This window comes from Mixophyes fleayi, chromosome 1 (assembly GCF_038048845.1).
Source record: "Mixophyes fleayi isolate aMixFle1 chromosome 1, aMixFle1.hap1, whole genome shotgun sequence".
In the NCBI taxonomy this organism is placed as follows: Eukaryota; Metazoa; Chordata; class Amphibia; order Anura; family Limnodynastidae; genus Mixophyes; species Mixophyes fleayi.
In genome coordinates this window covers 233,399,382-233,543,560 of record NC_134402.1, presented here as the reverse complement: position 1 = coordinate 233,543,560, position 144,179 = coordinate 233,399,382, and the positions used below count along the sequence as shown (strand labels likewise).

Sequence of the window (144,179 nt, the reverse complement as noted above, 5' to 3'; positions counted from 1 at the left end):
CCCACGGTCTGGAAAATCTGTTACTCCTCTTTGCCTTAAAAGCAGTCAGTGATGTGTAAACTACAGGAGGGTGAGTAACTAAAATATACATTGGTAGGAACCAGGCAATATATTTTTCTGACTAAAAACACTTATTATTATTACTATCATTTAAATTAGCTTACACAGCAAAGATATTTCCTGGTATTGCATGACCACTTCAATTTTCTTTGCCATCCTGTTTGTAGAATTTCCCCAAATATTGTTCCAGAGTGCAACAGCATTTGTGTCCACAAGGATCAAAAGAAAGATGAAGATAATGGCTCAAAGGTGTAAAGAGCAATTGAGATATGTTCAAATATCCTTGACATGTTTCCCTTTCACGTCTGACAGTTTCATCAGATAGAGAATTAATTTGTGTCAAGGATTTTTGAACATTCCGGAGGGACTCACTAGTTCCAGAAGACTTTTCCATAACACAGATTAGACCTTCAGTTTTTCTCCTAAAATTCCAAATATCTATGTAGTATTATATTAGAATGGATCTGGTTTTTAATTGTCTAAACTGAAATAACAATATTCGTTATGTTTAATTCTTATATATATTTTTTTTATGTAAACTGGTTCTGTATATTGACCCCATATAATTGAATGTTTCAATTTGCATTACCATTCAAACACCTTTTCAATTGTATTATATACAGTATATATAATTTTCTCCCTAACTGCTTTGGCCATAAGCGCCAGAATTTCAGCTTTTTTTTTTTGGGTTTACTAAAGGCTAATTACTGACCCAGCCAAGTACGCTAAATCACCTGTGCATGATTACAGAAATCCTGAAAACGAGCTGTTGTGGGTAGGTGAGGACTGGAGTTAAGAAAACACATTTTTAAAGGTTTATATTTACTGATAAAAAGTATTTAATACATAATTGAACCATATTAGAACAGAATTTTACATAACCCCCAATTTTCTTTCTGGTGGCTGTAAAATTTGGTGATTTTCAAACTTCCATATTTGCTGTAAATATTATTAATCACATACCAGGTTCTACAGCTACCAAGCCTAAAGGCAAGTTTAGATTTTAATACAAATAGCTGGTTTACAGATCTTTACACTGAAATTAATCAAAGCCTGCAGCATGTAGGTAAAAGCTTTTTTTTTTATTTGGATGTTAAAATTAAGACACAACAACGTGCAAATTTTTTTCAAAGAATCTTTGAGTGGTTTGGGGTCTCCACGGTTGAGAATCCCCCTAATTTACAGTGACTGCAAACCCAGGAAGTGTCAGGCATGCACAAACAAGGCAGGTTGTTTGTATACAGTTTCCCTCTGGGAGACAGGTAGGATAATTATAGACCCATCCAGATTTATAGATCCTGTTCATACTGACAATTTGAATCATACCTCTCTAATGTGTCACTATTGTTGTAATCAGAAAATTCAAGCTCTATTTGCACTGGCAGTTCAAGTCCGTTGACATTAGACATGATCATTAGTGGGGGTAAGGGTGGTTTGTATACAGTACTTGGTTGTTATAGACAGGTTAGACTACAAGTATACTTTTGTGCGTGTAACTAGAAACGTATATAAAATAGGTGGGTGTTTCTATTAGTTTGACTAAGGTATTTTGTAAAAATTTAAGTTAGCCCTAAAACATCAAATCATTCCATATAACATTACAAACATGTTCAAGTGACTCATCAAATATGTACAATATCAAAATATAAAGTGTTAAGGTGCTAAAGTATACTATTATAAGTACAAATGTTAAAGACGACTGTCTGATAAATTCTATAAAGTAGAAAAATGATGATGAAATATATGAGTGCAAATGGCTAACATGCGGCTTTAATGGGCCAGATTTAATAAAGGTTGAGTCCATTTATCAACATTTGTGTGATTTAATCAATAGGATTTGTCACTCACCGGACCGTGAGTGCCTCTGCGCTGGTGCGTGGTTCTCTAGCCTTCCTGCCGGCGCCTGTCCTGAGCCGCGGCCGTCCACCATCTTGATGGACTGCGCATGCGCAGCATCCAAGAACTTATGACCTTTTGCTTTTGACCTAATTGGTGGATCAGGCACCTCTCCCTATTTAAGGCACCTGTGCTCATTACATCGTTGCCTGATCTTGAGTCTCATTCCCTGTGAGTCTCTGAAGGTGTCTCCTGTGTTCTGCTAGTGTCTTCAGTTTCTTGCTGATTACCTGCTCTACTCATTGGTGGTTTCCATACCCGCTATTACTCCTGTGTCCTGCTCGTGTCTCCAGCTTCCTGCTGATTACCTGCTCTACTCATCGGTGGATCCCTTACCCGCTACCTACTCCTGTATCCTGCTCGTGTCCTCAGTTGTCTGCTGGATCACCTGCTCCGCTCATCAGCGGTTCTCATACCCGCTACTGACTCCTGCATCCTGCTTGTGTTCTCAGCTGCCTGTTGGATTATCTACTCTGCTCACCTGCAGCTCCCATACCCGCTACAGCCGTTCAACGCTCCTGCTGTGTCTTCATATTCTCGTGGACAAGCTTCTCTACTCATCAGCGGTATGCTCACTCGTTATTGAATATCCACTGTTACTTTGCATATCCGCTTAGGACAAGCTCCTCTTCTCAAACAGCGGTATCCATACCCGCTATAGACTTTGGCTGATACTCTGCCTATCCGCTTGATACAAGCCTCTCTACTGAGCAGTGGTATACATATCATCATAGACTATTAGCGATAATGCTGCCTACCCGTTTGGAGAAGTTCCTCTGTGCTCTCATTGTCCTCATTCAGTTATTGACTCTTTCCCTGTATTCACTTATCAGCACAAGTATAAGTCCTCACTTACTAGCAGTGGTACAACTTGCTGTACGCAGACCACTGACTACCCGCTACCTACCTGCACCTGGACAAGTCTTCTCACCTCAGCAGTGGTACAACTTGCTATACGCAGACCACTGACTTCCACGCTACCTACCTGCACCTGGATAAGTCTTCTCATCACAGCAGTGGTACAACTTGCTGTACGCAGACCACTGACTACCCGCTACCTACCTGCACCTGGACAAGTCTTCTCATCACAGCAGTGGTACAACTTGCTACACGCAGACCACTGACTACCCGTTACCTTCCTTCACCTGTGCACGTCCACTCTGGTCTCCGTGGTTAAAGCTGCCTTTCCACTATAGCTGCCAGTCGCTGACTCATCTACCTATATAGCTGCAAGTCGCTGACTCATCTACCTATATAGCTGCAAGTCGCTGACTCATCTACCTATATCGCTGCAAGTCACTGACTATTCATCTGCTTCATTGGCATCCTCACTCCATCTTCTGTTATATACGTTCCACTATTCACCCTACTGCCAGAGGACCGCTGTGCAAACTCCGCCCCTCTGGTAAGCAAAGTCATCTGGTGAAATCCTGGGCAGAACTCCTAGTGCCCGTGACAGTAAGATCAGGCCATGACAGACCCAGGATCGGAACCAACAGATAAAGAGATGCTGCAGTACCTTGTTACTCGAATTGAACAACAAGATGTTCGACAGCAACAGTTGTTTCAATGTTGTCAGGCTCTAGCCTCCCGAGGGATCCCTGAGCAAAATGTAGCAGCAACTGTTGACCCTCCAGTACCTCCGTCTCCTTCCCCAGTGCCATCCCAGGTGTCTACCGCTTCCACGCTACACCTGCCTACTCCTTCTAAGTATGATGGAGACCCCAAAACCTGCAGGGGATTTCTTAACCAATGTTCCATTCATTTTTAACTTCAACCTCATAACTTTTCTACTCATTGTTCCAAAGTGGCCTATCTCATCTCTTTGTTTTCCGGACAGGCTCTCGCATGGGCCTCCCCTCTGTGGGAAAGAAATGACCCCTTACTGGAAGATAGTGCCATGTTTATTTCCACGTTTCGAAGAATCTTTGATGAACCTGGTCGTGTTATCTCTGCAGCTTCCAGTATTCTCTGACTACGCCAAGGATCTCGGTCTGTAGCTCAGTACGTCATCCAATTTCGGATCCTTGCCTCCGAGCTCCAGTGGAACACTGAGGCGCTGATAGCCGCCTTCTGGCAGGGGCTTGCCGACAAGATCAAAGACGCACTGACCTCACAAGAGTTACCCTCCTCCTTGGATGATTTGATTTCTCTATGCCATCGTGTAGACATGAGGTTTCGTGAGAGAGATTCCGAAAGAGTAACTTCCTCCAAAGCGCCTGTTCGCTCAGCATCCCAAGTTCGTCATCTTCCACCTCCAGTAGAACCCATGTAGGTAGGACGCTCTAAACTAACATCTGAAGAGAGGGAGCGACGAGTGAAGAATAGACTCTGTATCTATTGCGCTGACTCTACTCACATGCTGAACTCATGCCCTAGGAAGTCGGGAAATGCCAGGCCCTAACCAGTTCTGGAGAGGTAAGGTTAGGGTCCCTAGAGTCCTCTCCAACTTCTATGGATGCTAAAATCTGTGCTTTTGATGTTACCGTTTCCTTTGCTACCAACTCGTTTTTGTCTCAAGCACTTCTAGATTCTGGAGCTGCTGGAAACTTTATCTCTAGTTCTCTAGTGAATCAATGGTCCCTACCAGTGATTCCTTTAAAAGCACCTATAGCTGTCACTGCTATCGATGGTTCACGCATAATTAATGGACTTATCACTCAATGTACGGCTCCATTGACCCTTCAAATCGGAGCTTTACACCAGGAGAAAATTTCCTTGCTGGTCCTTCCTGTTACCACCAGTCCCATTGTACTTGGCCTTCCATGGCTTCAACTTCATTCACCTCAGATTGACTGGAACACTCCTCAAGTCACTTCCTGGGGTCCGGATTGTCATCATAGATGTTTGTCTCAAGTCGTTCCTCTCAAAGTAAATAAGTCTTCCATTACACCCTGTCCACCGGGTCTTCCTCCACAGTATGCTTCCTTCTCGGATGTGTTCGATAAGATCCAGTCCGAACGCCTTCCTCCTCATTGGGCGTGGGATTGTCCGATTGACTTGCAACCTGGCAAGAATCCTCCTAGGGGTCGTGTGTATCCACTTTCGTTACCAGAGACTCAAGCAACATCTGAGTATATCAAGGAGAACCTCCAGCGAGGATTTATCCGACCTTCCACTTCTCCCGCTGGAGCGGGGTTCTTTTTTGTGAAGAAAAAGGATGGATCATTACGCCCCTGTATAGATTATCGTGGTCTCAACGCCATTACCATCAAAAATCGGTACCCTATTCCACTAATTACCGAACTCTTTGATCGCATTAAAGGAGCCCGGATATTCACCAAACTTGATCTTCGAGGCGCTTACAACTTAATCCGGATCAAGTCTGGAGACGAATGGAAGACAGCTTTTAATACCAGGGATGGCCATTATAAATATCTAGTTATGCCCTTCGGGTTGTGTAACGCCCCAGCTGTCTTCCAGGGATTCGTGAATGAGATCTTCCGGGACTTGTTGTATGTTTGTGTCGTCGTCTACCTGGACGACATATTAATTTTCTCTCAGGATCTGCCCACTCATCATCAACATGTGGCAGAGGTCCTTTCCAGACTCCGGAGAAACTCCTTATTCTGCAAGTTAGAAAAATGTTCCTTTGAGTTATCCCAGATTCCATTCTTGGGATACATTGTGTCCGGAGTTGGTCTCAAGATGGATCCTGAAAAGGTGAATGCTGTATTACGTTGGCCCCAGCCAACTACTCTCAGAGCAATTCAACGTTTTTTAGGTTTTGCAAACTACTACAGACGTTTTACTCAAGGTTTTTCTTCCATCGCTTCTCCTATAGTGGCTCTGACCCGGAAGGGAGCTAACACTAAACAATGGTCCTCCGGGGGCCCTTCAAGCTTTCCAGTTCCTCAAGAAGTCCTTCTCTTCCGCTCCTGTTCTTAAACAGCCTGACGTGACCCTTCCTTTCTTTTTGGAAGTTGACGCCTCTAATGTTGGCCTAGGGGCCATACTATCTCAAAGGTCGGAGCAACAAAAATTCCATCCTTGTGCCTTCTACTCTCGAGGTCTTCTACCTGCGGAGAGAAATTACACTATCGGGGACAAGGAGTTGCTGGCCATAAAAGCAGCATTAGAGGAGTGGAGATATCTGCTGGAAGGAGCTCGTCACCCTGTCACTATTTTTACGGATCACAAAAACCTGTTATACTTACACTCAGCCCAATGTTTGAATCCTCGTCAAGCAAGATGGTCACTTTTCTTTTCCCGTTTTGAGCTCATCATAACCTTTAAACCAGCTTCCAAGAATAGGAAAGCAAACGCATTATCTCGGGCGTTTAAGGCGTCCTCAGACGTTGATGATTGTCCTAATCATCCTATATTGGATCCCAAATGTGTGACTCTGGCCACTTCTTCCACCAAGGTGCTACCATTTGGGAGAACACTCGTGCCTCCATCTGTTCGGAGAAAAATATTATCGTGGTATCATTCCTCATGCCTTTCTGGACATTCGGGTGAACGCAAGACGTTAAAAGTCCTTTCTCGAAGCTACTGGTGGCCCTCTATGAGGAGAGATGTCAAAGAATTTGTGTCCGCGTGTGAGGTGTGTTCCCAGTTTAAGACCCCCCGCAGAACACCGGCGGGATTACTTCAACCACTACCCATTCCTTCCAAACCTTGCACCCATATTAGTATGGACTTTGTCACCGATCTTCCTCCTAGTAAAAATTGAATACCATCTGGGTAGTAGTGGATAGATTTTCGAAAATGGCACATTTTGTTCCTTTGACCGGTTTACCTTCCTCATCTACTCTGGCTGATCATTTTATCAAGGAGATCTTCCGAATTCATGGATGTCCATCTGAGATTGTTTCGGATAGAGGAGTGCAATTCGTCTCCAGATTCTGGCGAGCCCTTTGCAAGACCTTGGGTATCCGATTGTCACTATCATTCTCCTACCATCCTCAATCAAATGGACAGACCGAGAGAGTCAACCAAGATCTCGAGACTTTCATAAGGATGTTCTCTTCAGCCAACCAAGACAACTGGGTAGATTTACTTCCATGGGCTGAATTCGCCCATAACAACATGTATCACGAATCATCTTCAAAAAGCCCATTCTTTGTGGTATACGGTCACCATCCGTCTTTCCCAGAATTTCCTGCCCTCCCTCCCACCCAAGTTCCTGCAGTGGAGAGTGTTTGTCAGAGCTTCAAAAATATCTGGTCCCTGGTTAAATCCTGCCTGAAGAAAACATCTGCCAGATACAAGTGTTTTGCTGATAAAAAGAGGCGAGCTATTCCACCACTTAAAATTGGAGACCGCGTATGGCTTTCTACCAAAAATATTCGCTTGAAGGTTCCGTCCATGAAGTTTGCTCCCCGTTTCTTTGGTCCATATAAAATCACTCAGGTGATAAATCTGGTGTGCTTCAAACTACTATTACCTAAGAACCTTTGTATCTCCAATGCCTTCCAGGTGTCATTACTCAAGCCTCTTATCATCAACCATTTCTCTGTTCCTCCTTCAGCACCTCGGCCAGTACAAGTTCATCAAGAGGAGGAGTTTGAGATTACTCATATTTTAGATGCTAAAATTTCGCGAGGAGTTCTTCGCTTCCTCGTGCATTGGAAGGGCTTTGGCCCAGAAGAGCGTTCTTGGATCCGCGCAGATGATCTCAATGCTCTAGCTCTTTTAAAAAGATTCTACTCCAAGTATCCGGCAAACTCGGCTCCAAGTGTTCTGTGCCCACCTTTAAAAGGGGGGGTACTGTCACTCACCGGACCGTGAGTGCCTCTGCGCTGGTGCGTGGTTCTCTAGCCTTCCTGCCTGCGCCTGTCCTGAGCCGCGGCCGTCCGCCATCTTGATGGACTGCGCATGCGCAGCATCCAAGAACTTATGACCTTTTGCTTTTAACCTAATTGGTGGATCAGGCACCTCTCCCTATTTAAGGCACCTGTGCTCATTACATCGTTGCCTGATCTTGAGTCTCATTCCCTGTGAGTCTCTGAAGGTGTCTCCTGTGTTCTGCTAGTGTCTTCAGTTTCCTGCTGATTACCTGCTCTACTCATTGGTGGTTTCCATACCCGCTATAACTCCTGTGTCCTGCTCGTGTCTCTAGCTTCCTGCTGATTACCTGCTCTACTCATCGGTGGATCCCTTACCCGCTACCTACTCCTGTATCCTGCTCGTGTCCTCAGTTGTCTGCTGGATCACCTGCTCCGCTCATCAGCGGTTCTCATACCCGCCACTGACTCCTGCATCCTGCTCGTGTTCTCAGCTGCCTGTTGGATTATCTACTCTGCTCACCTGCAGCTCCCATACCCGCTACAGCCGTTCAACGCTCCTGCTGTGTCTTCATATTCTCGTGGACAAGCTTCTCTACTCATCAGCGGTATGCTCTGTCGTTATTGACTATCCACTGTTACTTTGCATATCCGCTTAGGACAAGCTCCTCTTCTCAAACAGCGGTATCCATACCCGCTATAGACTTTGGCTGATACTCTGCCTATCCGCTTGATACAAGCCTCTCTACTGAGCAGTGGTATACATATCACCATAGACTATTAGCGATAACGCTGCCAAGTCCTCACTTACTAGCAGTGGTACAACTTGCTATACGCAGACCACTGACTTCCCCGCTACCTACCTGCACCTGGACAAGTCTTCTCATCACAGCAGTTTTACAACTTGCTGTACGCAGACCACTGACTACCCGCTACCTACCTGCACCTGGACAAGTCTTCTCATCACAGCAGTGGTACAACTTGCTATACGCAGACCACTGACTACCCATTACCTTCCTTCACCTGTGCACGTCCACTCTGGTCTCCGTGGTTAAACCTGCCTTTCCACTATAGCTGCAAGTCGCTGACTCATCTACCTATATAGCTGCAAGTCGCTGACTCATCTACCTATATAGCTGCAAGTCGCTGACTCATCTACCTATATCGCTGCAAGTCACTGACTATTCATCTGCTTCATTGGCATCCTCACTCCATCTGCTGTTATATACATTCCACTATTCACCCTACTGCCAGAGGAACGCTGTGCAAACTCCGCCCCTCTGGTAAGCAAAGTCATCTGGTGAAATCCTGGGCAGAACTCCTAGTGCCCGTGACAGGATTACTATAAGCATTAAAAGGAGTTGCATTGAAGGGCTGTATCAGACATAGCGTAACAACCAACAGACAGATCCAGGCAATCTTTCAATAGTTTTGGGCTGCCAGTAGTCGACACTGTGTACTCTAATACTATTAACCATATAGAGTGCCAAGAGATGTCTACTGGTTGTTATAAGTCATCAAATAAGTGCCCAGAACGGGCTCCGGTTGTACATAATGTGGGGTCTGCATTGTACACTAGCCACAGGTAAATGGGTAATGATCTTGTACACTTGCCACAAGAAACTGGTTTATTGTACTGTATAGCCAATAGCAAGATGTATACTAGCCACAGGAATATACTCTGTTTTTTATGACCTCAACTGTTTTGTATGTTGGGTTTAATTTTTATTATCCTTTTCACATTCAAACAGTCATATAATTGACTTTCAACTAATTTACATCTACCGAACATGTCCTTTTCTTATTAAAGATATTACTAATGTACTAATACATACTCTCATAAACACATTAGTAACAGACCTACTCATCATTAAGCTTGTTATGCTTTAATCCATTTTCTAAAAAAGTTTTTTATTAACAGCAAGAAATAGATACAAACAATAAGGGTAACAGCTAAACATCCTGCAGAGGACAAATCAAATCAGTGTGCAATGATTATAAATAAATGTAACTACAATAAACATAAAGAGAACAACAACATTTTGATGCCTCTTTTATTCTAAGTCGGGAAGAAAATAAAAAGGACAGAATAGGAGAGAGGGAAGGAGAGGATGGGCGGAAAGAGGGAGGGGAGTGTGTAATCTCTTGGACAATGAATCAGTGATAGAAAATTAGAAGCTCAGGATTTATTCCTTGCAGTATGTGTTGGAGCTAGAGGAGTGGTACGGGATATTATTAAATTAGGATAGCCCAGGTTTTATAAAAAAAAAAAAAAGGGGGGGGGGAGTGAGTTCATCAAATCACTGGCCATAAGTGCCATCTAGTAGGTGTGTAATTTTTTTTTGGTGAGGGAAAGTATAGTTGGTGGGTGGACGTAATTAAGATGCTTCTAATAAATTTGTTTAGGTGTTTTGGATGTTCAGGAAAATCCAGAAGTAAATTGTTTTTCGGTTGGAACAATATCTATAGCGGTCTTGTACCTCAGACCAAAATCTATGTATGACCATACAATACCACCATATATGAAGAAAGGAACCTGTCTCCTAACAGGCTCTACAACAGAGAGGAGAAATGCTAGGATACATCTTATGTATCCTGGTTGGAATCAAGTATCGACGGTGTAAAAGCTTATAGATATTTCTTAATTATGTACACTGATAAGAGGGTTTGGCCACACTTGTCCATATATCCAAACAATCTTCTGCGTCCAGGAACTCATGTAAATCTCAGTCCCGGGGCAACTGATGAGTATCTTTCTGATTCTCGTTTGATGTCAGCATTAAGTGTTTGATCAATTTTTAATGCAACATTTAACTATGTAACTATTTTAACCAATGCTGAACCCTCTCATTGTATTGCCTGTCTTTTTCTTACAGGATGCAATTCAAGATTTTACCTATAAAGCAGAGGTGTCCAAACTCAGCCCTGAAGGGCTACCAACACTTCATGTTTTCAGGATTTCTTTAGTCATGCACAGGTGAGTTAATCTATTTGGCTGTGTAAGTAATTATCCCACCTGTTTCCTGAGAACATGAACTGTTGGTAGCCCTTGAGGACTGAGTATGGACACCTCTGCTTTAAAGCACAGTTACTGGCTTTTCAGAGCTTCCCTCAAGTATATGCGTAGGGGAGCTTCATGAAGTCAGGGTCTGGCAGGCAAGATTCAGTGGTGCAGCTTGCATCAGAATTCTCCGTCCACAACAGTGCTATGACACAAATAGCATAATCAGTCTATAGGGCACAGAGAGTGATGTTCATGCTAAGTTCCTCCCAGTCTCTCTCTTTGGCTCTGCTTCATGAAGGTTGCCAGACTCTCTATGGAGTTCAGGTGATCACCCACAAAATCAGGAGTCTTCCATTCAGGGAAAGTTGGTAAGTATGGTTTATACCTCTTAACATTGCTGCTCCTGCCAATCTCTTCTTTTATTTCCATATATGAACATACCTATACTGTTCACTGCCAAAGGGTTACTCCTTTTCTCATCAACTACCATTACTGTCTGTAAGGCTTTTCCTGTGCTTCACCTTTACTCTAGGATGCATTCCGTTGCTATGAGACAACCCCATAACCTTCAAAGTTTTCATTGCGCAATGAAAATTTTAATGTGATCCCTAAACTACGTTATGTGTTACTATTTATTATGCCTGAGCACTTGATGAGTTTAAAAGTGTTAAGCTGGGTTCACACTATTGAAAATCACTTCAGATACGATTTCTGCAATTATTTGATCAATGACTGAAAGTCCCGATGAGCATGCAGATTCATGCGCACACACACCTACACGATTTACCGGCAGATCTGACATCTGCATCTCTCATAACCATCTGCTGAAAAGATTGTGACTTTGTACACACTCAACAGATATCTGCCTACCATGCAACCATATGCAAACCTAATTTAAATAATGGACTGACCCTCATTGCACACAAAAACACAGACACCCATGGAGGAGGAAATAGTATCATCTGCATTTATTGCTTTGTTTTGCATTGTGTATAGTGTACATTCGATTAACTCTCTTCAGAATTGTACACAAAGTAGAATTTATTGTTACATATTGAGCATGGCAAATAAAAGAAAATTGGGAGAATAATCCTGATGACTTAAGGAATTTCCTAGGGATAATTGATCCTACATTTCAGGAGCTGTTGCAACTGGTCACCCCACACATACAAAAGGAGGACACCCATTTAATGAGACTATTATCTGCAGAGCAGAGACAAGTTGTTACCCTGATATTTGTGGCTACCGGAAGGACACTGGCTGATCTCAAGTACAGCACAGCAATCTCACCTCAAACTCTTGGTCTGATCATACCTGAGACCAGTGAGGCCATCACACAAGTTCTCCAGGGACAATGTATGAAGGTTGGTGAAAGGAATACTCAGATTTAAAAAAAAAAATTTTTTTAAATATAAACCAAACTTATTAACATATTAAGGAAAAGAAAAATTATATAGTAATATATAAATCATACAAAAAAACTAAATAAAAAAACAATCCTAAAATAAAAAATGTCATCATGATTTTGTTCAATATTTTCCAATGAAGAAGGACGTCCACTGTATTGCAGCATACTGGCAGTGCAGCCTGATGTGTCTTATAGACAGGAGGTTTACTGGACTGTCGTTCCAGGAACTGATGTTGCCTGTTGGGAGGGAGCGACAAATGAGGAGATTGGGCAGGCCTGTAAAAGTCTGGGGCATAGTTCGGGGGGGCTCAGGAACTCTGTCAACCCAGTGTACTTGGTGAGCTCCCCTCTGTTGGTCCTATAGAGCACCTTCATAAATAAAAGTTCAGCCTCTGCCCTGTTGTCACCATCTAAATGTTTTAAGTTTTTCACTATTGCTGCACACTTCAGGTCACACTCGTCGTCCTCTTTTTCCATCAGACTTTTGGCTGAATCGAGTATCCATCGAGTCATGACCTTGTTGTGTTCTGTCTCCCATCACCTATTCTTCTAGCTCTCGCCAGGTTGTTGACCTTGTTGCTGGGTGTTTTCAGAACTCTTATCAGGCATATCCACCGTATCAGTCACCACATCACAAACCCCCTCCAAATGGCAGAAGTCTGTAAACATTTTTTTAAAATATTATGATAACTGTGACGATTATGTATTACGTCGAATCACGGATTGTTATTTCCCCTTGCATTTCCATGTTGTCACTCACCGGACCGTGAGTGCCTCTGCGCTGGTGCGTGGCTCCCTAGCCTTCCTGCCGGCACCTATCCTAAACCGCGGCCGTCCGCCATCCTAATGGACTGCGCATGCGCAGTTCCCAAGAACTCTTGTGACTGTTGCTTTTAATCCAAATTGGTTGATCAGGCAACTCCCTATTTAAGGCACCTGTGTGCATTACCTCATTGCCTGATCTTGGAGTCTCATTCCCTGTGAGTCTCTGAAGGTGTTCCCTGTGTTCTACTAGTGTCTTCAGTTTCCTGCTGATTCCTGATCTACTCATCGCTGGTTTCCATACCCCCTACTATCTCCTGTGTACTACTAGTGTCTTCAGTTCCTGTGGATTCCCTGTGTTACTCATCGCTGGTTTCCATACCTGCTACAGTCTCCTGTTTCCTGTCTGTGTCCTCAGCTGGACTCTGATTACCGGATCTACTCCTGTGGTTCCTACACTCGTCTCTGCCGTCCAGCGTCTCTGCAGTTCCTGCGTCTCTCTGTGGACAGACTGTTCTACTGAATAGCGGTTTGCCTATCTGTTATTGACTTTCTCCATTTACTCTGCATATCCGCTAGGACAAGTTTCCACGCTCAGCAGCCTGCTATAGACTGTTATTGTTACGCTGCATACCTGTTTGGAATTACCGTATTACTCAGTCGTTATATGCATAACTGTGATTGACTATCCATTATTGGCCTGCATATCTGTGCTGAGCAAGTCTCTACCAAGCAGCGCCACACATACCGTTATATAGACTTTGTTGGATACGCTGCATACCTATTGGGATCAAGTTCCTTTGTGCTCTCAGTATCTGCATCCTATTATCTTTGTATGCTTCCACTTATCAACACTTGTACACATCCTCACCTATTAAGCAGTGGTACAACTTGCTATACGCAGACCAATGACTTCTCCGCTACCTACCTGCACCTGGACAAGTCTTCTCACCATAAGCAGTGGTACAACTTGCTATACGCAGACCACTGACTTCCCCGCTACCTACCTGCACCTGGACAAGTCTTCTCACCATAAGCAGTGGTACAACTTGCTATACGCAGACCACTGACTTCCCCGTTACCTACCTGCACCTGGACAAGTCTCTTCACCATAAGCAGTGGTACAACTTGCTGTACGCAGACCACTGACTTCCCTGCTACCTTCCTGCATCTATTCACGTCCATCCTGATCTCCGTGTTCAAATCTGCCTTTCCACTATATCAGCTAGCCGCTGATTCATTGACCAAAGATTGCTGCAAGTCACTGACTTTCCTATTATTCATTGGCATTCTCTCTCCATCTGCTGTGATATCTGTTCCGCTAGTCACCCCGCTACCAGAGGACCGTTGTGAGAACTTCACTACTCTGGTAAGCCCAGTCATCTGGTGAAATCCTGGGCAAGACTCCTAGTGCCCGTGACACATGTATGACAATGTGTATGTAACCTTTCCAAAGTGTATATTGCTAAATGACATGAGTCTGACCTAGGCAAGTGTCAATAGTCTTTGGAAAGTAGCCAGGCCCAGGCAGTGGTGGGATTCAAATAAATTAACAACCGGTTCTCTGTCCTAATGATCGTTTTAACTATACAAAAAAAAATACAGAAAGGTAGTTTAATATTTAATGCTCAAATAAGAACAATAAAAGAGGTACACAGTACTAGATTATGTTCTAAGAAATAGTTTTGTGCCTTGCTGCTTTTAACCCCCTTCACTGTGCCATGCTGCTTTTGCCCCACTTCACACTGCCATGCTGCTTTTCCCCCCTTCATACTGTGCCATGCTGCTTTTGCCCCTCTTCACACTCTGCCATGCTGCTTTTGCCCCCCCTTTACACTCTGCCATGCTGCTTTTGCTCCCACTTCACACTCTGCCATGCTGCTTTTGCTCCCCCTTCACACTCCGCCATACTGCTTTTGCCCCTCTTCACACTGTGCCATGCTGCTTTTGCTCCCCTTTGCTTCCGTTCCTTCACTTACCTTTTCTATCGGCTTCTTTCTTCTCTTTCCTTCTCTTCTTGTCCTCTGTCTTGCTGACTCCTCTCTGCGCCGCTCCGCATTGAATGTCGGACGTGATGTCACGCCCGACATTCAGTGTGGACAGAGCAGGGAGGAGGAGTGGCGATGCCGCAAACAGGTATTTTGTTTTTCTTTTTTAAAGGACCCTGCTCCCCCGACCAACGAAGAGGGTGGACTCAGTCTGGGGCCACCGGTTCGGCAAACTGACCTTAAAATTAGGTATTGGTTCTGGTGAACCGGTGTGAACCGGCTGAATCCCATCACTGGGCCCAAGGACAGATAAAATGTCAGAGGAGTTGTGTATACAGAGTATGTGGGCCTAGCCGGCCAGACAACACAAGCAGAGGTGAGAAGTCCTGTCCTTTGAAGTCCCAGACCTCAGGACATCGATAACTCACTTCCAAAAGCCCTGTGTCATTCTAAGAATCAGTCTGCTCTGACAGTGGGATAATTTAATGCCTAAAGGTGGGGGTAAAGAGCCATGTGAGAAAGGTTTCAAATCTTCTGCCTTAGACAATAACGTGTGCAATTTCACGAGGGGATCTATCTAGATTGAAATGTGCCATTGCTCCAAAAGTGTACTCCTCACACGCCAAGCCTAATAAGTAGTAACTCTGGTTTTATTTAATATTTTATTTCTGAAACTTATCTTGTATGTTTTGTTATTAACTGTTTTGCAATTACGCCTTAAATAAATTTAATCTAGCATATACTCCTTACAAAGCCAAGTGAGGCTCATGCTATATGTGTATGTGATTTAAGTGTGAAACAATAATAAGTGATATTGGTGAACACAAGGACGCCATAGTAAATCCTTTGTGGTGACAGAAAAGGTGTAATTATTGATAAGTGACTAAGGTGACGTCAGTCATGGCCAGCTGTTCAGATTGCTGTATATGAGACAGGCTGGGCATTCATGACAAACTGGTTCGCAGCTTGATGGGATTGATAATATTTTAATTTTTATCATAAGAACTTAAGTTAATTATTGATGTGTGATTCTAGAGAGAGTTAGCATCCTAATTGACCGGAGATTACGCTCAAGGCTGCAACGGATGCCCAGAGAACATTATTCCCAGGAAGACTATTGCTGTGCAAGGAGTTAGGGGACTTACATTCTGCAGTACCCCTAGCCAGATTGTACCTAGATTGGGGATCTGGCAGAGGAATATAAGACGTTGTGGTACTAGAAAATATGCCTGCCACGGGACTGTTGGAGACTGATTTGGGAAGGATGCACGCTGCCTATATAAATGAAAGTGATGTTATTTCTGATGCATTGATGCAAACTAACCCTATTCGTTCCCAGGTGGGCCCTGCTGACCAACATAAGCTTAGTGCAAAAATATGTGATGAAATTTCATGTGGTGCTGAGAATACTCATGCAGATTTACAGGTACATGTGATGCAGATGAAGGGGTTATGTGCCAATATGTCTTGCTGGAGAGACTAATATTTTAAATCCACTGGGATGTGAATTTTATCAGGAATAAAATTTGTGCGATTGTGCCTAAATGTGATACCATGTCTGCTAATGTTTTAGGTAGTCAGGTCGATTTACATGTGCCCAGTTCTGAAGGTGACCCAAAGTGTGAAAATGTATCCAATGTCTTAGCAGTAGTGAGTAGACCAGAGAGCAGCACAGAGGAGCTGTGCATTAACCCCTGTAAGTGTGGAGGGGAGCTCAATAGGAAATAATTCTCCTCCACCCCCTCCCTCCTTGTAGAAATTGCAGGCTCAGACAGTTACTTCAATGCAGACAGGCAGCCTGCTGTGTTTAACACTGACCAGCTCAGAAGTGACACTTTCAAAACAGAACAACACACTGATCCCATTCTATCAACAGTGAGTTGGAAGGTCATCCAGTCCTGTCTTGAAGGTGAACAAGATAGAATTTTATGGGAAAATGGTCTTTTGTACAAAGTGGAAAATATCACAAGTATGCATCCAGATGTAATTGCTGACAGACAGGTAATGGTACCACAGACCTATAGGGAAGGGTTGCTGAAAGTCGCCCATGAGATTCCCCTAGCATGACATTTGGGTGTTTCCAGAACTAAAGCTCGTTTGGTACACAATTAATACTGGCCCAGCATGCTGACTGACATAGCTAGGTACTGTCGCTCATGCCATGCGTGCCAGGTGGTTGGGAAGTCTGGTGATGCGGGGAGGGCCCCTCTCATTCCCCTGCCCGTCATATCAGAACCCATTGAATGGGTCCCTGTGGATATTGTGGGTCCCCTAGCCATTCCCAGTAGCTCCAGGAATGAGTACATTCTGACAGTATTGGATTATGCTACTAGGTACCCAGAAGCAGTAGATCTTTCATCCATTCATGCAGACAAGGTAGCAGATGCCCTTATAACTATTTTCTCAAGGGTGGGGTTCCCAAAAGAAATGTTAACTGATCAAGATACACAATTCATGTCTAACCTCCTGCAGAGTCTTTGTAAAAAGATGCAGGTGAATTATTTAATTACCTCCCCGTATCATCCACAGGCCAACGGGCTGTGCAAAACGCCTCAATAGCACCCTAAAACAAATGCTTAGGACTTTTGTGGACCTGCAGAGAAGAGAATGGGAAAGGTTCTTTCCGCATCTCCTCTTTGCATACCGCGAGGTACTGCAGGAATCCACTGGCTTCTCACCCTATGAACTCCTGTATGGGCGCCGGGTGTGCGGCCCATTAGATTTGATTAGGGAAGATCAGGAAGGGAAACTGATCACCCCATAAATGTCACTGGTACACTATGTAGTGCAGTTCAGTGAAAAATTGCATTCCTTAATGGGGATGGCACAGAACAACCTGAAAGCTGAACAGGCAAAAAGGAAGCTGTGGTATGACCGCAATGCAAGAGACCACATATTTCATGTGGGGCAAAAGGTTCTGGTTCTGATCCCTATGCAGTAGAACAAGTTGTAGACTGCCTGGGAGAGCCCCTACACCATAGTACAGTGCATTAACTATGTCAATTATGTAGTGGCAAAAGATGAGGGCCAAAAGAGGAAGAAGGTATATCACATCAGCATGCTCAAAGCTTATCATGACAGGGAAGCTTGTGTATTAGCTGTATGTAGTGTCAGGCTTCGGCTGTAGCTACGGATGCTGAGGCCCCACTAACCGGTATTCGCGCCACTGAAGGTGAAGAGTCTAACGTGCATTATGGTTACTCTGGCACCCTAATGATGCCAGAGCAGGGTTTGAATAGAAGCAGGAAGCCAGGGATAGGAGGAGAACGCGGGGGCGGTTAGACACGCTGACCGCCAAATGGAAGCGATGAGTCAGGGTGCATGGAGCGTGGACTGCCGGGGACACTGCGTGCCTGTTGCTTAGCAGCAGGAAGCCCCCAGCCAAGTCTATCAGGCGGCCGTCCCTGCGCAGCGGAGGAATAGCGAGGACAATGATTGACAGTACCCCCTCCCCTTCTCTCTCCTGAAGAAGGTTTGGTCCTCTCTTGAAACTCAGGAAGGAGACGAGGAGCGTGATGGTCGGCCTCGTGAACCCAAGATCTCTCCTCTGGACCATAGCCCCTCCAATGTACCAGGTACTGGATCTTGCCACGGAGAGAGCGCACCTCCACGATTCTCTCCACCTCATATTCATCTCCAAGAGAGGTCTTCATGGGTGGAGGAGTGACTGGTTCCTTGAAGAATTTGTTGAGAACCAGGGGTTTTAACAAAGAGATGTGGAAAGTATTAAGGATCCTGAGGGAAGGCGGTAAGGAGAGTTTGTAGGAGACAGGATTAATAACTTGAAAAATGGCAAAGGGTTCAATAAAGCTATTAGCTAATTTCATGGAGGGGACACGGAGTCTGAGATTACGGGTGGCTAGCCAAACTCGATCTCCAACCTTCAGGACAGGCAAGTTCCTTCGATGGCGATCGAAGTGCCCTTATACAGCAGAGCGGACTCCGAAAGTCTTGCTTGAGTCTTGGTCCAGATTTGCGAGAAATCGTGAGTGAAAGTATCGGTCACAGGAACAGATGAGGCGGGAGGGAAGGGAGAATGTAGAAGGGAGAATGAGAAGGGAGGAGTGGGATGTTTGCCGTAGACCATGAAGAAGAGAGAGCAACCCGAGGAAGAATGTAAATGATTATTGTGTGTGAACAGAAAAGATCACTCCAAGAGGATTGATGTTCAGAAGAAAAACAGCGCAATAAGCATTCCAATTCTTGATTAACCTGCTCGGTCCGTTGCTTACCAGCAGGACGCCCCCGGCCGAGTCTATCAGGCAGCCGTCTCTGTGCAGTGGAGAAGTAGCGGAGATGTTGCCTGACATGTAGCTTGCCTGAGAGTGATCAAGAATCTGACCCCTTAGATTTAGCAGCTGCTGCTAAAGAGGGGGGTCCGTAGCAGACGTTCACTGCAGTGAAGAGCTGTCTGACTATCAGCTATAACAGCTATTATTATTATTATTATTAATTTTTATTTATAGGGCGCCACTAGGTGTCTGTGGCGCCGTACAGGGACAAACAGAATTACAATACAAGGTGAGACAGCACAGTACAGTAAACAATAATCACAGTAACTCAATGAGCTCAACGCTAGGGTAGGGGGAGAGTCCGCATACGACGGAACCCAGGAGGGAGGGCAAGGGTGACAGGGAAACTCCCAGAGGGAGAGGAGGGAGCGAGAGGGGATGGGGGGGAAGAGGGTCCTCGAGGAGGAGGGCTGATACCTGGAGAGCAGAGTTGAAAGTGGTGGAGACAGGAGGAGAGATGACCCTGCTCAAAGAAGCGTACAATCTAAGGGGCGGGGTAGACAAACAGCTAGCTGACACACTACAGCCCTATCAGTCCCATTTCACAGGGAAAAGCACACTTGGTCCCACATCATGTAAACACAGGCAACCAGACCCCCCTCAGACAGACAGTATATCGTACTTCCCTAGAAGTCCTGAAAGCCATTAAAATTGAAATTAATGAGATGTTGCAGCTAGGGGTAATTCAAAAGTCTCACAGTTCTTGGGCTGCCCCAGTGGTACTGGTCTGAAAGAAATGTGGGGGCACCCGGTTCTGTGTAGACTATAGGAGGTTGAATGATGCCACAGTGTTTGATGCTTATCCTATGTCCAGGATAGATGAACTACTAGATTAGCTTGCCCAGGCATGCTACATCACCATCATGGATCTCAGTAGAGGGTACTGGAAGATCACATTGTCACCTGAGGCCCATGAGTGGCCGCATTTATTACCCCATTTGGGCTGTTTGTGCTTTTGCCCATGCAGTTTCGAATGAAAAATGCCACTGCGGCCTTCCAGCGCCTGGTCAATGACCTGCTAGAGGGCCAGGAGGGACATGCAGTTGCCTACCTGGATGACATTGTGATTTTCAGCCAGACCTGGGAGGAGCAACTGATCCATCTCAATAGTGTGTTAGGCCGAATCACTTGGGCAGGTCTGACTATAAAACCAGAGAAGTGCCAGCTTGGCACGTGTGAAGTGCAGTACTTGGGGCACCATGAGGTACCCTCCACCCAGAGCTAGGCAAGGTAGAGGCTATCACTGCGTGGCCAACCCATGCAACGAAAAATCAGGTCATGTCTTTTTTAGGTACGGCTGGGTATTATCGAAAGTTCGTGCCCCATTATAGCACCCTAGCCAAACCTATGACTGACTTAACAAAAAAGAAATTACCACATGTTATTAATTGGACAGAGGGTTGTGAAAATGCATTTACAACTCTGAAATCTGCTCTGGCCCAGTCCCGTGCTACAAGCCCCAGATTTCAAATGGAGGTATATAGTACAGACAGATGCGTCTAACTATGGACTAGGAGCTATCCTTAGCCAGGTGACAGCGCAGGGGGAGGAGCACCCTATCATTTTCCTAAGTAGAAAACTACTCCCTCGAGAGGTGGCTTATGCTACCATTGAACGAGAGTGCCTAGCCATTATATGGGCATTTCAAAAGCTACAGCCCTACCTGTATGGACGGGATTTCACCATTATTACAGACCATAATCCTCTAAGCTGGCTGAATAGAGTTTCTGGACATAATGGAAAGCTTTTTAGATGGAGTCTGATTTTGCAGCAATATAACTTCACCATTCAGCACCGGAAGGGCGTAGAACATGGAAACTCAGATGGCCTCTCACCCCTAAGGGCAGAAGTGGTGAATGGGCAGAAGAGACAATGACAAGTCACAGGTCTCTGTGCCCTAGGTTTAGGTGGAGGTGTGACGATTATGTATTATATTTAATTACACTATATTTAATTAATTATATTTAATCATTTTTCCTTGAATTTTCATGTATGACAATGTGTATATTGTATGTAACCTTTACAAAAGTGTATTTTGCTAAATGACATGAGTCTGACCTAGGCAAGTGGCAATAGTTTTTTGAAAGCAGCCAGGCCCAGAGACAGATAAAATCTCTGATGAGTTGTGTATACAGAATATGTGGACCTGGCCGCCCAGGCAGAAGGACCAGAGGTGAGAAGTCCTGTCCTTTGAAGTCCCAGACCTCAGGACATCGATAACTCACTTCCAAAAGCCCTGTGTCATTCTAAGAATCAGTCTGCTCTAACAGTGGGAAAATTTAATGTCCAAAGGTGGGGATGAACAGCCATGTGAGAAAGGTTTAAAATCTTCTGCCTTAGACAATAAAATGTGCATTTTCAAGAGGGGATCTGTATAGATTGAAATGTGCCATTGCTCCCAAAGTGTACTCCTCACACGCCAAATCTAGTAAGTAGTGACTCTGGTTTTATTTCGTATTTTATTTATGAAACTTATTTGTGCAACTTATCTTGTACGTCTTGTTATTAACTGTTTTGTAATTACGCCTTGGAAATATTTTTCGGATTAAATAAATTTAATCTAGCATATTCTCTGTGATTCTTTATGAACTCACAAAGCCAAGTGAGGCTCATGCAATATGTGTATGTGATTTAAGTGTTAAACATTAATAAGTGGTTTCGATGAACGCAAGGACACTATAGTAAATCCTTCGTAGTGGCAAAAAAGGCGTATTCATTGGTAAGTAACTGAGGTTACGCTAGTCACGGCCATCTGTTCAGATTGCTGTACCTGAGACAGGCTGGTCGCTCGTGACAATAACAATAGATGTTTGTATTTTATTTAACACAAGAATCTTGCTTTTCAGTTCCCATCAAAGGTTGAGGAATGGTTATTTATCACTTTGAAGAATTTGAAGATTTGATTTCCCCAAACTGTGGTGGGGCCATAGATGGGAAACATGTCAGAATTATGCCACCCTTTAATTGTGGTTCCTATTTCTACAATTACAAGGGATTCTTCAGTATTCTCCTGATGGCTACAGTCAATGCAAATATGATTTATCGCTGTGGATATTGAAAAAAAAAAATGGCAAAGTGTCAGATGTGGGGCATTGGAACAGACGTCCGTCTATGACATGCTTAAAAACAATGCACTGAATTTGCCAACACAAACCCAAACTAAATTAGGCCTTAGTTATGTATTTGTGGCTGATGAAGCGTTTGCACTGCAAGCTAATGTTTTATAACCTTATCCCCAAAATGCACTCACACCTGAAAGGCAGATATTCAGTTACTGATTATCAAGAGCAAGGCGCATAGGAGAATGCTTTCTGTATTTTAAGTAAAAGATTCAGGAATTTTCATACTGCCATTAATCATTGCCATGACAAAATAAACAAGCTAGTGATGGCATGGTGTGTTCTACACAACTATCTTAAGTGGAATAGCCCAACTGTGCACAGCACACCTTCTACTATGGAGCACACTATAGCAGTTGAGGAAGTGGTAGGGATGACACCATTGGATTCTTCTCAAATGAGAAACTTCAGTGAAAAGGCCAAGATACTCTTCCCTATTTATTTAATGGTGAGGTTGCCATGTAATGGCAGAACATGCATAATGTATGTACATTGACATTCTATGTTCTTTTGAAGTACACATTTTTACCAATATGTAAATAAATATTTTAAGCATTCATGGTTGTATGTTTACTTAATATTCCATCATCATCATCACCATTTATTTATATAGCGCCACTGATTCCGCAGCGCTGTACAGCAAACTCATTCACATCAGGCCCTGCCCCATTCGAGCTTACAGTCTAAATTCCCTAACACAGACACAGACACAGACACAGACACAGACACAGACACAGACACAGACACAGACACAGACATAGACACAGACATAGACATAGACATAGACATAGACATAGACATAGACATAGACATAGACATAGACATAGACATAGACATAGACATAGACACAGACATGGGTCAATTTTGATAGCAGCCAATTAACCTACTAGTATATTTTTGGAGTGTGGGAGGAAACCGGAGCACCTGGAGGAAACCCACGCAAACACGAGGAGAGCATACAAACTCCACACAGATAAGGCCATGATTGGGAATTGAACCCATGACCCCAGCGCTGTGAGGCAGAAGTGCTAACCGCTTAGCCACCGTGCTGTCCACTTGCTGGTATGTCTTCGGTTTCCGGAGGGACCAATGAGAAGCTGGATTTCCCCTGGGCAAGTTGCCAGTGGATGGCCTGGCAATTTCTTGGTCAGCCGTGAACCTCAGGACTTCAAAATACCACAACTTTGGTACATAGACATCTCCAACCTCTGCCCCAGATCTTCCAACTTAACGAGTTCTTTTCCTTGGTCTGTAGGCCTCAATAAAATCCTACCTATGTTTTACATTGTCAGAAGACATGATGAAAGTTCTGAAATAATATATAAAACATGTATTGTAATAATTTCATAAAGACAACACTCATAAATAAACAAAGTTAGATGTAATAAAGTACATTGCTGTAATAGCAATGAAAGGGAGGTAGGGAAATCGTGTTTCAGCCTGTTCGGAAAGTACCAAAAGTAGAATAAATAGTCTCACGCTCAGTAAAAATAACCACTGCGGATAAATGCTAATGGAGAAAAAAACGTTCACCCACTAAGCTCTAATCGGTCACAACATCAACAAACTGATCAGCCACTACATTAAAACCACCTGTCTAATATTGTGTAGGTCAACCACGTGCTGCCAAAAAAGCTGTAACCCATCGAGGCATGGATTCCACAAAACCTTTGAAGGTGGCCTTTGGTATCTGCACCACTGCCATCAGGAAATGTTACCATGAAAGTGTGTACTTGGTCTGCAACAATGTTTAGTTAGGTTGTACATGTCAAAGGAACATCCACATGAATGCCAGGACCCAAGGTTTCCCAGCAGAACATTGGCCTAAGCATCACATTGCTTCCACCTCATAGTGAATACTGGTGCCATCTCATCCCCAGGCAAACGACACACACGCATCCAACGGTCCACATGATGTAAAAGAAAACGCGATTCATCAGACCAAACAATGTTCTTCTATTGCTCCATGGTCCAGTTCTGGCACTCACATGCCCATTGTGGGTGCTTTCCAAGGTGGACAGGGGTCAGCATGGCAGTTTGACCGGTCTGTGGCAGCACTGTGTGTTCTGAGACCTGTCCATCATAGCTGGCATTCACTTTTTCGGCAATTTGTGCTATAGTAGCTCATCTGTGGTATTGGAGCAGATATGATAGTCTTCGCTCCCCACACACATCAATGAGCCTTGCAGAGCCATCTTAACAGCATTATAGGCCCCCAGACAAAACAGTGCATTGGGGCCCTATCTACACAACCACTCACAGGAATAAAAATGTAAATTATCAATAAAATTAAGCTTATATTTATTGGTTGTTGTCAAGATCAAAATATGTTTTCACAACAGTAAGATCGTACATACAGATAACAGCTGATACTGAGGTGATTAGTCGACCTAAACATTTTAATAAAGATGGTTTGAAGGTCCTGAATAGATACCCTGGAATAATATACTGAAATGTTGACAATCCTAGGGGACTCTATGCTCGTGGTGCCCCCAGGCAACTGCCCAGCATGCCCATCCGTTAAGACAGCCCTGGAGCCTTGGGTACTCATGACCCAGTCGCTGGATGTCCTTCCTTGGACCACGTTTGGTAGATACTAACCACTGCATACTGGGAACAGCTCACAAGACCTGCAATTTTGGAGATGCTCTGACCCAGTTATCTAGCCATCTCAACTTGGCCCTAGTCAAAGTCACTCAGATCCTTACACTTGACCATTTTTCCTGCTTTCAACACACCAACTTCAAGAACTGACTATTCACTTGCTGCCTAATATATTCCACCCTTTGACAGGTGCCATTGGCCAATTAACTATACATAAAGGTAGATAAAACAACAGTAAAGAAATTTGCACAAAGCACACCAGTAAATAAATGAGACTTTATAAAGATAGTTTACGTATAGGTACATGGGTTTAAATTTCATGATCAATGCTCTTTCATCCACTTGACAAGTTCTGTGTTATCAGTGCAGGGTCTATATAGGTGCCCTGAACCTCTGGACTTGTCCATATGTTTTATATTGCCCATAATATGTTATATAATTTAGCTTCAGAGTGGAAATCTATAGTGTGCAATAAAATACATTTATATAAAAGACGACGTTTGTTTGTTGGCGAATATCTCCCACAGCTCTCAAGGTAAAGCGGATCTTACATAGTTGTTTAGTATTAGAAAGTAACCTATTAGGCTAGCAACACACTGAAGACTTTTCCAACTGATGTGTTATCTACAATGGACTTTCCCTTCGATCAAAGGTCCCATTGCTCAGACGATTAATGCGTACACACTAGTCACGTTTTAGACGATTAAAGATAGACCAACCGCCCAGGAAGCGACTTTTCACCGCCATATTGTTGTGAGCAAAGATTACAAATTTGTACACACTTAAACGACTATGTAACGATATGCCCAAGAAATTTAAATAAGGAGCAGAGCATGTTCAATAGTAACCACCCCAAACCTCATAAAAAGGTAACACGTTTTCTTCGTACATTCACTAGCAGGTATACAGTGTACGTTCGTTCTCAACTGCACATAAAAAAAAATATTTTTACTAATATGGATACTGTTGAAGAACAACAAGCAACTGCTCTTTTTCTGCTCACTGTGGCAAGAAGACTGCAAGTACAAACCCGAAGGGAAAGAAGGAGAAAGAATAGATCTTGTTGGACCAAAGAGTGGTTCAAGAGGAGACACTCATTCTCTTATATGCCCCTGCTACAGGAGATACTAGACAACAACCTCGATGACTTTAGGAATTTCCTGAGAAATGAATGAATGAACCCACATTCCAGGAACTGCTCCAGCTAGTCAGCCCCATCATCTAGAAGGAGGACACCTGTTTAAGGAGACCCATATCTGCTGAGCAGAGACTGGTTGCTACCCTAAGATTTCATGCAACAGGAAGGACGCTGGCTGATCTGAAATACAGCACAGCAATTTCACCGCAAGCTCTGGGTTTGATAATACCCGAGACCTGTTGTTCATATTGCAACACTTCGCTATTATCCAACAGTGATGACCTTCCACTGAAGTGTTGCATGTTTGAGCTGGGTACAGGAGAAGTCGTCACATATGGTTTTGGCATTAAATATTGTCCTCCCATACTACCATGCTGCATCTGTGTATGCCGAAATGTGTACGAAGGTGTCTAGTTGTGGTTTGCTGGCGTTATAATTGTATCCGGGTACAAATCTTCATTTTAGCCCTGGTCGCACACCAAATGCTCCATTTCCATTTGTATTGGTCTACTAGCACTGTTCATTTTGCTTGCTAGCATTTGTCCAAGTAGGTCAAAAGTGTGTGGTTCAGGTTTCTTGGCCATCAAAGTGTTTGCGCATTCTACCAATTTTGTAGTTAGCATCACTATGATCAACCTCACTGAGCCTTTTTTTTTTTTTTTGCGCTTTTGTTGCGTTTGTGGTGGAATTACAACCTCAGGTACATTCTGGCTGTTGACTGTCAGCTGGGTTCCCTGTACAATAGTTGTAGTTGCCTCTTCTTGGTCAGCAAATTCCATCATGAGTTCTTGTGACAGGACAGCTGGCTGAGTATTGAAAAAAATAGAAAGAATTTTTTTTAAAAAAAAATTACAATATTAAATGCATGTAATTAAACTCTTTCCCTCATCTTTATGTTTCAGCTTCCTGCAACGGTAGAACAATGATAAGTTATTGCGGATAAATTTGAGAAGCAATGGAATTTTCCAAACTGTGATGGTGCAATTGATGGGAAACATGTCCGAATTATATCTCCATCCAACAGTGGATCTTTTTATTATAATTATAAAGGATTTTCACCATCATTCTAATGGCCATAGTGGATGCGAATTATGATTTATTTTTTTTGTGGACATTGGTAAAAATGGGAAAGTGTCTGATGGCGGCGCATTGGAGCAGACTCCCTTTCATGCAAAATTAAAAAACTATGAACTGAATATTCCAACCGGAAGTAATACAAAATATGGACTAAATTTTGTGTTTGTGGTGGATAAAGCATTTGCAATGCACAACAATGTATTGAAATTCTACCCGCAATTCAATTTGTCTACAGAAAGGCGGATATTTAATTATAGTCTGTTACAAGCTAGGTGAGTTGTTGAAAATGCGTTTGGAATTCTTAGTAACAGATTCAGAGTTTTTCATTCTGCTATTAATCTGTGTTTGGACAAGATAGACATAGTGGTGATGGCCTGCTGTGTTCTGCACAACTTTCTAAGACATAAAATCTCCTGTGTACACAGTTCACATACGTATGAGGACAACAATTTCAAGGAAATGGTGGTAGTGGGCTTCACACCTTCAGAGTCGTGCCACCTTAGAAATGCAACTGCCAGTGCAAAATTAAACAGGGAGGCATATCTTCAACATTTTTTAACGGGGAAGGTGCTGTGCCATGGCAGAATGAGTATGTAACAATTGTGCACAATTATTAACAAGCATGTTATGTGTGCAAACTTTATTGTTATATATTTCTACTGTAATAAACCTGTCACACAGCAACAGCAAAATATACTTTACTTACAGTTCCACTAGGAGGTATGTTATCTGCTGGGACCAAATCAGTAGGAAAACTACTGTCCATATCCAGGCTGCAGGTTGACTGCCGTGTAATTTAATTTTCTCAAATGAAGTGCAGGAGATCAAAGTACCACAGCTTTGGCACATGAAATCATCTGCACCTGACCCTGATTTTTTTGAGGTCTCAACCTTAGTTCTTTTTTATTATACAGTCCGAAGGTTCTGTATTTTGCTCTTTGCCCATTCCAAATTTGCTCCAGGGTAGTGTGGCAGACATGCTATTTCACAAGTTCTTGCATAGCCATATTACGTAACATACAATATTCCTTAGATTTTTTTTACACAAACAGGGGCGCGCCATATAAGTCTCAATGACATGAAATCCCTCATGAGCTCCACATTGCGGTCATATGAATTTTCATATATACAAAAATGTTTAATTATGCAGCCAGACAAATGCAATACACATATTTAACCTTTTTATGTGTATTGAATGTACAATAATGTGACACTTAGCTATAATTAATAAGGCAGACAAAATATACATATTAATAAAATGTTTTTTTTTTTTTATAAGACAACACTGACAAAGGTATATAATTAAACTGGCAGACATATGCTATGCTCATTAATGCAATAGACACCTGCTATTGCTTTACCGCTAGAAGCATGTAAATACAAAATGAGTGACGAGCGGAAACCACACCACATGGGACTGGTAGAGGCATCAGAAATTAACATACAAACGTCCTCAAAGGAGTCGCTGCTCGAGGCACTATCGGCACTTGGTTATGGACCGATCGCAAAATTATACACATTACATGATTATTGGGTGGATTGGTCGAAAAATATTAAACAGTACGACCAACCAAATGAGTCGACAATCGACACTTTGGTACGATTTTCGACCATCGTGTCACTATACACACTAACCAGACTTCCGATCGTGGAAGCGTGTACACTTACAGTAATTTATCAATAATTACATGTCTGTGTCTACCCTGCTTTAATGTGTGACTGATCTATTACTATATACAGTTGTGCATTTTGTATCAACTACCTTTTTTCTACAATGTAAGTTATTGGAGAAGGGTTTGTTTATCTCATTAGCAGAGCTTTTACTTTGCTTATTGCATTATTTAATTATTATTATTATTAATTTTTATTTATAGGGCGCCACTAGGTATCCGTAGCGCTGTACAGGGACAGACAGAAACACGATACAGGGTGAGACAGCACGGTACAGTTAACAAAAAGCACTGTAACTCAGAAGCTCAATGTACAGCTAGATGAGAGGTGAGAGTCCCCAGCGGGGTAGAGAGAGGGGTAGAAGGGCAGGAGGACCGAACGGAAGAGACAAAGAGCTGGAGAGCAGAGATAAGGTGGTGGAGAACAGAAGGAGAGGAGGATTTAATAAATTTGTAGCATCACAGGGACCTGTTAGATGTCCACAAAGACCAATAGAGGTCATCTTCCAACAGCATTTATCAACATGTCCAACTAAACACTGTATACTTTGTAGATGCCACCTGGAAGAATAAACACAGCTTATTCACTTTGGTCAGAGCCATAGGACCCCATAAAAGTCCCGGAATTAGATTTTCTTCTAGGGCGGTTCAATCTGAATCAATGCAGTCTCTATCGTATTTTTTAATGTGGAATTTGATTCCTTATTTATTTTTGTTTGCAGTAATAAAATATTGTTTTATTAGGTTAATGGAACAGGAGGTGCTTCAGCCCTAAATGGAACACTTGCATTTACACAACACAAGTGCTGTATGTGAAGAGACACTCTAATAGCATCACGTGCACACTGAATCCAACATATTGACGTAGAAGGCAATATCACAGCACAATAAATCCTAAACCATGTAACCTTCCTGATGTAATACATTGCGAGTTCAATTACATTTAAAGTAAGCCTATTAAACCCATATAAAACTACACCATTGTCTTTAAAACTTTACATAAGGATTTACTGCTGGTATTACCAATTCCATCCTCCCTGAAAGAATGAGATTGCCTAGAAACCAGTGATGTTACTAAGGCACTTAATGAGGCACTGGTTTGCAGTGAGTTGATAGACTGCAGGAACATCGGTACAGTTCACAAAATTGATACCTATAGTGGGTAGGTGGCCTTTGTAAGGATTCTCTGAGCAAATTAAAAATTCTCCAATCTTCTCACAAGAGTATGTACATATTTACATTATCCAAATTGCTTGTCATTTCCATTGATCCCACGTGGTGGGATTGTCACATCTTTTAATTTGGCTAGAGAACAGTAAAATGCATACCAATTGTGTCACTTCCCTCTCATTTACATACCAATTCTTCACTGGGTACTAGTGCCATGAAGAAAGGGAATAGGTACAGGAAACAAACAAAGTAATAACCATTTCTTGGCCAAAAAGCAAACACACCACTCTTTAGAAAGCCTTGTTTATACAACAGACTTGGAAGAATCTTTTTTTCATGGTGACTATCATAATTTAAAACAAATTCTAGCCCATTAAAGCAATGACTTTTATAGCTATAATTCTATAGATTGGGAAATTGCACTACTGCATGCCTTCAACACCCACCCCAACTCCTTTATTTCCAGCTCTCAATATAAGGCAGCAGCTCCAGCCAGGGCCGATGCAAGGTTTCTTGACATCCTAGGCAAAGCTTTAGCCTGCTGCCACCCAACCACCAATACCCACTTCATAGTCCATCACACAGTGGACTTTTGGCTGGCTGTTCTGCTGTCTCCTAACTGTTCTTGCAGCTTTCACCACTTGTCGCTGCTGGTGTCTTAAGCTCAGTTGCTGTTTGTCTTGAACCTGGAATGTTGGTGTCCTATTTGGGAAAAAAAAAAAAAAAAGACAAGTACATCAAATTTAGAAAGCCCTAACTAGGCCTGGGGTTAAATCAGTACTACCTAAGTTTAATAATTAGGCCTCCCTCTCTTCAACCAGCCCCAACTATTGAATAAAAATAATATTTAATAAATAAATCTACTTCCCTCCCCCAAACAGTACTGTTAATAAATAGAATTTCCATTTTACAAATATACCTATTTATCACAACCATCCCCGGCAGTAAATAATTCAAATTCATCATTTAATAATCCTCCCTCTGCTCAAACTCAGACCAAGATACAGTTTAAGGTCCACAAACCACATCAGCAGTTAAAGGTCCAATCACCCCACCTTAAATGAATAGGTCCCACTATTAAATAAAATGCCCCATTACCCCACAAATAACTTAATATCACCCACCATTAAATTAATAGTCCACCTATCTCCCTCATTACATTAATATAGACCCCCCAATCCCTCACCGATAGCTCATTAAGACTCCTCTCATTAAGATGAGAGAAGCCAAAAGAGAAGAAAGAAGCTAACAAAACGGAGAGTAAAAGAGGAAAGCAGAAAGGGACAGTGTGAAAAAGAAGGGGGGGAGAGAAGCACAGTGTGATAAAGAAGGGGGAGGAGAGGCACACAATTCAGGTTTTGTTTGTGGGGGGGGGGGGGGGCATGAAATTGTTGTACTGGGGCCCTGAATTCCCCTTGGCAGCCCTGGTTATGCGGTATGTGTCCCTAGTGCCTAGTCCTAACCTTAATCCGGCCCTGGGGAGGGGGCTCCCCCCAAAAGGCAATCGCCCCCATAGCCAGGCACCCTAAGCAGCTACTCAAAGCCTAGCAGTAGTGCTGGGCCTGGCTACAGCAAAGGCATAAAGAACTGTTTTGTTTCTAGCCATGTGACCTTGTGATCTGTACTAACAGCTTTCTTTTTTTAAAATCTGTTTATTTTTCTACAACATGAACATAAAGTGAAAAACAAATGGCATTAGATATTTGACTTCTAAATAAAAATGACATTATTGCATAGAATTTTTATAGCTAGAAAATAGAGTTTATACAAGTGCTAATATATTTGAAGAGTAGGAAGCATGTTCCAAAATAACTTATTGCAATAGTGAAATACAGCTTTCAAATATGAACATTGTTTGTACAATACAGAAGTGTCAGTCTCTTCCTGCTTCTACAACTCCTTGCGAATATATATATATATATATATATATAGATATATATATATATGTATATATATATATGTATATATATATATATATATATATATCTAATATATAAATGCTTAGTGGCGTCTGTCTGCCTGTGGAAAAAAAAACCAACTTGCAGCGCCACCTGCTGGGCACAGTTATATACTGACCTACTAAATTCTTAGTGTGTGTGGGAAAAAAAATTCAAAAAGGGCTGAAATTTGGTAGGGCTCAAACTCATTTTCGTGAGGTAATTTTACCTCATGAACACACATTAAAAAGGGCGCTTGCGTCGAGAAGTAACGATCTTCCCCTGAGGAGGCCTGGGCTAGGCCCAAATGCATGACAAGAACCTTTTTAAGACCTTAAGTATCTTGATTTGACTAGAATGCATGAGTATCATGCACGGGTTAACTTGTATGTGTATATAATAAATATATATATATATATATATATATATATATATATATAATTTCAATCTGATAGATCATATTTTGTGTGTTTTTCAACACAGTGACATTTTCAAGAAAATCTGCAGATAAATTTAAAATATTAAAAACAGGAAACACTCAGATAATTTGGAGATACAATTTAATTTTTATTATCTATACAAACATCTTAAAACTATCTACAGAAAAAAATAGATATTTTTCCCATAATAATAAATGAAAATGACAAATGCAAACTGTACAGAGGATAACGAACGAAAGAAGTATACATAGTTAAATGGAGCAATTTAAAATATTGCCACATTATGGTCATGCTAAAATATTTAGAACTTTTAATCAATGTTTTAAATCCCCAATATTCCATTTCAACCATCTGAGGAGAAAATTCTGAATTAATTCCAGTGAATTTATTGCTGTAATACAATTCACCACATAATGCTGGTATTTATGTACATTATTGGTACATAAGTATCTGTGTCAAACACTGTGCTGTAACCCAAGCAATGCAGACTTCCTTCTAGTACAATTTTATATAGGTAACCGAGCACCAGTTTTCACAAATATTCCATGTTGAGTAAGAATCATGTCTGACTGCCCACAATTATAATACGGCTATTTCACACAGAAGCAGCACTGTTTCTAAGTTGCCAGCTGAAGCCCAGGCATGCTTGGGATAAAAAGTTGTTAGTGATGTTTATTTCAAAACTCCAGAGAGGTGCCTGTTCTCCCCATAAAAATGATGAAGAAAGTGTCCTCCTAAACAAAAAAAATCAAATGGGCCTGTAGAAAATGAAGATTATTTGACAATTACCAGATTTGAAACAATGAACACTATTTTTTTTTTCTACCACAGAGAGTGAGGACCAAAGGTACAGTGTCTAGTTTGAGACAAAAATATTAGTGAAACATCAGAGTTTTAAGATTAATGACCGGCACAAGACACTAATAGTCAAACCCATTTTTTTCAATTTCAGCTGATACTGGATACAGACGTCATCCTGTTTTTCTTTATTGGTTTGAAACAATATGACAATAATAAAATAATGTGTGTAAAATTATGCCATTTTATCTGCAGTACAAACACTACAGTAGCAAATGCATTATAGTTACCGATTTATTTTTTACGCAATGTACAATCTTTTATATTACATCCGTACAGTAGTATTAAGGTCTAACTGCTCTCTCCAGCTGTTGAGAAACTAGAAGTCCCAAAATGGTCTGTGAGCCAAAACGGATCCGGCAGATATTTTTATTTTTTATAAAGTGTCTCTGCATGAAACATTTACAACATGCTATATTCTTGCAGACACATTTGGCTCTATCTGTTGTGGAACTGCAACAAATCCGTTTCACTGACAGGATGTCCTGGGACTATCATTACTATCTATACACACATACCTGTAAAACTAGTGTACATTTACACACGTCATTTTGTATGACCTCTATTAGTCAGATTTAATTGCAAAACAATAATAATAATATAAAAAAAAAAAAAAAAAAAAAAAGACAGAAGTAGGAAGAAGTTGACCAAAAATGAGTCGGATATCAGCATCAGGTCTCATCTGAAATGAAAAATTTGGCCGATGCTGACAAGTGACAATCGGATAAAGTAAGATGTCAGGGTCAGTCAATCTTAAGACTAATGTGATTGTTGTTTAAACTACTACATTTCATTAATCCCTAAAATGGACACTGTACAAAACAGGTACATTACACACAACTTAATTGTACTTAAGATGTACTGTGAAAAAACGTGCTCAAGTAAAATGACAAAACATACACAAGCAAAAACAATGTAATTTGTCTACAAAAAAGATATTAAATTACAATAAATACATATAGTTATGTATGTATGGTTATGCAGTGGTTATCAAAGTAGCTTTAAGTTCATGTTAATTTGATGGCAATAGAGGTTTTACTCTGGAACTGTACAGTAACTCATAACACAGAATAGACTGGACAACTGTTTTGGAGTTACAATTGCTGATAATTTTACTCACAAATGATATACAGTACTTAAACCACATCCTCAAAATACTATAAAATATGACATCTGCTGTGATTTTGCACAAAAGTATTTATGTTTGCAGGCTGTGATTATGGCAAGTACAACTGTAGCATGTGGATCAATGGTCTCCACACTGTGTAATAGCCCTTATCCCAGTGATTCCCAAAGTGTGCCACATCAATGTAGGTGTTACAGGAGAAAGGACTTAAAAGCAATACAACAGATCAAAAGTAAATTGAAAGAATATAAACTTTTACAATAAATGTGACTAGATTATTCCTAGGATTGTTTAACTGTCTGAGCCAGTGAGGTTACCCTACACAGACAGTATGTACAATCAGAATATACTTCCTTGATAAGTTATGTGCCACCAAATATCATTGTAACAAAGTACACAGGTAATATTTTTTAGGTTATGTCGCATTGAAGTAAGATACGCTGCTGGACCTTATACTGCCTTGGTGTTTACTCTAAGTTTGTGCTCCTGGAGGACTATGTTTGTTCGTTTTGCAGATCTCCCCTCAGTAACAAATCACACCAGCTGACAGGTCAAAAATAAGTCTCCATCTCTCTCCTGCTACATCAACATGAGTGTCCTGAAATGTTCAGTATTGATGTGAACATTCTGATGATCTGATATGCTATTGGTTGTTCCATCCCCATCCACTTCAACATTGAGGACATAACCGATGAGCAGGAAATGAAAAGCAAATGCAAAAAAGCAATCTCATGTGCAAAAAAAAATAGGATTTGCAAATAAACGCACATGAACATCTATATTGCTCTCACTACCTAGGGCATTGTACTAAATATGAATCGAAATGCACACAGACAAGTGATTGATCAGAGTATTCACATTACTGCCACTACTATAATACACCTCATCCAACATATTGTCAAATTCTCCTTTTATAGCTAAAAAATATGGAATCTGGAGACACTTGTAAAGGGCTTTTTTTTTTCTACCCACAAAGAATTTTGTGGCCAAAACCACACACAAATGATTCCAATTGTTCTATGCTGGGCAACCTTTGGTAAGGTTTTGTGATCTTAAACAACTGTAGTTACATTTTTCCCTTGGTGAACAGGGTAGGATCCAATCCTCCCCATTCCTGAGATAGACTTGGCTACATACAACAAGTTGCAGATTGTCTAGTGAGGACTAGTTCACCCAAGCCCATGTAATGTCACCACTTCAAACAGGGGCATCGATCCAGCAATACTCTACTACAGTCACAATTCTCTAGAGAAACCAAATGGCAGAAAACAAAACACCTATACAGTTATGCTTTCCCTTTAACCATAAAGGCCGATAGTTTAAACCTGGTCATCTCTTCTTTAGGACAGTTTAAGCAGAAATACTATTTAAAAGTAGGCTACAATTAAGACTATGAAAAAGATTCAATGAAAAAATTCAAAGTAAAACATTTAGTGAGGTATTTCTCCATAAAAGAAACTGAAGCATTTTAGCACATTAAGCAGATAAAAGTACTATTTTATAAAAAATAAGTCTCCATCTATAAATAGCCCATTTATATAGAATAATGAACCACTGTACATCCACATCAAAAGGTTATGGCTATTATTAAACTATGTGCTGTCTCTTTTGTGAACCCCCCCCCCCCCCCCCCACCAGGATATATACACTATTACTAGCATGGGATAGGTGTGAAAGAATTGCCTGCACAACAGGACTTGTCAATCACACCAAAGTTTAATAGAGAAAACCTTGTTGTGTGAAAGTTTTAGAATATAAGTGAATGTTAGGTTTTGAGACAGAACCTAGATGCTAAACACCAGACACCAAACTATAGTAACAAAACCCTACTTTACCAATAAAGTGGTTTGGACTACCTGTTATCTACATACAACTGCACTTGAGAGATATCAATTACAGTTCAATAGTTTATTTTAGATTCATCCTTTTTACATGACAGCATCAAGTTAGCCATCTATAAGCAGCTATAAATATTCATAAGTATTAATAAGAGTAAGCATATTTCTGGGAGAAGCAAGTTCACTGTGCTTCCTGAGAAACTGTGATAACACTGCAGAAATGTCAGCTTCCAGAACACTGGCACTGAATGGTCACATGAGACCAGTTTCACAGAAACAAGTGCACACATATGGTAAGTTAAAATGTATGGCAATTATGACAAATCAGTTTCATAGCAGTATATGTGTCTTAATAACAGCACACAGCAATTAGATTATTTCTCAGGCTGTACTATAAATGTTTGATCATTCAAAAAAAGACACTTTAAACCTTTTCACAACAGGGTTCTATGCAAAGTTATATTTACTGTATTCAAATTTTACATTATTATTTTTTTATTATTTATTTTTTTAGGAGAGATAGGGCTTATCTTAGGCAAGTAAATGTCTTTTATGGTAGGCTTCATATGTGGTTACAATATAAGACATTGCATTTAGGTGCAAAACATGATTAACCCATAGCAACCAGATTTTTATATCATTGTTCTCATTGTCTATCTTGCACTATAAATGCATAAGCTGATTGGTTGCTGTAATTTTGAACACCTTAATGAAAGTAAGTTAACTCATTTGACTTCTAAGGTTCACAGGCATTGAAATATGTATACTTTATTATAAGTGTGGTCTGTGTGTTGGGGTTCATGTGCTATGCCATGTGTTTGTGTGTTAGATTTAGATCACCCAGATTACTGTTCTCTTTCAAAAAATGCCCAGTGATCACGTGTTTGCAGCTCCCTCTTGGTGTATATTATGACACATAGGTATAATGATCTTTATGAGGTTGCAGTCAAAGTGTTTCAAGGAAGCAACGGAGCATGCATTAAGACACTGATCACATTCTTTATGCCAGCCAGGTACCTCCTGCTGTGACTGAAGTACATTGCTGCAGCTAAAAGGCACAGGTAAGAAAGCAGTGGGATTGGGTGGCAGATGTTATTGTAAAAAAAAAAAAAAAAAAAATTAAAAAATATGCAAAGTGTCTCCGACATCACTGCGAGACACATTGCAAACACAAGCATTTTTTTTTATTTTAACGGTAAAAATGCGCAGCTGCAATTGAGGAACACTGCAGCCAATTGAATCTGCCCCTAAGTGTTGGACAGTTCTTGCCATAAATCTTACAGCTGTAGCATTCTAATGGTAAATAAAAGAATTCTCATCATGAAATTCATATATTAAATCAGAAATCTAACTTGTAGCATTAAAGTCCTAGCAGAGGTTGTGCAGAGATTATTATTTTTGTTTTCCTCCTTAATGCATTGCTTCTGTAGGCATACCCTGGCAATATCCATACCCGGATGTAATATGTGCTGGATTTCAAATTCATCATATGCGGCTGCACATCTTAAAGAGTAAGTGAACTCACTATTTAAAATGAATATAGAATCATTAATATTATACATGAAATAAGTGGTGTGCTAATACTTGTCTATAATGCTCTCTTGCAGGCTGCTGTGTTAGGAGGGAGGTGCTTCTCTAGTTAAGCAGGCAGAGTTTAAGTAATGGCTTTGCAGAAATGCACCGCGTGGATTTGTTCATTCATACACGGGCAGCAATGTCTTAGGGGACTAAATTCTCAGCTTGACATGCATGAGATCCAAATCAGTACATTGTTCTAAAAATGTGAGAGGATCTTCAGTAGTCTGTAGTGGAGTGGGCAGGTAATAGTTTACTTTTTACACAGAGCTGTAGTGGAAAGTCAGCTTAACACTGAACAATGTATTTTACCGCCATGATGTAACATTCTAACATTTCAGTTCAGTGTTGCCTCACTGTCTCAATGGTATGCGGTCAGCCAAGCCATGTAGTGAGAATGGAGCATAGTTAGTATCTTCCACAATGGTTCCATCTATGCAATATCCTGCATTCTACCTACCTGACCCCAAATGTCTGTGTGAATGGTCTTCAGAACCTCCGCAGATATCAGCAACCACTTTTTAGAGCCGCATTCTGCTCTGTACAATGCTAGTGCTGTCAGAGGGTCAAGCACAGTCCAGACCCCTCCCCCCAATTTCTCCTATGCATGACGACTCCTGCAGATTCAGTATCCCTTCCTGAATGGTACCCATTAAATTATACTTTAAGGGAACTAAATGTGGCTAAAGCTCACATTGATATAACTGTATTGGCTCAAACAAATTTACTTGTGCATGGCCAGCAATATCCTTTTGATTTTATTGTCGGGGATACTCGGTAGGTTTTGGATCTCTTTAAAAAAAAAATTTTCTTCTTAGAAATTACTCTAATATTTTTTTATATTTCTACAAAATCCCCAATTATAAGCTCGCATGAGCAACAGGCGTAATGTGCAAAACTACTTGTCCAATGCAGGGCAAGGCAAAGCCGATTCGTTGGCAGAAAAATTTTCAAAACCGAATTCAACATGTGAAAACAGTTTAAAAATCTAAAAAATAAATCCTTTTATTCTCCTCCTGATATTCAAGCACAAGAGTGTTCCATCTTACCATTTTATTATAAAAGGATATGTTTATAAACACTACAATGCCATTTAAATCTATATACGGAAACCAGCTGCCTTCCACATATTAAATTAAAGGTAAACACAAGACAAGCCAGCTTAATAAAATACCGTAGTCAGGTTTTATTCCAACAGGTTAGAAAGTAAACCAAGCAAACAAACAAACTCACTTGGAACTGGAAAGATAGGGACAATTTTTTTTCTTGTGAAATAATCCAGTAGAAATTAGGAAAACTTTTATCCAAAACGCGGAACACACTACTATCCATGAACACTTAAACCAGGGTTTCCCAAACCCAGTCCGCAGGGCTCCCCCAACAGTGCAGGTTTTCCATATCCCCTTGCTGGAGCACAGGTGTATTCATTACTGACTGACACATTGTAACAGATCCACAGGTGGTCCTAATTATGTCACATGTGATCCAGAAAACCTGCACTGAGGACTGGATTTGGGGAACCCTGACTTAAACACTATAAAAGGAAGTTTCTAGCAAACAATAGGAATGATGGAGAAAAGGGGAGGTGAGTGGGCATCTTTTCTACAACAAATATTTATAAACATTATATAGCTACTTTAGCCGGCCGTCAGTTTGCGTTTTAAAAATTAGTCAAGATGACTTTATATTTAAAATGAATTACATTTTTATGTCTATATAAAATATCACTCCAAATAATTGCCACAAGTGGTTACGAGTAACAAAAATAGAAATAATTTTTGCCTAATATGCTAATATAATGGCTCTAAAAACAAAAACACCAAAAAGGACACATGTGCCTGAAAAATCCAAAATAATTTAAAAATAAATTATTCATGTTCAATGTGATGGAATAAAGCCACAGTTAGCAATAACAGGGAGAAACGAACTTTGATCCGATTATTTCAGAGTAGCGACTAATTGGAGCAAGAAGAGCAGATTCCAAATTGGGATACAATGTAAAAGATATAATCTGTATTAGAGAGCACTGAGGAGCAATACTATTGCCGTCAACAGTTGTTCAAAGTAAAATGCTGTAATCCTACACATATGAAACAGGACAGGGGTGGCATATGCGAGCACTGAATGTTTATAATCCGTAACGGTAACAGATAGGTGACCACTACCATGCAAATATGTTTCAGAGGCTGCCCATCTCTATCTCACAACTTAACCCATTATTTGGCAATGTTGCTCTCAGGCAACACGAATTTCACATTACTTTTCTGTAATAACGTTTACATTTTTATCCTTTCCTTGGCAGAGGTGCTCTCAAGCAACATCAAACATCGTTGTTCTAGGAGTACCAATATTGACCACTAGATGGTGTTTGAAGACTGCTCTAAATACAATAAAATAAATTTTTGCAGCGCTGTGTTTACCATATCTAGTCCTCAGGGAACACTAACAGTGCATGTTTTCCAAGTCTCCTTGCTGGAGCACAGGTATATTCATTGCCGATTATAAAAGATCCACAGGCAATACTAATTATGTCATGTGTGATCTGGATAAAATGCACTGTTAATGCTCCCTGAGGACTGGATTTGGGAAACACTGACTTAGAGCGGTGCCATTTATTAGCACATTATGTGACTTTTTCCTTATTCAACAGAATTCATTTTGTGGTAACTGTAGGAAGAGATTTTATTTGTATTAAGCTATTGTGGGATTTATTCGGTATATTACTTTTAGTATTCTGTTTTTTCCTTATGATTTCAGTGGTGGATATACAAATAGCCACAGCCAAATAGCTGCCTAAACGCCACATCAGCCCTATATCTTCTGTGCGTGGCGGATAGTATTATTCTTCAAACACTGTTTCTCAGGTCTTGACTAGCACTTCAGGATTAACAAAGTTTCAAATATGGCACATACTGGGGAAGGCCTACTGCAGTGTTGGCTAACCTGTGACACTCCAGGTGTTGTAAAACTACAAGTCCCAGCATACCCTTCCAGCAATAAGCTGCTATATATTGGCAAAGCATGCTGGGACTTGTAGTTCCACAACACCTCTAGTGTCACAGGTTAGCCAAAACTGGACTACTGGGTAGATATATCAAACCTTTTAACAAGGAAATTTGGAGGTGTTGCCCATAGCAACCAGATTCTAGCTATCATTTATCTACTATATTCTAGAGGATAGCTAGATTCCGATTGGTTTGTACAAGTAACACCTCCTCTTTTCCTTTTTAGGTGTGAAATCTACCCCCTATGTGTCTTTTTGGTACAAAGGGCTCTAGTAGGCTATTGCTGCCTGTGCAGTTGCTTCACAAAGAACACAGTTCAACAAAATAGAGGCACTGTTCACATCTCTGAAAAATAGTTTGAACTTTAATAACTATTAAACAAGGAACCATAACTTTTTAAATAAAAATGTATGGACCATTGGGAATATTACATTTCAGCTACTCAGTCATACAAGATACAGCTGAGGGGAGATGAAAAGAAGAGAGCATTCTTTCCATTTCATCCTCTGTGTTCTAACCTTGTGACACACAAGAATACTGCCTGAGTGATATACAACATAGATGTACGCATGTAGTGATTTAAGTGACGGTTGCTACTCTGGAAGCTGCAAGTATGGAAACCACAATAAGCAGATTCATTTACAATATCTGTTTTCTTAACAGGATAGAGAAAATGGGGACATCAAAAGTGGATTTAAACATTCTACATGTAGCAATACATATAGGTTTTAGCATGATAAATAAGAAAAAAAGGCTTTAAAATATTTCCTGATAATTTAAAACAACAACAAAAAAAAAAAAACAGGCCTCAATCAGTTTAAGTCGCTTAATATGCTTTAGTCGTAAGTTGCTCGTGATTTAATGGCTAATCCTTTGGCAGCCTCTTTGCTCTAGCAAAGGGCTGTGTGATGCTTACTACAAAACTATTATCAAATATCAAAACCATTCCCCTGAAAATATAATTTATCCAAAAGGGAGAATGAAAGAGGGAACAAATAACACCCTCCCTACCCCAACAAAACCGTATTTTTTGTGCACAGAAAAGTTTAAAACATTGATAAACTTAAGTATTTTATATATATATATATTTATGGATATAAAATCTAAAAAAATGCCCTTCTCTGTTAAATCTATTCAGTAGAGGGAAACAAAGTTGAAGGCAGATATTAAATATAGCACAAAAAAATAGTTCCAAACGCAATTTAACCCCCTTATCGTGCTGTAGGGAAGGTATGACCTTAGCCACGCACCATGCACTTGGGGAGGGAGCCGATATCACTTGCAGACGGGAGTGTCAGAATTATGCAGCATGTAGGTCAGTCTCCAAAATATGGAGTCTCTGAACGCAAGACCTTAGAAATTCCTTTCTGTCTTGTGTATTGTTGGCATGTCTGGAACGTGGTCCCTTCATCTTAGGATTGAGGTTAACTGCGCTGTGCATTCTCTTGCAGTTGCAGACCCTCCACAATTCTGGATGTAGAGGAGGATCCTGTTCAGTGAGTGCTGGATCAGTCCATTATGTTTTTAAGAAGAGTTTAGTCTTCACAAGAGGCTAGCCAGGCTGGTGGTGGGCCCATTCTGAGCCTGAAACTGTACAGGTGGTGGTGATCCATCCGTCCACTGCAAAAGGAACACAAATGGTAAGTGAGGTGTTCAAGCTCCAAATAAAAGGTACTGGCAAATCACTGATCACCCAAGTTTCATGAACCTTACAGTCCAAAAAATAGTCTTTAGCAAAACAGAGGTATCTGATGAATACTGAATAACTTACACCAATGTTTTTCAAACCTGTCTCAGGACCTCACAAACAAGGTCTGTTTTTTTTCTTCTAAATCTCATGACCCCCTTAATTAGTCACTAATTCTTCCATCAATCCATATAGCTGTTCTAAAACCCCGTAAAGAAAAAAAACATGCTCCCTATTATAGGTTATAAACATGTGAAAAGTCTATTCAGTGTTCAATGACTAGTATAAATACACTTAACCTTTATATGATCACAGAACGGTCAAAGGAAATAATAAAGAAACATAAGGGATACGGCCGGTTATGTCAAGTTAATACTTTCAAAGTTATATGAAGAGCACAGAGCAGACTTTTGCCAATGGAAATCCAACAATGCTTTATTTATGCTATATATGGACTAATAAAACCCACAGAAAATATTTTGCCAGAAAACCACTGATCGTTTGCAAATCACATTATATTTTGATTCTATACCACATCACTACTAACTAAAAAGAAATCAGCGGCAAGATAAAACAATTGGAGGCTGTGAGGTCTTGTCAGCACGTGACTGGACAGCCACAATTGGCAAGATTGTTTTATGACATTTATCCTGGGACAGATAACTGGACAATACAATAGTAGTTGAGCTTGGTGTTGAACATTCCACCTATTTCCACACACCAACACACTTTCACTCAACCTGCAACTCGCACAACCTACACTCTTGTTACTAATGGTCTTTAGACGAATACAAATTGTAAGTATATATATGCACCTTAGTTTTGCTTTATACCTGTATGTAATATGCAAATCTTCAGTAATGGGACAATACTGCATAAAACGTTAGCACTTTATAACCAACACTAACCGTTGTGAGATTGTGTTCAGGAAGACTGCAGGCCTCTATGTGATCTTGTAGCAGCTGCTGTGAGAAGTTTTGGTGCATCTGTGCTGCCTCATGGGCATCAATTGTATTTCCACATGCTTTATTTAGATCTGTATACCACAAAACAAAAGGCCTTGAACAAAATGTTGCAAGAAATACTGCAGCGTCAAAAAAATAGTCAACTGTGCTTACAATTGTTTTTCTAAAAACATTTCTTAACTATGATAAAAAGTGTTATAATAGACGTAATGTTGACGAGTCATTGATGTACCCCTGTATATGAAGTAGACATTGCTTTATTCACATGCACTTTCAAATCTGTCTCGGCAGGCAAAATGTATAATGCTAAAATAAAACATCAGGAGTATATATGAAAACTCCACCGAAAGAAAGATTGTACCCAACTGAAATTATTCTGGGTACTACACCTTAGCTGATATTTGAAACAGGAATTCTGCCCGAATTCCCCTGTTAAAAACTCCGAAAAACACTATTATTGAAATTTGGTGTGAATAAGGTAACTTCGTTGGCAACATCTGTAAGCCATCAATACAGTCCAGTTTGTTTTCATGATTACAGATACTACTAATGAAGGTCAGCTATCCACAACGTGACAAGGCAGCGACAGTTTATCTTGGAGTTTCAACAAGCAATTTGAGACAGAATACCTCTTTCTAGCAGCAGGTGTTATTCCAGCGAGATGTAGCAGCCCACATAAAGATTTCAATTAAATAAACAACTGTTCAATGGAGTTAGCCTTTAAGCCAAGTTGTGCAAGATGATGGATCATGTTTCATATGCATTGCCAGACCAATGGTTATGGTTAATGTCTCCTGGACACAACATGTAAATGTGTCCTACATGCCCCAAAAAACATGAGAATATCAGATATACAGGAGAAACAATTACACTTATGCAAAATATTTGATTTTTTTAGTACTTGGCTACTTTATTTAGTGCTTGCTCATCATTTGTCTCATGTTATTTTCTTTGCGTGTCAAGACAAAACCATCTGTGCACTATGGTTGTGCAGGAGACTGTTTTCTGCAGTGTCTTACAATACAGATACTGTTGCAAAGTGTTCTAAACATCTAATTAACATGGATGCGTACCACAGAAGATCTGTACCTATACATATTAAAAGTTTAAATAGACAACTGAGAGCAGAGCCATCTTGTGGACCATTGCAGAAAAGCCTGCTAGCGTACAAATGGTCTGTGACTAACAAAAGCTTTCTTAGAAATGTTACTGTGCTATTATCAAGTTAAATGTAGGGTTGACCTTACCTCTAAGCAGAGCAGAGGACCACAGCTGCACAGACATATCTGGGATCTTGCTGGCCAGCTGCATGGCTGGGACAACCATATTGTTGCTCTCCTGATGACACATAACAAATGTTAGACATTTGTTACAGTACAGGACTGCATCACAATAAAATGAGGCCCCGATGAGACGATCTTGCATGTAAGTCATAAAAAATAAACCCAAACATCATCCTCAAATGAAACCTACAAAAATTAAATTGACTCTCTCCAGGTAAATGTGGTATGAATCCGTGTCCTAGCACTTCAATAATCCCACCAATGATTTCTGTGCAGCTTTTTTTTGGATGGAAGTCAATGGAAATATTTAGGATAGGAGAGCCTAACAGACATGAGTAGAGATTTCCAAGGCAATATTCAATAGCATAATGAGTTTCCATTGACTAAAAGCATCATAGGCAAGCACTGCTGCACAGAGTAGGCAATGTCACATTAAGTCATATAGCTGTTATTAGATGTTGCAGAACTGTTGTGTAACATCTAGGTAATGCACTACAACACAGGATGATCTAGGTGTTCACTAAAATGGACAGTGGATATATGCAGTGGATGATATGAGTATATGCATGTTGAGAGTTCCGTGGAAAAATATTCAGAGCCTTCACTAACATACGCAATTTAATGGGAGAAAATTAATTAACAATAGACTGTATGCCTACCCTGTGATTTCCCAATACATAGAAGATGTGGCCAAGAAGCACTAATGAACATGCAGTTAGTCGGTTCAAGTCCTCAGCGTTGGACATCTTTAAAGTTTCACGTAGAAATCGCCTGTATGGAGAAGAGAAAAAGGGGTTAAAAATCAGTACCTAATTTGAGAAGGACTGAAATATCAGGCTCATGGAGTTAAAATACAATTTTCTAGCAAGCATGATTCTTCATCACAAATGTCAAGGCACCCATGGACTTTTCCTTAATGTTTCACATTCAGATCTTCTTTAAGACAGGAACCCCAAGGAAAAATTTCCATATACTGAAACAACTGTGAATGAATTGTAATGCCAAAAAGCTCTCCACACATATACAGGAGTATTTCAATGAACATACATTAGGTACCTGCAACATTTTGCACTGGGTGCCTTTTTAATATTCCAGTACTCGTCCTTCCTTTTCAAACCCTTTAAATAAGAAGCCTACTTTCATATTATTTCTAAGTACAAGACGTCAGCCAGCGCTATGTTGTTTAAGTATGTCATGTCATCCTACACTGGCCTAAGGTGTTCATTCATGTTACGTGGCTGTACCCACGTACCACTGGTACATGAAGGTGTTATCTTGACAAACGTCTTCTAATTCGATAAAAGGAGATGTACTCTCAAAACACATCCCCCAAAGGATCAGAACTGCGGATGAAATACAGTGCTACTAGCACACATGCTGTAGGCTTCTCATGTGTGGAGTGCACTGACCAATCTGATACCTGGGAGAAGGGAGCTCAGTATGAAACAAAATGTGTTTTGGTACACATCTCCTTTATAGACTATGGTTTTGCTTCACTATAGTACATATTTTCTAGGCCTCTGTTGGTTCCATTTAACTTACAGCCAGACAGTTATTGTTTTTGTACAGTTCAAGACCCGTATATGTGTCTGCGCATGTATGTATGTATGTATGTATGTATGTATGTATGTATGTATGTATGTATGTATATATATATATATATATATATATATATATATATCCAACCAAATGTGCTGCCTAAAGGAGCTTTCTGATGCCACCGCTAGTAACGAAAAGAAGCTACAACTTAAAGGGTCTATTTTCTAGGGAAAAATCATCCTCAAATTAGATATGTGCAGGACGACAAGTGGCCGTGACATCCTTTTAATGTCAAACAAGGTGATCAAACCATTTGAAAAATTGCTAAATTTGGGGCAAGTGCTTCAGATTTTACGTACACTAATATTTATAGACCAGAACTGGCACTGGAAGCTGTCTGCCTGTTTATGACATTCTTAAGAATGATTTTAAGCAGAAGAGTATTTATCTAGTAAACTTTTCCACAATTTTATGTAAGTCATGAAAAACTACAAATTCTTCCTTACCCAGGCACAAAGGAACACTACCAGGTTATACAATTGTTAAATCAAATTATGGTAACTAAAATGGGCAATTTTGGGAGGGCAAATCATTTGACACATTCTACTCATTAAAAAACATGCACTATCATAACTTTACATAGCTCATCCTCCATGCCTCCCAGCTATACCGGCATTTTCCAGCAACTATATGAATATATTGTTGTTATAAAGCAGGTCATTGATTAAATTGTCTGGGATGTATATTTTTAAAATAGCAGATTAAAATACAGTGACATGAGCATACATAAATGTCATGCGTTCTAGAAGTCGTTTGACACGTGAGCAAATACAGAGCAGTTATGCAAGGTAACAATCATACACATCATATGTTTACAATCATACACATCAACATTTATGGTTCTGAATATGAAGAGGCTGGGGGTTGTCAGTGTATTGGTAACATAGGCTGGATATTCAGTGACTGTCACAAAGAAAATAGAATCCTCCCTGACATTCTGTCATGGTGGTATTTTGAAACTAACTCTCTGAGAAAGGCATGTTTTTGCTCAAGCAAGCCAAGTGCACCATGGTTCCCAGGCTCTGTTAAACAGAGTAGTAGTACCACCAAGACCATGTAATCTATTTTATACATGTGCCAGACCCTGCTGATTATAGATAAAGTGGATAGTGATTGCAGGGAATTCCAGACTGCCTCTGCCAGTTCCTACATTTAGGATGTGCGCTAAGACTAAGGGAATTGTGTCTTCTATTAAATAAGAAAGACTGAAATATTTAAGATTATCTGGAATCCCAATAAATGCGTTTTTTGTGTGAGGTAGACACTCAAGGCAAACATTGTACTGGCTTTTCAAGATTTTGGATCTTTCTAGACTACTGGTACCCATTGAGGAACAACTACCTGAGGAGGAGGATCATAGTGGAAAACAAGTCTAAGGCGCTATTGCAGAGTCTGACCCCACAGTATATCTAAATGTAGTCAGTAACCATTGTAGAATTAGCAATAAGTACACTGACCAAACAATGGCTAAATAAGAACAGTACTCCATATCAATAACAACAGTAACCAAACACAAAGTCTAAATAATGTCAATACTCAGCCAAAAAGGAGAGCGCAAAATTGCCAGGACACAGGGGCAAAATAGTCGATACTCGGTAACTGTAACAGGAGTATAGTGACAGAACACAATTGCTAAATATAATCCTACGCAGTATCAATAAAAGGATAAAGTACAGTGAGGAACTACTCAATAGCTACAGAGAGTACAGTGACAACCATATATTCCAGAAAGGAGAGCACACACTCAGTTCACACAGTCTACGTTATGTTCCATATATCAAATACTCATCACCATTTACTTATATAGCTCAACCAATTCTGCAGCGCTGTCGAGAGAATATTTTTTCACTCACATCAGTCCCTGCCCTATTGAAGCTTACAGACCAAATTCTTCCTACCAGTATATTTTTGGAGTGTGGGAGGAAACCCACGCAAACACAGGGAGAACATACAAACTCCACACAGATAAGGCCATGGTCTGGCATTGAACTCATAACCTCAGTGCTGTGAGGCAGAAGTGCTAACCACTAAGCTGTTATGCCTCTCAGCGTAAAACAATTCTCAAGTTCAGATATAAGTAGATAACATGCAGTAATTGAACCTGTTATTTCTATCAAAGCAAAGCTACCTAGGGGAAGGTGGCGGAGGCAGCTTCTCCCCAGATGGCCCTGTTCATAAGACAGGTCCCCTAGCCATGTTAGTTCCCAGGGCACGGCTTACCTTTAGATAGCCCCCCCACCTGAAAGTTTTGCCTGGTCACCAGAGGTCCTGCCCTGTTCCTTGACACAGGATCCAGCCGGGTGGACCTCTGCAACCCCTGTCACAGCCTGTCATTGGCATAGACTAGAACTGAGAAGACAGGTGCTGTGGCTCCAGGAGTGAGACGGCTGAGTGATCATCCCTGTTAACAGTACTAAATCCCCCACCCCTGAAGCCATTTTGATGAGAGGTGGGAGCAGCAAGGAAGCACTTAACAAGCCCTTACTCTATGGCCAAACTGCAGATAATTAAGTCAAATACAAATTGAATATAAAGGTAAAGCAAGGTGCCCTACTCCACCGGCTCAAATAAGTTTTAATGGAATTTGAGCCTTACTCCCAACACAGCACCCTCTATATCCAAGGTAGAGCAGTGTCCCGCAAATAGGATGAATGAGAAATTCACTTGTGTGAATATTTAACAATTATGTAATTATTGCCAAATTATACATCTGACAATGGAAGCTAACATAGTATATTGTTACTTATATATTTATCCTTCATTAGGACAGGAATATTCTTAATCTCTCCAGCCCAAACACATAGTAAGCGCTTCAAAAATAGTGTTCCTATACACAACAAATGCTGTGTACAGAGGGAGTGTAGCTGGCCAGAGATGGAAGGATACTGCATACTTGAAGTGAGTGGCCCCAAAAAACGCTTTTAATAACCTGATCAAAATGGATTGGATTATCAGGTATGTTGAAAATGCTGTGAGAAGATGACTGCTTTTGGCCCTGTGTGCCATTTTCAAACCAAACCAACAGCCATTGTGAAGGCAGAAGCGATCCTGCCACTGGTCTTGAGAGTCAAAATGACATATAGCGTCCATTTTGGCCACTCATGTCTATGTCCAATTTCAATGAGGATTATGTCACTCAGTGCTCGGTTGTTGACACCTTAAAATAAAACTTTTAGTAGTACCAAAACAATTTAGTAGTACTCAAAAATCATCTGACATCGAACTCAGCGCATACATTAGTTTGAAGAATGTATCACAGCCAATGGTTATGTATGACAATTCCTGATCACTGTGGAGTGCAGTCTTCAGACACAGCAATGGACCTTATACTTTATGTAGTTACATATGTTAGCTCAAATACAGTAATTTGAATATATAATGTAACCAAAGTAAAGCTTACAAACATAACTGGTCAACTTATGTTACTGTATGCTTATTACAGAATATTCCACTCTTTACTTAAACCACTTACTTTGCTTCGTTATATCTGCCTTGAAAGAAAGAGAAGAGACCACGTATATAGAAGGCAGCAGCACGAAGACAATGGGAGCTAAAAGAGAAAACACTTAATTAGGCAACACGTTTACCTAAAGGTATAGTCAATATAGTAGACAAGATTAACCTTAGGGTTAGGGAAGAATCGTATATAATTAAAATTTCATTCATAATAAAATAGTTGCTTGGTTTTGATCATATTTAGTACTGAAGCTTTATAGATTTAAACATTCTGTAAAGACCATTTAATCTGAGGCCTCTCCATAAACAGCAGCAACAGTGCTACGTGCTGATTATAACACACTATACATTGATGACAGCTTTCTCCTCAGTGGACATGTGCTTCATTGGGATAATGACCAAAACAAAAAGGTCAGATATGGAACAACCCGGTACATAGCAAATTACTGTATTATGAATGCATGTTATTCATATAGCAAAAATACATTCTGCTGCACTGTGAAAACCACAGATACGCTGATAAAAAATGATGCAGACTGAAGGCTCTTAAGTAGGTGTGCTGTATATACACAGCCTAGACTTTTGTTTCTTTAAAGACAAAACAAAAAACAAAAACTAGATTTAAACAATCAGAACCTGTCCCAAGTTAACCCAAAAAGCAGTCGGTCAATGTCTCATGAAAAAGCTATATAAACACATAGCACATGGCATCCTGTGCAGGACAACATCAATGTTTTAGAACTATAATTTTATGCGTAAAATAAATTGAAAGAAGTCTTACCTGACTGGGAAATTATGGTCTGGGTTAATTCTTTCCAGTAAGCTATAAAGCTGTATTAAAAGAAACAAGAAAAGTTGCTTTAAAGAATACTGAAACCCTTGAGTGTTAATGACATAAACCCCCAACCAAGGTTGTGAAATTGTTGTATCTTGCAAGTCTATCATTTACAGCATGCACAATATCATAGATAGTAAAAGATAAACTCATTACCATCTAATAAGTGAAAATAATGCAATCTAGATTGAAACATGAGCAAGGTTTAAACACATGATTTGGTAATTCAGATGTGTCTACAACTCCTTTTAACCATTTTACTGCCAAATGTTTTCACCTCAGAAGGCTATGTCGTTTTTCCACCATCTATACAATGCTTTGCTAATGCAATGAACTACATAGCAACTACCACTGAATTGTATTTTATTTTTCATGCTTTCCTATGTTTATTATTAGTAGATCCAATGCAATGTGGTGTTATTACATTGTACAAGCAACACTCAAATCAGAGCTTTGAAATAGATGGAGCATGATCCCCTTGTATATGTTAAAAAATATATACATTTAAAATATATCCATCTGCAGCATTTATGTTTCCAGCAGATGTGATGCTTCTAAACATCATTCTGCATACAGTGTTGGTCAGCAGAGGTGACCTGGACTGTGCCACAATGGCAGCACAAGAGCACTGCAATTTCATACTGGAAAACTTTCTAGGAACTTTGCCACTTTGGCCACCAGAGTGAATGGTTAGGAAGATTAAAATGAATTCTGTGCAGTAAAAGGCCAAGTAATACCTACAATGCATAAGAGGATTTTATACCCATGTTAAATTAATTTCTCTGATTCTATCTGGGGGACATTGCTACCATGGTGTTGTATGTGGGGAACTTGAAGTTGGCACTTAAGTTAATTTGTTTAATACTTGCTGACCGGTTTCTAAAGAATACTGCAGCCAGACCTAATGGGCCCAATGAGAAGTCAGTTGATTTCGAAGAAAGCCCTCCTTCATAGATCCACCGGAGATTCAGGGAACCTTCACAGTGGGAGGAACAGGTCTCCCATTCAGGACTTCCACTGACTGGTCATGACGGCGATCTCAACAGTAGGATCCCTGGTCCCCAATAGAATTGGGCCCTGGTGACCCTGCTGAGACACCCCGAGATGTATACCAGGTAGCCCCATAAGCAGTCATTGATGCCACCATGCTCCATGTGCACAGGGCTGAGGTCTTGTCTGACGTGGGATGGTCCTGAAAATCGTAGCATCTGGACTAGAAAGTTTAGAGTGGAAGCCAATCCTCTGCTTACAAGAACCCCCCGGAATGAGTAGGATTGTAACCTCCCGTAAGGGAGCATCAACAAGTAGGAGACCAAATTCCTAAGAAGCCTCATGTCTGGAAGCATTAGAGGGCAATGGCAGTCGAAACTCAGCCTGTCCTGCCAGAACACACCAAGGCCTCCAGCCAAAGTGTGTGGTCTTGGTATCCAGAATGAGTCCCAGAAGATCATTACCCGGACAGAGAAGCAACTGGAATGGGGAAGCTGAGATAGAACGGTTACAGTCACATAGCCTGTTGTACTAGTAGGGTGCTGTTATAGCATGCAGGTTGAACCTGCCTGGAGGCGGTCGTCCAGCTCAACAGAAGGGCCAAACTTAAACTGTAACCTGAGAAGAGGCCAATGGGCCTCTCTCATTTGCCGATACAGACCTCACTTGAAAAGTGGAGTACCAGTCTTGGGAGTCCTGCCATACCAGATCAGTGCCTAAGGTGGTCAGAGTAAGCTCTTCTTCAATCTCACTGCTCTACAAGTCCCGTTCCTAGAATGCTCCCAGATAAGGGACGTATCAGATATCAACTGAAATGAACAGAGACCACAGTAGATCTTAACACAAAGGTCAATAAGAGATACAGAATGAAGGCTCGTAGAGTGAGGATAGGAGTGAACAGACTAACAGTCTAGGGAAGTCGGAGGATATAGTAGAACTCCTATCCCCTGTGCCATGGGACCCCGAAAGGATGAAGACTTGCTCATCCAATATATTTCTGGGATTCCGTGTAATAGTGTGGCACTGAACTAAGCAGGATCCGACCCATTGCTTGACACCCTCCGGAAGCAAGGACTCTGGGTGCTTTCTATGAGAAAGGAACAGCCCCTCCAGGAAGGGCCTTTGGCCGAAAGGGGCGTGCCTCTGAACTACTGACCTTTGTCAGACCCACCGCTCCAGAAGGGCCGGCAAAAAATTCACACTCAAAGCCTGAGTTTATTTGGGCCGACATATAATGTATGCCAGTTTTTGGTCCAATTTCAGAACCAACCTACATAGGGAGAAGGTTTGGGGGGATTTCTACAACTCAACTACAACTGTCTCCTCATACCTGTATCCTCAAACCACTGACAACGGCAAGCCAGAGGAAGCAGTTCCTGGTAACTGCGCTGCTCGCTGGTCTGCCCCAGTCTCCATCACCCTAATGACCCTGCAATGATTCAGGGCCAGGATGTAGTTAAGTGGGGCCCTAGGCATGTCTGCTGTAGGCACCGGATTCCAGCAGTACAATACTTCAACATGACAGAGGATAAGTGTCATAGCTTTATGAGCCTTTTGCAATTTTACAATCAGGTTTTGATTCTAATTATATAAAAGGTCCTAGGCTTGGTGACCTGCCACAACCAGATTCATGATGTCTTTGTAGCTGGAGGTTTCTTCCAATATGCAGCCACTGCCCCTGTAACCAGGTAACTGCTGCACCAAAACCAGTTCCTCATGTTTTAAATACCTTAGGAAGGCAACACTGTCATAACAAGTGCAGAATGATATTAATGTAGAGGATACCAGCTTTCTCTGGGCTTTCAGCCCAAATATCTTCAATTAGAAGAGATATAATATGTGGCACCTGTTTCAGAGCATACTCCCTTTGTCCCAGTAACTCTAGACAGGATACTGTACACAGCCAAATGTATATAAAATGTGATATACATATTGTCACTTAGTAGAGCATCTCATATACCTATACACATGTACATGAAATATGTGCTGAATATTAGAATAGTGAACTATACATACACACATAGATATATATATATATCTACCTGAATGTAAAAAAAATACATGAAAGTACTTAGCCCTCCTAGTGGCCAAGGCCTGCCAGCGACAGAGGTGCCTGTAGCCATGTAACTGCCTTTTTGTCTGCAGTTCCCGCTTCGGGAATATACCACACATTGTAGCAGATGGGGGGGGAACCCCTAACTGGGTTGCTCCACTGTACTGTGATTTTCTCTGTTATCTGCAGTGGTATCTTGCAATAACGGCTGTTTGCGGTGCATTTATACTAAGCCCACATCAGCCTCTTGCTTCCAATGTCTACTCTGGGGCCAGTAACGCAATTTCCAGTTTCCCCTCTCTGCATCTGCAGGGGATTGGTATAATCCGTTTTAAAAATGGTCACCTGCATTTGTAGTGTCCGGCGCTATCTGCCTAATGGCAGCATGGTTCAGATTGACAATGGTTCTGAGTGGCAGCGGCCATTTAGGAATCCGCTGCCACTACTTCAGAGTATACTCGCTTTGTGTATCTGCCAGGGTAGTTTCTGTATGGCACGTTACATGCGTCTCCTGTAGAAGCCGAGACCCAGTAATGGAAACCTTTCCTCTACTGACCCAGCACAGACACCCTCACGCTTCATTACTCTTTTTTAAATGGAAATCAAATCAAATAAAAAAAAACAAAAAAAAAAAGTAGATGCAGAGCAGCTACAGTAAGCCCAACTCCTTGGGCACTTAAGATACATGGAGGCTACAGTGGGTTGCAGAGTGGAGGGGTCGGTCAGCAAGTATTAAATAAAACAAACAATATGTTCTCCAAATCATACATATACACCCATACACTTTAAAATGTCCCAATATAAAACATGTCCCAGGATTGACTGAGAAAATGGATTATGCACTGGCTATCATTTTTACAAAAGTATGGTTCTGCTCACCTCTTGATGTCTGTTTCCCTCTCGAATATAAACACTTGCCAGATTTGTCACTATAAAAGTCCATAACTCCTGGTGCGTGGTGAGCTGTAAAAAGTACAAATTGCTGCCATGAATGAACAACTCCAAAATTCAGTTTGCTATATTAAAAACACAAGGCCAAATTATTATTGAGTGACACTGCCAGGGAGAACCACAATACAATGTTCCCAGAATTGAGGAGTCGACCGCTAGTTATTCACCATTATCCCAGTGCACAACAGGATGTGAAATAAACACACACATTATCCTGGAGTATTGCTTCCTTCCCTTTGCTCACATTTTCTGGAAATTGTAAACTCACCCTCAGAGCTGTTGTGAATTGCGCCTCTGCATTATCCATACAGTTCACGGAGATGCAGTATAAACCCTAGTGGGAAAAGTAAACATATTTTACACAGGTTTCAGAATTATGGTAAGAGATAGACATTCTACTATAGAAACACTATTGCAGAAATATGATGAGACTTTCTGAAACCAAGTTGGAAGCGATTTAGGGCTTGGAACTCATGGTTTCATTCTGTGGACTGCAAATGTTATAAATACACAAAATTAATTAAGTTTACATTCGTTGTCCCTGAATAAGGTCAATAAGGTCAATGTGAGTACCTAAATCAGTAACCGGTCAATACTTACCAGCAATGTGTGGAGCTGGGCTGCATGATTAGAAAAGAGCCGGGGTGACTGCTGACATAGCTGACAGACTTGAGAGATCTAAGCAAAAAGAAAGCAATCAGGGTAACAGCTTAAATACCTAATAAATAATAGTGAGCGCCTTTATTTCTTCACATACCTCTTGTAAAGCTGTGGCTTTGTGGCCTGTGACCAGACGGCACATGATTATGTGCTCCAGCAGGATAACTTGGAAGGAGGATAAGATTGGGCTGCTGTCCAGCACTGCAATTAAAAAGGTGGGAAACGTCATGAGATTGGGCTGCCTGTGCTGCATTGCAGCTGTTTTATATGGTAGCTGCGATCATAGACTCGGTAGGTGACTGTACAGAACACAACAGCATGAAGCACACCAAACTGATGCTTGATATAGAATAAAAAAAAAAAAAATAATCCTTCTCTCCATACATAAACTATGCAATGTTATTAGTGAATTAACATCTTGTCATTGTAGAACCTTGGTAGAGCCATTTAATATTTTAGTTATCTATACATATTGTCATACACCAATAATCATTATTTGAGCGCTGGATCATTATTGTTTTTTTCTACTATTACTTTTAACAAGTGCTGGACACCCTATAGATCTACAGCTGCTCCTATCTTCAGCCTGCTGTAAATCCTGTGCGCACAATACCTGTCTGTTTTATGCAATGTTACTAAAATGTGTTGGTTACAATCAAGTCCATCATAACACATTTAAATAATTTGAAAACAACTTAAAACATCCAGCCAATCTACAAATTATAGACTTGTTAAAGAGCAAAGCAACAAACTTTATTTTTGCTCAGTGATATGTAAATAATATGAATGGATATCTCCAACTGTTCACAATACAAAGTACAATAAGAAACCCACCCATAACAGTGTGTAAGTTTTAATTACTTGAAAACACAAGAAAGAAATTACAGACCGGATGTATCACTCGGAATTAAAATTATAAATGTTGATAAAAACTGTATTTACATACAAGCATGTTTCAAAATAAACCACAAGCAATGCAGAGAAACATCTAAACAGATTTAGTAAATGTAAGGCTGGTGAAACATTTTATAATAGTTAATGGGGTCAGTGATAAGATACAATGTAAAGTGGCTTATAATACTCTTATCGTTAATGTGCTATATGAATGAGGGGGGGGATCAATTCTTGATTTAATATTCATATATTCTGGTCTCATCCTACAGGTATGTAGAAGGAAAAAAACATTTGACTGGTAAAATCAAAGCACAAAATATTTGCCATCAAATTTATTGGACAGATCAAGTCAAAGGTCCTGTGAAAAGTAAAAAAAGGTGGTGTTAACTAGCAACCAATCAGATGCTGCATTTGGCTTTCTAAACTCCACTAGAAAAAAAAAGACATTTAGAATTGAATAGGCTGCTTTATTCCTGTATACCAGCGTCATAAATGTTCAATAGTGAGTGTCACTATGGATGATTTCTCACTTGACTAGATCCTCAGAACGCACTTGGTGTGGACTATTCTTTACTGAGGTGCCGATAACTTAGTGGAAGTTTACAGTGCCTACACGAGAGAGGTTATATGAAAGCTTAGAGATGTCCCACAGTGCATCCATACAAACGGCTGTTGCCAGAGACATTGACAATAAGTTCCACTTTGCTTTTTTTGTTTTTCGACCCATGCTACTACAGTTTAATCATTGAAGCAAGCTATAGAATGTGTTTGTGTTCCTAATTGGGGGGGAGCGAGAATACAGAACTGCTGTGGTAAGTTGCGTAAGATTCAGCTGTGATTAATGTTCTTTATTTGTAATGGTCACATTCTGGATAATGGCAAGATTTGGCAGTAGGAGAATCAACAGAAACCAGAACAGCACAAATTAAGAAAGCACCTACTACTTACTCTTGAGCTTTTCCAGCTGCATAAGGGCCTTATCTGTGTATTTTTGAGCCTTCTCTAGATAGCCTGCCTGCATGGAGTGCATGACTGTCACCTATCAGACAAAACAAAAAACATACATAAACATGAAGGAAAACATATAGAAGACAAAATATGCAAAGATCAAATTCAAAGGAATAAACTTCCCAAAGAAATCAGAAAGATTTACAATATCAGTATCAAGGTGGTATAGAACACCTGCAATCTCCCATGTAATATATTTTCAACAACCTCATCCAAATATCTTCTTGGGAGAGGTAATTTCCTACACATTTTCTGGCATTGTGATCAGACTAAAACCATTTGGCTATAGGTTGCCAAACTCATACACATAATTATGGATGTTGAGGTTTTAGGATGTTGAGGAAACAGAGGAGTATAAAACCATTATATCCTTACATTAAAAGCACAAGTCACTAGCTATGTTCATAATCTCAGAAGAGTCACTGGACTACACCCTCTTTAGCCTAATGTTTTGTTCAGAAAATGTTGAGGTATAAATGTCTCAGACATGGCTTATGGTTCTATAAATATTTTGATGATAATCGATTGTATAACCTCTTCTCAGGTAATTAACATGCTCTATGATTTCCACCTTATATAAAGGACTATACAATAAATAAAAGTAATTATAACCTTAAGGCGATTTGTTCATGTCTCTCCTACTAATTTTAATAACTAAAATGACTTGTTTCATTATGTGCTTCACAACAAACTGCTTCATCACATAGACAACGTTGTTTATTCTCATTGCTGTTGGAAAGGATACAAAAGGGTTCTGCGCAGTGGTAAACATTTGTATCCACATTATTGCAACATACCCAAGGACAGCAAAAATAAACTACTATAAGGGGAAAAAAACCAGAAGTAAGCTAGTAAAAGATGAAGCAAAGATTAGCAGCGTAATTAAGGATATATATTGGTCCCTCCCCCCTACTTTGACAAGCATTTACACACCGGCCAAGGGGAGACCTACCAAGTAAACCAGAACACACATGTGCTCTTTAGGCAGCCAGTGGAACAGGTCAGCTGGATTGCTGGGTAAAATCTCATCATCATGGAGGGTAGAAATAGTTTGTATGCACTGTTGCAGCTGTTTGAGGCATGGTTTCACACTCTTCACCTGCAAAACAACCACACAAAACACACTACAGATGTCAATGGGTAATATGGGTGACATATTTTGCACAACTGTGCTACCAACTAAACAGAGTCCTTGCAAGCTAAAAACTAAAACAAAACAGAAATCACTTGTTATTCTGACATGTTTTGTCATACTACAGAAACTGTGCTGTACATTAGAAATCCAGACATCCCTTACACAAAATAGATTTAGATTAGATATCCCCATTTTAGAACGTAGTAAGAAACTTTAAACTATGCTTACACAAGATTACTTTGGTAACACTTCCTTTACATTATGTTTAGTAGCCATTTTCTACATAACCCAATGAACAAACATCTTCCACAGTTACATAGTTCTACCCATGGCAACTTTACAGTACAGCATGAACCAACAGAACTGGATACAAGGTTGTGGAGTAGAACTGTGAACCCTAGTGGTCACATTACTTTAAAGCTGGGTACACACTATAGAAAATGACTGTAGATGCGATATTCTTCAGATCTGTGTTCTTTATCTCTCAATCATCGGCTGAAAAGACTGCGACTATACGCACTTTATGGCGATCTGCCTACTCTGCTGGTCGTGTGTGCATACACTTCTACATTTGCCCGACATCATTGATCGTGATTTTTAGGAATTTTATAAAACCAAATAAAATGATACAATGTGTTTTGGCACAATAAAACACGATCTTGGGAGCGTACATACTAATGTGATATTGGACCTAACAGATATTTATTGCGATTGGCATGATAATTGGATGAAAAACCTGCATGTACCTAGCATACGTTTGAAGTGTAAGATATTAATCAGGGGTGTTCTCAGCTATTAGCGCCAGGGGCTCCGGTCATCTTTATTTTTTATTGAAAATATGTTTCATACTTTTACAACTTATTTTAAAATTTATTTAAACTGTTGTTGACTCCCCACCATCAAAGTTATTCTAAATAAAAATGACCTACTTTAGTAATGCTATATTTTATACTGTGTGCTTGCTATAAGTGACTACAAATGTGGTTGTGACTTATTGAATGGCAGATCCCTGGATCTTTAATCAAAACAGCAATGCCCCCGACATCAACATTGCAAAAGGAAAGCGTGAAATGTGGTTGGTAGACTAAATCATACCTGTCCTGCATCCAAGTAATGAGTCACCTGCAGGACCAGGAAGAAAACCCGTAGGGACTCCTTCTGGATGGGATTACCCTGCCAATTCTCCACAATCTGTCCGCACAAAGTCAGCAGTGGATGCACTTCTTGCAGCTTCCGCTCCATCAACAAAAGCTAAGACAGAAATGGTAAATGAAAAGAATTTCTGAGAAGAGACATCATCCATCAGATATTCATGTATTAGTTTTCTTGTTACGTAGTAAAGCTGCATGCAAGGTCATGGGCCAATATGGCAAAACAAAATGCTTTAGTTGCAAAAGCCATCTTCAATCACAGGCATAGAGACCAAAAGGGACAGCAATATATTGAATATCAAAATTAAGGGGGTGGCAATGCACATGATTAAGAATACAGACAAATATTTATGAAGAAACACATGAAACACTTACCATTCCTTTGCTCAGCAAGAACAATGCCCTGCAAATAAAACAGAAAATGCGTAAGCAACAAACAGACATACAGACATCTCTCAGTGACGCTGCTAGTTAGGCAAGGCATTTACAATATTACATAAATACATGCAATATATTATGAAAACAAAAATGGAGATACACCAGAACATACTATTATTTTTACATTATAAATATTGGCACTAGAATCATTATGAGTTATTGACCATGCCCTAGACAAGAATATTGAGGGGGATTATATAAAAGGAATAAAGTATTTCATACGCATAGCAAAATACTGTTTAAAATGTTGTTAAATTAAAAAGAAATTAAAAAAAATGAAGTTCTTTATTATCTTCAAATTGCATGCAAATTAGTAAAAGTAGGTATGGTTTAAAGAATGACAAATAAATTAAATATGAAAGTGTTTAATTGCTTTTACACTTAAAATGGAAAACCCACATATAGCTAGTGTGGGATGAGATGAAAAAAAACAAATAATCGCTCAAATATACAGCAACAGCCTTAAGACAAAATATGTAGATACCCCCTGCTTCATAATTACACAGGTGCAAATGACTCATTTTATGTCCCATTTGGATAACTACCGAGGCCCAATAAGTGTGAACCATTGGATGCATGTAGTCAAAAAAATGCTGATGATGCTCACCTTCAGCCCCACCAAAAGCGGCAGTATCTGTTAATTAAATAGTGTGCTGCATAAAGTGCAAAGCACTAATCAATGGCTACTATGACCTGGAAGTGAGACTCAACAGAACTCCTGAGGATTACAGTACAATGTATCCTAAGCACCATATTGTTTATAGGAATTCCTGGCATCTGCACTTACAACATTTCATTAGAAATTATAGAAGAACATACATGTAATACAATTGAAAAGCAATCTGCAACAATGTGCCAGGCACAAAGCCCCTTTCTGCAATCATGGTGCAAACCTACTGCTCTGTACAACAATCTAAATGATAACATGTTGTTTCTGTCCGCTCCAGTGGGTAAGTGCACCATAAATTGCAATGACTGAAAAGCAAAATATGACAGAGCATTTAAACAGATGACACACAATGCTCAGTATCCGTCACAAAAACAAATTTATCATAAAAACCGTACTGGAGTAGTTTATCCAAGGGTTGTCTATCATTCTCTCGGCTAAAAAAAAAAAAAAAAGAAGGGAAATAAGACCACAGTATGGTAAAGGATAATACTGGGAATAACGTCTTTATGGATGTAATGTAAGGCAGCTAACTGTATGTATATATGATTGTTTTACCAGTATTTATAAAATAAAGTTATTATTTATTTATTTTATTTATTTATTTTTTAACACTACTATCCACTACAGACATTTTACTAACCTTCTCCCTACACTAGCCGCAGCCCCAGCGGCTGCTCCATGCAGCCTTTTTACCCAGGACAACTCAGGTTGTTCTCGCAGCCCCAGCCAAAATACTGTAGATTTACCATTTTTATATTGAAATATGTTACACTGTTTAAAACCAATTGCTATAGAAATGTTCTGAGCTGACAAACTCACATAGGATGTAAGAAACAACTAAACACAAAGGAAGCCAGATCACACCCACATCTTCCCCTTCCTACCACCTAGCTAGTCTTGGGATAATCTGGATTGGACAGATCTCCTGACCTACAGTTACAGCCACCTTCACGGATATTACTGAAAATAAACATATTGTAAGATGGATATATTTTCTCAGAACCAGACCTACATCAGTCATCAGGGACAAGGATACCGTTTTATACTATGTTGGCACACAGCTGATAATTTAAGCAATACGATTATAGTTAAATGTACAGAAACATAATGTTTCAACAAACTAGAAGCAAGGCATATACATCTTCACTTTAAAATCACAATCTAAAAAAGTGGTCTGGCACTTAGTTTACATTATAAACATAGAGCAGTTTTCTTATATCAATGAATCAACGATATTGCCATTGTTCTCATTTTTTTATTGATTTGGAGCCATCTATTAGCATGACTTAGGCTATGAAAGACATAATTAGTGATTATACAGCCACCTATTGTTTACCGCAGAGAAAGAAGTGAGCCGACATTAAGGCCGAAAGAGAAACTGTACACATAGTACATTCCACTATCCAATGTAGAGACTTATTTTAGACAAGTTAACCCGTGCATGATACTCATGCATTCTAGTCAAATCAAGCTACTTAAGGTGTTAAAAAGGTTCTTGTCATGCATTTGGGCCATAGCCCAGGCCTCAACCACCAACCACTCCCCACTGTCACCCCCGGCAACCACCAACCACTCCCAACTGTCACTTCTCCTTCAAAAAATGTATATATTTCTTTTTTAAATCTTTATAAACACTTTTAACAATTAACAAATTAAAAACATCTTAGTATACCAAATTTCAGCCCTTTCTGAATTTTTTTTTCCACACACACACTAAGAATTTAGTAGGTCAGTGTATAACTCCGCCCAGCAGGTGGCGCTGCAGCTTGGTTTAATTTTTCCACACACACACAGACAGACTAACACACGCCACTAGACATTTATATTATAGATGAAAATAGTTTATGCAAAATATGATCCAGATAAAAGGATAATTGTCTCCTCCTGAAAGCATTTGATACACAAAATTTGAAGAATTTTGATACTCATATCCTTTAAAAATCTTCTATCCCACATCAACTGAAAAACCTTAGTTAGGAGTACTGTGCCACAGATCTCAGAAAGACAGCTGCACAATACATCATACAGTAATATCATTTTAGTATCTGGTCAAAGTCTCCTTTACAAAAATGCATTATTTCATTTCTATATAATTTACTAATCGAGGATCTGCTTGACTACCAAAGTCATCATGAGAGAGCTTGGAAGAACAACTTATGCCCCAAATGTTACAAGTCATGCTGGGAGGAGGTTAGAAACGGTATTGCCACAGGCTCTATATCTACTTGAATTAAAAATACATCATATAAAAGTTACTACAGATGGCATTACCCACCTTACAAACTTTAAATAAAGGTCCTCAGATCTAGCCCAAACTGCCGGCAAGACTGTGGCCACAAACTCACAGCTAGAGACATTCAGCAAAAGGGATACACACACTGTGGGCTAGACACTGGAAATATACTAACCACCAGCGATAAACAGGATGAGCAACATACAACATGCAAGAGAGCTATAAGCCATTGAAAAGACCTCATTGCCACTAACATAGAAGATACAGACTACAAGGATAACTGATACATCTAATTTCAAAAACATCCACAAGACTCTCCCACCAACGAGAACCAAGACAATTGCACAAACCAACAGACGTCTAGAAGCCTCTCTCCCTATCTCTACAGAACCTTACAAGCACCTACCACCGAGACTTAAACACTCCACCAACAACTAAAGAAAGCCCAAATTATTAAATCCAGCAAAAGAATATCCAGGGAATACAGTCACCACCTGTCTCAACATGAATACAGAGAAGAGCAACACATCATCCAGATAAGAACACACCCCATTATACCCCCCCCTTCTCTCTATGAAACAGGCACACACCACCAACACCTCCACAGGCACTGCACCAAGGAAGTCTCCAACAAAGTTTAACTCACAGGAACAGAACCCCTGTACCCTCTTGTCAGGCAGCAAATTTCCACTACTGGCATTTAACTCACAAGTGCAGACAGCCCAAAAACACTCTCTCCCACGAACAATGGATCATATCTTGTTGCCCTCTTTTGGGACAGGGTACACTGCATCATCAACTCAATGTTAGAACAACATTTACTCAAAGACCCCTGGACATTACTATTATCCCGTCCTCCCCAGGATATTAGTGTACAGTGTCCATAACTGGTATCCCATCTGCTGGCAGTAGCCCAAGCATTGATCACTAAAAACTGGAAGCAGAGCCATAGTAACTTGAGGTATAGACTTGAAAGGGTACCGACTGTTTCTCTTGACTTGTTACACCCTTAATGTTTCAAACCACCAATTATTTTATGTGAATTAGATGCATAAATTCCACCCTGTACTTGCTATCCATGCTTAGGCCCCCATTTGCAGTTATTAAAAAAAGATTAAAATAAAACAAGGAAATTTTACGGTTTTATATTGAAAATTGTTATTGTTTACTTTGCTTACATAATTACTTTAATACATTTTTATTTTTTTAAATTATAGTTAAAAGTCATCAAAAATATTGAATTAACCTTTTTAATGTATTGTTTCCCCCTGTACATAACTTTGGAAATTTAATTACATGAAATAAGTGGGTGCAAGAAATGCTATGTGGAAGGTCAGACAGTATGCACACAGAACTGCAAGTTACATGTGCAGCACTGACAAGTATGCCAGCAGCTGGAAAAAGAAACAAGCTATTTTTTTTTGCATGAAGAAAGATTATCACTTATAAAAATACATAACACAGACCATAATCAAGTACAGGTGCAGTGTCAGAACATGTGCTCATGTGAAAACACATACACAGTAGGACCAAACTATGACAACATTATAAATTGGCACCCTTTAGACCAGTGTTGGCTAACCTGTGACACTCCAGGTGTTGTAAAACTACAAGTCCCAGCATGCTTTGCCAATATATAGCAGCTTATTGCTGGAAGGGTATGCTGGGACTTGTAGTTTCACAACACCTGGAGTGTCACAGGTTAGCCAACACTGCTTTAGACCATGTCTGCATGGTCATTTTTATTTAAGTCTTGCCTGGGTTAAAAGGATGAAAGAGAAACGACACGGAGTGCAGACTGACACTTTCTTGAATTGGATGTCGGAGCAAGGACAAGGGAAAATAGGGCATGTTGCTCTTTTGCCCCAATCCTACTCTGCCCTTTAAGCTCTAGAGACCAATGATCTCTAACCAAGAAGCCATCTCTCCTCTGTTCTCATCAAATATGGAAAGGAGGAGAGACAAATAAAAATGGCTATGTGCACATGTCCTTACCAGGCTGAGGGCATCCTTGACGTAGATAAAGTAGCTAACAGATAAAAGACCTACTCTTCTGTGAAGACGACAGACCGTTACCTGCCACACTGCTGACCCTACACCACACTCGTGGTGCCTGGTTTCTGGTCATTGCAGTGCTTTTTACAAATTTCACACACATGCAACTGACATTTTATTTTAATGTAACCGTTTGTAAATAATGGGTACATTTAAGCAGAGTTCGGTTTTGAGGTTATGACAAGACATGTATATTTAGATCTTTTTACCTGGTGTACTCTGAGCCCACCACACGTGCATACTCAGCCCCAACTCCCAGCAGGTCACATGCTGACACCAAGTCTTTCTCAAGCGTGTGAAGTTGCTACAAAATAGTAAAAACAGTTTTAGTTGAGCACTGCTGCTAATAAGATATATTTATCCCTTCTACATCTGCCCCATTCACAAACCCCAAAAGATGTTACTCACAGCGAGCTGGAAAAGCAGCCTGCAATGCCAGTATGGGGTCTGTTGAGAGATCTGGATTGCCTTACGTAGGAGAGGCTTGGCAGCATCCACAGAATTCTGTAACAGAATGTTTGAGACATGCTAAAGATACGCAGGCTGCACATCTAAACCTCAATTAACATTAGTGTTAATGTGAGGCACAAACAAAACGGCTATACATGTTCTCACAAATAAATATAAATTTATATATATATATATATATTATATATATATATATATATATATATATTTATTTATTATGTATCTCTATCTCAAAGGAGAGTAGCAAATCTATTCACGCAATGCAGATCATTTTGAAATATGTTGCCACAGTTTCAGTGTGTGCACAATTGCCAAGCTTGACACAGAGAATAGTTTATATACACCTGCATCACTAAGGATGAGAGGATCTTTTAAATAGATTAAAATACAAATGGATCTTCCATGAGTGAATTGAATATCTTTATAAGAAAGAAATAACTTTAAAAATTGTATAGAAATGCTTTCTGTACATGCTGTGACAGTGCCTGCTGTAAATGGCATTTAAACAGCCTCTGTGTAGCGCCACCATTATTTTCGACTTTTCAGAGACCTTATATTTTGAATGCGAGCTAAACATTGCATCATTTCACTTAAATACTACAGGTGGTACTTATCAGACATTAGCAAGGAGGATGGAGAGAGAGAACAGAAGGAAAACTCATGGCTGTCTGCTCTGTGCAATACTCACTATGGCTTATTTACCAACACTGCAATTAGGTGCAACATTTAAACTAAACTATAAGAACCAGACAGTTGATTTCATGGTCTATCTTGCACTAGACAGATAAACACTAATTTGGCGATTGGTTGTTCTACTTAAGTTCAAATTTTACACCTAAACGCAATGTTTGTAAAAGAGCCCTACTGTCTAACCAGAAATGTCTCTCTCCAAAGATAGCACAAAAAACAATATTTTCACATTTACGCTTGTGTACGCAAGATAAAGAAAATGTTGAGGTTAGCATTCCTTCAAGACAAAATATGCTATGGTTGATAAAGAAATTAATTTCTCTATTGCTCCACTTCTTCCTCATACTTAGACCGCTGTGGCTACAGATGTGTGGTAATGTTCTACTTGATTCTTGGATTAGATACAGCATACAAATCAGCTGAAGGAGCAATGTTATATGGCAAATCAGGGCCTGAAATCTAACAGTGGGATTTATAAGAAAAAAAAAAGAAAGAAGCAAAGCAGAAGAAAACTGTAGAAAAAATTGTTTACAAAGCAAGTTTCCAAAACAGTTGATGCAAGTCTGCTGTACAGAATGTCTACCAAGTGGGTATGTGCAACCAAAACGTTTACTCCTTCCATTCTCACAATACAAAACTGCTGCCTGTAACTCACCTCCTGGCAATATAACTCTGACAGAAGACTTGCAGCTTCAAACTTCACATCTTCAAACTGAGGAATCTAGAGACCATGAGTTAAGTTTGCAAACTTTATAAGAGAAAAGCATCCCTATGGTTTTTCTTCCAGACATAAAAGATATTGTTAGTTACTCATGATGTCAATGGTTACTGCGTGGTGCATGAACAAAATAATAAATAATGATTTAGCAGACTGAATGATTGGTTTGTGAATCTCAAAAGTCTATTAAATAAGAAAAAAAAAAAAAAAGAATGGTTTAAGAATACAGCATAAAACTCTTAAATTTGAGACTAGATGGATCAATAGTTCTTATCTTTTTGACCTTGGGGACTGGTTGGCAACATTCATAGACACGTATTGCTAAAGGGTTTCACCGCAAAAAGTTTAAAATATACTATATACAGCTCTACTGGCACTTGTTTTCGAGCAGCACCTTACTTTATGAAAAGCTAGCACAGAGACACACTTTTATTTAAAATTGGGCATCCTGATCTTTTATCACTTATTACATCACTGCACTGGAAAAACAGTGCAGTGATGTGTACAGCAGCAAACAACAAGCTGTTACTAAAACTGCACCTCGTTGTGCCACCTTTAAGCAGGGGCGAACGGAGGATTGTCGGGGGGGGGGACCCCAAAAAAAAAAACAACCCCCGCGAGAGCTGCTCTCCGTTTCTTCAGCGCTGTCCTATACAGCAGCCGCGGCGCTGTCTAAGAAGCGTCCGCGGCGGTGCTGTATAGGACAGTGCAGCTATAGTGGCCACTTAGCGCAGGAGGGGTTTCTGGAGACTCAAAAACCCCCCTGCGTGCGCCACTGTTAAAGCTCACCGAGGTGCAGCGAGAACAAACCCACTAGGAAGCATAACAAGCACAGACGTTTGAACAGACAGGGGACAGCCAAAAATGAGAAGCTAATTTTTTATATGTACAGTCATATTAATAGTTCATTTTCAATGTATTGGATTTTACAATTTACTAAAGACATTACTTTATCTTTCTCCTTGCCATGCTTCTCAGCCAGGTATATGCATTATCAAACAGTTGTTTATATTTTCCTTCCCTCTGATACAAAGTAACTCTGTGTGCTCTCTGAAACATTAAAATCCAGAGAGCTGCTTTGTGTGGTATCAAAGGGCAATGAGAATAAATAATGTTTACCGAGGATGTAATACATGGCTGAAAACCCAAGAAATGAAGTCAGAAAGATAAAATAATTAATGTATATTTTTTAGTCACAAAACCAGACAATTGCACAAAGATTTCCATGAAAAATAAACAAAACTGAAAGTTTTACTATTTTTGATCAGTTGGAAAATATTGAATGATAAAAAAAAAAAATAATAATAATAATTTGGGGTGAAGTCCTTTACAAAACATTTTCCGCTTGCCTTCCACACTCCATTCAAAGCATCCCATGACACACATGAAAGGGAAGTCCACAGGGGACAGGGCATTAACACCTGCTTGGCTTGTTTTAAACAGGCTGTGCGGGAAGTGGAGTGGGACGAATTAGTATTAGACCATCACGGATACAGTGTACAGAGCATGGAAGGTAATCATGCAGTCTTTTTATTATATCTTTTGAAATATATAACTACTTTGTTTGAGGCAGAGTTACCATTTAAAATGGAATTTTGCACACTAGGCTTATGATCACTGCTTGAATAAATCTGCTTAATACATAAACATATTTCTCATATATAGCAGATGCATGATCATGCCCATTTTTAACTATAACATGCTGTTTATTTAAAGGGACCATCATAAAGAATAATTCCACCCAGATCAAAAATTTCACTTTGGGTGGCATGCCCTGTAGACAAAAATTGGGCTAGCAGGATCAAATTAAGTACAGCTCTGTCGAACGCATTCCCGATGATCCCTACTCCTTACTGCTCTTAGTGTAAAACAAATAAATATCAGTGTTGCAAATATTATCATTTTTCTCTAATATTAGTCAATATTATGAAAGGGATACAGGTGTATTTGACTGAACAAATCAACCACAGGTTTTACATCACATTAAAGTTTGCCATCCATAAATATAGTATATTATAATGGTACAGCTTAACATGCATTCAAATTTAAACAGAAGCAAGCTTATGTTAGGTTTCTTTTAGACATTCCCTTGAAGACAGTCCCAGTGATTGCAGCAGTTTTTTCATATATATATATATATATATATATATATATATATATATATATATATATATTATATATGTATATATATCTATATAATTTTTTTTATTTCTCCTGGCATGTAAGTTAAGCAGCTTATCAACTACCCGCTGAGGTCCATCTGTCATGAAGGAGATACACTGGTGTTGCTATGCAGGATCTGTCTCACATAGGGATGTCCTGGCGTTTTGCTTCTTACAACTTCAGACTGATAGCAGCTGATTTATGTCCAGTGGCTGCACAGTAGCAGTTTGAAGCTGCAGGTGATCTGTAATTATTGCTGGTACTCTTGCACAGCAGCCCAGTGTCCCTCTGCCATTATAGACCGACTGCAGAAGTAGCCTGGACAACTATGCATATTTTATTTTCATTAGAACAGAAGCACAATTCACATTGTTAAAAAATACACGTTGGGTGGAGTCCCCATTGAATTAAAAAAATGTTCGATCCTGCCTTACTAGTAGTATTTCCTTATCTGTCTGTATACAGGTGGAGACTAATATAGCAACATTTTAGCAGCTTCAAAAAAAAAAAAAAAAAAAAAGGCTGGCACTGCACATTAGATCTGGGAACGGCAACTATATATTTTTGCTTTACCAAAGGTATTAAAGATAAAACAGTAAATTAGTAGTCACATCTCTTATGTTCAAAGCCCCAGTGCGGATATCATGTTGAAACCATTGCGTTGGCAACATAAACGCAAGTCATGCTCACCGTTGCGGTTGGCCAATTTCATTGCAGAAATAAAATGTAAAAAAAAAATAAAACAAGAGGAACAGGTCTCGAAGAACGGAAGTCATAATTCATGCAAGAGCAATGGAGGTGGAGGTTTGCGTTGCATACCTGCATACAACTAATTTCATTATTATAATTTAAGATATTTATATTATCTTGTAGCAAACAGATGAAAAATATTCTATTTTTTGTTTTTAAAAAGTGGCATCAATTATAATACTTAATAAACTTTTTTGTCCATCCTCTGATTAGACAACCTGTGTAAACATCAGAAGCTTGACAGCTAATCTAGAGGTTATGTATCTTATGTAAAGTTGCAGTAACACTGTACAATTTTGGTTGCTGTCTTTCTGTAATATAATCTACACCACAGTTTGAACACAAATGAAGGATATTACTTTTTTATGTATTCAGTGTTCTCCCCAGCATCATCATCACCATTTATTTATATAGCGCCACTGATTCCGCAGCGCTGTACAGAGAACTCATTCCCATCAGTCCCTGCCACATTGGAACTTACAGTCTAAATTCCCTAACATACACACACACAGACAGACAGAGACACAGACTAGGGTCAATTTTGATAGCAGCCAATTAACCTACTAGTATGTTTTTGGAGTGTGGGAGGAAACCAGAGCACCCGGAGGAAACCCACGCAAACACGGGAGAACATACAAACTCCACACAGATAAAGCCATGGTTGGAAATTGAATTCATGACCCCAGTGCTGTGAGGCAGAAGTGCTAACCACATAGCCACCATGCTGCCCCCTATTTCCCGGGCGCAGCCACCTGGCTGTTTTTAGTTGCCACCTGGCTCTTGGAGTCTAACAGAGTCCTATTATAATAGAATAAACCACTGTTTCTCCTATTATGACAGGCACTATGTGAGCACTACAGCTAGCAGTGTATGTTAGACCACTGACCACCAGTCTAACCAGTCCTGGCAGGTGTGGCCAATAACCTCCCCACATTCATCATTATTATTGCAAAATATTACATCTGCTGCCACCCGGCTGCTTCTTAATTCAACCCGGCTGGCAAAAAGTTCTGGGGAGAACACTGAGTATTGTTACAACAGTCATCGGTGGGTTTTAATAAACAACCATTTTTCTACTGATAAATGCATTTTTTGGCATGTTAAGGCATGCAAATGTCTACTGTAATATTTGTTTAGGTCTGATATCCACTTTGGAGGCACAGAGTGAAGTTCACAAAACGAGCTCACTCCCTACCAACTTGCAGACCAATTAGAAACACCAGCTACTGCTTTCTTACATGTGCCCATCTTTAAACCTTCTCATCCAAGTGCTGCTTCTCCAGACATGTCATTCAGGTGTGAATACCTAACTTATTTTACATCACAAGGATGTATAGCAAATGTTCATTGGTACAGATAAAAATAGGTACTCACACCTCCCTAACACATAAGCAATGGTATATTTGTTCAATGTATAGGTGTCTGTACAGTATGAAAAAAAAAAATAACTATACATCAGTAACCAATGACAGCTGTTCATTTTTGCATTAACCACTCAGGAAAAGGATACTTGTTGCGAAATTACCCACTGAAAAACAAGAACAGATAAAAAATACATTAGTCACAAACCATAAAAAAAATCCAGATAATTTAAAAGTAGGAAAAAAATGAAAATCAGCTGTAATCTATAGCCCTTTTTGCCAACATGTTTCTAGACTTAAGTTGACACAAAACATTGAGCCTGGCAGCTACCCATTTGTGACACCTGAAGTGTCTAGATAAGACTGCTTTTATAAAAGAATTGAGATGTATTTAATAATATGGTACAATAGCCCAAATGTGCTGCAAATATGAGACCAAGCATATATTTTATTTATTCCAAATTGTGCTAAACTAATCAAAGACACAGAAACAACAGTTGAAATGTTAGCATTATATTTTGTACTTGGTACTTAAGAAAGTTGTACTGATCTGCAGCTATAACACAGCATTTACAAATAAATTTGCAAACCTGTTTATACTTTGAGACCACTGATATTTGAAATGTCATGGAAACAGAATTTAAAAGCCAACTTCTAGCATTCTTGGTGGCACTGACAATTTTTATTTTTGACAAAAATTGTGCCCATTTAGACACATACATACAGTTGTAAATGTGCTATTAAAATACATTTCTCTATATGCATTAAACAGTATTATGAACAAAAACAAATCACGAATACATCACATTTGTTAAGATAAATTCTGCAACCGCGTTAAAGAATAAAATAATACAGACTGCAGTTGAAGTAGTAACAGCATAGCAATCAAAACCATAATGTCCCATCAAGGTACCAATAAACTTTGTTTCAGACAGATCACATGAGCTAACACCACTAATAGTGGTAACAACAATAAACTGTCAGAATTTGGGACAATAGGATTTGCCCTGTGCTCACAATAACACACTAATGCGCTCATTTGGTGTTGAATAGCTAGTGATGAGGGAGAGATGGGATAAGGACAGTGCAGCAGCAAAACGGATTATTAATATTTTTTTAACTGCAATTGCACCTCTTATTAGTAGAATAAATTTTTGGAATCATATGTTCAAACAGAGTAATTACTAACTAATGTTAACTGGATATAAATAATTCCATCTAGATATACTGCACTTGCTTTAAAGGAGCACTAAACCTAAAAAGAATAAATTATTAATAACTTCATAGCTTGTTAAAAGAAGCTGGTGCTGATCTGCAACAAGGGTTCCTGGGGCTTATGAGTGTGTGCAGCATCTGGAGCCTGAGATGGTAAAGCTGGAGCTCTGCCAATACTACGATGGGAGATACCCCCTAATACCCAGCAGCTCCCTCTACCTCCCAGATCAATACACCGCTCCCATCATCCAGATCCTCTGTCTGCTCCCCAGGTTCCCTCTATCCCCCCAGCCAGTCCCCGGAGCTCACCGCCTTCTCCAGGTGTTGCCGGGCCAGCTCACTGTTCTTGGTGTGATGATACAGGACCGAGCCGAGCTGCAGGTGAGTCCGGGCCTCGATACGCTGCGGAGGCTTGAACTGGAAGACAGCCTGCAGGCAGTGCACGCACAGACGGATCTTGGGTGGGCTGGAGGTGCGGAAGTGCTCGGCGAAACCCAGCAATGCCAAGTACCACGACTCCGAGGCCTCAGCCTGCGGAGCCACTACAGCCGCTGCCGCCATCACTGACACCAACAACAAGGCCCTATTCCCTGCTCCACCACTAAACTCGCGAGAGCTGCGCGCAGGGCAGTCTGGGAACTGTAGTTCCTCCATTGTCTAGTTTGTTATGCCGCACACGGTTGGTAACATGTTGTCCTGTATCAAATACTTCCCTATGTGTATAAGTTTACCAAGTTATTGTTTTGAAACAACTGAATACTATAACCAGGGTACACACAAATGGATGACTTGTATTATAGTATTCAAATGATGTGATAATTTGGTCCAGTCCCAATAAAACTTATATGCTGGTAAATATGAAATTATCTACAGACTGAAAGATTACTTATTTTAAATTGAGGATTATTTAGCTTTTTAATATGTATTTTATGGGTATGTAATAAAATGCTAATCTACAATTTTGTCCAGGGCGTTTACATATATATTTTTCTGACTAGAACCAACTTGTGAACACTAACAATGTACCGTGATAATTGTACCCCAGGAGTGCCTCACACAGACAGTAGTTCTTTTTCTTTACTACTGGTCCCCATAATATAAGATCCATGATGCCAGAAACAGTACAATTTAAACACCTGTAAGTCAATGACGAGGCTCTACCTCCTACATATATAATTTATTCCGTTCCTTTAGCGTACCTCCCAACAATTAAAAATTCTAAATCAGGACATGACCCCATCCCCTCCAAAATGGGGGAGTGTCCTTGTCACAGGGCATACTTGACAACTTTAAATATCTCCCTTTGGAGGTAAAAAAGGTCAAGTGGCAAGTGCATGGGGAAAATAGTGCCAAAAATTGCATTGTTTTGGCCACGATCTTGCAGCAAAATGCCATGATAGCGCATTTCATAGTGAGAAGTGGTGACAAAGTTACGCAATTCCAAAGAAATTACGTCTTTGAGGCTCTTCTTCCACCCAGTTCACTAGAAAGTGGGCAGTATCCAGGAGAAAGGCCTGCTCTCTCTGGAGAACTACCCGAAATGTGGTAGGGTCCTGAACATTGCGGGAGAGTAGGCGAGTATGGGTTAGGGGCATTATCACACCCCTTGAATTGCTGCACATACAGGAGTCACATGCCTCTGGTGCGTGCACCACCTGATCACCATCGTAAACTGGTAGATACCTTCCAAACTCCACAAGTTGGGACAAACATGATGACCACAAAATTTCGGGACACTTCCTCCAAGATGGGACAGTCATGCCGAAAACAGGACATTTATGCTTTTTTTTATTGTCCATAAGCATCACGTATATAGATTTTTTTTTTTATGTCATTTATCTTTATTGAAAGCATAGGTGGCCGTGTACAGATGGAACATAATAGAAATGCAAATGCAATTAAAAACATTGCAGCAATCATTCAATAATAATGGCAAATACTCGTACAGTAAAGACAAACAATACACAACAGACAATAGAGAGAGATAGAAGGAAATAGTACAGGGAGTTAGTGGGAGAAAGCGAAAAGAAGGGAGGGGGCTCCTCATTATGTTATAGCTGTTTTGTGAGGGAATGAATGCCCTATGAGAGTGTATTCAGTAGGCCCATCCTCCAGCGTACCCGCTGAGGAGGCCTTTTGGCGGCAGGAGTCTATCCACAGTCCATGAGAGAGTGGTAAGACAGAGATTATTTAAATTCAAGCCAGCAGAACCTCACCACAGTGTATTCAGTAACTTTTGTTTGACCTGATAGAGCAATGTCGTCCATCAGCCTATAAAGATCTATCCACCTGAACCACTCCCGCATGCCGGGAGAGGTAGAAAACAGCCAATGGACTGGGATAACCGCTATGGTGGCGTTGCTCAAATTGAGGAGTAAAGATTTTTTATATTGGGAAAGGGAAACATCTGAGAGGCTGAACAGCCAGAAATCATGGCCCTCAGGGACTGGACAACCCAGGATCTCCTCTGCAACTGTTCACACCTGGTGCCAATATTGCGCTATTACAAAGCATGATCACCAAATGTGGAGTTGGGAACCTGTCCCTCAACCACATCTCCAGCATGACCCCGACACACCCGGGTGCATCTTAATTGGGAGGGACACCTGTACCAGTGAGATAGAATCTTGTACCACATCTCCACCACAGAAACCCTAGTGGAGCTCACCAGGGTGTACTGGGATGCTCGAGCCCAATACTGATTAGAGGTAGGCCTCCCAAGTTCTCTATCCCATGCAACGGCATAGCCAGGTAGGGTGGGGTAGAGGTTGATAATGAGCAGTTGGTATATTGTGGATATAATGTATACTACAGTTCTATGGAGATGCAGCACAGCTCCTCAAAACCAGACAGGCTATATAGATTTTTTACATAACTGTCCACACAGGTTGTGGATTGACTGACAGACAGAAACTTTAGCATATGTACCCAATTTGCATAGAACTGGTAACTAACAGTAGATACAATAGGGGCGACAGGCAATGAGAGTGACCTTTAGAGAGGAAGGGGCCACACTGTGATTTGACACGGATATGTAGCTAAAAAAATTTAACTGTATTGCAAAAATATAATGACATTTCAGTGGGCACATTTTTATAAGGTAGAATTTTCAATGGGCATTAGGAGAATATTAGGCTGGTATGTATACCTATATAATATATATGATATGTACATATACACAATATACTGTATACATAAACACTATAGGTGTTTGATGAGGTTGAGGTCAGGGCTCTGTGCGGGCCAGTCAGGTTCATTCACACTGAACTCACCAAACCATGTCTTTGTGGTCCTTGCTTGGTGTACTAGGGCAGTCATGTTGGAATAAAAAAAAACCTTCCCCAAACTGTTGCCACAAAGTTGGAAGCATAGCATTGTCCAAAATTACTTGGTATGCTGAAGCATTAAGATTGCTCTTCACACTTTCATTAAAAAAATAGAACTACACTAATACTATATAATTATTTGCAGATAATCATCTCTTTGTATACTTCAATGTTCTGGTACTCATTGTTTTTGTACCATCGAATGAAAACTCGTGTTGTATGTTTTGTACATCTGCTGCATTATTATTTAGTTACACGTGGATTGCTGTAGCTTTATGGTTAAGTGATTTCTAGCAAATCATTGAGGTGAACTCGAGTGAAAAGCAGATTGCATGTTACTTATGAAGTAGGGATGTAGTGATTAAACACAACTCGTCAAGAACATGTCAAGTGTTTTTTTTAAACAATGACACTGCTCGTCCTGACTACAATTCCCGGCCTGCCCTGCGCCGGAACAGGCTCTGCTAGTGGTGAGACAACGTGAAGGGCTGTGGGAGGTCCGGGCATCGGGGAGAGAGAGCAAGATGGAGAGCTGGAAGTCCTCAGGTATTACAGGCTGCTCGCCTCTATACACATAACCCCACCATGTACACAGTACCGCACCACTACTGGCCCGTCTATGTGCCCATGGTGTGCCAATGTGCCCTCCTTCACAGCACTAAGGTCTGTGTCATCTGACCTGTTTATATAGGGTCGCATACGGCGGGTTGTGTATTGTACACAACGGCAACATTAATGTGTTCGTGTACTGTGTTTTTGAGGCCGTTTTGTGTTAGAATGTGTAGATCTACACTTAGTCCATGTGAACGTGTTTACAGAAAAGGGGTCAAAGTAATATACTACAGATACCATAGGCCACAGATGCACAATCTATGAATTAACCTATAAAAATAACCCTAGAAATATGTGTGAAAGCTATATTAAAGTATGGAAAAATGACCATAGAAAAGACCTAGGGTTAAATGTATAAAGCTGCAGGTTTAAAAAGTGGAGATGTTGCCTATAGTAACCAGATTCTAGTTCATTTATTTAGTACACTCTGCAAAATTATAGCTAGAATCTAATTGGTTGCTATAGGCAATATCTCCACTATTCAAACCCACTGGAAACTCGCAGCTTGATACGTTTACCCCCTAGAATTCATAGTACTAAAATCACTCTCAATAGGGAATGCTCATTCCCTGTCACATGGGAGCAATTGCAGTAAAAAAAATAAAAAATATATATATATGCAGAGATTTTATTGCTTAATTAGTCAATTTTGAACGGTTCCTTATTCACTTCAATTTGCCAGCATGGAGCGATTTCAGTGCTATTTTTTTTTTTCCAGTTCTAAAACTGCTTGAGTTCAAAGCACCTCTCTGACACCACTGTTTATTTGTTAGGTAGGACTTTCTTTTTGCACTGGTTTTAAATAGTATTTTTTTTTTTATTGAAGCTAAATTACGTGAAATTATTCTCTTAGGCCAGCACGTGGCTAAGTGGTTAGCACTTCTGCCTCACAGCACTGGGGTCATGAGTTCAATTCCCGACCATGGCCTTATCTGTGTGGAGTTTGTATGTTCTCCCCGTGTTTGCGTGGGTTTCCTCCCACACTCCAAAAACATACTAGTAGGTTAATTGGCTGCTATCAAAATTGTCTGTCTGTCAGGGGAATTTAGAAATGATGATGATTATTGTAAAGTAATGAGTGCACTTTTAGAAATATGTCCTTTAAATGTGTTCCCCTATTCCTTCCATTTATTTTTATACCGAACCTGTGTCATTTTCTCTAATTAAGACCCACTTTTTGTTTGCATTTAAACATGCATGTGAAATGCAGACATGTTTGATGTTTTGCTAGAATTGTTTAATGTAGACTTCTTAATGCATTTACATGTAGCATATGCAAAATATAGAACAAGTACAGTTTCAAACAAAGCAATCGCAGGTAAGTACACCAATGCATATGGCAACACTAGAAACGATTTTCTAGTGTCAGACCTGTGGTTAAAACACATGAAAATAATTTACTAGCTGGTACAAGTTATTTATTCAGGTGCTGAAAATGAGTTTTTTTTTTGCGTTTTGTTTTACTTTTTTTTTTTTTTTATTATTATTAGTGTCCCCCAGTAAATCAAAATAGACACTAGAAATATATTTTCATTTTACATCAACTGTTTGTTTGTTGTAGAACTGATACTGTAAACATTGAATACATTTATTTATTTTTTTCATTTAAACTATGAAAGCTAATGTAGTTTTTTTTAAACTTTCTGCCTGAGATCCCGGTGATCATCTGATGTAATGATCCCGAAGAACCCTGTAAAATATTGCATCCTGCATAAATTGCACAGCATTCTATCAATTATGGTGCAGAAATTATTGAGCCATCAGCAACCGGTTATAATAGTTGTTGACCATTCCTCTGGAGTCAGTAACCCCAATTGTCAAACTCAAACAACATTTCTCTTTCTTTCTATTTGGTAGACCGTTTTCAAACCTTGGCTATAGAGGGCATTTGTGCTAGTGTAGGCTAATTCTAAACTGTAGACAAGTTTGAATTCAAGCTCCTCCTATGCTATACTCCTCATTTTTTAATTTGTGCCCATGCAGAAGGGTACCTTTTTTACTGGAGCATTTTTCTTTATTTCACTTTCATAAGCTCTGCTGGGCAGAGTGTGGGCATAGGCGCTGGTTCAGCATTTCTCTGTTGCTCTGGCCTCTTTTTCAAATGGAGCTCGGTCACGTGGGAGAACAGTGACCCCGTGACAATGGGCATCAGCCATTTGCTGCACCGTACCGAACACTGGGGGCTGTGGCAGTTGGGAGAACAGCTGAAATCTCTTCCTAGGACAGGCTGGGAAGGGGCCGCAGCTGACGAGTCCTGCATCAGAGGACAACATAGGACATTCAGTGGTCAGAACAATGGTCTGATGGGGGTTACTATTAAGTTATGACTTATACTAGAGACAGATTTGGCATTTCCCCCACAGTGAAAAAGTGCAGTTGTTTAAAATGACGTGGCTTCACACAAAAATGTCACTGAAGAAAGCTGTTTTCCAGTAGTAGCCCTTCCTCCTTGGCAGGGTTTGTTAACTAGAAAGTCTGCCAGAACATGTAGATTGCTGAACACCTCATTGGTGCCAGAAGTTCCTTTCTAGGCTGCTTTCAGTTGTCTGCTCTGAACTTGGGAGATGTTTTGCCTTGATTATTTGTAGATGTCTTTATCCAGTTCATTATTGGTGACTGCGCTGTGTGTGCTTTCCTTTCATAATATAAGTTTGGTGGAGTATTGATTAATGGACACTTTGTTCTGTCACTGTACCCTCTTTATTGTCATTGAGTACTGACTTTATCTGCTGTTTACTGTCGCTGTACTCATATTGCTGTATATGTGTGTCTATGTGTATATATAATATATAAATATATATACATGTATATTATATCTCTTCCTGGTTTTAAAGTTTGTTTCTCGCTGTTCTCCGTCTTGACCATGTAAAAAAAAAAGGGCTAATTCCAGATTGAAGGCTGCTGACGGAAAATCTGTTATATATTTTACATGTTACAAATGCAGGCAAAATTCAAAATCTAATGGACTTTTGGAAACAGATGTCTGATATGTGGTGTGTGAGACTGAGGGCTAAGGTCTGCGCATGTCTGGGGAGAACGTGGCTAAAATGGTGCAACTGGTTTGGGCAAAGATGCTACCTCAATCAATCAAGAAACTATCAAGGCGCGCAAAGTGTCCTCTGGAGGTAATTCAAAGCATCCCTCCTAATTTTCCCCTATGGCCTCCAGCAGTGGATCTGCCTTCTAAGGACGTTGTGCCTTAACGGGTACCAGACCCTTTAGCAGTAGTGTAGGTGCCTTCTTGGGTTCGAAACCTGGAAAAGTCAGTACAATATTTGGCCCAGGTGTCTTTTGCAGGAGAGGTAGTCGGAGATATCTTCATCCAACATATCTTGTGTCAGGGATTTGCCCAGGTCCACTTCCAAGGAAATTGCGAATTGGAACCATCCTCTGAGGAAGAAGGTGAGATTCCAGAGGACTTGACAGTTTGGGAGAATAACCCCTCTAGTAGTCTGGATGTCGAGAAACTGGTGTTAGCAGTTTTCCAAGCCCTCAATATTCAGGATCTTGAACTTGAGGTTCCGGATGTTTCCTTGTTCAAAAGGAAAAAGAAGCACACAGTCTCCTTTCCGTCTTTCCCACAGTTGACAGAACTCTTGGATGAGGCCTTGCAGAAACCATACAGGAGGTTTTAGTTCAACAACCCTTTCTTGGAAGAAGATATGGGTAAAATGGAGAATCCATCCAGATTGGATGCCCATTTTGCTAAATCCACCACGCTATTCTTATTGCAAACCTTGCATAATTGAAAGACGGCACAGATAGAATATGTTAAGGGATTCTTAAATCTGTCTTTGTCACAGCAAGCGCATCACTCAGACCCATTCAAGCGGCTGCTTGGGTAAGCAAAGTGGTAGAGAAATGGACTAAGTAACCCAGTGAGAGCATGCAATCTGGGACATCATGGCCACATCCATACAGAGCACATAGATCAACGGAAACAGCTGGCATCCTGACAGATGCCAATAGATATGGTAATCGGATCCGATAGGCTACTGTTTATCCTAATCCTGACTGAAGGATGTTGGTATAAGGCTAAAATTATATTTAGAGGTGAAGGACCAAATCCCCTGACATGAAATCACAATTTTCCCGGTTAGAGGGCCTCCCTGTGTCTGTCGATAATAATGCCTAGATCTCATATTCCAAGATATATGGTGGAAAAAAGTCTTTGACATATTAGTGTTGTCACATACAAGAGGCTACAATTATGCTAGGTACGAAGCCCAGCTAAGCATTCTCAATTATTTCATGCAAGAGCATTTTTAGACAGTTCAACGATAAGTTTCGCCAAATGTTTGACAACCTCATTTAAGAGGGAGAATGGCCTGTAGCTGGAGCACAGGGAAGAGTCCTTCCCTTCTTGTAGGGGTGCTGTATTTGGACCTCCAGTGTTTGCCTAGAGAAATAAGTTTCATTAAAAGCCTTATTGAATGCTTAGAGAAGGAGGTTGACCAATTTATCTTTATTAACTCTATAGTGAGAGATGGAGAACCCATCAGGTCAGGTCTGGGTCTTTTTCCGTAGAGAGAAGATTTAATGGCTTCATCTAATTCTTGAACTGTATAGGGCTTTTCCAGAGACTGTTGTGATTATTGATAGATTTTAGGAAGCCATAAGCTTCAAGGTTGTCGTCTATCCTTTACCACTTAGATTGTAAATCTTCCTGCGGGCCTTGGCATGAGATTGTATTATTTGGTGTAGTATCTGTGAAAAGTATTGCCAATATCTTTATCCAGATGTCGGGAGTTGCTTTCCACATCTTTAAGAGTTTGAATGAATGTTAGGAATCTCTTAGTACTAAGGGCTCTCGCCAACGTTCTGCCTTGCATGTTACCCTACTGGTAATATCTGTTCCTACATTTGTGCAAGACAAGTTTCATCTTGTCATTTAACAGTTTATTCAGGGCCACCCTTGTCACCTATTTCATCGTAAGTGGACTGTCATTGTGACATGTCTCTAAAGCTTTTATTTTGAGTATTATAGGGCATCTTTTTGGGCTTCCTTCTATACTTTAATTTTTAACAGCTGTAGTGGAATATCTGGATGATAATTTACTAAAGGTAGTGATTTTTTGTTTGTTTTTGGATGGCCTATCGGTTATGTTGAGTAGGTTTGTATTTTGATATCCCAAAATGTAAACTTTATATTTTTCACTGACTACAAGCTCTTCTTTCTCTTTTGTAACTCATTTTCCCCAATACCCCTACTCTGCAATTTATATAATTCATTTACATAATATTTAATTTTTCCAGCTAACTTCCAGCAAGGTTGTGTGAGCATATTTTTGTCATGTTAGGTAGGTGTAATGGCTGAAATGGGTTGCCATTGTAACAAATGATTATTTATGTCTGATCTGTGCAAACTGGGTCACATTTTAGTCTCTCCTTTTTATTTTAGGGGTCGGTGGCAGGCGGTTTGCATCTGCCCCTCCAAAACCTTCAAAACCTAGTGCATATATCTTATACCAAGAGGAACTTATAGAGAAGAAAAAAAGGGAGATTGAGGCTAAAACAAAACATCAAGCCAAGCAGTCTCAACAAAGTGCACCAGTTCAAGGCACAAAGTGAGTTCATTGTGTGGGTTAAAACAGATATATGTTTTTATGACTGTAATCAAGGCTTATGCTCACTCTAATATAAAGCCACAAAGAAAATTGTTTTCAGAATAACATGCTAAATATTTAATGAATCTGGTTATGGTGACTTTTTTTTTTTTTTTTACTTTACACCCAATTTTAGTAGCACAATAATTAAAACAATTGAACAACCTGACATTGGCCTGTCCAGTCAATGTAAGAAAACAAAAAAGTGTATACAACACAGATTTATGTATAAACATGAATAATGAATGTAATCCTCAATCAAAAGAATACTGACTGTTATATTCACTATACACTGAGTCTAGATGGCAAAATTGTATGTATGAAGCAAATTATAATCTTGGCTGTCAAAACATACTAATGTATTGGTGTAAATAAGTATGATAACCGCAACCCATAATTCATGGATGCGAATGAATATGTAATATGTATGTTTAGTTCTATCAATAATGACGTTCCCTGGTGTTATACTGGTATGATTTATAATTATCGATAATTTAATTTAACATCTGAAAAATTAAAAGAGAGAGCACTTATAACAGTAGGTTTTGCATTGCAAGTTGTACTTGCCTCGGGTTTTAAGTTTATGGATGGATTATTAAGTGCACAGCTTTTGTATGATATTTTGTTTACTTGAAGTATGTGCATGCTTTATTTACTATTGCTTTGTGTAAATGTACAGTAATAGATCACGTGAGGTTGTTTTTGTGAATTTTGGTTGTGTTGGTAATGTCATATTTTTAGGAATAAATTATATTGTTGAGAAGATGAAGGCATTTTATTGCAATTGGTCACATAGTTGTACAGTAATATTATTTGATTTTCAACATTGTAGCTCCACAATTGCATCATCCTCAACATCAAATAAATTTGCAAACGATGGCAGCTTCTTGCAGCAGTTTCTGAAGTTACAGAAAGAAAAGTCAGGCACGGGTGAGTTTGTCCTGCTTTTCTTTCCTTTTTGTTAAAGGAAATTGTTGAGACAATGCTTTGTAATTATATAAATACATTTTACTCTCATTGAAACAGTTGAGAGTGTTGTGGTGTATACTTTGCTGTTTTTTTTTCTTCTGTAGTAGAGGGACACAGACAGTGGGATTATATTCCACCCCAAGGAAGAAGGGCACTGAAAGAAAACAGACTCCTATTCTGCAGCCAGAGCTCTTTGAGCTTGGCTGTGGGGCTTTGCAGTCAGGGATCTCGCCATCTGGATCCTTTTGAATCCCTCCGATGATACCGGACTGTTCTCCAGCCCCGCATGGGGAGGCGGCTTGCAACAGGCTTAATACTGCCACCTCCCTCTCTCACATTAGTTCACCCAGGAATGCTTGTTTTCTGTTGTAATCTGCTTCTCTTATTATTATTCTTGTCTCCTTGCTGGGCTAGTGGAAAGCTGAGGAGGAGCAGGAGAGTTATAAGGGAGAAGCAGTGCCCTGCCTCCTATGGGTCGAAGATAACCTACTGTCTGTGAAGGCACTTAATGGTAAAATCCCATTTTGATTTTTTTTTTAACTAGGCACAGTATTTTGTGTGTGTGTGTGTATATATATATATATATATATATATATATATATATATATATATATATATATATATATATATATATATATATATATATATATATATATAATCATTTGTATTGTTTGAAGCGCTGCCATTATATCCAGCAGGAATTAGGACAGACCCAAACACTCCTGCTTTTTGGTTCCTATAGTAACTTGGGTTTTCTCCACAGAAAACTCAGCAACAGGTTCTAGTGGGAGCTTACCAGCTACTCAGAAGAAGCCTCTCCTAATACAAAAACGTCATGGGACCTCTGTCGAGAGCATGTTGAACCAAATGAAGTCCTACTCCCGTGTTAAGCAGACCCCTAAACTGAACCGCAACAGCGTCTTTAAGTCCCCTGAGGAGGATGATGATGATGAAGAGGATTATGAGCAGTGGTTGGAAATAAAAAGTAAGTTGCAGAAGGTGAGAGGGGATTTAAGGAAAGAATATATGATGTGGTATGTTGTAGTAGTAATTTGCTAGTGGCAGAATTAGTAAATGTAATGTGAGACTGAGATGTATTGGAGATATGGACAGACAACTTTAAAAACATACACATGCTTGGCACTGTAACATGCATTGTGCATACATTACATAAATGAACAATCAATTGCGATAATGCAGGCACTGCTTTGTTATGTATGGGGCTACGTATGGTCTAAAAATTTTTGCAGGATATGATTCAAAATGCATTGAATTAAAGTACGTTCTGGGTCACCATAGTACCAACACTGGTGTGCAAGTGGTATTTTAAGAATTGAATTTGTCTTATGAAAATGGTTTATTGACTGCAATTAAGAAATACGTTTGAAACATGATTTTGAGGTCAAACTAGAGATTACCATAAAGTATATCAGGTGTAAAGGTGTTGATAAAATAAATTGAAGCTATATTATGTAAAAGTTGGCATAATTCAGCACTACCTCTGACTAGCATCTTTCAGCAATGGGAATATCAGCAGAGAGAGCCCTACAAATATAATTATTTAAAATAAATATTATGACTAATGTCTAAAAAATAGAAAATTGGTCTGGTCATTAAAGGACATGTCACCCCCTAAGTGCATAGCAGTATTTATGGAAGAGGACACCAAAAGGATTAGATCGGCCATATGTGCTCTGGTACTGTTAAGTGCCCAGGGCAATTGTAATAAATATAGTAATTGGGGGCTTCCGTCTCTTTTTTAAATGGTTAAATAAAGTCAACTGGCAAAATATTACAAAACTGATTAGCTCTTGTTAATCCTGTGGGTCCCAGGTTTTTACAAGTTGTAATTTAAGAAAAAAGTGGAAAACAAAGCAAACACCAGCTTAGTTTGGCAAAAATAATTCCACGCTGGTATAAGACCACTATATTTCATGGAGAGCCTTGTCATTAATTTACATATAGAATAACGAAAAAAGAAACTGGCACAAAAATAGAACACACTTCATTATCTATTAACAAAATTGAGTACATTTTATTGGGCACAATTAAGTTCAAAGTGGCAATTCTGTAGATGAGTAATTGTTATGTTTTCCTCCCATTGCCTCAGAATTGCCTTGCATGTTTCTCTACTGTTATGTAACTGAGTATACAGGGTAACAAAGTGATTATGTTCCATTCAGCAAAAGACTCTGATTCCAAAGTTGGTAGATTTAAATATAGATTAAATGTACCGTTCCTGGCTTACTACATAATGAGTTCTATCGTATATTAATAATTATTAATGCAAAGTAAACATAATTTAGTAACGAACCACATGGTAATGATGGTAGTTATACTAAGCTAAAAATAACTGTGTACATAAAATATAAAGTCCCTATATTTTGTTCCCTAGTCTTTGTTGTATTTGAACTGGAAAGCTTTACTGAGCATGTCCAAATATCATATACATTTTTAACTTTCTCCACCTTTACACAGTAGCCCAGCGTTTTGCCACCTCGCAATCTGACATTGTCAGAGTACTTTAGGAGCATGTGAGTGTTTTTGGAGATATGGGTATTCCAAATGTAAAAGGTATGCGGATGGAAACTACCAGAGCTGCAAATACAAGATTTTCATGGACGCTGTTAAATCCTTTTGGTCAAATGCCACATCACTATTTTATATATGCATATCATTCATCTAAAACTGCACAATATGCGTTGTGGCTTAAATCTCATAACTAGTACAACAAGATTATTCTTGGTGTTTCCAGAGCATCTTTTGAAATATATTTTTGGCTTGGTAAGGTACCACCAGGCACCTGTAACCCCCTCCTAAACATGAGTGTAATTTAATCCACGGTTAGCACATAACCCCAGCTTGATTTCTGCTATACAAGTATTATGTATATACATATATAAAACAAGACATATCTAACTAGAGGCTGAGCCAGTTTTGTTTCCTTTTACTGTAATCTTCATGTTCTGTGACCTCAATGTGTGCTTTTATTTCACACTCCATGGGGTATATTTACTAAACTGAGTTTGAAAAAGTAGAGATGGTGTCTATAGCAACCAATCAGATTTTATCTGTCTTAATGTGGAATGTACTAAATAAATGATAAATAGAATCTGATTGGTTAATAGTCATCACCTCCACTTTCTCAAACCCGCAGTTTAGTAAATATACCCCTATGCCTCTGTTCTATCCAGAGAGCGGACATAATCTGGCTTTGCATTGTATATAATGCACTACGTAACAAAATCATTTGGAGTAATGAACATGACCAATGTACTCTTGCTGTAATTAAAAAAAAAAAACAAAAGAAAAAAACAAGTTTCTTTGCAATCTGTATGAGCAGGGTGTGTGCAGAGCATAGTTGCATATACACAGATAAACTTCGTACAATGAGCACAGCTTTCGTTCTGTAGAGAAGTATTGCACAAGAAACAGAAAACGGTAGTTGATGGCATTTAAAATGTGGACAGAGATGGCCAAGATGCATCTTTGTCCCGCCGCATGCCTTGATTTCAAAGTGTTTGCAGAGTAGCCAAAGTTTGCATGGTACAAAGTGGTCGTAACAATTTATCTACTTTTGCAGAGCTTTGCAAAAACAAGATTTAATTTGCGGAGCAAGATTATTTGACCAAGTTAAATAGGGGGGGGGGGGGGGAATGCACATGTTTAGTGACATTCCTTTGTGTACTTAGTGGTGCATAGCCAATTTCACTTTGATTCAATTTCAAGAGCTTGAATTTTGCACCAGCTGAGAGTTGATGGTCTGCAGTTCTCATCCTGTGCTTTCAGTGGGATCCATTTTTCATATTAATTTTCCACTTTGGCAGAGCTTCACATACAGAAAACTGCCCCTTAATAACTGTGCCATTATCCCCTTGCTCTCATGGTTAACTTAAGCCATGAATGAGACAAAACCGTGCAAAATTTTAGGTACAAAAAAGGAAAAGTTTATTGAAAAGACTGGTTTTAAAGTGGTAGGAAGTTGGACTTACACTTTTGCACAGTGCACCTCTTTAGATTTTACTGTCCCTGTGGGCACTCACAAGTGCAAAAAAAAAAAAAAGGTGTTTTTTGCAGTGCTCATCTAGTGTACTTTGACAAGGCATCACTTGAAGTACACTGTAGTTTTTTTTACCTAGACATTTATTGGTGGTGTCTACATTTTTAGGAGTAATTTCTACAGATTTGACAAGTGTGCTCCCCTATGCTTCCTTAGAGGCCGGTTGCCTTCTGAATTCTACATCATATAGCCTGCTGTAAGGTATTATAGAATACATGACAGCATCTTAGTGATCTTAGAAAGGTTGAAAGAAAATTAAGTGCACATCCGACCTTAATATAAATACCCATAAACAACTGTTAAAAATGTGTTCCTGCTTCCGCCTATATTACAGAAAGCCTTGTAAGAGTCCTATTCGACTCCTCTAGGATTATTGCATTGCCTTTCAGTGATCTGTGTATATATAACCATATGCGCCCTACCCCCCCCGCAATGAAAAACGTTCATCTTCTATATCTAATTATCTGATAACTTTACCGATAATGTTCACATGTACATGCTAGTTACATTGATCTAATTTTTTTTCTTTCTTGTAATGGGAACTTTTACAAATACATTTTTGTATGTCACAATTCAATATTGTTGTATGGTTATTTGCTTTTAAATTGTTCTTTTGATTTTAATTTCCCTTTGACAACTAGAATCCTATCATTCTACATAAATATGAGTTGGGAGATTGAAAAGAAGTTGAGTAGAGAGGTTACTGAACAGGATATGGTGTACAGGAATGCTGACCACAAGAGCTGACAAGCTAAGCATGTGTTGCTGTCTCATTCCTGCTTTGTTCCCTTCCTCTGCTCTGGTGCTCTTCCTAGAAGTTAAATGCCTGTTGATTGTTTGCTGTGTGAATTGAATCCCAGTACTGACAGCCTGCTTAAAGTTTCACCCCCAGAGGACTCTGAAACCCGCAAGGTGGTGGAGCAGTTGGCTCGTTTTGTAGCTGAAGGGGGCAGAGAGCTGGAAAAAATGGCAATGGAAGATTACAAGGATAACCCATCCTTTGGGTGAGTATTGGCGTAGGGGAGGGGGTATTTATACTATAATAATAATAATAATAAATGTCAGTGCTCACCTACTAACTATAAAACTTTGGTCTCTTCATATTAAGAAACCGGTTTCAGCAAGTGTTATTTCCAAAGGGTTCAGAATCGTATTAAGGCAGCATTACAAACAGTCAACCACAAATAATGGTTATCCTTTCTTTCTGATCTTTTAAACATTTTGGCTGTTTTATTAAAAAAAAAGAATATAACCTTTTTCACTTTTAGCCACTTTAAGTTTACTTATCAACTAACTATGCAGGTTAGAATTAGTTAGGTTCTAACGTCTTGACAAGATGGCAATATCTGCTGGGGTTTGTGCTGAGCTGTCCGTGATTACCTCTGGTTCCAGCGTTATGCTCAGCTTTTGTGTGATTTGTATTAGTGATCTGTTGTTGGATAACCAGTGTTCATTATTGTACCATATGAGCTAGCATTAGATTTCTATTATATGTGATCTAGCAGCACTGAGGTGCTTTGAAAACTTGTTCCAATCACGTCAATCTCATGCACCTTCACATACATGCATGAATATCATGCTGTCTCAGCGTGGGCTTAAATACAGTTTTAATTATTTTTTTTTGTCCCCTCCGGGCACTAATCTTGCTTTTTTGACACACAGGTGCTTTAAAGTCTTATGTAATTGTGAAATATTATTATGGGTAATGAAAACCTTAAAACATAAAATGTGTCACTGGACATCGTCCTTTATAGCAGGTTTATGGAGAAGAGATCCTGCATCTTCCAGAAGAAGATGATGTAACAGGGATTGGGGACCGTAGAAGGTTTATTTCCCCTTTTTCCTGTTCTGTCCACTGCCTTAATGAATGTAATATAAGTCTGAATGTACACACTGCTGTCAGTGCTTTGCTGCACAGATGTAGTCGTACAGACAATTGACACTGATTGCACCAAACATAGAACAAAGAGATTCGAAACAGTTGCAAATGTGTCAGTGTTTACTGATCAAAGTTCTCTATATTTAGATATGTCCAAGTTGCATTTATTACATACAAGGCCAGAGGAGAATTGGGGCACTTAAGCCAATGTGTACTTAATAAAATGATCTATCATGATATTTTGAAATATTGTCCATTGTGATCTGCCTTCTGTCATACTGCTTCCTGCCAGAATAATTTGCTTTCTCATAGAATATATTTTGAGTAATGGACATTTGCCAAGTGGTAGCTGCATCACCAAGACTAAAATGTATTACAACAGTAAATAAAATTGTATTTAAACAAAGAAGTTTATTTTTTAACTTGTATCGGTATTGTGTATATATTTTTAATGAGAATGCACAACTGAGATTTTTGCTAATTTAAATCATTTTACTTCTCATCTCAGGGATAGGGATACAGTGAAACACCGATTTTACAGTTTCATGGGGGGGGGGGGGGGGGCTAAAAAAATGGTGTAAAATAACAACAAAAAGTTTAAAGAGCTCTTGTCATTGAATACAGCTCCTAGTACCTTCCAATCATTGTCAGATATTGGCCATTGCCATTGGCCGACAAGCAATGTTTGATTTATTATCGCTCAGCTTGTCACAAATTAAAGAGTTTCCCAAACAACCAAAGTACACAGTATGCAAAGCACTACATGACAGTGTGTAACATTGGTGGGGAAGAGCTGGCTTCCCTTTGAATGTCATTTATTTCTGGTTGGTTGAGCAATCAGAACTGAATGATGTTTACTGGGCAATGGAAAGCAAGTGTCTGAAGACAAGCTTTTGATACCTAATTGAATATAATGGTGGAAGGGACTCAAAAAAATAAAAAAGGAAATTAGAACCATAAAAACTTGGAGTTTCACTAAATGTATGTGTGTATTTTTTTATATTTGTTTATAATATTTGGAAACACATGGTCTTCATGCAGCATGCAACTGTAAATAGCTTATTTTATTTTATACTACACTATGATAGTTTTGTTTAAGCTACACCTATTCCTAATGTGACAAATACTATCAGATATTGTTTAGAAATGAAAGGTGTGTTGAATAGGTCGAGGTTTTGCTACTCTTATGCGTGTTAAAAGAGAAATGTACAAAATGAAATCCAATGCAGAAGTAAAATGGGCATCCAATTTTGTAGTGCAATATAGAAAATGAAAGCAGACGACTGAGTCGTTACTATGGCCAACAAAACCTTTTTCTTTTTGGTTCAGTTTTCATAAATGTCCCCCTTTTAGATTTTTGTTGGAATATAACGTTTTAAGTTGTACTGCACAAATAACTTGCCTTCTTTAAAATAATTTCCATTTACTTCTAGTGCCGTATGGCATCACAAGGTATGTCCCTTTTATAAATCAGATCTCTCTGGCATGGCAAAATACGTGTGCATTTTCTATTCTGGCTCTATACTGGGGTGTCTTAATAGCATAATCACCACTGTAGGGCAGTACTACAGCTTTGCCGCCTACTCCGACCCCCAAGCTCCGCCAACTCTCAATAGGTTTTTTTTTTCGTTGTTCTGCTTGTAGGTGCTTAGTGGCATGCAACTAATTTTCCACGTATAGAGTAGTTAGGGGTTTTTATTATTTATAATTGGGAAGTTTGCTTCAGCACCTATGCTTGGGCTAGCTCACTCATTGTTGACTGAAGATCATCCTGCTGGGGTTTCCCTGACAGTGCTTCTGGACTACCCTATATAACCTGTGATTGGCTAGGTCCCTTAAAGATATGAAGACAATTTTTGCTTGTCTCACTCTGTCCCTGGATGCTAGAGAATGATATCGGCACAGTTTAGTCCTAGATTTCAAGCTGGCTATCTCTGCATCCTCCTAGAGGTAAAAGTTGTAAAAAATAAAAATATCTGTATAGCTGTAAACAGGTGCTCATGCCTGCTAACCTGACTCTCACATTTGTTTTCCTGCTGCACTATCCTTGGCTGGATTAGTTATCTAGCTTTATGCCATTTTTTTCACATTATTTGCTGAATTCAACCCGGTTTCCTGTTAGGGTTGATGTACAGCAGTGATGGGCAACAGGTGGCTTCCAGTTCCTTCTGGCTTTGTCAAATTTGCTTGTAGAACTTTGTTTAAAATGCCCACTAATTTGTTAATTCAAATGTGGTTTTTTTCTTCGATTAAATGTATTGTTTTAGGATCAATGTAATGTTAGAGGGCAGCACATATGGCCACTGAAGTATGGGAGTGGAGGCAGTGTGGGGGCGTCGGCTTGGCATGTGTAGGTAATAGAAGCATATTCACTATTCTCATTCACAGTGTGTGGGTTCAATCTCTAATAGAGATAATATCTCTAATAGATATCATCACTGTGTGCAGAGGGTAAACTGTGACAGCTTGTTATAAATGAGAACTTCCCTTCTGTTATATAGTATATTTATACAGTCTTTTCACTGTGTGGGGTGCTACATGTATTATCTCCCATGCACAATACTATATTTCTCAGCAATATTGCTCTCCTTTTGTATACTGCTTTCTTGGAGTTAGCATGAATCTGACACAATTACTGGGGGTGTCTACAATGTGCATTTATGTCCTTTAGTTTCTGTGTAGCTGTCAGCATTGTAGTGGATTAACTCACTTTGTGCAGCTCTTTAGAAGTTAGCATTGCACACTGTGTTTTTCAGCTGATTTACTAGTCTGACTTCTGATTGCCAATTAGCCTGCTCATTCATTACATGGCAGTGTGTCATACCAGCATGTTAACAGGTAAAATGAAGTGTTGGGCACAATATATATAAAAAACATGAAAGCAGTGCATTTTGGTAACACAGTGATGTATAAATTTTCAAATACTACACAGCTAGATAAGCAACTCATATTGGTAATGTTCATTGTCCTTGCTAGGCTGTATTCAGGCTAGAAAACACTGCATGTAGCAGGTTTGGCTTTTTGATGTTGTTACACCTCTTTGAGTTATAGATTATGAAGGGTTTTATGACTAAAAATTCTAATTAACTGCACATCCGGCGCCATCTTGCAGTGGGGCATCCGGAAGTGCCATTGTCAATGACCAGGTTGCCAAAAAATTCAGTGTTAATTTGGTAGTTTGCTATAAGGGTCCTGTGCAATAGTTCATAAGGGCAAAAAGTCATGCTGTAATGGCATTCACAACGGCACACATTTTCCTTCCACCTGCCCTAATTCTGCCAGTGAGGGTAAAACATTCTTTAATGTATCTCTGTTTGGCAAGTTACATACAGCAAAGAGCTGTGTTTTGCAGAAAGCAGTTATCAAAGAGTAAGATGATATTTTGTAGTGCGATCCCAAAATGCACTTCTAATCTCAAAAGTTTATTTTGTTATAATGTAACTCTCATCCTATCCTATTGGTAGATTTTTCACATTGTCTATTAATTTAATTTCTAAGCTTAATTCAGGAACCTTATTGTGATCCATCTTAAATTTGTTTCTTATTTTATAAAATATCACCTTATTCTGTGTATTTTTCTTCTAAGTAAACCATATTGTCTGTAATTCAAGCTTTACATCAGGGTTTACAATATAATTCTCTTTAATCCTATCTGGGGGACACTGCTACCATGGGTTGTGAGAGTGGAGGTGGAGTTATCACTTAACAGGTTAACTTTTAATGTATCAAAGCTGACAAACCCCTCCCCACTGCAACCCCCTGTAGCCTCTTCAGTCTAGTTAAGTGCCCAAGGGAGTTGGGCTTAATTTAATGATAGGAAGAATTTCCTTTCCTTTTTATACTTTACTTTTTTGCAGCAGTGTGCTCTGTTCTAATAATATAGAGCACACTTATTCAGACAGTGAGAGTCAGCCGCTCTCACTAACATCGAAAAGTTTTCTTTTTTTTTTTTTTTTTTTTCCACTTTCAAAACTCTACGCTGCCATCCTGATCAAGGGCCTCTATACTGGCGCTGCCAAAAACGGCAAAGAGCGCCGGTAATAAAAACGCCAGGGGCTGCAATTTTGAAATGGAGGGGGGGCACTTGTACACCAACAGGACGGCCACCAGGAATCTATTACAAGCGAGGTTTACAAGGTTAGAAGAAGGGATATTTAAACATGGAACCTCCGTCAGACGCTTGTACATAACTATCCCTGAGGAATCCTCATGTCATGAGGTGAAACGCGTTAGTTATTAAGACAATCATACTGACCCTTGTTCTACCTGTCATCTTGGAAGACCGAACGGATTTCTACAATTCTATTGGATAACTTATTCATTTACCCGCGAAGCGGAACCAAAGAACAGGTAGGCATTTCTCCTCCGGAGAAAATCTAGAGATGCTGCGCATGCGCACACTGGCTTTCATACACTCCGGAACCAAGCTCTTTCTCCGTATCACGAATGACCAGGACTAACAGCACAGGAAAGATCTATCTCTACTAACCGTGAGTCAGCATTATATGCAGGGTATTAGGGCAAGATTGGAACCCATTTTTTTAACTCGTTGTGATATTCTTTGAACCTGTTAAGACTTTTAAACTATTTACACCATACGATTAATACCCAAACACATCCGAGGTATAAAAAGCAAATTGTTGTGACAAGCAGTTTTTTCAAACACTCCTGCTGTATGTATCCTGGAGATTGAGTGGTTTTATGCATAACCTATTTGTTATGTATTGGTGAATTTTACTCTGGCCAGAGAAACTATAATGTATATGTTTTTTCACTATAAAGTATTTTATATTACTCTAAAATTGTTACATTATTTATACTGTCGTGGAGCGCCAGGGAGCTATACTCTTAATATTACAAGCGACTGCTGCATATTATAGATGCAGCAGATTGCTTTTTTGCCAGCAGAAAATACACGAAGAGCAGGAAAAGGCTGCTGCACGTAGGGTACTAAGAAGACCGTCCCTCCTCACAGTCTGTAGCAGTGGAACCATTGAAAGGGCGCCAAAACAACTGCCTGGGAAAAAGAGCAGCAGCCATTTCTCAGGGACACCGAGCTGCTGACAGACCTTTCCTCTCCAAAAAGACATCTTAGCCTGATTGGAAGGCTAAGTACCACTTTTTCTTATATCTCTATAACATAGGGGTATATTGAAATTGAATTTTTTTTGCAATAGCATTTTTATTAAAATAGAATACTAATTGCATGACACATAATCTTACAGGGATACTAATTTTTGACTCTGTCATAGAGTAGTTAGTATCTCTGTTTTCCTGTGAGTAAGTGCCTGTATTTCATTCTATTACGGTAATAGTGCGCGTAAATACCATTATGTCCCCTTTCGGCATGGTTTACTCAGAGCAGGTGCCACAAATAGATGAGACAGAATGTACCATTGTGGAAGATGTTGGTGAGCGCGGTACAGGTAAGCCAGAGGGAAAGGCCTACTGAGGCTCAGCCGTTCAGGTTTCTCAGAGTGGGAGTCCACAGCCTCCCCCTGCAGATGGCTAGAGGCAGGAGAAAGAGACCCTGTTAAAGGCTGTAATCGGCCCACGATCTACACCGCAATCTAGCTGTCGCCCACAAGCAGTTGGCAGGAGGGAATCTTGATGGGGAGAGGGTCTGGGGGGAGTGCTGCTCCAAATATTATAATCGGAAGGTCCGAGGGGAGGGCCGGTAAGATGGCGTCCGGTAGGTCCCAAAATTGAGGCCATGGCTTTTCAGCGCTGGTTAGGCCTCAAGAATGCCAAATGCCCACAGAACACGTCCGGGCCGCAGCATAAGGTGCCTGTGGAGGAGGGAGGTGTTTTATGGGAGGGCTGGCAGGGCTGGAGACGGCAAGGAGCCTAAAACGGAGGCCATGGCTTTTCAGTGCTGGTTAGGCCTCAAGAATGCCAAATGCCCCCAGAACATGTCCGGGCTGCAGCCTAAGGTGCCGGTGGAGGAGGGAGGTGTTTTATGGGAGGGCTGGAGACGGCAAGGAGCCTAAAATGAGGTTGAGTTCCACAGAGCTCTAACAAAGCGTGGCTGACCGAGATGGCTGCCAGACCACGCCCGATAGAAGGATTTTTAAAGTCTATCTGCACTGCAGCTGGTACTTAATTCAGAGCTATGTTTTCATCGGCATGGGTTGCCAGGGCTATGGAAACATGGGCTGACCAATTAGCAGTGGGTCTGCAAAATTCGGAATTGCTTCCCCTCGTCCTGCATCACAAGGAGACTTCCGTATACTTGCACGAGGCCGCCCAGAATGCAGCCTCCATTTTTTCATCTATTTCTGCAACGGCAGTAGCGGCCAGGAGTACTTTATGGCTCAGTTCCTGGGATGTGGACACTGAATCTAAATGGTCTTTAGAATTCTCATTCAGGGGGAGTGTTATTCGGCCCTGAAGTGAACAGCATCATTTGCCATGCCACATAAGGCAAAAGAAGCTTCCTCCCAGTAAATGTCCCAAAACCTAAGCCACCAAGGTTTGGTTCATCTAGACAGTCTTTTCGTGGGGGCTCCTCTGGCCGGGGCCAGACACATAGAACGAGACCTTCAGCCTCTAGAGCACAATCATATAGAGGTAGGTCTTCCTCCATGAAATGTCCATCTCCCAAGCTTCCGGACAAACGTCAGTATGACGGTCTCGCGGCTGCGGGAATGGGTGAACGTCTGCTACTGTTCAAAGATCAATGGCAGTGTCCTCAGCATGCCATTGGATTTGAGGGATCATGACGAGAGGATACATGATGGACCTCACAGGTCCGGCCCCTAGACGGTTCTTTGCAACCAGCTTGCCCCGCGACCCTCCAAAGAAAGAGGCAGTGGTTATATGTGTTGCCTCTCTTCTTTCAGTCGGAGCCAACTGCCAGGTTCCAGAACACCAAAAAGACAGGGGTTCTGCTCCAATCTCTTTTTTTGGTCCCAAAGCCAGATGGCTCGTTACGACCTGTTTTAAGTCTAAAACAGTTAAATCTGCACCTGCAGGTGGTCAGGTTTTGAATAAAATCCATCATCAATGGAACCAGATCAATTCAGGGCGTCTATAGGCATCAAAGACGCCTACCTTCACATACCAATCTGGAGGGCTCACTAGACCCATCTCAGATTCACAGTGGGATTGTCTCACTATCAATTCCAAGCTCTCCCATTTTACCTTTCGACAGCATCAAGAGTGTTTGCAAAAATAATGTCAGTAATGGCAGCCTGTCTTCATTCCAGAGGAGTGTAAATAGTGTCCTATCTGGACGATCTGCTCATAAAAGCCTTCTCAGCTCACCTGCTAAATCAGCACCTGGTCCTCACTATCGGGATCCTGGAGACGCATGGATGGCTCATAATTCGAGAAAAATCCTGTTTGATTCCGTGCCGGAAAATTACCTTTCTGGGACTAGTCATGAATACTAACAAGCAAAATGTTTTCCTTCCGGAGCACAGATCTCAATCCTTGAGGAACCTGATGGCTCTGCTTATGACCTGCCGCAGACTGTCATTTCACTTATGCATGTGTCTATTAGAAAAGATGGTATCGACTTTCGAGACCATTCCTTATGGTCAACTTCACTCGCGCTGCTTCCAATGGGACCTCTTAAGAAGTGTTCAGGATCCCACCTGAAATTAGAGGGACAACTGATTTGCTTGTCACCAGAGGTGAAGGCTTTCCTCAGGTGGTGGACGGTTCAGGACAATCTGACAATAGGAAGGTCCTTTGCCCCATGGTCCTGGATCTTGGTAACCACAGACGCCAGCCTGACAGGATGGGGGGCTGTGGTTCTTCATTTACGGCTCCAAGGACTCTGGACTGCTCAGCATTCTTCTCTCCCATCAACATTCTGGAACTAAAAGCCATGCTAATGGCCTTACAGGGGGCCCAGACAATATTTCACGGGCACCCAGTCTGTCTGCAGTCCGACAGTGCGACAGCAGTGTCTTATGTCAACAGAAAGGGGGGCACCAGAAGTGCAGGTGCAATGAGGGTGGCGGCTCAGATCTTGACCTGGGCAGAAAATCACGTTCCTGTTAGCTCAGCAATTTTTATTCCAGGAATCCAGAACTGGGAAGCAGACTATGTCATCCGGCATGCAATATTGCCAGGCGAGTGGTCGCTCTATCTGGAGGTCTTCCATTCTCTGCTCCTACGGTGGGGGATCCCGGCTCTGGACTTAATGGCATCTCGTCACAGCAGGAAAATATCACAGTTTTGCTCTCGAGCAAGAGTCCCCTTGGTGGTGGCCATCGACGTAATGATGCTATGGGACTTCAGGCTGGGTTACCTCTTTCCTCCTATCCCTATGAATCCCCGCATCCTTCGATGAGTAAAGCAAGGGGGGGTCCCAGTCATACTAGTGGCTCCCGCTTGGCCACGACCAGATTGGTACACAGATATTCGGGGGCTAGCGGTAGGTCCGGATCTGAAGTTACCTCTTCAAGAGGATCTGCTTCTCACACAGCAGGACTTGCCTCGGCTCAATTTAACGGCATGGTTGTTGAGCCCAACCTGTGGAGGTCCGGAGGTTTCTCTCTGCGAGTAGTGAACACCCTTCTTCGGGCTAGAAAGCCAGTTTCGGCTTTTATTTACCACCGCATCTGGCAAACCTACATTAAATGGTGTGAGAGCCAACCATGCCTCACGGCTGCTTTTCGTCTTTTCTCCAGGATAGCTTCAGTGTATTTTCACCTGCGCTTGGCAGACATTCTGGATGTCAGGGTCGTCTTGCAAGGAATCCTGCATATCCAACCTCCATATGTTCCACTAACGGCACCCTGGTATCTTAAACTGGTGCTTAATATGCTTCAATGACCTCCTTTTGAACCATTACAAACTGCAAAATTACGGTTCTTGACTATCAAAGTTGTATTTCTACTAGCTATTGCATCGGCTTGTAGAGTTTCTGAATTGGGTGCTCTCTCATGTCGTGAACCATATCTTATCTTTCACGATGATAGGGCGGTTCTCAGAACAGTTCTGGCTTTCCTACCAAACGTGTGTTCCAGCTTTAATGTGAACCAAGAAATAGTGGTTACAGTGTTCACGAGTGTCTCACAGTTTTCAGGGACAGGTTCCATGGAGTTTCTGGATGTGGTTAGGGCTGTTACAATTTATGGCAGGAGGACATCTAAGATTCACCACACAGATTCATTTTTTGTTTTTTTGTTTCTCAAAACGAGGATGGCCGACCTCTAAGCAATCGATTGCTAGGTGGCTTACTTCTACTATTAAGCAGGCTTTTATTAATGCTAACAGACCTGTGCCAGATCGCTTTGTAGCCCATTCTACCCGTTCAGTGGGGGCGTCCTGGGGTGCATGAAATGGGGCCACAGCTGACCAGTTGTGCAGGACGGCCACTTGGTCCTCGGTCCATACTTTTACCAAATTTTATCAATTCAATGTATTTGGGTCAGCAGAGTCTGCTTTTGGCAGTAATGCTCTGTGCCGGGCTGTCAGAGCGATCCCTTCCTTAAGGGGGCTGCTTTAGAATGTCCCCATGGTAGCAGTGTCCCCCAGATAGGAGAAAAGTGGATTTTTATTCTCATGATAAATCCGTTTCCCTGATTCCATCTGAGGAACACTGCGTTCCCTTCCTTCTGCTCTTCTGCTGGTTTGTTGACTCCGCTTCCTTGGAGCTTTATACTTGGCCTGAAGAGGCTACAGGGGGTTGCAGAGGGGAGGGTTTTGTCAGCATTGCTACATTAACAAAGTTAAGCTGTTAAGTGTCAACTCCACAACCACTCTCACAATCCACGATAGCAGTGTCCCTTAGATGGAATCAGAGAAACAGATTTATTGTGGGAATAAAAATCCTATTTTTCCCTGTATCCTTGTGATTTTGTCCATCCCAGTTTGCCAGAATATTATGCAATTCTTTGACACATAGTACAATGATATATTTTACTACTATGAAATTGGACTTTTACTTGCATTGGACCTTTCTTGCTGTTCAAGAATTTTAGATTATGCCTAGTTGTAAATAAATGTTTGTTTTTATGCATTCTTCATAGTATCTTAACTCTGTAAATAACATTTTGTTAAGGAAGAATTCTATCGCTGCTACAATGGCAATATTGTTCTGCGTCATTCGGAGCAAACTGTAATATTATGGCGGATGCCATTTGTTAGTCTCACTTTCAAGTTGATTACTTTTGATCTTGTACGTGCCAGTCCCATTGCGATTACTCTGTTGCTTTTTCTGTTCTTTTGCTGCTGGGTATAGCTGCACTGATGTTGGCTCACAAGAGATTGTTGTTTGTTTAATCCATAAAAACTTTTCAACAGTTCGAAATATCAGTACAGTAAGTCATAATCATTTATTTGTAAGATGTCATAAAATTCCACTGCACTGGACAGTCGGTCACTGAAATAATGTTTCTGGCACTGCTGTGTGTGTTTAGTTTATATCTGGCTTTATCCCCTAATTATTACATTTGTCTGGGTTTTGTTTTTGTTTTTTTACATAAGCAAATGCTTCAGTGATGGGGCTGTGTAAAGTAGCTTGAGTTAAAACTTTAGTTGTAATTCTGTCCTCCAGTGGTGACTTCTTCTAAAACACCACAGACTTCTGCAATGACATTTCAGGCCTACAGCAAAAAGGTTTAACATAAAGAAAATCCTTTTATTTAACATAAATATGTATTTTTTGTTTTTATTATTTCATTGTGTACTTGTTTAAAAATAAATGTAGACGTCACTCAATTAAATATTTTTTATTATGATGCATCTTTAAGTGAGCATATATTGTTGCTATCCATTACGGAAAACAACGATGCTCAATTGATATTCAGAGCTAAAACAATCGAAAGCAATGCTGACATTACAGATACCTGACCACTGCTTAATACTGCATAACAAATATCTCAGCAGTTCTGTCTGGAGAGGTTCAGGTGTGGCTGATTAAGATATGTGAAGTCAAAACAAGTTCAATGTGGCCAGATTTCTTGTAAATAGTGTGTTGTAGAACAATATCTAAGACATGAACAATGCTTGCATTAAATAAGGATTAACAATCAATAGATACACTTTAAATACCTGCTTTAAAAAAGGTGCTCATCTAAAATAAAGTATCATTAGTTTTGCGCTGATAAGAGATCACGGACACCAGCACAAAACATACATACACCTTCCTTGAGAGAGACCACACTAATACCGCATTTTAGGTCAAGCTTTGTACATTAGCTTAGGTCAACTTACTCATCGTTGGCTGTGCCACATAATACGAATATGAATGTTTTTACCTAAAAGATGTTACTTGGCGCTTGTTGAGAATATAAAAGTAATATCCACAACCTTTCTGTTCAGGTTTCTACATGATCACAGCAGCCCAGAGTTCCTCTATTACAGGAAGAAGCTAGCGGAGTGTAAGCAAAAATGTCAGGATCTGGAGAAGGTAGCACCAAGTAAAGGTGAGTGAGACTGGCAGTAAATAAGAAATACTGAAGCTGTTTGAAATTCTATTATGTTCAGATGTCTGCCATATATGTTGTGCATAAGTGAACCACCTGATCACAGCTGAGTGTAACAGCATTCAGCAGAATGTGGTGCAATAGGATTTCCTGATCCTTGATGGTATCATCAAAAGGACTGTTCATCCTAAGTGAGAGTTCTTAGCCTTTTTTCTTTTTTTTTTTTTTTTTTTTAAATAATGTCTTAAAACAAAACATTGCTTTAATGAACTCCCTTTCAACAAGACCTTGATTTTGTTTGAGAGTCCAGATAGCGCTAAATTAAGGGGAGTTTTTCTGACATACCTGATAATTAATTTTCATCATTGCATTTAAATAGGACTTCTGTGACAAGTCTATTTTTGTTTAAATACAGGGGTTTTAAAACTTGTAGCTGGTTTACCTGGGATAGGGACAGATACATAGAGCAATCAGTATGCTAATAGCATGCCAAGCAGCAACTATCCATCTCTGTTCTGCAACAGTTTTTCTCCCTATGTGGCTATGTCCGAGGTCCGCATGATGTCTGCACATTGGGTTGTGGGTAAGGCTTTACAGAGTATACTTACCGATTTACATTAGTCCTGACAGCTTACACTCTAAATTCTCTACCACACACACACTAGGATCAATTTCGTCCAAAGGAGGAAAAAAAGATATAAGATAGAGATGGATAGATATATAATTTGCCACAGATGTGTATGGTTCTCTTAAAGAAAATCAGGCTTGCTGTCTAGTAGGATTTGTATTATACCTTTACTATATCTTACGTTTTCCCAGTCCCGGAAGATGAAGAAATGAAGATGTTTGCAGAAAAGTTGGCTAGATTTGTGGCAGATGGAGGTCCAGAGGTGGAAGCCATTGCTCTGCAGAATAATAGGGAAAATCCTGCATTTAGGTAACTAATAAATATATATGTGTGTATATATATCTCCCAGCGAGAATGATGTATATTTGCAAACATAGCTCTATTGAACATTTCAGTTAAGACACCTATTATTGTCTCTTCCTTTCTCTTTTTCTTTCTTTCTCTCCTCCTCTTTGTTTTAATACTTGGTAGAAGCACATTTAGCTGCAATTACAGCTGAGGGTCTGTTTGGTTACCAGTTTAGCAAATCTGAATAGTTATTTTCACCCATTAATATGTATTTTCCAGATCTTTATGCAGATGCAATCATTATTTACAGTTGGGATAGTGTTGCTTGGGTGATGCATAGTGTTAGGCTTGAGGCCAAAAAGTTAAGCTTTTGTAGATTTACTGAAGCTTCTGAAAAGTAAAAGTGGAGGTATTGCCCATATAACCCATCAGAGTCTAGCTATAACTTGTCTAGTACCTAAAGGCCACATAAGTTGCCTTATAGTTTTTGGTGGCCTCCCTCACAAGTACTTTTCTCGCACGGGTATTTAGTTTGGCAGATGACCTCTTTTTGGACAATTCCACAGTAACTTGTGCCATATTCTCTCTTTCATTATGATAGACCTGACAGTGCTCTGGGTGATATGAAATCTTTGCAATCTTCTTAGAATCTTCCCATGTTTGGTGCCTTTTAAAAACCCTTTCTGATTTTTGTTTTGAATGTTCTTTGATCTTTGTAATGAAGAAGAAGTACACTAGCCAAGTGTGAGATCTTTCGATAGAATTTTTTTTTATTTTATTTTAAATTCACTAATACTCTTTAATTTTACTCAGGTGGAGTTCAGTTAATGATGTGACCTTTCATTGCACCAGAGTTTATATTGGCAACAGGGGCAAATATTAATGTAATTTGTTGTTGTCTGTTTTTATTTGCAATTAAGAAAAATATTTAGATAATTTTATTTCTCATTAGAGGTTTTTTATATTGCGTAAAGCTCTTATGTCATAACACACATACGATATTTGACTTATGTTAGTTCTAGTTGTTGGCTAGCTATATTAATGAGAAGGAGCAGGATTAAAGACTTCACCTGATAGATCCTCATCATATAACTAGAAGGTTTATATTCGTTCCCTGTTGGTCCTCAAACTTCATGGTTGCAAATCCCTGAAACTTATGATGTCATTCATTGTAGAATTTATTAGAATTGTTTTTGTTTCTCCTGTCATTTAAAGGTTTCTGTATGAGCCACATGGCAAAGGATACCAGTATTATAAAATAAAGGTGGAGGAGTTCAGACGTGCCAAAATATCCTCAGCCGACCATCTGTTAGCACCTGGACTTAAGCGCAGGTTGGCGCCAGAGCCCAGCACTAATGTGTCTGATTACCCCACGTCCTCTTCAACTGCTAATCCTTCAATGCAACAATCCATGGAGCAAACCACTTCCAAAAAGAAGAGAAAAAGTCGTTGGGGGCCAGAGGAGGAGAAAGTGGAACTGCCTCCTGCTGCTTCCACCCCTGAGCCCCCTGATACAAGTCTTTTAACAGGTGATATTTCTCACTATATGCTGCAGGACAATGTACAAAAAAATCATGCTTTAATTAAGAGATTTCCTTATATTTGAATTGTCTGGTTATGTTTATAAAAATGCAAAGGCAATACATTTGTTGCAGATTTATTAATTTGTCAAATTATTTGTCTACATTAATTTTTTTTGTGATCAAGATGGCTGCAAAGTAAGCAGGCAGGTAGCAGTTTATAAGTGCATCCTGATTACTCCCTCTCCTGATTTGCCCACACAAAAATCTGGTCATTTGGCATACTCCGTCTAGATAGTGGAGCTAATTCCAAAGACGGATGTTGCAGTAGAGAGACCAAATCACATTGGCCCAATCGGTGTGTTCTGCAGATGATCACACACAAGCTGATTGAGGTGATTGGCCTGCCAGATTTTCGACCTAGACAAAAAAATCCTATTAATCTGGAAACCGCCTTGATTGTTTTGGCCCCACTCATGGACCACAGACAGCCAGACCTGTTTGTCTGCCCAGCATTAACCTATTCAAACTTTTTGTGTAGACTCCTTCAAGCAAACCAATAAGAAATAAAAAAAACACATTTTTTATTTATTTACTTTTATTTTTCCACTAAAACTTAGTTTGACGATTCTGTTCGCGGTATACATACCCCCACCGTATAGTAGCTAGGTGTTAAGGAAATGTGGAGAATTCATGGCATTGTTACCAGAGGTTCCAGTCATTTGTATAGGGGCTTTCAACAATGTGATTAATAGAGAGGTGGATAGGTGGCGAGAGCAAAATGTTGTAGTTGGCAACTCGAAGTCGGCTTTTTCTGCTTTGGTTGAGGAAATGGGGTTAGTAGATGTATGGCGTTTGAGGCATTTAGAAGAGGTCCAATTCTCATGCTTTTCTACATCATACAATGCATTTTCAAGAATTGATCTGTCTCTGCTGTCACACTCTATGGTACCGCTGGTGAGGAGCGTGGAATATAGGGCTAGAGTGATCTCTGACCACTTGCCTCTCTGATTATCTATTGATTTTGCAATTGATAGAGGCCAGTCCTTTTGAAAATTAAATCCTTTCTGGCTCTCCTTGATGGGTACAGGAGCGACGTTGGTGACACAGTGGGAAGGCTTCTTTGTAGATAATCTGGTCACAGCTAGGCCACCTATAGTTTGGGACGATTTCAAGGCCTTCCTGAGGGGGACATTAATTGCTGGTGTAGCTGAAATTAAAAAGTCGTCCAGACAAAAAGAACAGATACTAGAGAAAACGTGTAAATCCTCAGAAGCACAATACATAGAGGACAAAACTGAGGTTGTAAGGCGAGTTGGCCCAGAGGGAGTGGGTAGATTATGTATTTGAGAAATCCAAACGTAAGTTCTTGTTTTCTAAGCATGTACGATATGCAGAGGGCGATAGAAACGGTAGTTTTCTTGCTTATCTGACAAGGGCGGATGCTGCAGTGCTGGTTATCTGTGATGACAGTGGGGTTAAGAGGTATCTGATGCCTGATATTGTTGAGGTGTTTCATAAATATTATTCTAATACATAGAAGTCACAGGTTGGGTATGACGTGGATACGTTACAGCAGTACTTGAATGATATCTCCCTTCCTGTTCTCTCCAATGACAGTAGGGAGTTTTTGGACTCGCCCTTCACTCTTGAAGAGATTGACATAGCTATTATGTCATTCCCCAACGGTAAAGCCCCGGGAGTAGATGGAATTCCAATTGAATTATATAAAAAACATCGTCCCTTTTTTGTGTCTAGGTTGTTAAATACATTCAGCGAGCTGGGTGAGACTGGCGCTCTTTCCCCTTCAGTGGCAGAGGCAATAGTCGTGGTGCTGCCTAAGTCAGGGAAGGATCCGTTGTACCCTGAGTCCTATCGCCCGATTTCACTTTTGTCAAATGATGTTAAGATTCTGGCTAAATTACTGGCTCTGAGGTTGAATAGAGTGGTGCTGGAATTGATTCATCCGGATCAGATGGGATTTATGCCCAGCAAGGCCACGTCTATTAATCTTAGAAGGCTGTATACTCTCCTGCAGGTGCGGTCACCTTCCTCTGAGAGCGAAGTTGTGGTGTCCTTGGACGCAGCCAATGCGTTTGACTCGGTGGAGTGGCCGTACTTGTGGGAAGTACTGTCCCGATTTGGAGTGGGCCCGGAATTTATAAAATGGGTTAGACTTTTGTATTCGCATCCAGTGGCGCGGGTCTGTGTCAATGGGCATCTCTCTCAACAATTTCAATTAGAACGGGGTACTAGACAGGGATGCCCGTTGTCTCCGGCCTTGTTTGCATTAGCAATAGAGCCACTGGCCTGTAAGATCCGGCATGATAGAGAAATTGTGGGACTTAGATCAGAGCATAGAGAGGATAAGGTGGCACTGTATGCAGATGATATGCTGCTATTTCTTTCAGACCACGACACTTCCCTGAGACATCTGCTGCGGGTGGTTGATGGATTTGGTTTTTTCTCTGGCCTAAAAATTAATTGGTATAAATCTAGCGTGTTCCCCCTGGGATGGGAATGTCCCTTGACAATGCTAGAAGGCCTGCAGTTAAAATGGGCATCGAAATTCAAGTACTTGGGAATATGGATCTCTAATGCCCCCGCTGAATATGTAAAACTTAATTTGCGGCCCCAGATTGAATACCTTAAAGAAAGACTCATGTGTGGAGGAAGCTCCCGCTGTCTATCTCCGGCAGGATAAATTTAATTAAGATGGTGGTGCAGCCAAAGTTTTTGTATATACTCCAGCAGTCACCTGTATATATCCCACCCTCCATTTTCCGATGCATCGATAGCTATCTGACTTCATTGGTTTGGGGAGGGGGAAGGGCTAAGGTCAAGCTCAGCTCGTTGTGCAGATCCAGAGTTTCTGGTGGACTTTGCATTACCTAACTTGAAACTATACTAAGTTGCCTCTCAGTTGGTTCACCTTAAGGCATGGGTTTCTTACCCCGATTACCATGATCTACATTGGGTGTTGGTACACCAATTTAATTCTAATCACACTCCCTTACAGTCACTGCTGGCAGGGCGGCTTGGCATGCGGGCTCCTCCGCTATTGATCCAGGCAGTCAAGATTTGGACAATCAGTAATAAAATAATGAAACAGACTGACATTTGAGGAACTGAACACAGTGGAGGGGGCCAGGGAGTGGTCTCGGTTGGGTGTGGTGTCGGTAGGTCAACTTTACGACACAAATGTACTTAAATCCTTCGAACAGCTGGTTGGGGAATTCTCTGTACCCAGAACAATGTTTTATTCTTACCTTCAATTACGACACGCCCTAAACACACAATTTAAGGGGAAGACACTGGGGATTGGTGTGGCTCCACTGAGGAAACAACTACAGGCCCTGGGTCATAGGGGTCTGATCTCTCAAATGTACTCTTGTCTTTTGTGTGAATCCACTGTAGATGACTTGAATGATTTGAGGAATCAGTGGGAAGTAGATATTGGCTCTTTATCAGACAAGGAGTGGGGAATGGTTACAGACAGTACTAACGGTTATACTTCGTCATTAAAATTTCAACAAATACAGGTGTTTATCCTACACAGGGCTTACTTTACCCCTATTAGACTGGCAAAATTTCGTCCTGATGTTACCCCTAACTGCCCGAAATGCAAATCGGTGAATGCTAATTTTTGGCACCTTTTATGGGAGTGTCCATGTATACAAATCTTTTGGCGCAGGGTTAGGCGATGTATCCGGGTTACTGGAATTGAAGTGCCTCTTCGTTCACCGGCCACTTGTCTCTTTGGGATCCGTTTGAAGGGTAAAGTTAATAAACTGGCAAAAATGTACATTTCACAGTTATTGATGTTGGCTAAGGTCTGTATAGCGAGGCTGTGGTTGGCCCCGACGAGTCCCAAGGTTAAACATTGGAAGGCACTGGTTAATACCACCATAAGGCACGAGAGATTTGTTTATACTAGCAGACAGACTTTGAAGAAATTTGAGAAAATATGGTGCAGATGGTTAGAGTCTCCATTCTACCCTGTGTCATCTAGTCCAGATGCTCCCAGTACTTAAATGTATGGCTCCCGCAGTTCTTATAATAAATATCTGAGTCCGTGTGGTAAACCCTGCATGTGTAACATACTTATGTATAAGCATTTACGATGTATGATCCTTAATGAGTATAGCACATATACTGTTATTATGCTTTACTGAAATCTTGTAAATTGTGTCATTTAATTCTGATATGTATGCGATTGTTTTTCTTTTCTTTTTGTTGTTTGATATGTTTGTATCTTGAAAAATTCCAATAAAAATACTGGATTTAAAAAAAACAAAAACTTAGTTTGATGTTTTTCCAGAGAACATTATTTTTATGCACTTTTAATCATGGAGCTCATATTATGCATTCTGCTTTTCTTGTGTTTAGTCCAGGATCTGAAAGGCCTGGGTTATGAGAAGGGAAAACCTGTGGGGCTGGTGGGAGTAACAGAGCTGTCAGAGGCCCAGAAGAAGCAACTGAAGGAGCAGCAGGAGGTAAGAGGAAGAAACCTATGTACATGTAGTTACACAAATGTACAATGTCCACTCAACTAGTCTTAGACAATCCCTAGAGAGGATATGACATCATGGGAGTAATATGATATTCTAGTACAGTTTCAGTATGGCACTGAATAATAAACCTCTTTTTGGATAATGTTCAATATTGATCTGCTTAGCGTTAAGCATATTTTAGCCCTTGTTACTGCTAGCTGTGAAGTGATATGTCTCTTTCAAGGCCAGTGGTGTTTAACCAGCTTCTCTCTCTCAGATGCAACAGATGTATGACATGATAATGAAACACAAGCTAGCCATGCAGGATATGCAGTTGATGTGGGAGAAGGCTCTGAAACAGCACCAGCATGACTATGATAGTGATGAAGAAGTCGACAATGAGATGGGGACCTGGGAGCACCAGTTGAGACAGATGGAAATGGAAAAGACCAGGGGTAAATAATATGGATTTTTCTTTTTTATCTTCTAAGGGAATGTCTACCTTTTTGTATAGATTTAACAACAACTATAAAACCATGGGCTGCCATTCATGCCTGAGGCAGTAAGGGGGAGTAAAATGTACACTTTCCCCAGGAAAGAACATTCCCTTTTCTGTCATAGCTTCTTTTTTGCCAATGTCATCTCTGTAACAACTGTCTACTGCAAAATAGCAACATATGGGCAACACGTTGGCTTAGTGGTTAGCACTTCTGCCTCACAGAACTGGGTCATGAGTTCGATTCCTGACCATGGCCTTATCTGTGTGGAGTTTGTATGCTCCCCCTGTGTTTGCGTGGTTTTCTTTCGGGTGCTCCGGTTTCCTCTCACGCTCCAAAAACATACTGGTAGGTTAATTGGCTGCTATTAAATTGCCCTTAGTCTCTTGGTCTGTGTGTGTATGTTAGGGGATTTAGATTGTTGGCTCCAATGGGGCAGGGCCTGATGTGAAAGTTCTCTCTACAGTGCTGCGGAATTAGTGGCGCTATATAAATAAATAGATGATGATAGCAACAGATACAGAACAGCTCATCGCTGGGTCCCATAGCAAAATTTTGGTAGGGACCCGTCAATGTGTGTCTAGCTTCATAGGCCCACCACTCTGCTCTCAAAAGAGCAGATTGGGAGGCCGCTTCTTAGCATGCACGATCTGGCATCGGTAAGAAGCAGCCTTTGAGGGGGGAATAGACCTGAGGTTGCCAAGCCAAGTAGTGGCCACGTCCACATAAACGGTTAGGTAAAAAAAACATGGATTTCACATCTGGATCCTAAATCAATAGATTTTCTTGTTCTCCAACAGAATGGGCAGAGCAGCTGACAGAAATGGGACGTGGGAAGCATTTCATTGGGGATTTCTTACCTCCAGATGAGCTGGATAAATTTATGGAAACATTCAAAGCTCTAAAGGTAACTGTATAATATTTCTCTCGCATATTATTTCAACCTGGTGCAGCTTATGTACCTTGGTTTGTCAGCAAATGTTGATCATCAGCTGGTTGCAACACCACATTTTCCCTTTTGCACTTGTTTTCATAACTACTTTTAAAGGGACAATCCAAGTTCTTGTCAACTCGGTTAAGCTCTACTGAAGAAGATTTTGACTTATTGTTGTAAATATAAATGTATATTTCATATAGCTGCTCAGCCAGTCATACTTACCATTCTTATGTCACTATAAACCTGCTTAAACACAATTGAATCAGAGGACAATTTATGAACCAATGAGAGAGATTTTACTTGAATGAAGCAGTTGCTCAGACATTATTTGCAAACATGATTATATTTATTGATTTTGGTTAAAAGATAGAATTGAATATATCCATCTATGGATTATGACACTTTTGTGACAGTAACTTATATCATGTAATGACACCCATGATCAGTTAAGTTATATGGATAGTCCTGCATGAAGGAGTTGTTCACTTTCATACAACCCTGTCTCTAGTTACTGAGTGAGATCTCTCAACGGGGAGAACAGTGTAAGAATGTTGTGATTGCTATCTGCTCTGTATAATGGAAAGGTTCGGTTTGGGGCTATAGGACAAATAGTTGTGTAAGTAGAGGGTATGGTGGTGGCTCTATAGTATATAATACCATTAGAACTGGACAGGCAGAAGGTATGTTGATAGACAATTTAGCTGCAGAATAGAATGAAAGACTGTTACAGACTCTTTTTTTTTAATCATTATTGTGGTTACAATTGCTGTGAATGATTGATAGGCTTGTGTATGCAATATAGTGGAGCCGATGTTTATAGTAAAAGTTGGATCCAGGAGCATAGCTGGTTTATTAGTGGAGTATTATGTGTATTTGTGGGGACTGGGAATAGTTGAAGGGTGAAAGTTTATTGAAGAGCAAGCTTGAAGTTAGAGTGCAGCAGGAGTAATTGTGTAGGTGGTGGATCAGCAGATTTAGGGATAAGCAGTGGGATAAGGTACATTTTTAGGGCAGAATGTTTATTTAAATAAAATATGCATGGTTGCTCACCCCTGCCACTTAAGCCCGATTGTCGCTCACATTGGTTGATTGTTGCAATAGTCATTGAAAAATCAAAACACTTCACAGTTTTCAATGTGCACTATAGCTCATTGGGCAATCTGTTATCAAGGAACACCTGGCTGAATGGAAGCTTGATAGGCTTCAAAACGTGCAGTTTCCGAGCATTAAATGATCAATTATAACTTGACTAACAGGACCTAACAACTCCTACTATATGCAGATAACAAATTATCTAATTTATGGTATCCACATGGTTGTTAGAATAATAAGTATGATCTAAAAATGTTGATAAAAAATTAATAAATGAAGGCAAACCTAAATGACCCACCCACACCTGCCTGGCACAAAAAGATAAATCCATGTATTGTTGTTACTTGGGCCAAGACTCGGGTCTGATGTTGTGCTGCATGCGTGTGCTTAGTAAGGTGTTTGGAGTATGTGCTAGGATTGGTGGAGGTATCTAGAGGTGAAGATTTTATCTTTTGCTGGAGTATAATCTTATCAGGGGATTTATGTACACAGGTTTTGTTTTGCTGCCTTCCTTTAACATTATCATATAATGTTAGTTTATAGTGACTGGTCAAGTTTAATAACTGTAGGATATGTGGTTGCAGTTCCCTATTAGCTCTTAGAAGAACCCTCATGTATTATTATTTTTTTAAGATTTTATTTTTGCAAGGATCAACAGTAAGTATCATTCTGTGAAGCAGTGTGTTACAAACATCAAATGAATATTCATGCAATAAAACATACAGCGTCTTATTAGAAAAGAAAAAGGGTACGGCTATTGACCGAATTTTTCAATAAAGAGAGAAAGAAGAAACCTCAAAGTAATAAGTTAGACAAAATAGAGGATGAAGGGTGGAGGTGATGTGGCGGGCCGCCTGAGGGTGAAAGGAAGGAAGGGGTGGGGTAGAATATAGAACAGAGGGGGGAAACATGGGAAGGATGAAATGGGTAACGGAAGGAAAGGTCCAGATGGAACGATGCTGTAGTCACGTGACGAAAGGAGTTTGGATTTGGAAGTATGAGGTCCACGGTGCCCACAGAACCCTCCTCTATTTTAAGGCTAATGGTGATGATTTATTATATGTTCCATTATCGAAAGTGTTTCTAGAAAGGACGTTTGATTTAACAAAAAATGAGTGAGGAGATAGTGTCTCCATATACAACTGACAGATGTAATGCGACCTCTCCTTTGCAGGAGGGACGTGAGCCTGACTATTCAGAGTATAAGGAGTTCAAGCTGACCGTGGAGAATATAGGATACCAAATGCTTATGAAGATGGGATGGAAGGAAGGAGATGGATTGGGTTCTGATGGCCAAGGAATAAAGAACCCTGTCCACAAGTAAGTCATTCTATCTCCTGTGTGTCTGTGTTTAATGGTTTATTGTATTTTTTTTCGTAAAGTATATAGATAAATGTTTACATTCAGGGAAGGACAGGAGAAATATGATACAGCATATTAATAAACAGAAAGTAATATAGAAATTTAGGTGACCATGCCTATTGTAAATCCTCTGACTACCATCAGTGCCCAGGATCTTGCTTCCTATTTCAAGGACAAGATTGATAAGATCAGACTTGAAATGGTATCATTTCCCTCGTCTAGCAATCAGCTCAATTCCTTCCTAGCATCCTCTGACACCATGTCTTCATTTGATCCCACAAACGCAGAGGAAGTTTCTACTCTCTTCTTATCTTCCTACTCTACCTCCTGTCTTCTTGATCCCATACCCTCACATATTGGTAGGTTTTTGTCTTGTGTGCTCATTCCACTTCTAAATAAAATCTGTAATCTCTCTCTCTCTACTGGTATCTTTCCATCACTATTCAAGCACGCAGTGATTACTCCTATTCTAATAAAACAAAACTCTGACCCAAACACTCTCTCAAATTACCGCCTCAGCTCCCATGCCCCTCCAAACTTCTTGAGAGAATTGCCTACACTCGCCTCACACGTTTCTTTTCTGCAAACATCCTATTGAATCCTTTTCAATCAGGCTTTCGCTCTCAACTCTCCACAGAGACTGTGCTGACCAAGGTTCTCAATGATCTGATCAGAGCTAAAACTAAAGGTGATTATTCTAATTCTCCTGGATCTCTCTGCTGCATTCAACACTGTTAACCACTCTCTCCTCATACAGACACTACAATCCATAGGTCTTAAAGACACTGTCCTATTCTGGTTCTCATCCTACCTATCTAATCGCACTGTCAGTGTTAATTTTTTCTGGATCAACCTCCGCTCCGTTTCTTTTATCAGTTGGAGTACCACAAGGCTCAGTCCTAGGTCCTCTGCTATTCTCTGTGTGCACCACTTCTCTTGGAAAACTAATAAGCTCCTTTGGATTTCATTATCATCTCTATGCGGATGATACACATATTTATCTATCCGCTCCTGATCTCTCACCATCTGTGTTGTTTCGCATTACTGACTTACTTTCTACCATTTCAAGATGGATGTCCTCTACCAACTCAAACGCAATCTTTCAGAAACAGAATGATAATATTCCCACCCAACAATAGAAGCTTCCTGCCCGACATTTCAATTTCTGTTGACATGTCCATAAATCCCACCCCACAAGCTCGCTGCCTAGGTGTAATCCTTCACTCACAACTATCTTTTGTTCCCCACATTGACCCCATATCTAAATAATGTTACATATATCTAAAAAACATTTCCAGAATACGCACATATCTCACAAAAGACACTGCCAAAACTTTAATTCATGCACTCATCTCCTTCATCGGCTATTTTAATTCCTGCCTAAAAAAAACAGACTAGAGCCACTACATTCTATTTTGCACGCAGCAGCTAGATTGATTTTCCTTGCAAGTTGTTTTTCGTCTGCTTAGTCACTCTGTCAGTCTACATTGGTTGCCTGTTTTTTTAAACAGTTTTTTGTAAACTTGCCTGATGAAGGGACCTCTGTGCTCTGAAAGCTAGCAAATATAATATTTTTTTTTTTCTGGTTAGCCAATAAAGGTATCACTCCTATAATACTTTTGTCTTTTTTGACACAAAAGTATTTAAAATCACAAACAATCCAATATAAAATAATTTTACTAACACATACAAGGCCATCAACAAAATTGTATCGACATACATCTCCTCACTTGTCTCACATTATCTCACAACTCGACAGCTCTGTTCTGCAGAAGATCTGCATCTGTCTTCCACTCTCATCACATCCTCCCATTCTAGGTTACAGGACTCTTATCGGGCTGCACTCACTTTATGGAATTCCCTCCCTCGCACTGTAAGACTTTCCTCTAGTCTTCAAACCTTCAAGCATTCTCTGAAAACCCACCTCTTCAGACAAGCTTATAATATTCCTCTACCACCATCTTAATCTCCCTAGGTTACTCTGTTAACACCCTCTACACAGCTAACACAAGACAACAACACTCTGACCAACATAGTTGTGTGACTGAGCATACAGCCCACTAAATACTTAACCTTTGCATTCTAGCTGAACAAATATTTATTATGATGTAGCACTTACCCTTGTGTATCAAACCATTGTCCAATAGATTATAAGCTTGCGAGCAGGGACCTCTCTATATGTATGTATTAGCCAGTATTGTTTTACTACTGTTTGTTCCCAATTGTAAAGTGCTACGGAATCTGCTGGCGCTTTATAAATAAATAATGATGATTGTAAATGATCCATTGAACAATGTTGTCGTAATACTCCATTGCTCCATTAGAGGGCACTGCTTCCATACTGAAATCTGTTTAGTATATACAATATAATGCTTTATACATTTGAACTATTTTGGACTGAGTACACAGATAAAGAATGATTGTAAAGCCTTAGGAAAGCTCAAGCTGAACATTATTGAAGGTGTATTGTGCCTGTTTCATTCATGGCTCAAAAACATAAGTCTGCATATCATATTGGTAACATTTAGGACTATTGCTTTAAGATGGAAAATCCTAGTTTTGTAATTTGCTGCCCGATGGGTGTGATTACTTTTTTGTATTGTATTGCACACGTGCATTCTCACATGATCTATGAACTTGGTCTGTGGGCCTGAGTCATTAAGGAGAGTGTAACATAAAAAAGACTAACTTTTCACCCTGGCAAAACCATGTTGCATTGAAAGGGGAGATACATTTAAAATGTGGGGACAGATTTATTGTTGGAAGTGCATGTCCTAGATCAACTTTCAATGTTAGTGCAAAAATAAAGTTGTCAAGTATTGGTGTGCTATATGAAAAGCAGCCAGTATTTAACTTACGTGCAAAACAATAAACTAATTTTCACCCCTTATATTGTGACATGGTTTGTCCAGGAGCAAACTTACTCCTTTTTTGCCTTGCTCTCCTTAATGACTCAGGCCCTGTGAATTTAATGTTATTTGCTTTGCCATTTTAAGGAATAGCAAACTTGCTTCCTCATCGCTGCAAACAAAATGTGCTAAATGGTTTGTTAATCATAATGAAAAATTGGGTTCTGAGGACAAAGGAATAAAGAGCCAAATGAACCAAGCCTTATACTGTCCTATTTTAATTAAGTGACTTTAATGCAGATCTTGTGTAAAACTACTAAAATATTCATCATCTTATGCCTTCTTCATAAAATAGTATTTTTAAAATAGTAGCATGTACGTTTTCTTTACAAATTAATGTTAAGGTCTGCGATTACAATGTGATTTTAATATTTCCTGTTTGATGTTTTTTCTATCATTTAGGCAGAACCAAATCATTCCAAGAAATGACAATAGCCACCCACCAGTATTTCAGTGTTTTATCTCTATAGTCAATTAATGCTATATTAGTGAATCCTATGAGACGTGCACTAGACTTTTCAAAAGATAAAATTTATTTGTTTTCCAAACCATGTAATGTACTTGTCAAATTAATATGTGGCGCTATACCACATTAACATTTTCTGCTGTGCTGTTCAGTTAGTTGTTAAAGTGCTTGAGACTGTTTAGTATAGTCTCCATTTATAGTGATTTGATCCTCTTCCACCAGTTATGAAGCAGCTCTGGTTATGCATTGATTAAACTGCACTTTGATTCTGTATTTTTATACATACACTATTGTTTCTACGTACAGTCTTTTAATCATTCCTCCCCTCTGCACCAGGGGCCCTACATTACTATCACACCGAAGATATCTAAAAATGTATAGTTTATATTTATAAACTCCACCCCAACTCTGGGTACCCAATTGGTAGCAGTGGGATAAACTATTTAAATGTATTACCAAATTAGGATTCCATCGTATAGTCTGCATATTTTCAAACGTGTAGTCTACTCTTTTGATTTCAGAGGCTCGATGGCCGTTGATGGTGCAGGTTTTGGCATTGACCGGCCAGCTGAGTTATCAAAAAATGATGATGAATATGAAGCTTTCCGAAAAAGGATGATGTTGGCATACCGCTTCCGACCCAATCCATTGGTATGTTCACACACTGGGTGACAAAAAAAAAAAGTCCTGCTTATAGCTGACATATTATGTATCTGCTTATTTTGTATTATTTAGAGATGCTTGTTCTAAATGATGGCCTGAAGCATTGCAATTCATTAATGCGAAGATGATGGCACTATAACCATTGTTATTCATACAACATTTTTAGTTCATATTTGATGACTGTTTCCTCCCATTTTAGTTTATATAAATGTCACCCTTTCTGGCTTATTTTTTCCCATATATTTTTTGATTCAAAAAGTGCCATGTTAAGTTACCTTTGGTGCAGTTGGGTGCAGATGTCCTATGCGCAGCCTGCCAGCCTGAGTTTCTGTTGCCGTGTGTGTCTGTGAGCCTGGGTACTAATGTGGTTGAGCCTGCCTGGGGTAAATCTTTAGCCAGTGCTATTGCTGAGATTGCACAGCTCTCCCGTGCTTGGGAGAAAAGTCCTTCCCAGATCCCCTCAGGTTCGGGGTGGACTTTAGGGGTCTCAGGCATAGCCATGGGCTACTGTGACCTATGGAGGCATCCCAGGAAGAGCCATTATGGGCAAGAAGTTTGGCAATTTCTGTGCAGGGTTTAGCCAGAGTTTCCTCCTCTTTAGAGAGGATGTTGGATCCTACAATGCCTCTGGCCTCTTGCAAGCGCAGAGACTCTGTTCCCCAGCTTGAACTGGGATCAGATTTTGATGATTTCTCCTTAGAAGAGGATGAAGTGGTTGGTGGGTCGGAGGAGGACTCTTCATACCTTAAAGAGGATTCTTATACCCGTCAGGGAGTGGATGAATTAAATCAGGCAGTTTGCTTAGTATTGGACATCTAGGATGCAGACGTTCCAGATATTGCTGATTCCTCACTATTTAAGAGAGAGGCCAGGAAAAATTTGGTTTTTTTTTCCCTGCTGTCCCATGCTAGAGGATTTACTAGGTGAGGCATGGACCTCACCAGACCGTAGATTTCAAGTGTCACGTAAACTACAGAACTGTTATCCCTTTCCTATAGAGGATACAGTTAAGTGGTAGGTACCCCCTAAGGTGGATGCCTCGCTGGCAAGGTTGTCTAAAACAACAACTATTTCTATTCCTAATGCAGCAAACATCAAAAACGGTGCTGACCATAAGGTTCAGTTCGTGTTGAAATCTATTTTTATAGCCGCAGGTGCCTCTCTTAGACCCATTTTAGCCTCTGCATGGTTTAACAAGGCGGTAGAGAGTTGGTCAAAACATCTTTCAGGTGACCTGAAGGCAGGCAGGCTAGGATCTGATTTATTGCCATTGCTGGAACAAATTCAGGGTGAGACAGCTCTGGATGCCGCATTGATTGCAGCTAGGACTTCAGCGTTGGCAATCTTGGCTAGATCCGTTATCTGGCTCAAGGCTTGGGAGGCTGATACTGAGTCCAAGCATACCTTAGAGTCTATTCCGTGCTCTGGGGGTGTGTGGTTTTGCCCTGAGCTAGTTAAAATTATCAGCCAGGCCTCAGGGGGCAGGAGTGTATTCCTTCCTGTGAATGCTCCAAGATCCAGAGCAGCAAGATTTCGTTCTTTTCGATTTTTTGGGTGAATTTCTGAGCAGAAGATCCAGGGATCTGTACTCCCGTGGCCAGATTTCAGGGGAGAGATTGGCACAGAGGAGAAATTTGCAGAGGGTGAGACAAGTCTGGGGGTTCAAACACCCAGGGGCTAGACTCTGACAATCCTCAGCATGACATGAATCTTCTGTGGTGGGAGCCCGTTTACTTTTTTTTCCAGGAACAGTGGATGGAGTCCACCATGGATGTCTGACTAAGAGGGACTGTGGCACAAGGATACATTATAGATCTCGTCGGAACCCCACCCAGTAGATTTTTCACTACAGGGCTGTCCGAGGAGCGGTTCAGGTTCTAATTGGTTCATCAAAGAACTTTAGGTTTTTATTCAAAACCTTTTCTGGTTCATTTAGGCCCATATTGAATCTGAAGGCGATAATCATCCAGCTTCGGGTGAATGGCAAGGAAATAAATGGGTATATGGTGTCCTTGGATATCAGACTCCTATCTTCACGTGTCTATTTGGAAAGGAATCATTGCCTTCTAAGGTTTACCATTTAGTCTAATCACTTTCAATTTCGGGTGCTTCCCTTTGGGCTATAATAGTGAATTCCTGGGCGCATAACAGATATGCATAAATCATAAACATTTATTAAAGTACAAAATACGTACAATGAGTTGCAGCTCAGTTTTCAAAACAATCACAGTGATGCAAAGATGACTTCTAAAACATTGACATTCAAAGCAACAAATTCATCAAATGATGTTGTGCCGCTATGATGTATGTAAATATACACAATGCCCAGGATAAGAATGTCCACAAATGCAGAACCCTGTGGAAAATAATCACACAGTATCACTGCTTATATGGCTTATGAGGTGTCAGTCCATTTGTTCAAATGATTGGCAGTGATAAAGTCTTGTGCAGATCCTTATTCGAGAAGCGGGGCAGATATGTCCATCGGATAAAGCCAAATGTAGGGGCTGGTAATCGGACTTACCCTTTAGTAGAGCAGGGCTACAGCTAAGCTGCAAAAGTCTTTGTGTATACCTGGTTCGCTCCTGTCTGTGTAAGGCTTGTTGCTGTGGGGACAGTCAAAGCGTCCTGCTGCCGGGCGGACGTCTCGATTTTCCAGTGGTGGATATGCGCATGCGAGTACTGTGGTGCCGCTGATCGAGCGGTGGTGAAGTAAAGTCCACAAATTAAACGATATCCATCGTGAGTGGCTGTAAATTTCCGTAATGTATACAATCAAACGCGTTTCGCCCTGGTGGCTTCCTCAGGGATCGTAGATGAAATGGGGGCAATATTGTGGATTTAAATAGGCGCCTTTTCTGTAGTAGGGTGCTGATAGGTTGTTCCTCTTTGTTCCACCATAGGCTATTTCTTATGATGGACAGGTGTCCCGCCCAATGGGCGATCCCAGACTAGGTTGTTGTACTCCTACAGCATGACAGCTGATAGTAGTCAATGTACGGAGCGCCCTAGTGCTGGTGGGTTTAAAGTACAAACATAGTATAGTAATAGGAACCGCGTTAGGTATTAAAGGACAGTAAGTCCACATATAGAACTGCTCCATATTCGGCATACCATAAAGATATATTTGAGGATAATGTTGTCCTCTAATTAGTCCCAAATACAATAGAGAAATGTATAAAACAATAAATATAGAGGAGCACATAATAGACAGAGAAACACACTATTGCCTGGTAGTTGTAAAGAATGTTGATTGGGCTGGTTGTCCTCAAGGGGCAGTGAGGCACGTTTATATGGGCCTCCCCGTATGGGGCCAATAGGTACTGCCATATACAGAAGGGCTGAGTCCCATGGTGCGTTATCTATGCTACATCAATGGCAGATGTATTAGTGACTGTAAATGGCACCCTCATTACAGACTTTGGAATAATTAAGTAAAATTCTGTAGTATTTGTACCCTCTTTTTAAAAAATATTATAAGGGTAAGAATGTATATGTGCATACAGAGAGTTAATTGTACAAGTAGATGTATCTCAGAGAAATTGCCCTAGTTCAAACTCGATGTTAAGTCCTTCTGGCACTAGGGTTTTCATTGTGTATATGTATTTCGGTTCTTCTTTTGAAATGTATTTGATATAGTCCCCCCCCTCCCCCCCTCTCCAGGGTTTGGTGACTTTTTTGATACCAATGAATTGCAACAGTGATGGGTCCTTAGAATGATGTTTTGTAAAATGGTCAGAAACACTGTGTTTGTCGAAACCCTTTCTGACATTTCCCTGATGTTCAGATATTCTGATGTGCAATTTTCTGATGGTCCTCCCAATGTATTGTAGCCCACAGGGGCATTGTAGGAGGTAAATGACCACTGTGAAGTCACATGTGATTTTGTCCTCTATTGTAAAAGATTCCCCAGTGGTATGTGAGGTGTATTGGGTGGATGGTTTAGTGTGTCTTTCGCCGCTCTCTTTGCATGCTGCACATCTGTTACAGTGGAAGAATCTTTTTGTATTCTCTTTGAGCCAGGTTTCATTTGTATTGGGTTTGTTTGGTGGAATAGTGCTATGTGTTTATGAAGGGGATACTGAGGTTGGCCCCTTGTTCACTGTTCTTACAGAGAATGCTGGTTCTGTCTGTATCTCTAACATTTAGTAAAGCTTGTTCTACAATTTCTTGGTTGTAGTCTCTCTCAAGGAACCTGCTCTTAAGTATTTCTGCCTGTTTGTCAAATTCTTCTATTTTGGAGCAGTTATGTCTTATTCGTGTGAACTGTCCTTTAGGGATATTTCGCATCCAGTTCTTATAGTGACTACTTGTCACCATAAGAACTGGTGGAAAATAATCGCACAGTATCACGCTTATGGCTTATGAGGTGTCCGTCCATTTGTTCAAATGATTGGCAGTAATAAAGTCTTGTGCAAATCCTTAATCAAGAAGCGGGGCACTACCTTGTCTAAATATATAGAACACAACATTATTCCTAGAGGTCTAAGAATAAACAAGAAACCCACATTCAATCAAAATAATATCCATTTCATGAAAACATGGAACGAAACCCTTGGGTCATGTTCAATTGCACTGATTAAACTCATAATTTCAGATAGACAAGCGTCCCTTAAACACATTGAAGAGGAAATAGCGAGTATACAAGATAGACTCAAACCAATACAGCACCTAGAGGACTATATCAATTTAGAAACACTTACCTTCAATAAAATAAAAGGAATAGAAGAAGAAATTATCAAAAATAAGGAAAAGAAATTTGCGAGGGACATCAGACTACGAGAACACAATACCCTCCCATACACCAAGGCTTAACGCAACACAAGGCTATAAAAAACCTAACAAACACAAAGAGAGATACATTCCTCTTTCTAACCAGCACCCAAAAAACCGCAACCTCAACAATAGATCTAGACCCCCAAGATTACCATTAATCAAATCTATTCCCCAAACAGCCACACAAAAGAGAACCTACAAACCACTTAACCCTAAAAATTTGGAATAACGTCACAAAACCACTCCCTATAGAAAATCCCACCACAAAAAAGCATTGGACAACTTTAGAAAAGGTAGGGATTCCTACCACAAGGAGGTTCGAAGCACACAATCAACTCTTTTTGAGAAACTCAACCATTTGCATTACAAACGAACACAGAAGTTGAAGAAAATCTAAATATTTTTTTAGATCTAATACAAGCCCCTCCACACCAAAACACCCCAAATACATCAGACCCAATTTCACTATGTATAGAAACCAATCTCATCCAGACAGGACCACCCAATTCCACCCCAAAAAGGAGAGCAGTCAAAACCGTCAGAGGGAGACGAGGAGGCAGAACTGCTAGGAGCCCGACCAAAAATAAGGAAATACCCTTTCCAGTAGTGACTATCTTCATTCTTAGCAAAGTACCCCTAACTGAAGCCCAAATAAAATTACTTGACAAAGGTCTAAAGTTCGCTCCTGATCAACCCCTCAATAAGTTTGATACTTATATAAACTTACACAAATTCGTCCGAAAATTGACCCTAAAAAAGTATTTTATAGGAACGGACAAGACAAACGGTTATGTACCCACTCCAACGCAAAATACAGAATTTGTACATAGCAAGCTCAAAGAGCAATCTACCTTTTACCCATACCATCTTAAAGGGCCTTTTATTACTGCCTTCCAAAAATTAGTGAAAACAGATATTGACAAACTCCAGATCACCAAAAAAGATCACTCCAGATGTACCAACCTTACCAACAAGGAGAAAAAAGCACTTAAGGAATTCCAACAAAATCCTGATTTCATTATCAAACCGGCAGATAAAGGGGGGGGAATCGCCATCCAAGATAAGGAAAAATATTTGGAGGAGCTCAATAGACAACTTAGCGACACCACCACATATGAATCCCTCAAATCAGACCCTACCAAAACTTACCAAGCTACTGGGACTTCTCAAACCAGCTTTCGAAAGAGGTATCCTAACCAAAAGTGAACTGGACTTCCTATATGTAAAATTTCCCAGAACCCCTGTCCTCTATCAATACCCAAAATGCATAAAGCCTACAAAACCCACCACGGAGGCCAATCGTATCCGGTATTGGGTCACTCACCACAAATCTCTCAAGCTACATAGATACCTTTCTACAAACTCTAGTGTCCCAACAAAAAAGCTATTTGAGGGACACAGGGCACGTGCTAGAGATCCTGAAAAACACCACTTGGAGGGAAGGATATACACTAGCAACATGTGATGTCACCTCACTGTACACTGTAATCGAACACGAATCAGGATGCACACACATAAGGGAAATCCTTACACGTGCATTCAGTATACCAACAGAACAGATCAACTTCCTCATAGATGCAATATCTTATACACTCAATCACAACTACTTTTGGTCCGCAGGACAATACTATAAACAGGTTCGCGGAACAGCAATGGGCGCCAAGTTTGCGCCCAGTTACACGAACCTGTTCGTGGCTGTTTGGGAAAAATAACACCGTATGGACCAACAACCCATTTATCCAATTCCTACACCTTTGGTGCCGTTACATTGATGACGTCCTTTTTATTTGGACAGGACCACAAGACAAACTTACCCTTTTCCTTAACTACATCAATTCCAATAACCTCAACCTCCACTTCACTGCTGACACCAGTACAGAAGTCATTAACTTCTTAGATCTTCAGATATATATTGAACAAAATCAGCTAGAGAACAAAACATTTTTTAAAGAAGTGGACTCAAATTCATATATACCCTCTACAAGTAGTCACCATAAGAACTGGATGTGAAATATCCCTAAAGGACAGTTCACACGAATAAGACAGAACTGCTCCAAAATAGAAGAAATTGACAAACAGGCAGAAATACTTAAGAGCAGGTTCCTTGAGAGAGACTACAATCAACAAATTGTAGAACAAGCTTTATCAAATGTTAGAGATACAGACAGAACCAGCATCCTCTGTAAGAACAGTGAACAAGGGGCCAACCTCAGTATCCCCTTCATAAACACATACAGTCACGATTCCAAGAAAGTTGAACATATTATCCAAAAGCATTGGAAAGTCCTCCTAGGAGATGACAAATTGAAAGAAATCCTCCCAAGCAAACCAAAATTCATCTACAAAAAAGAAAACAGCCTCAGAACCAAACTTGTGCATAGCACTATTCCACCAAACAAACCCAATACAAATGAAACCTGGCTCAAAGAGAATACAAAAGGGTTCTTCCACTGTAACAGATGTGCAGCATGCAATGAGAGCGGCGTAAGACACACTAAACCATCCACCCAATACACCTCACATACCACTGGGGAATCTTTTACAATAGAGGACAAATTCACATGTGACTCCACAGGGGTCATTTACCTCCTACAATGCCCCTGTGGGCTACAATACATTGGGAGGACCATCAGAAAACTGCACATCAGAATATCTGAACATCAGGGAAATGTCAGAAAGGATTTCGACAAACACAGAATGATGTTTTGTAAAATGGTCAGAAACACTAAGGACCCATCACTGTTGCAATTCATTGGTATCAAATAAGTCACCAAACCCTGGAGAGGGGCAATTACTAGGCACTAGGGAACTAGGGCAATTTCTCTGAGATACATCTACTTGTACAATTAACTCTCTGTATGCACATATACATTCTTACCCTTATAATATTTTTTAAAAAGAGGGTACAAACACTACAGTATTTTACTTAATTATTCCAAAGTCTGTAATGAGGGTGCCATTTACAGTCACTAATACATCTGCCATTGATGTAGCATAGATAACGCACCATGGGACTCAGCCCTTCCATATATGGCAGTACCTATTGGCCCCATATGGGGAGGCCCATACAAACGTGCCTCACTGCCCCTTGAGGACAACCAGCCCAATCAACATTCTTTACAACTACCAGGCAATAGTGTGTTTCTCTGTCTATTATGTGCTCCTCTATATTTATTGTTTTATACATTTTTCCATTGTATTTAGGACTAATTAGAGGACAACATTATCCTCAAATATATCTATGGTATGCCGAATATGGAGCAGTTCTATATGTGGACTTACTGTCCTTTAATACCTAACGCGTTTCCTATTACTAAACTATGTTTGTACTTTAAACCCACCAGCACTAGGGCGCTCCGTACATTGACTACTATCAGCTGTCATGCTGTAGGAGTACAACAACCTAGTCTGGGATCGCCCATTGGGCGGGACACCTGTCCATCATAAGAAATAGCCTATGGTGGGACAAAGAGGAACAACCTATCGGCAGCCTACTACAGAAAAGGCGCCTATTTAAATCCACAATATTGCCCCCATTTCATCTACGATCCCTGAGGAAGCCACCAGGGCGAAATGCGTTTGTATACATTACGGAAACTTACAGCCACTCACGATGGATATCGTTTAATTTGTGGACTTTACTTCACCACCGCTCGATCAGCGGCACCACAGTACTCGCATGCGCATATCCACCACTGGAGAATCGAGACGTCCGCCCGGCAGCAGGACGCTTGAGCGTCCCCACAGCAACAAGCCTTACACAGACGGGAGCGAACCAGGTATACGGAAAGACTTGCAGCTTAGCTGTAGCCCTGCTCTACTAAAGGGTAAGTCCAATTACCAGCCCCTACATTTGGCTTTATCCGATGGACATATCTGCCCCGCTTCTCGATTAAGGATCTGCACAAGACTTTATCACTGCCAATCATTTGAACAAATGGACTGACACCTCATAAGCCATATAAACAGGGAGACTGTGTGATTATTTTCCACAGGGTTCTGCATTTGTGGACATTCTTATCCTGGGCATTGTGTATATTTACATACATCATAGCGGCACAACATCATTTGATGAATTTGTTGCTTTGAATGTCAATGTTTTAGAAGTCATCTTTGCATCACTGTGATTGTTTTGAAAACTGAGCTGCAACTCATTGTACGTATTTTGTACTTTAATAAATGTTTATGATTTATGCATATCTGTTATGCGCCCAGGGATTCACTATTTTATATACTATATTAAGGGCTGAGCTACCCTTTGATCCTTCTACCTTTCCCGTTCCCCAATAGCCCCCTTTCCCATCTCCCTGATCCCAAGAGGCTGCTATACCCACACTACACTTTAGGGAGCGCTGAACTGACCATCCATTCTATGCTTCCCTTTGGGCTGGCTACAGCCCCAAGGGTTTTTACCAAAATTTTGCCTGTCTGTGTTATGGCACTGTTACGGAGCAGGGGAATTGAGACTAATTAAGATTATTCCCTACTTGGATGACCTACCTTTTTAATAAAGGTAGATTCAACGGCTGTTCTTCAGGCTCACGTGCTGGAAACTACTTTGGAATCCCACGGATGAATTCTAAATCTCCAAAAGTTCAATTTAATTCTGTCTCAACTGATGATTTTTTTGGGCGTATGTTTGGACACCCTGAAACAAAGGGTGTTCTTGCCAGTGGACAAGGTCTCTTCCTTACAAACCATAGTAAGGTGTCTATTAGCTCACAGACAGACATCCATTCTTTTCTGCATGAAAGTCCTAGGCAAAATGGTGTCAACGTTCGAGGCGATCCCATTTGCTGAATTTCATTCCAGACTATTTAAGTTGGAACTGCTCTCCATGAGGAACAAGTCACACCTTTGCCTGTCCAGCCAGGTCATACGACTATCCCCAAAAGCACGTCACTCACTTCTTTCGTGGCTAAAGAGAGAGAACCTCAGCAAAGGTCGCAGGTTCGCGGTAGGGGAATGGATTATGCGGACTTCCGCCGCCAGCCTTCGAGGTTGGGGAGCTGTCACCAGTCAGGTTCATTTTCAGGGTCTTTGGACGCCACTGGAGTCAAAGCTCTCTATAAATGTATTAGAATTGAGGGCAGTGTTTTGTGCTCTAGTCAGCGCGGAACATTTGCTACGGGGAACTTTTGTATAGATACAGTCAGACAATGCCACAGCGGTGACATACCTCAACCACCAAGGAGGGACAAGAAGTTACCCTGCTATGAGAGAGACCAGCAAGATTTTTCGGTGGGCAGAACAAAATGTTCAGGCCATCATGGCAGTCTTCATCCCAGGAGTAGCCAACTGGAAGGCAAACTTGCAGACTTCCTCAGCGGGCAGACAATTCACCCGGTAGAATGTTCTCTTCACCCAGAGGTGTTTCACCAGATTGCAAGCAGGTAGGGTTGGCCAGACATCGATATGATGGCTTCGCGATTCAACCACAAAGTGGATCTGTTTTTTGTTCAAGAGTAAGAGACCCAAGGGCAGCCTTAGTAGACGCCATGTCAGTCCCTATGTAGTTTCACCCAATTTACATCTTTCCCCCAGTGGTAATGCTCTCGAGGGTCCTGAAGAAGGTGAAGAGAGAGGGGGTCTGGGTCATTCTGGTGGCTCCAGATTGGCCACTCAGATCTTGGTACACAGACGTCCTCACCATGTCAGCAGGTCAGTAATGGCGTCTTCCTCTCAAACCAGATCTGCTAAGCCAGGGACCTTTTTTTCACCAGAATTTAAATCAGCTGGGTTTGAATGCGTGGTTACTGAAGCCCTGATTCTGATGATAAAGGGGTTCTCGGATAGGGTATTCCAGCCCATGCTTAACGCAAGGAATCTGAGTTTGGCTAGGAATTACCACAAAGTGTGGAGACTTTTATATTGTCTGGTGTGAGAGGAAGGGTTTTTCTACGTCTATCTTTCGGGCACCTAGGCTCCTTTTGTTTCTACAGGATGGGCTGGAGGCGGGACTAAGTCTTTGTTTTCTAAAGGTTCAGGTTTCTGGCTCTTCTTCCAGATGTTAAGACGTTTTCACAGGGGGTTCGCCAAATTCATGCCCCTTATATTTTTCCTGTGGCTCCATGGGACCTAAATCTGGTGCTAGATGCTTTACAGCCCTCACCATTTGAACCGTTAGATAAGGTAGAGTTAGAATTCCTTACTTGGAAGATCGTTTTTCTTTTAGCTATTTCAACGTCGAGAAGAGTGTCCGAAATGGCAGCTTTGTCATGCAAGTCACCTCTTATGATTTTTCATAAAGATAGGGTGGTCTTTCGGACCAGATATTCATTTCAGCCTAAAGTGATTTCAAAGTTTCACCTTAACCAGAACATAGTTATTCCAGCTTCTGTCCACAATAAATCTCCAGAAAATTCTCTTCAGTATCTGGATGTGGTAAGAGTGTTGAGGACCTATGTCCAGAGGACCCAGGATATTCACAAGAAAAAAAGCCTATTGGTCCAATACGAGGCCAATAAGAAGGGTTGGCCAGAATCCAAGTTATCTATTGCGAGATGGATTACGTCAGTAATTCATCAGGCTTACAGTGGAGCAGGGCTTCCTCTTCCAGAGATTAAGGCGCACTCCGCCAGGTCGGTGGAGGCCTCTTGGGCAGCACGGCATGGGGCCTCAGCTGAGCAGCTGTGTCGAGCTGCCACCTGGTCCTCAGTTCACACATTTACCGCATTTTACAGGTTTAATGTGTTTGCCTCTAAGAATGCCAGTTCCGGGAAAAAGGTGCTTCACACTGCCTCTTCTGAATGTAAAACCCTCCTGTAAATATAGCTTGGGGATGTCCCCAATGTCCGTGGTCACCCAGTAGGACAGAGAAAACTAAATTTTATCCTTGTGTTAAATCCTTCTCTCTTACTCCATTGGGGGTCACCGGATGCCCTCCTCTTTTTTATGCTTTTGTCTCCTCTCCTTATCTTTGTGTTTCCTACTCTGTTCTGTGGGGCTTAGTTAGAAAATAACTGATTAGTCTCTGGCAGCTGGGGGGGGGGGGGGTATGGAGGAGAAAAGGGGGTAGCTGCATCTAAAATTCTTGAAAATTTAAAGGGCTCTCAGTCCTATACTACACCCCAATAGAGTAAGAGAAAATGATTTAACGTAAGTATAAAATCTAGTTGTGTGACCAATTCAACTGCACCTAGTTGATAGGTCACTAAGATGAATGGATCTGGAGCACTTCAGAATGAATGACCTTCTTATAGGGCCCATTGTGCAGACAATGTAGTCATCAGCCAAACTGATTTTCATGTATAGTCATGTGCCCGTACATAAAAATGAACTGGCTGCCCATATGGATATCTGTGTGTGGACAGCTTTAAATATAGGTGACCTGATAGGAAGGTGGTTAGCCTTGTTGCCTCCCTGGGGCTTTGGGTTCAATTCTGACCAAAGTGTTATTTGCAGGAAAATTAGACTGTAAACTTCAATAAGGACAGAGTATAATGTGAATGAATAAACATCTGAGTGTACAGCTACATAAATGACAATAGTTTTGTAAGATTAAGTGTATTGTTTGCTATTACAATTCCTCTTTCATTTGCAGAATAACCCAAGACGTCCCTACTACTGATGGGTTCGGTGAAACCTGCCACAGATAGTGATCTTGCAAGGACCTTCGGCTATATCTGATATTTGTAATGTGTTCATCTTGTTTGCAAGCTGCAACCACCTGTTTTTCTCATTGTGTACAAGAAACCTTGATCAATCCTACAGCAGGAATTTAACCCATAATTGCCACACACTTGTATCCTAGTTTACACTCACTGTTGACTCAGAAAACATATATTTAATAAATATGTTTTTAACTCAAGATGATAAATTTCTTCTTTAATTGAAGCAAGAAGCGTTGATTATGTTGATAAGTATGTGAGCGAAGCCAAGGAAAAGAATTTATTGGCGTTTCATCTACAATTTAAAGGCTAGGCTACACTAGGGAGGCGAGAAGGTCAGGAGACAGATATAGCACATATTTTTTATTAATTATTAAAAATGCTTTATAGTGCCTTTCTCCCGAATAGGACTCATAGCATTTTACATTGTGAGCCAGCCATCTTGGGGGTGCTCAGCTGCTATTCTTTGAAATCATTCACATCACTTATTTTATGTGCTGATGTGTGCCTCTGGTAAGAGAGCGGGCCAGGGGTGCCTGAAAATTCACTGGTGATGAGACTGCAACACCCTCACTGTGGACATATGTGGAGTATGGCACGAGCACTAAACGCTTTTAAACCACCTTTCATCACATTTTATTTTTTGGCCCTGGCCTATTTTTAAACCCACTGGCCATTAGGCTGGGGCCTTTGGGCACTTATTTATTTATGGGCACTTAGCGCTAAGCACTTTTCATGCTTTTCGTTTAGTTGTTGTGTGTGGTTTGGGTTAAGACTGTTATGGACAACCTCTCCCTAGTCATCGGAGGCTCCCTCCTTCTGGGGGGAGCTGAAGAACCAGTTCCTCTTTGAAAAGGTTTTTTGGCCTACTTAGGGGAGAAAGGGGCCTGTCCAAACCTTATGGCGGAGGTGGACCTGAAGATCTCTTTCCCTCTCTGGGGCCTTCTCGTTCCTGGGGGATGGGGAGGAATGGGGCCCTTTCCCTTTTGGGAAGGGTCCAAAATCTGAAGCCCCTAGCACAGTCGCTGACTTCACTAGGTGATTTGGAGCATGCACCTCATGCTGCAATATAAATAAAAACAAGTGTAAATATAAAACTGGCCTCTGCCACAAGAAGCTCACCCAGTTAGAGAGGTTATTCCAACTTCTTTTTTGTTTGTTTCTGGGTAGTTCCTGATTGGATCTTCGTTCATTGTGGATAGCCAGGTCCCCCGTGCTATTTGATTTTATCTGTGGTTTGATTTCAGTGAAAAGCAGGTTAGGTGTTGGGAGTTTATCACTTTGAGCCCTGATGTGGCTTCATGTGTAAGTATCACAGGCTGTGAACATCCGCAGAGCCAGACTGAGCTCTAGCAATTAAGTCAATTCTGCCTCAGCAGAGAGTTAGGAAATTGTGCATGGTGGCAAATGAACCAGCTGTGGGCCATGGCTTCAGTGGCGTAATTAGACCAGATTTGTCTGGAGTTGCAGTTTTCCATGTCTATATATGTGCTCTCATTGGACTAATGTATGTCTGGAGAATTGCTATAAATTTGGGCAGATCTTTGGGGTTCAACATGCTACTGTGGAGTTTTCTGCTAATCCCTTCATCTGCTAGACATAGGGGGGATCCCAGTAAACATACAGGTCAGAAGTAGGAATCTCTAGAAGAAAAAAGTGAAGTATGTTACAAGATATTTGCCTTTGTACAGGTCAGGTAATTAACGATGATGCCCCTTTTTAAATTAAAAAATTTGACTTAAAATACCAAACGCCTTCAAATTTACATCTTCCAATTCCCAGTCAGACCTGAGAGTTTTCATATTTGATTAGTTAAGAAAAAAATGAGGCAAAGCCCTCAGATTTAAAAAAAAAAACAAACAAAAAACAGAATTGGAGTAAGAAGATAAGAGGGAGGAGGATGTTGTAAAGGTAATAGCTCGCATCTTTAGATGAAAATTAAAGCAAGTTTCTTTTCCTGGTAGAAGTGACCAATGCACTCCTAAAAGTGATAAAAGCTGCTATGGATATACAGAGAGTGAAAGAGCCTAATTCTTTACAGGATCAGATAGGGGGGTATGGAACCAGGAAGTAGGGTTTTTCCAATACAAAGAACCATCCACAATCTAAACTAAATATCCAAGTCTTTGAAAATGAGACACATGTCATAAGGAAGACTGCAAAACCTGGGGTCACACTCCAAAAATAGATGTTTAATATCAAAAATGTTTGTTGAAGATATCTACCCTACCTTTTGATGATATGGGGATCTTTAAAGATGGATTAAAAAAAATCAGGAAGCACTTAAAAGACATGGGGAGCAGTTTCTAGGCCAACTGTGGTTTGTGTAGCAAGGTAGCTCCAAATTTTACTAATGAACTAAAAGTAATCTAACAAAATGACTTCCTTACCAGTCCTTAAAAATGCAGTAAATTATATATGTGCTGATTGCAGAATCAGTAAGAATTGCAGAAAAACCTCCTTGATAATGAACTGTCTGCTTGGAGATCCCCTGGAGATGACAAGAGGGACTAGACAGTGATGTCCAATGTCTCCCTTGCTGTTTAATTTGTCGCTGGATGATATGTTGCCAGTCAAACAAAAGTGGCCTTTGGAATATAGCCACTCTTTATAAACCTAATATTGACAGACATTTCAAATATGCAAAAATAATTAGCAGGTTGACAACACCTCCTAAAGATGATATCCTTCCCAAGTTGGTTATACCCCTTACAAACATTGTTCCTACTACTAGCAAAAAAAAAATCTATTACCATATTCACTCATTTATTTTAAGGAAGAAACGTCCCTGAATCATTAAGCTCCAGCAACCCAAAGCTAATGGGCATATGAATTTTCATGATATAGTTGAGTACAGTCATGCAGCACATCTGGACTGCTGGCTGACAAATAAAAGTGTTTACACTAATCTGCAAGTGGAAAAGCAGTTTCTCCCAAGTTTAAATATTAAAGCTGGTCTCCACCCTCATGATCTGGAAATCCAAAATTTGGCATATATTATGACATAAATTCCATCTCAATCCCTATAATTCCATTCAATTACCTTTTGCTGAAAATCCTGACTTCCAGAATGGCATGATGGCTCGTTCCTTCATTTTGGGGGGCTTACACTTGGTCTGCCAGTTGTTGGATAAAACGTGTAAAAACCACTCAGATATTCCCAGGCAATTGAATTATTTCCTTTTCTATATCCTTGTGGCCTTGCCTTCATCCAGACCCAACACTGCTAGCAGACGCGCACACAAGGGGGGTTTCCAGTTCCTTGGAAACACCCCCCTCCAAGGATGACGAAAATGCATGTATTAACTTGCAAAACACTTGCCCAGTGTGCAGCACCGTGGACGCTTATCCGACAGCGTGGCGGGTGCTGTATATTCTAGCACTGCCAAAGGGGAGGGTGTGATGCTTTAGTGTGAAGCAGGGCAAGGAAAGAATGTGATGGGGAGTGTGATGCAGGGACACAGTGTTGCATGAGGGGCACGGTGTATATATAATTTATATACACACATTGTGTACAATGTTTTTTGAAATTTCCCTTATGGCACTGAGATTATATATACACACATATATACATACACATACATACACACACACACACACACATATATATATATATATATATATATACACACACACACACACATATATACACACACATGCAAATATATGTAGTGGTTAGCACTTCTGCCTTACAGCACTGTGGTCATGAGTTCAATTCCCGACCATGGCCTTATCTGTGAGGAGTTTGTATGGTCTCCCCGTGTTTTCGTGGGTTTCCTCTGGGTTCTCCGGTTTCCTCCCACACTCCAAAAACATACTGATAGGTCAATTGGCTGCTAACAAATTGACCCTAGTCTGTGTCTGTCTGTCTCCCTCTGTCTGTGATTGTCTGTGTGTGTTAGGGAACTTAGACTGTAAGCCCCAATGGGGCAGGGACTGATGTGAGTGAGTTCTCTGTACAGCGCTGCGAAATTAGTGGCGCTATATAAATAAATGGTGATAATGATAGAGATATATATATATATATAATATATATATAAATATATATATGTGTGTGTGTGTGTATGTATATATATGTGTGTGTGTATATATGTATATATGTATATATATATATATATATATATATATATATATAATGTATATGCATATATATTATATATATATGGGCCCGTATCTGTACATTTATATATACACACACACGTACACATTCAAAGCTACCTCATTGTTTTTGGAAAAATTCGGAAACCCCTCTTTAAAAATCTTGCGTTTGCCCCTGACTACCAGTATTTTTATTTATTTTTTTGCCGGAAATGATTGGGACAACCTCCTTGACACTCTTATGCTGTCTACCCCACCTCAAGGGGGAGCAATATCCTTACTTTTTATGGACATATATTAGACCTTACTACTGCTAAATTAGGTCTGAATCAATGGTTAAGGTATTTTCTCAAACTAAATGAAGCCACTTTACTCAAACTTCAGTTAAACTTCTCTGCATATATGAAGATGCTTCTCAACATCTTCCACAGTGGTTAACTTTCACCTCACTGTAGAAATATTATCGAACAACTCTAATTGCCCAAAGTGTGGTGAACCTCAGGCTGATTTGTTTCACTGCTTTTGGATCTGTCCCATTAACGGCTTCCGGATCGCTTGTGTATATTTGCAATGTTGGAATTGGTTATCTATCTACCAATTTACACCTGAATGGGCAATTTTGGGTATTTTGCCTCAAAACGTGAGAACTTCTAAGGTGAGCAAAAAGCTACTAATGGCAATCTCGGCAGTGGCTACAATGTGTCAATTATGCATTGTCACACTTAATCTTATTACTATGTTAATAATCACTATAAACTTTGTTACATTGCTGATGATTCTATTTCAATGTACTTGTATTGTGTTTGTTATTAAATAATCTGAACTTTTTTAATAAAAATGTTTATAAAAAAAGATTTGCAGCAAAAATCGGCAGCCCTATAGCTAGTAGTCCTCTATGGCTTAAGTCCTGGTCTGGTTATGCAGGTTCCAAGTTAATGTCTTTGTGCCATACCTTTTAAAGATAAATACTTGTTGAGATACTGGAAAAGGTGGCCGTTGAAGAGAGTCTGCCCTGAGGCTCCAAAACGCAGTACTAAAAGCAAAGAAAAAGGTGGCAGATGGTAGTATGATATCACATAAGAGAAGAAAATAGTACTCTAGTCCTAAAATGTATTCCAATTTTATACTAAAATTATAATTTAATTAATTTGTATAGTAAAATCATAATTCTATAATGTCATCTAAATTGAGTGAGATATTAAAAAATAGATGTGAATAAGGTAAATAAAAATTTGCGAGGAGAGGTTAAAATATCCTAAAATGTGGTGTTTTTGGTCCAATATTGTTAATTGTAATCTTTTCAGACTATTATAGTATAAATTGCTGGCAGGAATGTACCCTACGGTAGAATAAACTTAGGAGAACATATAAGTAGCTTCAATTCTTATTATATGAAATGTCATTAAAAATATCATTCACTCTCCACACAAACCAATAAGATAATGGAAATATTAGTTAAAATTCATATAATTATATCAAATTATAATGTTCCTTGTATAGAGAAAGCTAACCAGCAACAAGAGTAACAATATGCAAAGGAAAACCTCCAATGTGATTCGGAGAAGCAATGTCTATATGTTGGCCTAATAAATTCTTTATTGTAATATTTATATGATAAACTGTTACACTACTAAAATCTGATTAAGTTGAAATCTCTCGCACTGGTTTGTAGGTACACATCGGAGTACAGTGTAAACACTCCATTAAGAATTTATATGATATATATAATATACTAGCAGAATACCCGGCGTTGCCCGGGATTTAAAGAATTTTAAGACACAACTGTGTTACAAAGTGTTTCTCTGAGTTTGAAGAGACCAGTTACTGGATGAAGCGGCATTAAACATTCCCAATATTTAAGAAATGATCAGCAAACTGACCGTCCATTGTGTTGCCATGCAGAGAAACTCTCATATTTGTGGTTAGTCGCAAAGTGCGTACATGCCTGCAAAGATGTGATGATTTAAGGCATGCATTAATTTCATCCGCCATTGTTCCTTTTGGAATGACCGGCAATGTTTGTCGATAATCTCCAGCCAATACAACAGTGACTCCACCCATTAGTAAATCATTGCCTCTTAAAAATTGAAGTGTTTGATTGAGGGCTTGTAAAGCATTTTTGTGTGACATGGTGCATTTATCCCATACAATGACCTGACATTGCTGCAGAATCTGAGTTTTTTCTGTTCGTTTAGTGATATTGCAGACGTGAGTTTCACTTTGGGCCAGATTAAGCGGTAACTTGAAAGCTGAATGTGCTGTTCTTCCACCAGGGAGCAAAGTTGCAGCAATTCCAGAAGAGGCCACAGCAATAGCTATCATGGAATGTACTCGAATTTTAGCAAGTAACAACTTGATGAGAAACGTCTTACCTGTTCCTCCGGGTGCATCCAGGAAAAAATATATTTCCCCTTTTTTTTGGAACTTCTTCCAAGACATTGTTCCAGACATTCCAGAGTTATGGTCGTTTTAGATGATTTTTAGTTGTTACCCCCCTCGCCACCCCCAGCCTTAGGAGTGCTAGGGGTGTCTTGCCCCCACAATATTTGTTGTCAGACTGTAAGTCATATGTGTACCAGGTTTGGTGTAAATTGTTCCAGACATTCCAGAGTTATGGTCGTTTTCGATGATTTTTAGGTGTAACCCCCCTCGCCACCCCCACCCTTAGGAGTGCTAGGGGTGTCTTGCCCCTACAATATTTGTTGTCAGACTGTAAGTCATATGTGTACCAAGTTTGGTGTAAATTGTTCCAGACATTCCAGAGTTATGGTCGTTTTGGATGATTTTTAGGTGTTACCCCCCTCGCCACCCCCACCCCGTAATGAATTTTAATTTTAAATTTTTTTAGTTGCCTCCGTCATGTTTTAATACACTCGTATGCAAAATTTCATGATCTTCGCTTGAAAAATGTGGATTTGTATAGAAAGACAGACAGAAGGACAGAAGGACAAATTTTCTCTTTTATATATTAGATATAGATATATATATATATATATATAGATATATATAAACAAAAACAGACATAGGTCCTCTGCACTCACCATGTACAGACTGGGGTGCAAGAGGGGGTTGCCCACATTGTATAGACAAGAAAACAGGGATACTCTGCACTCTCCAAACACATAATTAATGCTATATCAAGTACAGTTCTATATTAAAAACAGGGAATGTTAGTTCCACATATTGCAATATATGTTTAAGCTGACCAACTCACGCCAAAGTCTTCCCATTCTGGTCAGTCCTAACATGATCAAATGCTATGCTATTTTATCTGGGCTTAAGGCTTACCTGCACACAGCTTTTAAAGGCAAGGCTTTCCCTAGCACTAGCAGCCATGGGAGACCTGGGACTCACCTTACACAATTTGGAATTAATTAATGTAAAGAATGGGGTGCAAGAGTCATGGGACTTACATTGTATAAACAAAAACAGACATAGTCTTCCCATTCTGGTCAGTCCTAACATGATCAAATGCTATTTTTGGCGTGAGTTGGTCAGCTTAAACATATATTGCAATATGTGGAACTAACATTCCCTGTTTTTAATATAGAACAGTACTTGATATAGCATTAATTATGTGTTTGGAGAGTGCAGAGTATCCCTGTTTTTATATATATATATATATATATATATATATATATATATATATATATATATATATATATATATATATATGTATATATATATATAATGTCAATAGCAATAATCGTGGCACTCAATTCGAGATTGTGTGGGTAATAGTCCAATTTTTGTTCACACCCAGACACCTGCTTCATACAAAGTGGCAGCCTCCCTTCGAAATTTAGATGGTGAAACCTATGAGAAAATTTACAAAGCAAAACAGAAGGGAAAGGTGCCTATGGTATAGTATTTAAGGAAATATAGTCCCAAAACCAAAGTGTGTGCATATGTGTACCACATATAAACTTGAAAGCATGCTCATCAGTACTTGAAGCCTGGGTACTTCACTGTAATCAAATGGATCCACTCTAGTCTTGTATACTCATATGAAGAGAAGAAAAAAAACAGATAAGGCAATAACGTCAAACAAGTAGAGCCAATATTTGCCCAGCCACCTTAGATTGTGCGTACCAGAAATAAATAATAGAGCACTTATCTGTAAGGTTGCTTTATGTAGCTGGAACTCTCCTTTGTTCAATTCACTTATCAACAGGTTCAGGACAGACAAACAAAAATAAAAAGGTCCCATATAGTGTAGTGTGTTCATAAAAAGTTAAATGTATTCACAAAATAAGAATCACACTGACAATATAAATATATAATCAAGCTGATCTGTATTACAAGTATAATTCTTATCTTCGATTTCAATGGATCCAGGCAGAGCCATAACTAAGAATTCTAGCGCCCTGGGCGAGAAAGACAAATGCCTAGCCCTCAATTTTAAACAAATTAACCTAAAATATTCCTAAATTGCGCCCCCCTTCAGCGTTGCGCACTGGGTTGTCGCCCCTGTCGCACAGCCCTAGTAATGGCCCTGGATCCAGGTGTCATATGATTCAACTGGTGGTGAACTGGCAACAGATGCCAAGAAGAGGATACCAGTTTGTACTATCTTACCTCAACGCGTTTCGTCTTTAAATACTTCATCAGGAGGGTGTGTAGTCTGTCTGTCTGTGTGGTCATTTATAGCGATGAGCGCTGCCATTTTGCGCATGGGCACTGCGCGGGAATTCCTGTGCATGCGCACTGAGTGAGGTTTACTGCGCATGTGCGGCTCTTTGTATTGCCACATCTGCCGATTCAGTGACCGTAAGAGGTCAGTTATGGAGCGATTGTATTCCTCTTGGTGGTATTGGCAGTGAAGCGAAGATAATTAGGGCTAAAAGGATAACTATTACTCAGGTAGGTATGTATCTTTGGTTCTTATAGGGTTTCTACAGGGCTTGGAACATAGAGGACAATAAGTATCGGCCATATTTGTAAAGGGACAAATATATCTCACTACATATTACTATAGAGTTATCCAAGTTTGTACCAGGGATTAATATATCTTATGGCAAATAACCATACCATGAATAACAATAGATATAATATCAACAGTAATGTACATACAACCTTCTCATCTATACTAGAAAATAAAAATATATGAATTTCAAATATAAATACATAAATATATATGTACAAATATAAAAGACCAGAACTGTGATACATATCATAAAGCCCCTATTGAATAAAAGTGCTACATAAAACAAGTTAATGACAAGTTTTTACAAAATATAGTAGCTAGAAAAAGAGGATATATAATAAAACTGTAACTATAAAAAACACAATATTTTTTAAAAATGAAAAATATGAATAACATTTTGGTACCATTACATTTATTTCCTGATTACCTCAACTAAAACTCTGGCACAGACCCAGTGGGAAACGGACGTGAATTTAATGCTCACTGAGCAACAATGGGAAAGAATTTTTGTAACTTCCCACCGTATGTCTAAGTGCATTAACCATACAGAGATGCAGGTCAAACTTTTAAACCGGCTATACCTTACCCCGGAGCGGTTACACAGGTTCTGGCAAAGTCAATCAAAATTCTGTTGGCGCCAATGTTCTCAAATAGCTGATATTTTTCATGTCTTCTGGTCATGCCCGATGATTCAGCCGCTGTGGGGTGAGGTATTTGCTTTGATCTCAACTGTTCTAAAGACTCCTGTCGTCAAGACCTAGCCCTAGCTCTTCTTCATGTCTACCCGACTTCCATTCCGAAGCACGATCGCTACCTCTTGGGCCACATATTAATAGCTGCTAGAGCAGCAATAGCACAAAACTGGAAGTCTCAAGCCCCCCCTACCCCTGCCCGCATCATCTCTAAGCTACAGTACAGCTTTGAGATGGAAACAATAGATACGCCCTGTTCCTCATCTGCATCAGCTCCTATCATAAAATGGTTCAGGTGGCATGAATATATCACAGATGGACCCGGAGCTCTCCAAGATACTCCCGATTTCCCAACAGCTCATTCTCCAGCGGCCCTTCTAGAACCTCCCCAGCCTATTGATCAGCTCTTATCCCCTGGTACCCCTCCCATGGTGTAGACATCTCTGGTTGATTAAAATGAAGGCTGATATGCCTTGCTGTATTTCTTTGGGGTTGTCTGTTTGTTTTGTTTTTTTTGATTGGATTGTTTTGTTCTCTCCTTTTATTTCTAAATGTGCATTGTTGTTATTGTGTGCCTTATTTTAATTTCAATTTTAATTGAGTGATTCCTTTCCCCCTGCGAGGGGATTCCTTATGTGTCTCCCTTTGTTTGTAATTTCTTTCCCCCTTTCTTTTTTTCTGTACCCCATATATCTTTGAAAAAGTTGAATAAAAAATATTGATGCAAAAAAAAAGAAAGAAAAATATAACATATAAATCCAAAGGTTCCGTATCAACTAACAATATGGTCACATAGTAAAGGGGGACCAAGTATATATAATATAAATATCAATATAAGAGCAGTGTGCCCTACCACCCACAAGAGAATCCGTTATCAAACAAAGCTAAGATATGTACATATAAGGTATATTGATGTGGAATTATAAAAAAACTAACATAAAAATATCACAAAGACAACAAAATTGAAAAAACATATCAAAAAAAGGAAAACATATATATAAAAAAAAGATGGTTTTAATATCTCTACAAAGTCTCAATGTGGAGAAATAGTGAGAGAATTAACCAAAGATCAGACCGTTGTCATAAAGTGTTTAATGAGAATATTAACCCAAAGTCTACGTCAGAATTAGATAATCTTTTGTGAGACATTGAGAAATTGCTTGCTAAAGAAACACGGATATGGTGGGATGTTAAGGGCTTGGAGCAGTTTTACCGTACAGTACAGTATTACAGTCAATAGAGTCCCCAGGGGAATACGCATTAATAAATCCCCTACTTTTGGCACTAATGATTCAGAATTTATGAAGGAATGGAATCCTATTCTTCGTGAATGCTCTCTGTTAGGGCTCATGAGCACCAAGATGAGATTCTAGATGTACACATTTTCAGCATAATAGATTGCACAACTACTCACAATGATTTATAGCGGCACAGACTGCTTCACTACCTTTTTTTTTTTATATTTATTCTGGAGTGCACCCATAATAAGACAATAAGAGACTAATTTAACCCACAAGTAGTAAAATATGAATGAGTCCCACTTTTGTTCAGATGACTGTATCAGAAAATCCAAAGGGCTTCCTCTTCATTCTAAATAATACTAAAGGGGGACACATAAAGTCCAGTGGGAGGAATGCTCACATAATTTGTATCTCATTGGGAGAATATTTTGTAAAACTATTGGATACTCTAAATAATTAGAGAAGGGTACACGTAATTCAAGATCTAATGACACAGCATATCTTAATCCAATTGTCACTCTCAAGGCTATACTAGTTCTCAAAAAAGCTGAACAGTTTGAACAAATTGATTATCAACATTAATAAATTAAATACCTATCTGACATACAAGAAATTCAAGATGTAGACCTTGGATTCAACAATAAAGTTCCTTCCCTGTAGCATTAGATCTGTAGGATCCCAATCCACTCTGCCTTCAAAAAGTTCCTTGGTTCCACTTTGACACACTTACAGTTCTTAGGTCTAGTGTAGCAGATGGGAGGAGCAGCCTGAGCCAAATAGTGAAAAAAGTATGTTCAGTGTGATAAAATTCAGGGGCCTTATTTACTGAAAAAAGCAAAATGTGTCTGTCCCCGTTAAAAATCATAATACTTTTGAAATTGTATGTAGACAAAGAGAAGTAGTCATTCCATTGCCTTTATCTGTCACATGTCTGTGCCGGTGTCTGCTTTTTGCTTACCGGGCAACCGTTCTGCTTCAGATTGGCTTTTGATTCTGGTCCACAATTCTCAGCTGTATTTCTAGTTCCTGCTTTCAGCCAGTCCTGACTTCTCTTCTGATTTATGATTTGGTGCTACATTGTCCGATTGTGTATCCGACCCTGGCATGCCTGACACAACTTTTTCCATACTCCTCTGCACTCCACATCCAGTAGTTATAAGCTTCTTACACCAGGAGGCAGTGTAGAGGGCCACAACCAGTGGATCAGTCAGCAGGGAAGCCAATCCCTTCTTGTGGGGTCTCTGAATACTGCACACCTCTGCCAGCTCTTACCTTAGCTGGCAATTAGGAATCTGCTATCTCCAGATTATTTGCCGAAAGAATCTTATAGACAAGATTTTCCTCTACCCAATTCAGGAAATATTTATATTAAGGAATGTCGAAGTCAGCAAATTGGATAAAGTCATTTCAATTAAAGTCTAGCAAACTTGGTTGTCTTTGTCTGAAAAGATGCGTACGGTACGCATCGACGTACAAGGGCACGCTACGGCGTGAAAGGGCGTACGGATCCACTACACGTGGCAGCAACAGTAATTGGTCTTTTACCATACATTCGCACAAACACGCATACTTATAAAATAGTACACATTAATGGTAGTTGCAACACATAGTCAGTTATGTCGAAATATAGTAGTATTTATATGTTATATCAGAGTTACATGCATATTAGTGAAATACACGGAACGGGTTGAAGGAATAACATCATGAGTGGTATCATAATGAACCTTGTTACATATCCTACTGTTTGGTTCACTCTGCGAATTATGAACTACTTAAGACTAAGGAAACTTGGCGGGAAGAGCAGAGCATACCCCCTGCAGAGATGACCCCCTCCTTTGGATTCCTTAGGATGAACCAGCCAATGATTGACAACCCCTTGGACATTCCTGAGACCTGGACCAATAGATGCAAGCTATAACATCTTCATTGTATTACTGTATTTGATTGTGTATATAAGCAGCAGCTTGTGATCCAGAGTGCAGACATCTTGTCCCCAGACTTCAGGATTGAATGACTGCACTGGATCCAGAGTGCCTGCGATAAGTAACGGCTGTATTTACTATTACTTCGCTTGAGCATATTTATTCTACTTATTGCGAATAAATCTTTGTGCTTTGGAAACACAAATCGAGGTTCGACAATCGTTATTGGTTAGCGGCAATACGCACATAACAATTTGGGGGCTCGTGAGCTTTGGAGGTTTCGTTGCCGATGATACACAAGACCAACGGATTTCGGTTCCGCAACAAAGGGTGGAGACGCGTCATAAACGGGTAAGAACGCATGGTGTTCAAAACCTGAATTTTACTCTGTGTTGTGAAACCGAATGTCCGTTTTGCATTATCTAGGGCGCGCTAACTAGAACCTAGGGACAAAAGAGAAAACTGTTTCTTTTTACTGTCATTGTGCGTTTTAACTGTATTGCATTGCTTAGCATATGTGTATTTCCTGCTGTGCATACGCGAACTTCCCGTAGATTTGCCACATGGTTAAACAATCGTTTTGATAGTTATTATACATGTATAGTATAATTACTTGTGAAAGCCTCTGAGATATTATTACTGTTGTTGGGAACTTTTGATTTTCTGCGCAGAAAAGGTGTATAGTGTGTGATGTTGTAACGTAGATACACTGTTCATTATTCATTGTGCTCAGTTGCTGTCTGACGAGGCGGATTGCCCAACTGAAGGACGGTATACAGGGCAGGTATACCGAATGCGAAAACCGGGTTTTCGCAAAGCGCTACCAATAGATCGCAAGGTTTGCTAATAATTAGTATTGGTAGGCAGTGCGATCTAACCGCACCGTTAGTGCGAATTGGTGAAGCAGCTAGGAGGAATTATATTGGAAAGGCTGGTTGATTGTATCGACTTTGTTCTCCCAGTTATAATAAACTCAACAGATTTTTGTGGTTGAGCCAGGGTATCGAGGAGCTGATAGCCCTTGGGGCCCACAGTGATATTTCTGTATTAGGGATCCTCGCCTGGTGCGAGAAAAGCGAGTGAACGCGGCTAAAGGAAATATGTTCACCGAGCATTAAAGATCTCTAGCTGTGATTGTAGCAACAGAGTTGGAATTGTTAGCCGGAAGGAACAGAGCATTGCGGTGTGTCTGTGTTCCGGGTAGAAGGTATATTGTTCAACATGGGTGCTAAGCATACGCTAGAGATGGTCAGTGTACTGCCTAAGGAAGGCCCTATTGGTTCAGCGAGGTTTCTCATGTGTAAGAAATATGGTGCATACGCAACTGTGTATTGTGACACGTGGGTCAAGATGACCAAAGCTTGTGATAGGCCTTTCCCAACAATAGGAAGTTTTAATGCAGAGGTACTAAATACTGTAAAAGATAAAGTATGGTTGATTACCTCAACGAAAGTGAGGAATAAACATAATGATTGTTTAAAATTGTGGCAAATGGAAGGTAACACGTGGCAGAGCAGCGAATACAAACCGGAAGTAGGCGTGGCGAAAAGAGCGCGCAAGGCGGATGTAACCGCTGAGAAGCGTGGCTAACTCAGCGCAAGCGCGCCACCGCCACCTTATGTGGCGGGAGGGGTAAGTACAGCCGTTGTTAAAACTGAAAATAGAAAAATTGCTAAGTTGTATCCTGTTATAAGCCAGTTTAAATAAAGTGTATCTGAAAATGAAGATGAACCCACTGTGATTTCGGCCATTGCCCATGCCGTTAGTGTACTAGAGGCTCAGCGCAAGTATGAGAAAATGACTGAGATAGGTGAGAGTAGCGTGATCACTAGGAGTGAAAGCGTTCTAAATCTAGAACCAGCAAATCCTGTAGTGTCCCCTGAAGTCAGTGTACCAGAGGGTGCGTTCCCAGTCCGCACAATATCAGTTCCCAATGGGAAACCGGATAAGGATGGTGTAGTTCCTTTAAGAAATGTTACAATGCATTGTCCCTGGACTAGATCAGAATTACGTTCCATTATGACTGAATTCCCAGATCCTAGAAAAGAGTTGGCTAAGTGTCAGAAATTTGTTAAAGACTTAGGAAATGCCCACGAACCAACCAATAAGGATTGGCGTGTAGTGTTGAGGGCGTGTCTTCCTCCCAATACTAACATACAAAAATTCATTGAAGATTGTTTGTTGGAGGAAGATGACACCTTGACTGATGAGATTAACCAAAAGAATATAGAACAAATTGTCAAACACTTAGCCATCTATTTTCCAGTAGTAGTAAATTGGAGTAAGATTTTCACCATTAAACAAAAGGATAGTGAAACAGCAGCAGATTACTTCACTAGAGCTATAGCAGCGATAACACGGTTTACTGGGATATCCAACATAAGTGAGGACCCACATCACAGAGAGGTAGCTGTAGGAGTACTGATGGATGGCCTTAGAGAAAGTTTAAAGACGAGAGTACAAACCACATTACCTAATTGGAGAGGTGTCACGGTAGACTCTCTTAGGGAGTCTGCTGTGGAGCATGACAAAAACCTTTTTAGAAAAAGGGAAGAGAAAAGTGATAGGTTAATGACGGTAAGTATACAGGCTCTAGAAGGGGTGCATACACGACCACCAGCATACAACCCATATAAAAAGAAACCTAAAGTGATCAGGTGTTTCAACTGTAACGAGGAAGGACATTACATGAGAGATTGTAAAAAGGAAAGACTCAATACACAGAGGGGTGGGTCACATAGATATCCTCCAAGGAGGGATTCACATAGACTAGAAGACTCACATCTACCCGCGCATATTACGGCAGCAAATGCTGCGCGGGAAATCAACAGTCAGCGCTAGGGGTCAGGTCATACCTGTAGTCTACAGCCAGTGAGGTTAACTGAGAGTCAGAGTAAAGAACCAAAAATGATAGTTGACATAGCTGGTAGGAAACAAACTTTTCTTGTAGATACAGGGGCGGCCCGATCTGTGATAACCTCTCCTTTCAATCTACAGGTGACCAGTAAAACCATTCCAGCTATGGGGGTAACGGTAAAAGTATTACATTATCCTCTAACTAAACCCGCTGAAGTTACTATTGGGCCTCTGCATACTAAGCATTCGTTTCTCTTGGCTGCAGAGGTTCCTACTAACTTGCTAGGGAGAGACTTGTTATGTAAAATGGGATGTGTCATATACTGTACTTCTGATGGTGTGTTCTTAGATATACCGGAGAAGGTCGCACATGAGGTACAGGATATATTGGACACCCATCAAAGGTTAATGTTACACTCTCCTGTTGTAGAACAAAGTCCATCTCAAGTAAAGGGGATGTTGCTGGAAATACCAGGTTCCCTATGGACCAGAGATGGACAGGACACTGGATTGATGGCAAACGTAGCCCCTGTCATGGTAAATCTAAAAAGTGGTAGGATAGCTCCAAAAATCCCACAGTATCCATTAAAACCGGAGATGGAACTAGGGGTATATCCTGTTATTGAGAGGCTGTTGCAACAAGGGATTTTAATTTGTACAGCCAGTACAGCAAATAGTCCCATTTTCCCTGTGAAGAAGAATGGGGGGAGGGGCTATAGATTAGTCCAGGACTTAAGGGGAATTAATAAAGTTGTTGAGAGCCAATTCCCCGTAGTGCCGAATCCAGCTGTCATCCTCATGCAGATTCCACCGTCTGCCAGTCATTTTACTGTCATTGATCTATGTTCTGCTTTCTTCTCAGTCCCTCTTCACCCTGACTGCCAATACCTTTTTGCATTCTCCTACAGGGGAGTGCAATACACATGGACCAGACTACCCCAGTGGTTCATTGACAGCCCCAGTATTTTCTCCCAAGCCTTACATGACTGTTTGCAATCCTTTCAACCCCACAATGGGTCTGTTCTAATTCAATATGTGGATGATTTGTTGTGCTCTGATTCTTTTATGTCATGTTTACATGATACTAAATTGTTGTTGCTTCATCTTTCACAAACAGGGCACAAGGTGGCAAAGGATAAATCACAGCCATGTCAGACTAAGGTCAAATACTTAGGACACTACCTCACTAAGGGGCTAAGCCACCTGACAACCGACAGAATTGAGGCCATACAACACATGACT

General features: G+C 40.1%; 2 protein-coding genes and 1 non-coding gene across 4 annotated transcripts; 1 reads left to right on the top strand and 2 right to left on the bottom strand.

Moving 5' to 3' along the window:
- Positions 1 to 38,857: 38,857 nt before the first annotated feature.
- On the bottom strand, positions 38,858 to 72,714 carry MAU2 (MAU2 sister chromatid cohesion factor). 2 transcript variants are annotated; one of them, XM_075207707.1, is made up of 20 exons: positions 72,434 to 72,714; positions 71,059 to 71,076; positions 66,573 to 66,638; positions 65,168 to 65,263; positions 64,969 to 65,063; positions 60,867 to 60,905; positions 59,739 to 59,766; positions 59,308 to 59,463; positions 58,030 to 58,176; positions 57,018 to 57,108; positions 55,273 to 55,376; positions 55,116 to 55,193; positions 54,784 to 54,849; positions 54,444 to 54,527; positions 50,468 to 50,517; positions 49,703 to 49,780; positions 45,291 to 45,402; positions 44,596 to 44,686; positions 43,292 to 43,419; positions 38,858 to 42,316 (listed from the first exon to the last, which is right to left on the bottom strand). In XM_075207707.1, the coding sequence occupies exons 1-20, from the start codon at positions 72,683 to 72,685 to the stop codon at positions 42,239 to 42,241; spliced, it is 1,857 nt and encodes a 618-aa protein (XP_075063808.1). In that variant the 5' UTR covers positions 72,686 to 72,714; the 3' UTR covers positions 38,858 to 42,238. The 2 variants fall into 2 exon arrangements, with proteins under 2 accessions (XP_075063808.1, XP_075063815.1); XM_075207714.1 differs by lacking the exon at positions 60,867 to 60,905 and having other exon boundaries at positions 41,041 to 42,316.
- On the bottom strand, positions 52,183 to 52,372 carry LOC142137187 (U2 spliceosomal RNA). The gene has a single exon (XR_012687841.1). It is a non-coding gene; the product is annotated as a U2 spliceosomal RNA (small nuclear RNA).
- A 3,208-nt stretch (positions 72,715 to 75,922) lies between the features above and the next one.
- On the top strand, positions 75,923 to 127,401 carry SUGP1 (SURP and G-patch domain containing 1). The gene is made up of 14 exons (XM_075207697.1): positions 75,923 to 75,996; positions 81,464 to 81,629; positions 82,501 to 82,598; positions 83,401 to 83,622; positions 87,578 to 87,701; positions 99,857 to 99,960; positions 100,780 to 100,897; positions 102,092 to 102,405; positions 106,786 to 106,892; positions 107,167 to 107,344; positions 108,187 to 108,293; positions 110,590 to 110,735; positions 114,674 to 114,803; positions 127,135 to 127,401. The coding sequence occupies exons 1-14, from the start codon at positions 75,975 to 75,977 to the stop codon at positions 127,159 to 127,161; spliced, it is 1,863 nt and encodes a 620-aa protein (XP_075063798.1). The 5' UTR covers positions 75,923 to 75,974; the 3' UTR covers positions 127,162 to 127,401.
- Positions 127,402 to 144,179: the final 16,778 nt, after the last annotated feature.

Bases quoted from the DNA above. Each gene is read 5' to 3' on its own strand.
- SUGP1 (XM_075207697.1), top strand. From the start codon at position 75,975: ATGGAGAGCTGGAAGTCCTCAG. The intron at 99,961-100,779 runs GTGAGTGAGACT...ACGTTTTCCCAG, and splicing joins GAAGGTAGCACCAAGTAAAG to TCCCGGAAGATGAAGAAATG. The intron at 100,898-102,091 runs GTAACTAATAAA...TGTCATTTAAAG, and splicing joins AGGGAAAATCCTGCATTTAG to GTTTCTGTATGAGCCACATG.
- MAU2 (XM_075207707.1), bottom strand. From the start codon at position 72,685: ATGGCGGCAGCGGCTGTAGTGGCTCCGCAGGCTGAGGCCTCGGAGTCG. The intron at 57,109-58,029 runs GTAGGTCTCCCC...TTTGTCTGATAG, and splicing joins TGTGTGTTCTGGTTTACTTG to GTGACAGTCATGCACTCCAT. The intron at 45,403-49,702 runs GTAAGTGGTTTA...TTCTCCATACAG, and splicing joins GGCAGATATAACGAAGCAAA to GCGATTTCTACGTGAAACTT.